This window comes from Cornus florida, unplaced genomic scaffold (assembly GCF_030987335.1).
Source record: "Cornus florida cultivar Cherokee Brave unplaced genomic scaffold, ASM3098733v1 CherokeeBrave_3.0.0_Hap2_Chr06, whole genome shotgun sequence".
In the NCBI taxonomy this organism is placed as follows: Eukaryota; Viridiplantae; Streptophyta; class Magnoliopsida; order Cornales; family Cornaceae; genus Cornus; species Cornus florida.
In genome coordinates, this window is record NW_026775576.1 from 48,492,293 (window position 1) to 48,636,471 (window position 144,179).

General features: G+C 35.3%; 6 protein-coding genes and 3 long non-coding RNA genes across 12 annotated transcripts; 5 read left to right on the plus strand and 4 right to left on the minus strand.

The window, feature by feature from the left end:
• The first annotated feature begins 22,703 nt into the window (after nucleotides 1–22,703).
• On the plus strand, nucleotides 22,704–33,027 carry LOC132311454 (hexokinase-3-like). 2 transcript variants are annotated; one of them, XR_009483001.1, is made up of 10 exons: nucleotides 22,704–23,205; nucleotides 24,866–25,013; nucleotides 25,114–25,296; nucleotides 26,065–26,139; nucleotides 29,724–29,879; nucleotides 29,985–30,083; nucleotides 30,212–30,339; nucleotides 30,546–30,615; nucleotides 32,226–32,307; nucleotides 32,401–32,419. XR_009483001.1 is itself a non-coding variant. In XM_059809360.1 (9 exons), exons 1-9 carry the CDS (start codon nucleotides 22,934–22,936, stop codon nucleotides 32,794–32,796), a joined length of 1,539 nt encoding a protein of 512 aa, XP_059665343.1. In that variant the 5' UTR covers nucleotides 22,704–22,933; the 3' UTR covers nucleotides 32,797–33,027. The 2 variants fall into 2 exon arrangements, 1 of the variants encoding a protein (XP_059665343.1); XM_059809360.1 differs by lacking the exon at nucleotides 30,546–30,615 and having other exon boundaries at nucleotides 32,401–33,027.
• Nucleotides 33,028–52,386: 19,359 nt separating this feature from the next.
• Nucleotides 52,387–72,145, plus strand: LOC132311455 (uncharacterized). Its single transcript, XM_059809361.1, has 7 exons — nucleotides 52,387–52,527; nucleotides 52,638–52,757; nucleotides 61,211–61,669; nucleotides 66,209–66,348; nucleotides 66,480–66,600; nucleotides 68,148–68,288; nucleotides 71,774–72,145. Exons 1-7 carry the CDS (start codon nucleotides 52,453–52,455, stop codon nucleotides 71,855–71,857), a joined length of 1,140 nt encoding a protein of 379 aa, XP_059665344.1. The 5' UTR covers nucleotides 52,387–52,452; the 3' UTR covers nucleotides 71,858–72,145.
• Nucleotides 72,146–73,112: 967 nt separating this feature from the next.
• Nucleotides 73,113–77,430, minus strand: LOC132314057 (probable LRR receptor-like serine/threonine-protein kinase At3g47570). Its single transcript, XM_059812974.1, has 3 exons — nucleotides 76,575–77,430; nucleotides 73,968–76,331; nucleotides 73,113–73,806 (listed from the first exon to the last, which is right to left on the minus strand). Exons 1-3 carry the CDS (start codon nucleotides 77,428–77,430, stop codon nucleotides 73,433–73,435), a joined length of 3,594 nt encoding a protein of 1,197 aa, XP_059668957.1. The 3' UTR covers nucleotides 73,113–73,432.
• A 6,683-nt stretch (nucleotides 77,431–84,113) lies between these two features.
• On the minus strand, nucleotides 84,114–86,079 carry LOC132314058 (receptor kinase-like protein Xa21). The gene is made up of 2 exons (XM_059812975.1): nucleotides 84,519–86,079; nucleotides 84,114–84,358 (listed from the first exon to the last, which is right to left on the minus strand). The coding sequence occupies exons 1-2, from the start codon at nucleotides 86,077–86,079 to the stop codon at nucleotides 84,114–84,116; spliced, it is 1,806 nt and encodes a 601-aa protein (XP_059668958.1).
• A 90-nt stretch (nucleotides 86,080–86,169) lies between these two features.
• Nucleotides 86,170–87,554, minus strand: LOC132314059 (probable leucine-rich repeat receptor-like protein kinase At1g35710). The gene is made up of 3 exons (XM_059812976.1): nucleotides 87,203–87,554; nucleotides 86,983–87,075; nucleotides 86,170–86,873 (listed from the first exon to the last, which is right to left on the minus strand). The coding sequence occupies exons 1-3, from the start codon at nucleotides 87,552–87,554 to the stop codon at nucleotides 86,170–86,172; spliced, it is 1,149 nt and encodes a 382-aa protein (XP_059668959.1).
• Nucleotides 87,555–103,411: 15,857 nt separating this feature from the next.
• On the plus strand, nucleotides 103,412–108,240 carry LOC132311456 (uncharacterized). 2 transcript variants are annotated; one of them, XR_009483002.1, is made up of 4 exons: nucleotides 103,412–104,135; nucleotides 105,286–105,997; nucleotides 106,208–107,891; nucleotides 108,099–108,240. It is a non-coding gene; the product is annotated as an uncharacterized LOC132311456 (long non-coding RNA). The 2 variants fall into 2 exon arrangements; XR_009483003.1 differs by having other exon boundaries at nucleotides 106,214–107,891.
• Nucleotides 108,241–121,810: 13,570 nt separating this feature from the next.
• Nucleotides 121,811–124,381, plus strand: LOC132311457 (uncharacterized). Its single transcript, XR_009483004.1, has 3 exons — nucleotides 121,811–122,113; nucleotides 122,249–123,776; nucleotides 123,973–124,381. It is a non-coding gene; the product is annotated as an uncharacterized LOC132311457 (long non-coding RNA).
• A 6,458-nt stretch (nucleotides 124,382–130,839) lies between these two features.
• Nucleotides 130,840–134,856, minus strand: LOC132311459 (uncharacterized). The gene is made up of 4 exons (XR_009483005.1): nucleotides 134,367–134,856; nucleotides 132,633–132,707; nucleotides 132,460–132,523; nucleotides 130,840–131,058 (listed from the first exon to the last, which is right to left on the minus strand). It is a non-coding gene; the product is annotated as an uncharacterized LOC132311459 (long non-coding RNA).
• Nucleotides 134,857–135,600: 744 nt separating this feature from the next.
• LOC132311460 (uncharacterized) lies at nucleotides 135,601–142,834 on the plus strand. 2 transcript variants are annotated; one of them, XM_059809362.1, is made up of 9 exons: nucleotides 135,603–136,364; nucleotides 136,521–136,670; nucleotides 136,915–137,091; nucleotides 137,220–137,312; nucleotides 137,409–137,495; nucleotides 137,616–137,909; nucleotides 138,431–138,481; nucleotides 141,584–141,951; nucleotides 142,045–142,834. In XM_059809362.1, the coding sequence occupies exons 1-9, from the start codon at nucleotides 135,833–135,835 to the stop codon at nucleotides 142,654–142,656; spliced, it is 2,364 nt and encodes a 787-aa protein (XP_059665345.1). In that variant the 5' UTR covers nucleotides 135,603–135,832; the 3' UTR covers nucleotides 142,657–142,834. The 2 variants fall into 2 exon arrangements, with proteins under 2 accessions (XP_059665346.1, XP_059665345.1); XM_059809363.1 differs by lacking the exons at nucleotides 137,616–137,909; nucleotides 138,431–138,481 and having other exon boundaries at nucleotides 135,601–136,364.
• Nucleotides 142,835–144,179: the final 1,345 nt, after the last annotated feature.

Genomic DNA, 144,179 nt, shown 5'->3' on the forward strand with positions numbered 1-144,179 from the left:
TGTCTGTCACGTGACTCATTTACCTTAAATCTGACGTGGCACGCGGAAAATCGTAAAAATCGAGAGAGAGAGAGAGAGAGAAAGTGGGGGAATAAGGGTAAAATGGGGAATGGGGTTTATTATATATTTATGGAAGGAAAAAAAGAAGTATTAATGAGTTGGTGGTGAGCTGTCAAAATGGGGATTCGGAATCGTGTCTCTCGCACAAGTAGTGTGGTCCCATTTGCTAGCTGGACACCTCATGCCGACATACGACCAACGTCTGCTTTGTTTTTGGCAACGTGTGTCAATTGTTTGACAGCGACCTTTGTTTTTCTCTCTTCTCTTATCGGCCTTTGGGACCATTTTCTTTTTTTAAAGAAAAAAAAAAAAACAAATTCACAAGCTATACATTGTATTAGAAGGTAATAATAATAAAAAAAATTCCACACCTAATGGAGTTGGTGTTATAACTTATCCAAAAGTTTAAAAATATTGAATACGATCAGTGATACTTAATTATAAGTTAAATTTGGTTCTGATATCATTTATAACAAGTCAAATATTTGGTCATATGGTCAAATTTTTCTTTATTTGAATTCGATGTGAGATAAATAAGCACCCTCTAATAATGTATAATACAAATTAACCACGAGTGTATTATTTAGCATTTAATGAGCATGTGTTTATTGACACATGTCACACTCCTAACGTTAACTTCTTTCTTTTCTACAAACTCATCGATTAAACTTTATAAAATGATAATTTTGCTCCTTCTTTATATAAAATGTCATATATTATATTATAATAATATAAAAACATTATTAACTTTTCACATTTAAACTCATTTTGTGACCCCGAATTTAATATTGAACTATTTATAATATGTAATTTCTTCCAATCCTAAGAAAAATGGTACTACCCAATTATTTACCAATAAAATTAGTCGATCTTCTTTCTAGAACATTAAGATATATAGAATGATTGTATGTGTATGTGTATATATCTAATTATATATATACGCACACCTTCAAGGCAATCATTAGCTTTGTTTATACTGGATATCAGTTGGTCTGCTACACAATTATGTGAAATTTAGTCCCATGTGAGAAAACATCATTTCCCTCTCCCATAGATATTTCACAAGCCGCCAAGCCTATAAAAAAACCTTTTTCAACCATATATTGTGAAAAATAAAAGAAAGTATTTCAAAACAGGTCAAAACTACCCTAGTCTAATAGTGCATAATCAATAATCATGGACACTACCTTATGAATGTAAACCGTGGACGTTCATAAAAATTATTTATCTAAATTAGACTTATAAAAAGGAAGTGATATTTATACTGAAAATAAAAATAAATAAAAATCACAGTCCACTTCTTAAGAGTTGAGAATGAGAAACTCTTTTTTGGAGTTTGAATATGATTTTTTTTCTATATTATAATACATGATAATATAAATTTTAACAGGACAATAAGAAAGATAGAATTAAGGATTGTGCATTTTTTTTAATAAAAGAAAAGTGAAAAATGCTTCCAAGACAATTTTCACATAATAAAAATTAGAAGGAACGTTGATTGCATCAAATTCATTTGTGAAAGTCAATTTATGTCGCGTTAGTAAAAGAAATATATTAAAATCAATATTTTTTTTGTTAATATGAAAAATAAGATGGAATAAAATATGAGAAAAAAAAGGGAAATTCTAAAAATAAAAATTAAAAGACATAACTATCATTTCTCTTATCTTCATTTAAAAAAAAAAAATTTATTTCCTAATTTCATTTAGTGAAATAATATTCACACTTCAAACTTCTTGGAATGAAAATGAACCATTTTGAAAGTCTATGTTTACATTAAAGATTTTGAGACGGTTATATTATGTTTGACGTGAGTTGGAACAGGTTTTTACATAAGGTTTAAGCTCACAAATGAATCTAGAGGCATTCAAGATCTTAGAGTCCAAAATCTGTAGAGTTTTTCAGTTTTCAGGGCCTGTCGGCTGTCCGGCAAGACAAGCTAGCCGACCGACAGTGCATTTCAATTTCATATCACTTGAATTAATTTTTAATAAATGAAATGAAAAAATTATCCCACAAGCAAGGGTGGAGTATAAGACTAATTTTATAATAATTGTGGAGTTTGTTGAGTGTATTTTTTAAGAACAATTATATCATTTATTATTATTATAGTAAAACGCAACCCGAATATAAATATCATCTTCCTTTTACTTAAAAATAAAAAATAAAAAAAATTTAAGGCTCCGTTTGTTTAAATGTAAAATATTTTTTTTAGAAAATATTTTTCTTTTTTAGGTAAAATATTCTTTTATTTTTACTTTGTCGATGTTTGACAAATGGTACTTACGTCGAAATTGAGGTCGAGTCCATCGAACGAAAAATGTAAAATAACTTGTCGAAAATTTATGGATAAATTATTTTTGTTAAATTTTAATATTTTTTTCCTTCGTAAATATTTTATAACAACTAAACACCAAAAAATTAAAAATTAAAAATTTTGAAAAATATTTTACTTCAAACAAACTGATGCAAAATTTTCTTTTATTTTTTTTTTTTCTTCCTTTTCATTTGAAAAGTTGGCACTTTTGATGTAGGTGTGTCATGAAAATGACTTCCACTTGAAGGTTTGTATAAACAGTAGGATGTAATTAAGCCTCCACCAACACCATTATTCCTCTCTCAAATAAATAGAGAGTAAGACTACGTGTGGCCACAATCATAGAAACAACTGGAATTTTCAAAACCCCTCGGACATTAATATCTTTAGAGATATACCAGACCATAGGCCATATGCACTTTTGGTCGGTAGCTTGTTCAATTTACCTCTCACCTTAACTCTCTCTCTCTCTCTATCTATATATAGAAATACATATATATAGATATATATAGAGCGAGAGTGTGTGTGTTATATGTAGCAAGTTTTAGCCAAGTCAAATGTGATTCACACATGCATACTCATGCTCAATATGCACAATTATGCAGACACCCTGTATATGTAATTTCCCCTTGTGTAGATTGGGCCATTTTCTACCATCTTCTTTCCGGTGTTTACGATTGTTTTCAAAATATAACTTTTGCAGCTAAAACGGACCAACGGAGCAAGGCGTATTGTGTTAATTGTTGAATCATTCATTAAGTGAGTTTTATTATTACATTCAACGACTGAAATACCTAGAATACAATATTCTCTAATTATTTTAAAATTTTTGCGGAACGTCACATGCAATTAGGCACATACCCAACAAATAGAGAAATTATTCATTGTAATCGTTATAAGATGACATAGTGTAACAGATGGTTACAAACATTACGTCAGAGTAAAATATATCTACAATAAAATAAAAAAAACTTATATATGTATTTTACGCAGCTAAAATATATCAACACGTATTAATGTCAGCCATTAAATCATTTATCAATAAGCATCATCATCCCATCTAACAACTTGAAGATTCAGAATACCATATATTTTAAAACTTTTCCTATTCTGAATTATACAAGACGTCACTTGCAATTAGGCGTATATCCAATAAATGATGCGATTCACATTATTTTTTAGTTGAGAATTTTCAGGAATTCTTGAAAGTGACGAGACAGAGAAATAAAAAAAAAATCAGAAACGTGGAAGCAGCGACTCATCATCAACGCCCATTTTTATCATACTTTTTCACTAATATGAATCTTGGAGATCTAATTAGGTCATGTCATGATGCATTCACCAAGTGACAAAATAAAGGTTTTCAATAATTTCACCAGTTGCATTTGTGGAGCCACCTGTCCTCGTCCTATACTACCCCAAGCCTCACTTGAAACTTGGAAGATATTTTAGCATGTGCCAGAATGGTAATTTTGCTCATTCCCGTCACTTTAGTGCATTAAATATTTGAAATAAAATTGTTGTTCTTTTCTTTACTGAAAATATAAATAGGGTATGCTTGGTAACTATGAGCAGTTTACAAAAAAATTTGCTTAGTTCAATTTTTCGAAAACTATTTTCTAAAAACATAGTTATAGAAACATCTTTTATAATTCTTTGAAAATAATTTTTTATTATCTAAATTCTTAAAATATGTTTTCAGAGTTACAAACTAAATAATAATAATTATTTTTTTTTCAAAAATTTTAGGAATCAAATGAAGTGAAAAATCACAAGAGACGTATGTGAAGTTCGGGTTTTCAACTGCAAGTGTGGCCTTAAGGAGAGTTATCTAAGAACAGATCTTTTTATAATTGAATTTTTTGAAAATAATTTTTAAAAAAAAAAACTGAACCAAGGTAAATTTTGTTTTTTTTCTGATTTTCAATTCTATGAAAATAAAAAACTGTTTTTAGAGTTAGAAACTAAACAAATCTTGAATTATTTTTTTCTTTTTCCTAAAATTGATACTAAAATTCTTGTGCACAAAAGAAGAGGAGGAAAATGTTTCATTCCGCTTTTCTCCTTACTTTTTTCTTTGCTTTTCTTATTTTCATTGTCCATTCTATTTTCCTCCATTTCCTTCCCTTTTTTAACTCATTTTTTAAGAAACACCGTAAGAATGAATTTCTAAGGAGGAACTTAGATTCTCTCCCTCCAATGCATGGGAAGAATAAGGATCACTCATAGAGAGTAGAGGGGAGTTCACAATATTTGTAAGTGCACACTTTTTATAGAGCAATCTCTAACTTTCCTTATGCACTAAATCATTCAACACACGAAAATAAAAAAATCAAATTCTTCAAAAAGATCTCCTTCCTCGTCCCTTCCTTCCATTAGCATTTTCCCTTTCCCCCTTTCCTTTTTCCTTTCTCCCTTTCCTCTCCTTTTCATGCGTCAACACCAAAAAAAATAGTAAACCTTTTTAGTCAAATGACAAAACTGCCACTACCAACTCCTTTATCTTTTCCCTCTAGGTAGTTGGCCATTGAGGTGGGAAATATAATAATAATTAAATAAAGACCAAATCCTAATATATTGTTAAAATATACATAAAAATGGCACGCCCTTGATTTTTTTTTTTATATATTTTTTAATTTTAATAACCAATGGTTCTAATTCTACTACTACGAGGTCTGATTTTGAGTCTATAGTCTTGTGATTATGACTTGGGTGGTGATGACATTAGTGTGTTTTTATTTTTATTTTAAACTAATGGTTGCTTTTATTCGACAAAGTCAAGCCCACTTGGCCAACTTTTTGGACAACATGGTTTGCGACGTTAGCATTCTAGGCTCTGATTATGTAAGTTGATGATTCCGAAAAACTGATGTTGACATTAAGTGTTCCTCCTAACCCTTTGTCTAATATTCTATTAATATCTGGTACCAAACAAAAAGTTCTAAGTTCGATTCTTCATGTTTATCCCCAAAATAATACGCAGTAGTAAAATATGCTCCATAGTTGTTTTTTATTTTATTATTTATTAAGTAATGATATAGAGTTTAACAGTAATACAAATCTGATTAATTTTATATAATTAATTGTAGATGTCATCATGATGCATAATACTCACATAAACTAATTATAGTTGTCTAATTATTGAATTCCAAATTATTATATTTTCTTATTTTTTATTTCGAGATAATTCAATAATGCCTACAAAATTATTATCCCGAAATTTTGACTTTTTGTGATAATTTTTTTTTAAAAAAATAAGAATATTACATCGAAGTCGTGTAGTGATCACATGTTCTCAACGTTCATAATTTAGAACATCTCCAACCATTGTGTGTATTTTTTTTTTTTTTTTTTTTTTTTTTTTGTAAATGTGATGTGTCATAATAGATTTACACAAAAAATTTTAGATTATTTATTTTTAACTCCAGCGGTTATTTTATACTTTTTGTGTAAAAATGTATTCCCAATAACAACCAACCAATGTCATGTTTGGACTCCACATAATTTTTACAAACCTACTTAATATATGATTGATTTGTTAATGGAATGAGAAAGAGGGAAAAAAAATGAAATATGCCGATGTGCCTATGTAAAAAAGTTGTGTAAAATACACAACAATTTTAAACATTGACGACGTGACAGTGTATCTTAACATACTGCTGGAAATAAATAAAAAAATTACATATTAGACGTGACAATGTATATTTTACACAAAAAAAATATATTTTAACAAACTGCTAAATATGCTCTTATAAGATTGTAAAATCAAATTCGCGATCTAATAACGATTCTATCTGAGAAAATATTCATAAAAGACTCTTTATTTAATTACTTAGGCTTTTTGATAATAAAAAAAATTAAAAAATTAAAAATAAATAAAAACACACGCACTCGTAGTGGTTTCCAAAGTAATTTATGTTTCAATGGATTCATTGACCAAGTTGTTTGAGGATGTGGAAATGTGCAGCCAGGTGTGGGCTGTAAAGTTGGATTCGAGAGTTCTCCGAACATTTTATGACAAATGTGGATAGTCTTCCTTTTTGTGCAACACTTTTATCTAACCCTTTGAGACTGCTTTTTATCTTCATGTCCCACTTTCCAACTGTTGGTACACTTGATTTTGTTGTGTTCATATTATTCATTCTTATAGTTTAGATTGGTAAATCTCACTTTAGGTAAGAAAGTGAAGATGCTACTACTAGGTAAACTTGTGCACTAAAATAAGATGCCTTCTAAATCATAAATTACATTTTGAAGCCATTCATTTTTCAAAAGACAATTTTATCCATAAATGCACATATCATTGTAGTACATCAAGCTTTCTTCTTTACTTTAAGAAGGTATTCCCAAGCTTACAATTTTACACACACATACGTATATATACATATATATATATATATATATATATATATATAACTGTTTATAATGAAGACATGAATTAAGTTTGTTCAAGTTTAGATAACTTTAAATTTATATTGTATTTTAATGTTGGAGTTTATGTATCTAACTCTATTGAAATGTAGATTGAATATCAAAATTCATATAAAAACGAACACAATTTTTATCGAATCTCAAATTAAATTCAATCTTTAAACACATGTATATCAAGATCTAACTCAAATCTAAGACGTATTTGTTAAAGAAAATTGACGTCCAGCTCATTTTCGAATTCAGATTCAATATTATACTAAAAATATGATGAGATATGTTTCAGGTTGAATATTAAGTCTTACTCGTACATTATACACACAATTTACAATCTACCATCTTTGAAATTAGAATCATCGGTGTATTAATCATTTGAGAAGAAATTCACACGTTTACTTTATCAATTATAAAATCCCAAAATTTAACTTTTTATTTAAAAATTGAAAAAAAGTTTCTACTCCTTAGAGAACAATAATTCTTGATAAAACTTAGGTCTATTAAATATGTCAGGAAATCTCATTATATGTATCATACAAAAGGGATTTGATCTCCATTAAGTGGAAAAACTATTTTAAAAAAAGGATTGGTTTTCATACATAAAGGGGTCATAAAATAATCATAAATCATAGGCACACATGCAGATTTGAATGGGGGTTTTGACAATTCAAAATGAATTGGAGTTGGCATGTGAGGTTTTCATTGGTCAAATCAAAAGTCAAAATATAATTAAGAAATGGAGGGGACGCATATGAGCCAAGACGGACCACAAATCCAAGTTTGATTTGGTAGGCAACTAGATATCGAGTGTACCTATCATTTAGCTGTAATTAACGGTTTTAACCTTAGTCAAAACCACATGATTCACCAAACCACATGATTAACCAATTTTTTTATATATATACTCCTTTTTCAAAGCTAATGTGTGTGTGTAAATATATACATATAATAATCCATCCTTTTTTCTTTTTCTTTTTTTTTTTATTTTTTACACGATTCAACCTAGATTTTCAAAATTAGTTCGTGTTTAATTTTGTCAAAAAAAAAGAGAAGATTCCCTGAATATTTTTTCAATTTTTTTGTGATAGGATATTTTTTTCCATTTTAAAAATGTCATTGTCTCCATCTTTAATCTATGAGATTAGTGCAATAAGGAATTTTAAACACCTGTCAAATTCCAATAACCATCATTATTACGTTGATACCCCTGAACTAATATTATTATTCATGACCATGTGCCACCCTTGAATATTGAAAGAATAAATTACGGCGATCTCTTTTGAGGTTTGGACAAATTACATACGGGTAAATCGTTGAATAGTAATTAATTTGACTATCTCCTTTGAGGTTTGAACAAATTATATATGGGTAAATCGTTGAACGTTAATTAATTTGACTTCCCATGAAATTGATGTGTGTACTCAGCGACACCCTTAACGTTTTCTTTTCAACATACTTGACCAAATTTTATAAAAATGACAATTTTGTCATTCCCTTATATAATAATATGCAATTTAATATGTTATAATAATATAAGGACATTATTGACATTTTACACTCAAAGTCACTTTCTATCTGTCCGGGAACAAGTTTAGAAAAGGTCAAAATAATAAACGTTGAATGTTCTACCTATATGTAATTTTTCCAAACCTCATGGGAGGTCAATGTAATTACCCACATAAAAAAATGACAAATCCCTTTTGACTGAATTAAATCAATTTGACCATTTTTTTTTCTCCCTGCACAAGAAACTCACAATGAAAACGAGAAAGTATCATTGAGCTATGAATTACTTAAACCAGAAAGTAGCTGTGAATTATTTAAACAAAAAACTCACAATGAAAAAGTTAGAAAGTATCATTGAAGCTCACACACCCATAAGCCTCTACTGGGAGATGTCATTTGAATAAGTTTGACCGATTGCACTTTCTCAGTTGGGAGTTCTGAACAATACAACTGCTCGCACTATTACAAACCGTTCGCACTTTCTCAATCGAGAGTTCTGAACAGTGCAACTAGGGGTGGCCACGGATCGGATCGGATCGGATCGGATTAGACATAATTCCTAATCCGATCCACTCACAACGGATTGGAGAATGCTGAATCTGCCACCAATCCGTTAGTCCACGGATCAGATCCGTTAAATGACGGATCGGATCGGATCCAATCCGCGGACTAAATTTTCTAAATTAGTCTATTTTTAATTTTTTACCAATTTCATATCTAATTACAAAAGTGTAAAATAGAACATAGATTAACCCAATTTAAATGCATAATAACAAGAATAATCAAACTGTAAAATATTGCATAACCAAGAGGATAGTAGTTATCCAAATTATCCGAAAAAACAGTAGGACTATGCCAATATTACATAACAGTAGCAGTGAAGTGAAATAAAAAAAAGGGATAGCAGATCCATATGCCAAATATTACATAACCAAAGGTCCAAAAGTAGCAGTGAAGTGAAAAAAGAAAAGAAAAGGAAATAGCAGACTAGCAGTGCAGTGAAAAAAAAGGGGTAGCAGAACAATCTCCATGAATTTTCTCAAACCGTAGACTATCAGTAAATATTTACCAAAAAAAATAAAAAATAAAAAACGTCAGATATGTGGCACACAGATTGCCACGAATAGAGTTGCTATATATTAATATTATATATTATATATATACATATATATATTTTACGGATTACCCACGGATTGCTACGGATCGGATTCACGGATCGGATCGGATTTTTGACAGCCTGATCTGTGATCCGATCCGTGGACTACGGATTCAATTTTTTAGAATCCGCCACCGATCCGTGGGTTTAGTAATCTGATTCGATCCGTACGGATCGGATCGGGTTCACGGATTGGCAGATTTTTTGCCCACCCCTAAGTGCAATTGGTCGCACTATTGTAAACCGTTCGCACTAGCCCAATATATACGATAATAATTTTCTTATTTGAGAAATTGCATTCCTAGTGGTTGCACATTTGTATGGCAAGTTATTTCTTTGTAATAAAAGAATTTGTTTCTAAAACAAGCATAGGCCATAAAAAAATTGTAATCCTTGTCCAACAAAGAATTGGATATTAAAAACTCTATAAATAAAAGTCGAGTACATTGTGTTGATAAAGTAGAAAAAAAAAATGGTTTGAAGAAGTGAGTGAGAAGAAAGAAGAGTGGGTAAGAGGTAGGGAGATGCAAATGTAACCTTGCGCATAGATTGATGTGAGTGGTGGGAAGATTAAGGTAGCGTCGCGCCGTATGAAGTTTGTTATGAGTAGTTACGTTCTCTACAATTGTATATATCTACTTATGATAGTAAAGTTCTTCTTTCTGTATATGTAGCCTTAGAGGTTGGGTGGAGCACGTAAAATGTTGTGTCATGTATTGATGTGATTTGTTAAAGCTGTGCCGAAGGAAGGTGATTTAATTCCCATTTTGATTTTGTGAACTCTAAATAAATTCACGAGAACTTTGATCAATAGACTAAGGTATTATTTGATAAGTATGTTTAATATTTTAGGGTAAAATGCCAAAAAAAAAAAAAAAAAAAAAAAAAAAAAAAAAAAAAAAACCCTGAACTATGGAAAAACTTGCAACTAACCCCCTAAACTGCCAAAAATGTAAGAAACCCCCTAAATTATGCAAAAAAGTTGCAGATTACCCCATCCGGCTACCGGCCGTCAAAAAATGAACGCGTGAGAATCACGCGATAGACAAACTGAATTTTTTGGACAATAATGCCCTTCCATATATGAAATTACCAAATTATCCTATAACCACCACTACCATCGTTTACAACCACCAACATAACCACCACCACCAACCATCAAACCCAATAGAACCAGTACAATTGCTACCACCCTAATCCCACCACCACTGTGATGACCTTGTGGGCGGGTGCGAGAGACACTGTCAAGCTACCACACTGGCGAGTTACGGATGCACAATCCTACATCGCCTAGGTAGAGGAAAGGTAAAGTGTTCATATGTAAGTGTGTCACTTTAATTGGTACGAGGCCTTTTGGGGTGAAGCTCGAGAGCAAAACCGTGCGAGCTCAGACCCAAAGCGGACATGGTGGAGTAGGGCGTTACAAATGGTATCAGAGCCTGACCTAGCCGGAAGTGTGCTGACGGGGACGTCGGGCCTCCAAGGGGGGTGGATTGTGATGATCTTGTGGGCGGGTGTGCCGTGGGCGGGTGCGAGAGACACTGTGTGATACCCCTCGGATCCGAGACACGACTTGATCAGGTCCAGGCCCAAACCCGAGGGAATATCAAACAATTAATATTTTATAATGAACACGAAATACAAAATAAATTAAGAAATGAAATTAAAGCTGGAAGGAACTAAAAATATAATCCGCAAAATATTATAATTATTAAAATCCATCAAACCCAAACTCCAAAACTCCATCAGTTTACATCCAAACGGAAGATAGAACAACTGTAATAAACGTCCAGAAATAAAACTATAGAGAGAGCCCTACATCGTCGGAAGAGTGAATAGAGACCTCTGCTCAGCACGAACACGTCTAAGCCTGGAACTGTCGTATACCTGAAAAATAGAAGTGTGTCAGGCCCACGCGCAAGTTCTATACTATTACAATCCAAACAGAGGCCCGATACGCATGTACATTCTAAACAATTCAACAATAGCTGATAGTTCGTAAATATATATATAGTCACACTAAAGGACTCTCACTGGACTACAGGCCGGTCTCAACCTGAATAGAGGTAACATGCTAAAACGCACACGAAGTGGGCATATGTACCTATACCTAAACAGGGTACACCTCCAACCATCGTAGCCAGCTACACATCCCGACGCATATACGCTCCCTAGCCATCGGTCCTAAGGCTCAAGCTCATACCGAGACACCATAACAGTACATATATAAAATCCATCCAAAATCCCTGGTATTGCCGCTCAACAAGTAGTTGCCATGACAATACAAATCCACGGGACTTAACTTTTAGTTAATCCCATCCCTATTCCAAGTAGGTGGGTAATGGTATTGTTTTAAAAACCAAACCCATCCTTAGTATGCCACCGTCCCATACCGGTGCCTACTTTCCAATCCTCCAGTAGTCAATAATACCAATAAATCAAGTATATATCAACTAAATTCCAACATCCAACATTCAATGTTAGCAGTGATAAAATAAGCATTGATAAACAGGGTCACAACAATAACATATACATGCCCAATTTAAATTGTTCCCTTTAGTCTGATATAAAGACAGAATTTATTAAAACTTCCATTTAACACCTTACAAATGACATACAGATATGTAGGGTATGTATCACAAAATCCTAACCTCCACAGTTGATACTAATTGTGATAATGTAAGCATCAAAACAATACTCACAGTATGTATGTAGACATGCTCAAATTATAGTGTTCCACAAAACCGATCTAGTGTTAAACTCAAATCCACCTAGTATTTAAGTTCCAACAGTTGCTATTACAGAAGTTAAGATAACTATCATCTAGACCCATCCTTCCAATAATTTATACTAGCAGTGGTAAGGAAAAACGTGAACCACAGAACCACAATGCATCCACAAACATGCTTAGTCTAGGTTGAACAAGCATACAACACTACTGTAACTACCAGTTTCATAGCAAAACAGATATCATTTTCGTTTGGTTTAATCTTCATTAATCCTGGAATCATTTAAGAGTGCAAAGAGTATGAAGCCTAAGGAAAAGAGTAAGGATAGAATCTTGCCTCAGAAACTTTTGTTCAAAGTTTCAACGTCGTCTTCTTAAAAAAAACCCGGCGAGTTCCAAAACCCGGTTACTGTTCACGGGTACGAAATACTATTCCCGAACTCAAAATCTGATCTCCACCGTTCAGATTATGAGACACTGAGTCATGAACCTATCCTCCAAATTTCAGCTCGATCGGACCACGGACGAAGCAGGATCGGATGTTTGATGAAATCTGGGCAGAATGGAAAAAAAAACCTGTGCGACCCTGTTACTGTTCAATAGTACGAATCACTGTTCCCGAGGTCAAAGTCTGATCTCCACCGTTCAGATTGTGCGTCACTGAGTCGTGAACCTCTCCTCCAAAATTCAGCTCGATCGGACCACGGACGAAGCGGGATCGGATGTTTGATAAAATCTGGGCAGAATGGAAAAAAACCTGTGCGACCCAGTTACTGTTCATGAGTACGAATCACTGTTCCCGAGGTCAAAGTCTGATCTCCACCGTTCAGATTGTGCGTCACTGAGTCGTGAACCTCTTCTCCAAAATTCAGCTTGATCGGACCACGGACAAAGCGGGATCAGATGTTTGATGAAATCTGGCAGAATGTGAAAAACTGCGTTTTTCCTTCTCCACTTCCACAAAACGTGTGCTTTGTTTAAAAAAACTCTACACAGACGTCTACCTTATACTTATAGAGTTTTCCTAAACCCTAGGTTCATTTAAATCCAACTCACAATCCTAACCGGCCCATCCAATTAACGTAGAAACCTACGACGGCTATAATATAAAACCCTAATTTATACTGTAATTAAAACCCTAGTTAGATATATTTACCTAATTACCCTATTCACCATTAAATACTTAACAAATAATCTAATTGAACAAAATAATAATTAGTAAACCCAATTAAACCAAATAAGACACACATAAAATAAGACACACATAGAATAATTAAACCAATTACACTTGAACCATTAATGCCAATTAAATAATTAAAACACTAACAAGTAATTCCAATCAAATAACTAAACCAATTACACTTAAACCATTAATGCCAATTAAATAATTAAAACACTAACAAGTAATTCCAATCAAATAACTAAAAATAAATATCATTTAAATAAATTAAATCACCACAAAAGAAAACAATTAAGCACCTAATAAAAAAAACAATGACACATAATAAAATAAAATGCACTTAAATAATAAATTAAATACCATTAAATACCAGGAATATCCTTTTTAAAATTAGGGGTATTACACACTGTCAAGCTACCACACTGGCGAGCTACGGGTGCACAAGTCCCACATCGCCTGGGTAGAGGAAAGGTGAAGTGCTTATATGTGGTGGTGCCATCTCTAATTGGTATGAGGTCTTTTGGGGTGAAGCCCAAGAGCAAAACCGTGTGGGCTCAGGCCCAAAGCGGATAATATCATACCCTGTGGTTGAGTATAGCGTTACAAATGGTATCAGAGCCTGACCCAGCCGGAAGTGTGCCGACGGGGACGTCGGGCCTCCAAGGGGGGTGGATTGTGATGACCTTGTGGGCGGGTGTGCCGTGGGCGGGTGTGAGAGACACTATCAGGCTACCACACTGGCGAGTTGCGGATGCACAGTTCCACATCGCCTGGGTAGAGGAAAGGTGAAGTGCTTATATGTAAGTGTGTCATTTCAATTGGTATGAGGCTTTTTGGGGTGAAGCCCAAGAGCAAATCCGTGCGGGTTCAGGCCCAAAGCGGACAATATCATACCATGTGGTGGAGTGGGTCATTACAAATGGTATCAGAGCCTAACTCAGCCGGAAGTGTGCCGACGGGGACGTCGGGCCTCCAAGGGGGGTGGATTGTGATGAACTTGTGGGCGGGTGTGCCGTGGGCGGATGTGAGAGACACTGTCAGGTTACTACACTGGCGAGTTATGGGTGCACAAGTCCCACATCTCCTGGGTAGAGGAAAGGTGAAGTGCTTATATGTGGTGGTGTAATCTCCAATTGGTATGAGGCCTTTTGGGGTAAAGCCCAAGAGCAAAATCGTGCGGGCTCAAGCCCAAAACGGACAATATCATACCATGTGGTGGAGTGGGTCGTTACAAATGGTATCAGAGCCTGACCCAGCCGGAAGTGTGCCGACGGGGACGTCGGGCCTCCAAGGGGGGTGGATTGTGATGACCTTGTGGGCGGGTGTGCCGTGGGCGGGTGCGAGAGACACTGTCAGGCTATCACACTGGCGAGCTACAGATGCACAGTCCCACATCGCCTAGGTAGAGGAAAGGTGAAGTGCTTATATGTAAGTGTGTCACTTCAATTGGTATGAGGCCTTTTGGGATGAACCCAAGAGCAAAACCGTGCGGGCTCAGGCCCAAAGCGGACAATATCATACCATGTGGTGGAGTAGGGCGTTACAACCACTATCACCAACCATGGCCCAACCTTTTCTCCATCAACTTCGAAACTCAAATAATTCATACTAAGATGGCATATCGTGAAATCCAATCCAAACCCCACAAACCCATTGCCACCACCCCACTTCCGCCACTACCATTACCGCCACCTCACACATATAATATACACACATAAACACACACATATATCCTCTGGTGCCGGTGAATCATGCTTGATCGAAGAAGAATTGGATAGTTATACACACAGACATATATATATACACGTATATATATATATTATACACACCACCACCAACACTGGCCAGTATGTCGGCGCAAGAGACGGTGGCGAGGCAGGCGCAGGAGACAACAACGGCGGGATCTCGGCGACGACGAGGATGATTTGGGTTTTGAGTTGCCATCGAGTTACGACTCACTCGGTAACTCATCCCGACCCAGTGGATCTAACGCGTCAACTGCGCATCGTCCAACACCTTGTCGCTTCCTCCTCCTCCTTCGCTACCATAATCAACGCCGTTGTGGCTAACATGAGCCAGGACCTGCTCCAGATTGTTGCGGAAAAAGTTGGCAGTGGATCTAACGAGTTACGATTGCTGCGGATGATTTGGGTTTGAATTTGTTCGTCTTTTTCCTTCATTTTCTTCACGATTCCTTCTCCAATCGCCGAAATCAACAGCCTTGCATAATGCTTCCGTTTCTCTTCAATCTCCAATATGATTTTCTTACTATGTTCAATCACCAAAAGAGTTCAAAATCATAAACAAATATATATATATATATATATATATATATATATATATATATATATATATATATATAAACAGCCCGAATCTCCCTCTCAACATTCTCGACGACAATTTGGGTTTCACTGATCTATCTATACAACTCCAATTCCCAATCTCCCACTCAACATTCTCTCACTATATATGTGTATGTATATGTTAGTGTGATATCATTGGCGACATGATGTATGTAAATCTTAGAGTGATATCTCCAAATCAAGCCTCAGAGAGAGAACATGGGCAGTGGTCAAAACTACATCGTTTTAATAAGGGTATTCTAGACTTTTTATTTTTCTGGTGAAGTTAGTCGCCGAAATGGACTGAAATGCAACAAATTCATAGTTCAGGGGTTTTTTTTTTTATAGTTTAGGGGGTTAGTTGCAATTTGCCAATAGTTTAGGGTTTTTTTTTTTTTTTTTTTTTTTTTTTTTTTTTTTTGCATTTAACCCAATATTTTATTTCAAACTAAATGTTATGTGAGAATGATTTTACTTACCACATACGAGTGTACGCTTAACACCTAAAAGACAAATATATAATATATATAACCAAAAAATTCTCAATTCACAATTATGGCTTAAAACTTCAGCAATTAACCTTTACTACTAAAACTTTTAGTATTTAACTTTTATTTTTATCAAAAAGCCCCTTACATGATGAGATTTTCTAGCTCTCTATTTATTTATCTCTATTTATTTATTTATTATTATTATTATTATTTTTAACATTGATCAAAGTTCTTATATTATTACCCTCCATTGGACTTTTCTGTGTATTTTGGTAGGTGATTGAAGTTTTCATAGACAAGCCTACATATAAATGTGATTACGAAAGAAAGTGACAAAATTTGGTAATTCCATTTTGGTATAGACAAAGTTTGGACCATTTCCAACACTTGTACTCCAACATGGATAAATCTTAGTCTCATGTGATTTTAGTATAATGCCAAAAAGATATTTTTAAAAGGGATATTATTTAACTTTTAGGCTCAGCGTAAATTAATTTTTTTAAAAAAAAATATTTTTTTAAGTAATTTATTTTTTTAATTTTTAATTTTTTAATGTTTAATAAAAGTTTAGGTCGAAATTGAGGCCGAGTCTATCAGGCAGGGTATGTACAATAATTTGTCTAAAATTGATGAATAAATTATTTTTGTTTAATTTTAATATATATATATTTATCAAAATATAAAAAAAAAATTTTTATATCCAAACAAACAGAGCGGCTCCATTTATAATTAATCCTTATTATTTAGACCTTGCTTCCTCTGTGTGTGTGTGTAGAGAGAGAGAGAGAGAGAGAGAGAGAGAATATGCGCCTACTTTTTCCTCATTTTTTTGAAGTAATATAAAATAAAATTTCAGAAATTATGTATACAATTCAAAATACATCGATTTAGGGGATGGTTCAGTTTCAATTGCGTCAACGAGTAACTAATGAAAAATCTAGATTCAATCGAATGTATCTAGAGGTGAAATTTAGATTTTTGTTTGGTTTTAAAGTGTTGTTAGTCCCACTAGATATTTTGATATCCAATTATTGGTTCATATGGACTGAAAGAAACTTTCAATAATAAAAATACTTGTCTCTCGTGTCTACTTTATTGCTTGATCTTTATTGTGATCCACCTCTATCTATAAAATAAAAAATAATTTAAATTTGTTAAAAGGAAATAAAAAAAATAGTAGGAAAAAAAAAAAAGATTGCTCATGTAAGTAGTGTCACGTGACATTTAATTTTAAAGTAAATTCATATAAACTCGGGTCCTACAAAATTAAGAAGAAATAATTACATAAGAAAACACACAATTTACGTACGTCAAAAATTTCACTATCAATAATTGGTGTTCACAACGAAGAACTTTATAAAAATCTCATAAATTCAGCTCTCTTTCAAAATATCAGCCATTTAACAGAAAAAAAGATAAAAGGACGTAAATACGAGAAATATTTTTACATATCTTTAATACTTTATTAATTGTACCATCAACTATTTGTATTATGTTAAATAAATAGAAGTATTTTATTTTAATAGATCTTATCATTTAGGTGGAAGTATCTGATCATTTAGTGATATCACATCACTAATATAATCAACTCAATTAAATTTTCCTTCATAAATATAAAAGATATGCAAGAGTATAAAAGACAATCTCTAAAAAAACATCTCGACCCCCTATCAAATCTGTAAAGCGACGACATAAACCAAATTTGTAATTCAGGCTCTATATCCTCAACTCATATCGAATTCAACACTATGAATATAAGTATTCAAATAGACCAATTTAGTTCTTGCAACTTCTAATAAATTAAAATTTACTTGATTTTTAATCGATTCTTGGATAGCATTCGGTCTATTCTTTTAAAAAAATAGCGCACACACACACACACACATATATATTTAACCAATTGAAAATTTAAATTCACCGACAAATTAATTTCAATCTGACCTGGAGAGTCAATGGACAGTCAAAAGCATTTCCATTCTTTGTATAGTTGTGTGTATAATGTATTATATATATCATAATAAGCACGTGCTAAAAAAAAAAGGCGTTAAAAGTCGTTCGCATACAGTTCTTAATGCACTGTACGGTCCAGTTCAAAGCCAGAAAACAAAGAAGCGTAGTAGGACTCGTGATGGAGCGCCAGCCACACAAGCATTTACTCCACGGGGGCACGAGTAAATGCTTTTCTTTTCAGGAGAAAGTCTCAGGTGAGGCCGTCCCCATCTTTCTATTATGAGCTCTATTCCCATCTTCGTTTTTTTACTTTCTTTTTTCTTTGTATCTATTTTTATTTTATATATATATATATATATATTTTGTAGAATCTTAGTAATATTTTAGATATAATACTATATATATTGTCAGTATGGTGTGTTCGTTACTATTTTGAGCCAAATCAAAATAGTAGGTGGACTTTTCCTTATAAATAATATATTTATTCTTATAAACTAGCATATAAAAAAATATTATCTTCTCTAAAAAATATTAAAATTTTAGGTTTGTCCCAGCTCTCCTACTTTAGGTATATGACGTATACTAAAAAGATGATATTGGTTTAAAATATTATACGACCATGAACCTACCCTCACTATGGTAAGTTTCTTCATTTTTCTAAAATAAAAATACATATTTTAATAAAAAGTGGGAGAAAAATGTAATGAGATTATGATAAATTGCATAACTTCAAGCCTAGCAGGAATTAAAAACAACTTTATATCTAATGAGATTATGATAAATTGCATAACTTTAAGCTTAGCAGGAATTAAAAACAACTTTATACCCAATACAGTTAAACCAACTCCTAAATATATATACTAAGAAGAACGTATCTATTTTATAGATCCCAAATGTAACTGACTAAACATTACATGATACAATATGAATCTAAAAATAGACACGTAATTATAATAGAATTTGAGACATAATTATCCTAACACTCTCGACCTTGGCTCAAATTTCTTTATGTTTATCAACGCGTTCCATGGCAAGCTGAATCTAACAACTCACCCTAGTTGTCCTTCACAACTACTCTACCTTTGCTATGTATCTCATAACGATTACGTCTTGCTCTTTTCCGGACTGAGAGTGTGAACCCACTATTCTTTTAGGTTGGGAGCAAACCTAGCTGAGAGCAAAACCACCATCCTCTTTTACTGGTTGAGAGAACAAACCCACTCTTCTTTTAGGAAACCTTAGCTGAGAGCAAAACCACAATCTCTTTTACGGACCAAGAGATAATGAACCCTAACGATAACAGTAATTGATCGACTCCACCTGAAACCCGTTGCAAACTCGGGATACATGATGAGGAGATTTTATTATAATATGTAAAGATGTTACAAGCACGTAAACTCTATTCATAACTTGCGAGATTGCCTTTACGGGCTACACATTTCTCTCCACTCGTATCAACGTATCTATTTTATAGATTCAAACGTAACTCATGGTAAAGTTATCTAAATATTACACTTTTACGTAATCATAATACAATTTGAGACATCATTATCCTAATAGGCTTGTCCTTGGCCAAGAAGATATTTTTTGTGGAAGCAACTTGTAAAACACTCTAATTTATTTATTTATTTATAATCTCAACAAGAAACTCGGACATCAATATGTTTTTGTATGGACTTGAACACTCTGATTTTTACTCTCTATTTTGAAAGTCGAGTAAGTATCACAAAATTATCGCCCTTAATGTTAATACTATAACCATATAGCTGGTTATATAATATAATTCATCCGCACCATACATGGTAACCATTAGATGTTAACCCATAAACAAAAAATTCATCCACACCATATATGGTAACCATTCGATGTTAAAAGGTAGCTACCAAAATAAGATAGTACAGTAATCACATCCAAAAAGATCATTTTTGCATATTATATATATATATATAGTAAAATCATGCTAGCTAAGAAATTATAGATTTTTTTTAAAAGGTCTTTTTATTGGATGACTCCCACCCATACCAGTCCCATGACACGTGAGGTTTAAGTCATGGACTTACTTGCACAGTTGAGGGGATTCCAACCCATATTCGATACACGTGATACAATTAGTCAAGAAAAATTTGTCTTACTATTTAACTACATAGTTACAGTTCTCTAAAAGAGAGAGATATATATATATATATTTTATAGGGACAGAGAGAGTATGTATATTTTTTCTAAGATAAGAAATCTTTCATTAAAATAGATAATACAATCCATAAGATTGATCACTTCAATGAAAGCAGGAAATACATAAAAATAAATAAAAATAAAAACACTCACATCTAATATAAGTTAGATATACAGTATACACACACATTGGTAGACTATATGTATGTGTGTATGAGGTTTTTAGTCATTATCAAATCCCCTAAACTTCGACATTACATTTCTCTACCAATATAATCTCATCCATTATATTATGCAACCAAATTTAAGCTTATGCAGTTAGTGTAGCCTAAAACATTTCTTAACATTGTTACACCCCTATATATATATATATATATATTATTTATTCCAACCACACATCATTTGGGCTCATAACTACATCGTAATCCTTACATTTTTAAAATTTAATCTATTTATTTATTATTTTATTTCAAAACAACTTTGCCAATATGAATATTAATTATAGTCCAGTCTGGATGGCCAACAAGAACTAATATTATGGTCAGGTAAACCATGACAATATGGATGATTCTGCCAGCAAGACAATATATGTAAATTTTCTTCATCCCAAAAAACGAAGAAGATAATATTTAATAGTGCTTAATTAATGCATTTGGTGAATTTATCAAGTGAGATATTAGCTGTTACTGGGACCTCTTATATACGTATAAATGACATTATACATATTTGTCAGTATAATCATAAATCATTGTTGTCAAGACCTTAATATGCTACTAATGCATTTGTTGGCCTGGAGGTACTTTGCTAACGGTTGCTAGGTGTATCCATAATAAATATTATATATAAGTAGATGTAAGGAGTGAGATCTCATTATAGCACCAACCAGGTCTTTATTTATTTATTTATTTTTTCACCCTGGTTTCAAAATTTAGTGTAAAAAATTATTTACGCTTTCGTTCAATTTTATTTATTTTTATTTTTTTGTATTTTCTTTCTTTTTGACCAAATTTACTAACTCATCTACTTTTATTCGGATAGATTTTTCAGTGTGTATATCATTCCCAGGATGATAATTTTTTTTTAACGATATGATTGTTTGATGATGTGATTTGCACGCGATTTATCTTACTCTCAAAATGTGTTAATTTAAAGAAAAGTTCGTGGTAATTTTAAGCACACGCAATTAGAGGCTTACTCTAAATCTGAATCATAGTTCTTAACGTTACAACTATTTAACCCCAAGAAGGAATAGAAAAGGTATTAAATATCATGTCTATTACAATCGGTATGATAGAAGGAAGGAAAAGGGTGGAGGGAAGATAGAAAAGAAGAAACAAAACTTCATTTATTTGGTAGAGAGGAGAGAAAATATTATGGATGAATAATCCCTCTTCCCTTTCACAGACAATGAGAGAAGAGAAAAGAAGATGGATGAGTCATTTTTCTTCCTTTATAAATTTTTATTCCTCCAAATATGGATAAACATGATAAAAAAAAGACAAGATTATTATAAAAATATTTAAAGTATAAAACTTTTCATATAATTAATACTCCATTTTCTCTCTTGACAATCAAAATAAGGTATTATCTCATTTTCTTCTTTTCCATCCAATCAAACAAAAAGAAAAAATGATATAATCTCTTCCCTACGAATGTATCATTCATTTATTTTATTCTCCATTCTATACAATTTTTCTCGTTCCTACCAAACCGAAATAAACGTCCTCCTAAAATAGGCGCATAGTGATAAATTGAGCATTGATGTTTCACAAAAACAAAGTGAATTTTTTAGTTATTTGCAAGAAAATGGTAAAGAAGAAAACTCATTGATACTCTTAAAAAAACATACACAAAAGTTAGGAATTTTCAAAATGAAAAGTTAGTTTGAAGATCAATTTGTTTTATACAAATCAACACACATGTAGTCCCACTAGGTATTAAAAGTCACTCACATATTAATACAATATACAATTTTTCTTTCACATATTAATACAATATACACTTTTTTCTCCCATCATCATAAATAATTCAAACATAAGGGCATGGGTTCCTTATATTCCATTCCCAATTGGGAAAAAGGTCCTAATCAGCATGGTCAATTAACCAACTACACCTTTCATAAAACCTAGTCAACTTTTCCAAAAGCCAGTGGCAAAACCGTAATATTAAACTACCACAGTGTCAATTGCATAAGCCCAGACCAAATACCAGAAAAATCTTATTTAAAAGGTAAATAAAAAAATAAAAAAAGGAAAAAACAATCAGCAGTAAAAAGGTAACAAATCCGCCATTTCCATATTTGTCGGAGGGCAAATCAGTCTTTTGACACATATAATATAAGTAACCAGCAGTTCGCTTTCCAACGCTGCTTAGTGCAAAGACCGCCCCCTGCCTCTCTCTCTTCTCTTCCTCTCTCTTAAACTTTTCTCGAACTAGTCGTTTTCATCTCACAACCGGCGAGTTCTCGCCGGAAAAGCGCCAGAAAACGACTGCGATTAGCCGGCGGCGAGTGACCCAGTGTCTAGAACCAGGAGGGCTGTCGTTTCGATGGCTCGGGTTATTGATTGTTGAAGGAACCGATGCGGAGGATAGGTGGGCGGTGAGTGATGGGGAAGGTGGGGTTGGGGTTGGCGGTGGGGTGCGCGGTGGCGACGTGCACGATCGCGGCGGTGTTGGTGTCGAGGAGAGTGAGGAGTAGGCGGAGGTGGAGGAGCGTAGTTGGGGTGTTGAAGGAGTTGGAAGAGGCGTGTGCGACGCCAGTGGGGCGGCTGAGACAGGTGGTCGATGCTATGGCTGTGGAAATGCACGCGGGCTTGGCCTCCGAAGGTGGTAGTAAGCTCAAGATGCTCCTCACATTCGTCGACAATCTCCCCAATGGGTATTGATATACGAATACTACCTGTACTCTTCGATGGGTTTTAGTATTTTTGATTTTTTAATTGATTGAATGCTCTTTATTTCTTTATTATGAAATTCGTATCTTTATGTTTATATTATATCTATGTGAAATTTTGTGCTTATTGCTGTTTGATTGTTGTGATGGAAGGTGGGCGGATGGGTCTTTGAATCTTTATTGCCAATTTCCTTGCTATTTCTATGTGGGTTCTCTTTCTTTTATCTCATTCTGTTTGTACTTTGTCAATTCGAAAATTTCAACCCCATTCATGTTTGAGTTTTTGTTTTTTTGGGAAGGTTAATGATTTTTTTCTATTTTTTTTCAAAGATTTTAGAGTTTCTTTGGGTTCTTCCTTTCTGCCTGCCCATGTAACTAAATTGTGTCAACTTGATATATCGTGGCATTTGTGTTCAAATCTTGTTTGGATAATTTGTCTCCTTTTTTTTTTTGTCCTTCAAAATTATCATTTTGTTGATAAATATCTTTTGATAGATAGCTATAAAGTGGTTTCCATATCAGGAGGTTAAATGGTCCAATTCTTTTATTTTGGTATGCTTATAATTGTAATATGTTGTTTTGACATTAGTCATTGTGATGAATCAATCTTTTTTGCTACTTTTATCAAAGAATTTTTGATGTAAAGCTTTAAGCATCTGAAAAGTTGAATTTTATTGGTTCATTTTTATATTCTCTTCTATTATAGTTTGAGAATTAACTGTTCTAGGAATTCTTTGCTTTGGGCTCCACAACTGGGATCAGTTGGTTGTCTGTGGTGGCTCTTGTCATGTAAATAATTACCAGGTGGTGTTTGATAATCTAATTCAATACTTAATTTTGAAAAGATTCAATACCTATTTAATTGTGTATGATATTTAAAAACTACTTGAAAGTATAGGTGTCACTTCAAATATGGTAAAGTTTTAAGTGATGAAGTGTTCAGTTATCAGTGAACACTTCAAATTCCAAAAAAAAAAAAAAATCAGCTCATAAATTTTCAGTGCTATCAAACACTTTGTAATCGTGCAAATTTCGAGTTGGTATATTTGTCCTAGAAAAATTAATTCGATATTCAAAATTTATTATTTTATATGCTCGCACACACATATGTGTCCATATACGTTTACCTTTCAAATGTGTTAATGCATGAATTAATACATTTATTAGATACGTAGTATTACATATATATCTAGAGCTGTTATCCTTTGGTGTTAATGTACTTTGGCAATGAAAGTAGTACTTGTTTTTTGATAAGAAATTAAATGAAATTGTTTTATACCAGTTAATTGAATAATTCAAGTTCCCATTCATTATGGCCATTTAGTTTTTTCTACAATTTTCACAATTACACTGTTTGTTGCTAGTCAGTGAGGGTCACATAACCATTTTTTTTTTGGGTTGGGGGTGGGTCTGTGATGAACGAATAGATTATAATTTCAGTTGGAGGATATACATCACTAGCAGATCCTTGTCCTGGTCATATACTATTACCGGCAGGCAGTTCTTATTTGTGTAATGTCAACGTTCTTCACTGTTGCCTGTAATGCTGGTTGTTGCATCATAATATTATTTAGAATTTGTATTCTTGTCATTATGTTTTGTTTATATTATTGTGTAAAGTTCTCATAATTACTCTTTTTTCCAGGAGTGAGAAGGGAATTTATTACGCGCTAGATCTCGGAGGCACTTATTTTAGGGTCTTGCGGGTTCATCTAGGTGGTGAAAGAAATATTCTTGGACATGATGTGGATCGGCAACCCATTCCTCAACAGCTAATGACCAGCACAAGCAAGGTGGTGGAGTTTGTGCTTAACATGTTCTACTAATGAGCATGAGTTTGAAAATGTTCTATGTAATGATATTATGAAAATTGACTTGTTTGTTTGCTTGCAGGATCTCTTTGATTTTATTGCGTCATCACTAAAGAAATTTCTTGAAAGAGAAGGAAAAGATTCTGTGCTCTCTTCAGTCAAAAGAAGGGAACTTGGCTTTACATTCTCGTTTCCTGTGAAACAAACATCTGTCTCATCAGGCATCCTAATTAAATGGACAAAAGGATTTGCCATCGAAGACATGGTCAGTTGGACAATTTTCTAGGAGTACTTACCTCTGAATGCTTCAAATCCATGTTAGACTATGTGAAACACAAGAATATACTTTATTGGAAAATATCCTGTCACATTGACGATGAAACTGAATTGTGCTCGTCTGTTTCATGTGTGCAGCAGCCAGCATGCATGGAATTGTTAAAAGGCAGCACTTCAACCATTTGGGCCCAATTATGGACTGAGTTGTGGCTAGGCTGAGTGAAACTTACCTTGATTTCATATTTCGTGACCCACATTATGTTCTTATACATTTTGTAGGGTATTAGAGAAAATACTTTTCTAAGAGGTATATATATATATATATATATATATTGAAAGTGTAAAACTAGAATTAGCTGAAGTGATTAGTGCTCCATAACCACACTTTATGAAACACAAGGACTTCATTGGAAGGTATCCTTTAATGCTGAAGGTAACTTTTCTGTTTGCTGTGTATGTGCCAGCAAGCATGAAACTGTTACAGAGGCATCGCTACAACCATTTGGGCCCAAATGGATGATCAAGTTGTGTCAAGCTGAGTTCAAACTCACCTAAATTCAAATAGTGTGGAACAATTATGTTCTTTTCCATTTTGTTGAATATTAGAGAAAATACTTTTCCGAGATAGCAAAAATATTTACTTTACAAGAGTTAAATTGGAATTTAATTTTATGATATATTCAAATATCTGATGTAAATGGAGAAGTATTTAAGTAGCGTAATATCATTATGGTAACAAAATGGTCTTGCTTGTCAGGTAGGAAGAGATGTTTCTGAATGTTTACAAGAAGCATTGTCTAGAGCAGGCCTAGACATGCGAGTTGCAGCACTGGTAAGTTATTTTAGTTCGTCATTTAATTTTAATCTCAATGTTTGTTTGCATACTATGAATGGCATTTTACTTTTTAAAATGGTTGGGAGTAACTTGGACGTTATCCATACATTATTTGTAATATAAAGTCATTCTTATCTGGATCCTGAAACTTTAACAGGGCACCACCACCAAACCTTTAGCTCAAGTGTCCAAATGGAATGCTGAGCATACTTATTAGACATATTCAAATATTTAAAATCATGATCTTACTAATGGCCATGTAATGCCGAGGGACGTTTATTTGTGGAACCTCGCCACTTTTCATTTCAATAATGTAGGTTTTTTGAACATGAATGTCTGTCACCACCTGATTTGAATGTTATTTTTTATGATCTCTATTTTTTCACATCTTGCAGCTTCATCAAAATTAAATTGGATTTCATCCAAAGATGGGAACAAGGTTTTGTTTTTGATTGAGTTATATATGTGTTTGTATATTTAGAAAATTAATCCTGCTATTGAATTTTAAGATCTTACTTTTTACAAAGTGGCAAAGTGGTGATACCTATTGTGGTATTTCTATTTCTTAATTGAAGTTACTAGAACTCAATAACCTATTGATTTGCATTTCCAGAATATTAAATCTGATTATCCTTGTTTTTTCTTCTCCCAATACTTTCCTTAGTATTACTTGTAAAAATGACCATTATAACACATCAAGATACAATTAGAGAAAGGCTTTTCATGTTGATATTGAGGAAAACTAGATTGCATGCATATCAATAGTTCAGCTTATGTAGGAAATGATTTTCTTCTAATATAGTGCTTTTCAAAAGAGCATTAACAAGTGTCCTGTTGCACTAAGGGTACAATTCTATAAGAAAGTTACTTGCGTGAATTAGAAGTAGCTCAACATGTCATCTGTACCATGTTTCATAGTACGAGGTATACCACATTCTCATTCTCTCATTCTCTTCTGGTTCTAGATAATTCTTTTCCAATTAAATGTAATAACTTATCTTACTTGAAAGTAATTGTTTGATGAATTCTTTTATAAGTAAAAATTTCATTAAAAGCGCTCATAAAAGGAGTGTGCCCAAAGAACAACTACACAAAAGGCCAACAAAAAGCTTGCTATACTCTCAAGCTATACACAAAATCGAAAGAGTTCTCCAAAGATTTGCAATACCACCTATTGACCCAAAAGAATAGAGAACTCAATATGGAATGTTTTAACACCCAACTAGGAGTCTCTTCCCCATCAAATGACCTCCTATACCTTTCTCTACCCAAACCACACCACAAACAAAGAGGGGTTTCCCTCCAAGTATCTCAGACTTGGCTACCCACTATACAACCTCTCAATCATGCCCATCATGGAAATTGGTGAAACCCTATGAACACCAAAAATAGCAACAAAAAAAAAAGACCAAACATCCCTTGATACCAAGCAATGCAAAAGAAGATGATTCACTGATTTCTCATCTTTTTCCACATACAACACTAATTCATTATAATCTTCCAAGGGAATGAAAACTCCCTAGCATCCACAAAAACTGGTCAAAAGAACACACCTCATGCTGAGAATGCAATCAAATCCACTCTCAACCCCCTCCTCCACTTTCGACGGTATAGGAAGGCCAAAAAATCTGCCATCTCCTCCAGCTCCCAAGCTTGAAGATGTAGTTCACACTGCACATCCCATGTCACCTTCCCGTTATCTACCCGATAACAGTCAGTGACCAAAATTTGCATGTCCACTGCCATCCTGCAGAGTCTCGGGAAAGTGCAAGTAAAAGGGCCTATCCCTGCACCAATTATCTACCCAAAACCAAACAAACCTCTCACTCCTAACCCTGGATCGAATATATTTATTAAAAACTACCCTTTCAAATGGATTTTCAAACCCCCTCCCCTGTTGGTTGGAGACCTCATCTCCTTGGAAATTCAACCTCCCCAACTTACACATAATGACCCTCCTCCACAACCTAGATCCCTCCACCCCAAATCTTCAAAACCAATTTCCCCAACAAATCAAGTCTCTAATACCCAATCCTCACTAGCTGAATAGGGTTGCACACCTTCCCCAAGTTCACCAAGCGAAACTTGATTACACGCACATGCCACCCTATGGAAAATCTCTTTGCAACTTCTCCAAGTCTCTTCATAACAAGAGAGAATCTGGAACACAAATAAGTTGGAAGACTTGAAAGGTACTCTTAGTTAGAGTTATGCAACCTCCTTTTGAAAGATACTGCTTCTTCCAATCTGCAAGTGAGCAAGTCTCCTCTCGAACTGCTCCACGACTGAATCCCACAGACACCCTCCTCGATGGATTCCCCAAAGGAAAAGCCCAAATAAGTTGGGAAGGACCCGATACCACATAATATCAGGAAGAGAAGCAATCTCTCCCACCTTCCCCACCTGCACTAAGCACTATCTTGCTCTTCTCCATATTTGAGACCCGAAACTGTGGGTAGTGCTCGTTGTGCATTCACTCGGTGTATAACAATTAATTCAATTTAATATTATCACGTTTGATGTGTGTATGCATGATACCTTTTTGAACAGTCTGGATCAATATCTAAGATTGAGTAAAGAAGCTTTTGATCTTATGTGAAGACTAACGTCACTAACCATAGTTATTATTGAAGGTCTGCACTGAAGTTTAACATATGTGCTAACTTAATTTATTGGGGTGTTATATGTTAATATTGTTATGAGTCCTGTTATTTAGGGATTGCTTTAGTTATTTAGTAGTTTATTATCATATTTTCATTGGCCACGGGTGATTTGATAGAACACATGAAACTGAAACAATATACTGATTTAATCAGTGAATATAAACAAACCTGTATACAATGAGGTGTAGTAGTTCAAAAAGGCTCACAAACTATTTTCATGACGATCACAGAAGTTTCTGAAATGAGTTCATCTGTCGTTATTTTTTTTCAATATAATTATTCTGATACAAGCAAGGATGATGGTACCGTTCAATATATGGGTTTTCTTTTATAAACAGATTGAATGTTTTATCATGAATAAAAGCATATGTTACTCTGCTTTTGTAGTAAAAAATCCCCTTGTTTAGAGTACAATCCGTGGCTTCTGTTTTGGTGAGACACTCCAAATAGAAACTACATTTGAATGAATATACTTTTTGAATGGACTTCTTGTTTGCATGACTTGAAACAGACTAGCATGTCTGAAGTTCTTTAATTGGTATTCTTTTCGCACAATCAAATAGTATGTTTCATTTTTTATTTATTTGGGCGCACTCCCTTTTTTAGCGCATTTAGTGAATTTTTACTTACAAAAAAAAATGTTTCACTGTTGATTGGGTTGTTTCTGTAAGGGTACTATTTGACACCATACAATCAACCAATGAACTATGATTTGATTAGTCCATCATTAAGATTCATCCAGTTGAAATAACTAAGAACTCCAAATTGAATACAGTTAGGTTTTGACAAGGCTAGTAGTTATATTTGAGAAAGATACATAAATGCATGCATGCAACCACATTTGCATACTTGTATTCATGCATAACCATGTGTATGATTGACAAACTTTTTTGTGTGTTTTATATTCTTTGTAAGCAGATAAATGATACTGTGGGAACATTAGCCCTTGGACATTATCATGACGAGGACACAGTTGCTGCAGTGATAATTGGGACGGGGACGAATGCCTGCTATTTGGAACGTACAGATGCGATTATCAAGTGTCAAGGCCTTCTTACGACTTCAGGATGCATGGTATCCTTCCTTAAGTTTTCCAGTTATATATTATTTATTGCAAAGAGAATGGAAAAAATAATTGCTCTTATATTATTTGTTCATGTTTTGTTTACTATTGACTAGGTAGTCAACATGGAATGGGGGAATTTCTGGTCATCTCATTTACCAAGAACGTCTTATGATATTGAGTTGGATGCTGATAGCCCTAACCCAAATGATCAGGTAAATTTTCAGTTGGTGCTAAATCTCTTTGGGCAATTGATTAATTATTTATTATATATTTTTTATGATCCAATTCTCTTACTTTATAATGCAGTGAATATCTTTAAGCTTTAATGATTTTGCTTCAGGGTTTTGAGAAAATGATATCTGGAATGTATCTGGGTGACATTGCAAGGAGAGTGATTCTCAGAATGTCACAGGAGTCAGATGTTTTTGGACCTGTTTCTTCAAAGTTATCGCAGCCCTTTAGTTTGAGGTACACCATTTATTTTCTTCTATCAAGTTCTCTATCTCTCTCTCTCTCTCTGCGTATGAAAAAGCTTGCGCTCAGATCTTACTATATAATGTGACAGTTATTTATTCTAATTGGTACTTCATAAATGCTGTAAATACACCTGACTTCATTGTCTTGTTTCTTATAGGCTTCTAAACTTCCAATTCTTTTCATTCCCTTTTGAACAGTCCTTGTTGTTGGTAGACATTCTTCTTCTTTTGGTTATTGGCATTGTACCGCTGGGTGACGTACATATAGGTAATATGATCTTTTATTGATTAAAAAAAAAAAAAAACCATCGAATATGTTATAGAAGATCTTGAATGGTTTTCCTTGTAATTTTACATATTGGAAAAATTGCAACCTCACTAGGATAATGTAAGAAAGGGGACACATTGAGGATCTATATGAAGTGTAGTCCTTAAAAAAGAACATATATAAATAAAGAAAAATATCTCAAATCACACTGAAATGAAGGTAAGGACATGTTGGGGGATTAGATCAGCATTGAAAATAATCCTATCGTCGACCTATCAACAATCTTTTGATCTAATATTAATGGTAAATGTTTGTTAGATTCAACTTTAATCTAGTTAAAAGTAAAAAATTAATTCAACAAAATTTAAATCTACTGATTGAATAAGCTATCAGGAGATTTTGTTTGAGATCTTGCTTAAATCTTGCGTTTTAAAACTAATTGAGACTAGATCTTAAGCTTTTAGGAGTGTGGTACTTGATAGAAGTCAAAATTTGGGGGGAAATTGGGAAAATAATCAGAATTTCGGGTTTAATAGATTACTGCAGAAACTGGCTTTTAGAATTGAAACAAATTCCTGTTAGTATGATGGGCACTTGAACATTGTGCCGTTTCTGTTATGTTACAGTCATTACATCCTCTAATGGATGTTATTTAAAGCAAAGGTGTTTGTGGATTTTGTTTTAACCAACTTTTTACCTTTCTACCCTGATTTTGTATGTGACCCTTTCTCTGGCTCAAAAGTTTCTTCTATTATTGTTATTAATTATTTGGGAGGAGGGGAGGGAGCACGACGATGTTTTTTAATGACTATTTTCTTTTGGGTTCATGAGGTTTGGTTGTCTTTGGGTTCATGTGGTTATTTCCATTGATTGGCACCTATGTTTGAGAAATACGAAGGTTGTTTTGTGTATTCCTGTTGCAACTTTTCTCGAGTTTCTTTTTATTATCTATTTTTTGGTAATAAATTTTTTTATTATTTATTCCTACCAATATATGCGCGTGTATATATACATACCATGGTTCAGATTACATGCAGTTAGTACACACCCTGTTATTTTATTGTGCATGAGTTTAGATACAGACGTTAGAGTGATAACATTAGTTGGGTCTGAATAATTTTTAACTGGGAAGCAATTCAGAACATTGAGAAATCTACTTGGTCCTTAAGCTGACATCAGGCTATGGCAGTCTATTTACATCTCCATGAGTTTGCCTTGTTTAGTGAGCTCATCCTTTACACGCTGGGTTGTATAGTTGAAATTGCGTTTGCCACCTTTTTTTACCTTTTCTTTTAAAAAAGATTTTCACTATTTAGCTTACGGAATGCTGGGAGTTTCCATTTTAAAGCCGTAGTTTCTGGATATTAACAAACACCAACATATACACCAATATTCAGCGGATATGTGGAACAATTTGGACTGAGTAATTCAGATTCTAATTATTTATTCGATTCTGAAAATAATGTACAAAAGATGGGGTGATGGATACTATAAGCAATGGGCCCTACAAAATTTCAGTAATTTTTCCGTTGCTACTTACTTTAATCATCATCATGTTCTGGTCGCAGTTGTAGTTCTAATGTTTCACTCTTTCCCAAAAACAATTTCAGGACGCCATTGATAGCTGCTATGCATGAGGACGATTCCCCCGACTTGAGTGAAGTAGCCAGAATATTAGAAGACGAGCTAGGGGTAAATGAGTTTGCATTTCTTTCTGCTCATATCTTCTACCTCTGTATTTATCACTTCTCTCATTGTTTTTAATTTGGTGTGTTGCCTTTTCAGATTTCTGATGTGCCTTTAAAGGTTCGAAAGCTTGTGGTAAAGGTATGTGATGTGGTGACCCGCAGGGCTGCCCGATTGGCAGCTGCTGGCATAGTGGGGATCTTGAAGAAGATTGGTCGCGATGGGAGTGGTGGCATTACAAGCGGAAGAATCAAAGGTGGAAGCCAAAGTAAGATGAGAAGAACGGTTGTGGCAATCGAGGGGGGTTTGTATACAAGCTATTCTATGTTCAGAGAGTACTTAAACGAGGCCGTGACCGAAATCTTAGGAGAAGAAATCTCCCAACATGTATTTCTCAAGGTGACAGAAGATGGATCAGGCATTGGAGCAGCTCTTGTTGCTGCCTCTCATTCAACCGAGTCAGCCCCCAATGTGGATAGCGTACAGTTGCTATAAATATATATATGTTCATATATATTCATATAGCCCCTGTAAATTGTAGAATTCATTTTCCATAATTCTATTGAATGCTTGTAAAAGGGAAGGTTGTGTATATGTGTCATATATTAGAATGTTGCTCTTATAGTTTACAAGTTTCTCAATCCAATTTTAGAGGTTTTCTAATTTCATTTGTGGGATTGTTGGTATTCAATTTTCTGGCTCGAGTTGTAATTGTGTTTCATTGAACTCTTGTTGTCTCAGTGCACTGCTTCGGAATTAATTTTTGAGTAAGGAAATCATTGAGCCGCCTCATCCATGACTAGCCAATCATATATATTCACATTGAATCACTGTTGTTTGCATATTGTTCTTTCTTTGCTGGGCAGTAAGGTTATTGGACCCAAGTCCGGAAGCGTTCTCTTCACTTTAAGTCATATAATGCGGGACACGAAAATGGCAAAATTTAAAATTTAATCGAAACCGGAAAAATTTAAAAGTTAATCAGAAACTGGAGTGTTGCGTCGTTGACTTGCATGCTATTATGTGTGAAATGTTTTTAATATTTGCACAGGTCATTATATATTTTGTGGAATAATAAAAATGTGATTTCATTAGCACTAGAAAATGTGTATGAGGGACAAGAAATGAAATTGAGATATATAATATTATTATTAATTAAAATAAAAAATTATAGTATTTTGTTTTATTTTCAGAGAAATGCGACTTTAGAAATCTATATATTTATTCAAAATTCTTAAAGAGAGATTGTTTAAATTTTAATACATGAAATGATTACTTTAAAGAATTACAAAATAATAAACTTCTTAACTAAATAAAGTAAAACTAAAAAATATCCACATAATTTGTTTTAAATATTTTTGTGTCTATACACTACACACATTTAAATAATGAAATAAAAGTGATCAATATAAAGCAGACATCAATATGGGAAGGATTCGGCTTTAATATTGCAGGTTCATTCTTGGTTTTTCACATTTTTTATCTCTTTTATTCAATATTACATACATCTTGGTAATTGTGATCCATAATAAATGTGACATGTTGTTGCTTATACTTCAATGAATGAGAAATCATTCTAAGTTTGAGGATTGAAAAAATTGAATTCGATAATTGTGGAAGAATTCACTCTCTAAGCACCAATTCGCGTGCGGAACATGAGAGAGGCACACCTTTAGAAGAATTGTGTGACTTAGCTTATTACACCCCTCTCTCTCTCTCTCTCTAATTTTAAAAAAAATTTATAAGAAAAAAAGAATTAAGAGAGATTCAGTTGAGAAGCTACCGATCTGGACACCTCCGTGTAAGCGCTTGGCATGACACCGGATTAAAGATCGCGAACCACCCGACCCATGACAAATGGTTTTAGAGTAGGCCCAAGGATGATTCGGTGTCACGCCAAGCGCCTGCACAGAGATGTTTGGGTCTAGTATTGGGTCCTTGTTGTTAGGGTGGACCAACCACAATGAAGGCGTTGCAAGTTTGGGTCGGGGAGAATGTCATGCATTATTGTCCCACATCAGTTTCTAATGGGAAGGGTTTTGTGCATATAAGATTGGATGTTTGTACTGCCTAATAGCTTAAGTTTTTGAGCTAGACCATAAAACAATGGGCCCATGACACCAAGCTTAGTTTTTTGAGCTCGTAAAGAAATAAGCCAAATAAAAAATAGATTAAGGCCTGGGTCAGTTCTTTGTAGTCCATTTAATGATGTTACAAGTCTTTTGAAGTTCTTGTTATTGACATTCTGTGTGCACCAGAATTAGGTGTTGGTCATACAACGAAAGAATAGATGCTTGGGTAAATATTACGATGGTATTAGAAATGAGGAAATCAAGGTTGCGGCAACAAGTGCTACGTTAACATTCAAATCATACCTTAGGAATCCTCGTGCCAAGGTTGTTCCCATCAAAATGAGGATTTGTTTCTATAGCTGATTGTTACATGACTGAACCTCATATACTTTTGTCGAATTAACATATGCTTTGAGCTGGACAAGACAAATTAAACAAAGGGACACTCTAGCGTATAATAATAGGAAAGAGGGCCTAAGTTGTCACATAAGCATAACACTTCCCTCTTATCTAGTGTTACAGTTTAGATGTCTCATCAGTGTTAGTTTTCACCTTTATTCTCACATGAGTAATTGCTAACTTGGGTCCAATATCAGTCGTCCACATAGAGGATTATTGAACGATTGACCTTACTCAACTCCTACTATTAATAGAACTCATTTATGTCTGAGAAAAGGTCTTGCACCAACGCGCCTGGGGAATATTAACTCCCTCTAATTAGCTTTGATACCAGTTATTAGGAATAAAATCCCTTTTCATTCAAGCATATCATCATCACCCATTAATCACATTAGCATATATGAAGATAAAATCATACATCAATTAACGCACAATACAATATTTTATGTGGTTCACCTAACCTTTAGGGCTACGTCTATGGAGAGAACTTTCATTATTATGAATATACAACCAGATGCCTAGCCCCACTAACTCATTATCTATCTTTTGAGGCTACATCTTTACACTTGCAAATTACATATACTTTTTCCTCCTCTTCTCACAACACCCACCCTTTCAAACCCTACATCTTTTCTCTCCCTGCCTTCCCCACCCAAATTTACCCTATTTATAGAGTCTTCAATCCATTCCTTCTCGAACAAGGATTCCAATACATTGTCTAACAAGAAGTTACCAAATCAATCACAACTTCAAAAATAGAATCCTAGTGAGAGATAAGCTCTTTAATTAATAACAACTTGCCAAACAAATTTGTAACCTTCAGGAAAGTAATTCTTAAAATAAGGAAACAAATCTCGCACATCAGGTAAGTGCACCGATTTCACTTTTCCAGCACCTTCAATCTTCATTCTTTAATAAGTGTGACCGGTTGCACTTTTTCAGAGTAACATCCTTCGATAGAATTTAAGAGATACTTCAATAATTTTCATCTTGACTTAAATTCTGCCAATCCTCAACTAACCTTGAACCAATCAAGCAAGAGTCCATTCTTCAAACATCTTTTACCTTTCATCTTCCTTCCTTCCATCAATAAACCCTCACAATTGGTGTTCAATAACTCACTATTTTAACCCACCAATTTTAATGAGGCTACAATCATCAACATACTATCTGTTCTTTTAGGGCTAAGAGTGCGAACCTCTCATTGAATCTCCAAAACATTTCACGATCAACCTTTTGTTTTGACAAACTTCCTACAACTAGTCTTCAACTTTAACAAGACGAAGCTTTTTAGGACCTTCATTTGGCTCTGATGAAGGCTGAACCTCCTAAGTCAAACAATCAACTCTTAGACCAGTTGTTGGGAAATATTAACTCCCTTCAACTAGCTTTGATACCAGTTGTAGGGAATTAAATCCCCCTTCATTCAAGCATAATGGTGAAATATCATTATCACACATAAATCACACAAGCATATATGGAGATACAATTCGAATCAATCAACACATAATACAATATTTTATGTGATTCACCCAACCTTTAGGGCTACATCCACGGAGAGAGAACTTTCACTGTTATGAATCAAGGAAGAGAATATACATCGCCCAACCCCACTCACTCACTTTCTATATTTTGAGGTTACAACTTTATACTGGGAAATTACATATACCATCGCATCTCCTCACAATACTCACCCTTCCAAATCCTTCATAATTTCTTTTTGGCCTTCTCCACCCAACTTCACCACTATTTGTATAGTCTTCAACCCATTCCTTCATAAACAAGGATTTCCATACATTGTCTAAAAAGAAATTACCAAATTAATCTATTAAAAATTAAAAAATAGAATCATAGTGAGAGACAAGTTCCTTAATTACAAAGAAACAACTTATCCAACAAGTCTGTAGCCTTTAGAAAAATAATTCTTCAAATAATGAAACAAATCTCGCACATCAAGAAAGTGCGACCCATTGCACTTTTCTATCACCTTATCTAACGACCTAAATCTAAAAGTTCGAATCACTATGCAGGTCCTTACTCGGACCCGAGGGCACACAAGGGCAAAATAGTCATTTCAAGGCAAACATGGGGGAAGAGCCGACTATAATTAGTTAAATGGGGCTCTCTAATATTACATTATCCAATTTAGTCAATTCCATAAGTTTGCAATAGCCATAGGTACAGTTTCCCACATTTACCCACTTTAGATTTAAAGGATTTTTTGACACTACCTCACTAAAACAGTTATAACTCTCTTTGTACTTGGAATCTGAGAATAGGGTTGGTACCATTGGAAAGATAACAAAAAATGCTTCAATTTAGGCTTAAGAATGACCCCATTTGGTTTTAAATTGAGGGAGTTATGGCCATTCTAAGTTTGAGATAATAACTAATGAACATGTAAGAGTGCTCGATCGATCGAGCCTAACTTGATTGATCAAGTCCCAATTCGATCGATTGATTTCAAGCTAGAACAATGGGACAGAGAGCATAAAATTTGTGATTTTCTCAAATTTTCTAAGAATGGGAGGCTCAATCGATCGAGTATGGACTCGATTAATCAAGTTAAACCCTAAAAATGGCCATTGACCTCCAAGGAAGCTTTGGTTGGCTCCTACATTGAAATTATGACAATTGACACCTCCACATAACTTAAAATCATCCCAAATAATAAGCTTATGTAATACCCATAGTTTTCAAAAGGATATGAAAGGGCTTTAATTAGTTATTTTATTATATTTTATGTGCTTACGTGATTATGTGCTTTTGTGGTTACATGATTATATGCTTATTTGTCTTAATTGTTTATGTGATATTTGATTTAATTGGGTGCTTGTGTGGTGTATTAATTGGGTGTTTTACTTGCTTAAGTGATGTGTTATTTAATTGTAATTAATTGTTAGGATTAAATAATATAATTGCTTTATGTTTAATTTATATTTTTTAAAGGATGAATTTGGATAGTAGTAATGGACCAACCCAATGGGTCGCATGGACTACTTGGATAGAAGATAAATGGGTAGAATTATTTACCCATGGATGGAGGTACATATATATATGGGTATATATGTATATAAGGAAATTATAATAATAATAATTATTTTGATTTTTATTAATAGTTGATTATAATCAATATAGTCAGTATATATATATAGTAATAAGTTATTTATTATATATATTATTTATATATACGTCAATGTATCACGTTAGATTTAGGCTATATATGTATATGTATATTATATTTTTTTTTTCTTTTTATTTAATACTTTTCCCTATTAGCAGACTTGTTTTACGTATAGGATTAGGGTTTGATTTATAACCTATATATATACACTAGTATAAGTCTGTGAGAGGAGGCTAGGTTTTATATACGTGATATATTATACCTAGAGAGGGAGTGTTTTACAGAGAGAAAAAGAGAGAAACTGAGAGTAAGAAAGCTAGGGTTCGGCCAAGAAGGCTGAACCAAGGAGGAGGAGGAAGATGGGCTAGCTCGTGGGTTAAACCAAGTGTGGCAGAGGAGGTTCAACGGCAACTAAGGTCGCCGGAAAACCTAGGAGGAAGACGGTTAAAGGTTTCAAACCGAAACCTTAAGAGGCAAGTTCTTCTTCTATCTCTTTCCCTTTGATTCGTGTTTTATGCATGCCTAGGTTAATTTCAGGAGTAATCAGTGATTAAATTGATCTTTATGCATGCTTATTTGGAATTAAAACTGAATTTAATTGTTTAGATGTGTTCTTGCTGATTCTTGAAAATTCTTACATGAAAGCTTGTTTTAATTTACGTAAAAGATGTATAAGAATTCTAAATAATTAATGGAGTTCATCTGGAAATTAGAAACAGAGATTTAGAATCTATAATGAAGGTGATCAGAATGAACAGAGAACATCGGAGATGAAGAAGAAAGAGTATAGCAAGTCGAGAGCCGGCTCCTAGGAGCATGGAGCCGGCTCCCTAATGTTTAGTGTGGCTCTCAGGGAGAGAGAGAGCTGGCTCCCTAATGGAAGGAGCTGGATCCTTCATGGACAGAGCTGGGTCCCACAAGAACAAAGCCTGCTCCCTTAGTTGGGAGCTTGCTCTCGCGCTGGAATTTGCAGAAATTAATTATTTTTAAGTTTCTGTTTGGCAGAATGGGTTGTTCCAATGATGTTGTGACAATTTGGATGAATTAGATGGTTGGAATGATGGGACTAATTCCTACGATGCATAATCTACATTAACAGGTTATGGACTTGAACAATACAACACTTTAAATAGGTCTGGATATTGTTATTGGGTGATTTAAATGCTTACTGTTATTTAGCACTTTAAATGGATGAAAATTGGAATTAAACTAATTTAAATTAACGGGATTTAAATAGTTTAATTATGTCCTTGAGATTTAAACAATCTATTTGAGATGCATGTTAATTTATTATGGTAAAAATTAAATGCATTCTACTTAGAGTTGTTATTTTGCTCAAGTATATGGAAGGATTATATATGTGATTTTTATTATGTTGTTTTGGATTATATGATGTACTACTTTATCTGTTGCATCATGTATTGGATTGTATGGATGTAATGCACCGGTATGGGATGGTAGTATTCTAAGAACGGATTAACCAAAGAAGTTAAGTCCTACATATTTTGTATAAGGGAATGGATTAACTAAAAATGTTAAATCCTACTTGTATTCGTGTCAGCTCAACTGAACAAGTTGAATGACCTATGGATTATTTGTGGATGGATATGATGGATTATATATATATATGGTTATGAGCCATGATATGAGCTTGAATCTCAGGATCATGGTTAGGGTGCGTATATTGCCTGGAATGGATAACTGGACATAGTAGACATCTGGGTACCCTGGTTGGTTTAGGTACTCATGCCCACTTTATGTGCGATTTGCATGTTACCTTCTATTCAGGTTGAGGTCTAGCAAGCGTCCTATAGTGTGTATCTATATATACATACGGACTACTAGTTACTGTTGCCTATGATGTATACGTGTATCGTATCTCTGTTTGGACTGTAGTAGAGTACAACTTGTTTGTGAGCCTGACCCACCATTATTTTTTAGGTGTTCGTCAGGAGTAGGGATTGTTTCTGCTGAGTAGGGATCATCTACTTCATTCTTCCGGATTATCTACATAGGAGTTCTTTTATGATTCAGTGTTTAGTTGTTGATTGTTGATTATTCAGTTTTGGATTTTCTAGGGGTCCATATAGTATGGATTCCCGAGTCGTATAGAGGATTATTTGTATTACAAGAATTTATTAATAGAAATTTATTCTGAGGGATTATTGGATTATCATTTTAGTTTCATTTCAGCATTTTATTTATTCTTATTTTATCTATTTTGTATTTTGTGTTCGATTATTACCTATTTGTTTTTTATATCCTCGGGTAATCGGGCGTAGGCTTGGCCAACCCGCATGCGGAAATCCAGAGGTATCACAGTTGGTATCAGAGCACTCCAGGTTCAAGTGTCCTTAGGAGTGTCTTTTGTTATATGACTTCCACGTTGCGTCTCTTAAAACTTAGAGCCCATATTAGGATTCGTTGTACTCTATTTACGGTTCGTTAGGAGGAGCTGATGTCAATTATATGCAGTAGTCACATAATGGTTGGCACTAGGAGGAAGATGGGGTTTAAGGCGAAAACGATAAAGACCCGAAGGAATAAAGGAGTACGTTATCGATTTCTTTGCCATAAGGCAGAATTGGGGATCGAAGGTTTAGCTCTGGTTAGCGCTCCTTTAGGGTATAAGCCAAGGAATGATTTATGTGTGCGTGTTAGATCACCGCATATCGGAACCAACACGACTTCCATTATTCTCATAAATGAGATAAGCGAAGAGGAGGAGCCCGAAGAGGATCCTAATGGAGTAGATTTTAGCGTATCCAAGAAAGAGGGTACTAAATCTTGAAGTAAATGATCGCGCTAGGGTGATCTTAATTGCTAGTAGTATAGAGAATGTTATTCGTAGAATTGGTATTGATCAATTTACATATAGTTGAACTTTCTTATCATCTCTAAAAGAGATATACAAGAAGTATTCTTTTGGAGTTTGGGGATCTGATGGAGTTCTTATCAGAACGAAATACATGTTTTTATATCACATTCAGGAGAGCATTGGTATTGTGTTGTGATGTTCTAATCTGCTTTATAAAGCCGCATTAAACGGATTGCATTCCGCATATAAGGAGGCTGAGGGTTAAGTCCTTGGTATTTGCTTAGGCAAACATATTTTGCTTTTAAATTATGTTTAAAGGATATGTTTCAAGGTTGGATGGTTACCTACAAAACTATAAAAGGAAATTGTGAAACAATCTGGTAATGTTGATTTCAAAAGAGATTTTTTTTTTTTTTCTAGATTGAGTGATGTCTTAAGTAGGATTATATTTTACGTTATTGTGTTTATCATACGTGTTTTATTTTCGTTAATTATTTGGGATTTGGAATGTGGTTTAGTTGGGGACGCAAGTGTGTGATCAGTCAACTATTGTTTTTAATAAGATGGAGTAATAACGCTAGTTACGCTGGGATTGTGAGCATGTGGTCATAGGATTTGGTAGATATCCATAATTCTAGCCAATCTATTGGACCTGGACATGCGTCATTATGGTATGTTATTTGGGATGGAATAGTTAAACCATCATTAAGTCAAATAATCTAGTACGATTAGTTTGTTATACTTTACGTTATGTATGGATTCGTATCATATTACAACGCCATGATAGTGGTGGTTGTTAATATTTCGGTATTCGTGAGGTTGTGGTAACTAAAGACCACTGTAACGCTACGATGGTTTATCAGAGGTGACGAAATTGCAGAACATCTTCTTAGAAATTCTAGAAGTTGTCAGCAAGACGGAAGGAGGATTTCATACTGGTTTAGGTACTTATTGGAATGACGACGAGTGAGGATAGTAGATTGAATAAATCTTCATCAGTCTATCATTAATCAAGATTTATTCACAAGGGCGTGTCATTAGGAGGAGTTGTCGGGGTTGCACATGGAGGAGGAAACTAAGTCTTTTCACTTGTATAAATAATATGGAATTTTTTTTTTTAGGTAATAATTCGCAACAATTAGTTGTTGCTAGGAAATTGATGACTATTTGGAGGATGTAAAGATTCCATATTCATTTGAAGTTAGACAAGAAGTCTAATAGACACTTACTTGTGTTAAAGAAGCAAGGTGTGTCAAAGACATAAAGGTGAGCCCAAACACCTAAATGAAGAAGAGGTGCACGATGTATATGGAAAAGATGTAGCTAGTTGACTTTTGAGGAATAGAACATAAGAGCATAGATTCCTAGGATATCCGATGATCAACTTTTCACCTTTTTAACAGATGTTACCCTTAGAGCAATTAAATACAGGTCTCTATCCGTACTTGTTCACTAAAACCGATATTTGATGTCATGATGTACCTTCTAACCGTCTGAGTGTATCGAGAAAAAATATAAACTTTCCATCTCAGTCGCTCGACCGTCATAGCACTATTTACAGAAAATACTAAATCCTCCTTTAGTACTTTAAACTTCATCCGAGTAAGGTATCACCGTTTCCAGGGTCAGCTCCAATATTCAAAGTTGACCTTCTCAACTACCTTAATAATAGCAAGTGTTAGTATTACACATGCTATAAATTCATCTGATAACTCAACAACTAACCGAAAGATTTAAATATTCTATCGTTTATTGAGAGCATCCATTTCCATCTTCACTTCTAACAGACGGAACTTGATGCAAAGTGTGAATCACCACTGTAATCCATCTAAACCGTCCGTGATCCGTTCTATTCGTATGAACTGAAGTCCTACCAGTTCGCAATAGACAAGAATTAAGCTGATCTAATTTATCAGTCAACCAATCTCCCATCCAAAATCATGACCCGTGTGTAAAATTAGCAATACCTCAACTAAATCCGTAAAATGCTCTCTCCTTTCCACTTCAGTATAGGAAATGGCTACAAGGATTTGGTCATCTCTGATGGTCCATCTCGATTATTTAATAAATATTAGACTTTGAGACAAAATCACTATGTCCCTCCTCCTGCCTGTCCTCCAAACATTTGCTTCATACCGTAAAGCATCATGTTTCCACCAGGATAAATAAAGAACTAAGAGTTGTAAACCTAAGTCCTTACATTCTCCTTCCAATTTGTCTACAGAAAGTACCGTTAGTCTGGTACCATCAGCTTTTGTATGCACCCATTGTTTAAATTGGGGTATCGTCAAAAGTTAACTCTGCAACTGAATCCATTCACTACTGATCCGTGATAAACTTACCGATAAACAAAAATCAACTGGTAATTCTATTCATCAAAAGTCAACTAGCTATAACTTTTCCACACATTATGCACCTCTTCCTTATGATAGGTGATTAGTGTCACCATCTTATCTTTGACACCTCCTGCTTCTTTAACGAAAGTAAGTATCAATTAGACTTCTTGTCTAACTTCAAAAGAATATGAAACCTTTTCATCCTTCAAATAGGTCATCAATTTCCTAGCAACAGCTAATTGTTGCGAATTGTGACATAAAAAAAAAAAAAAAAAAAAAAAAATTCCATATTATTTATGTAAGTGAAAAAGACTTAGTTTCCTTTTCCATGTGCAACACCAGCAACTCATCTTAATGACACACCCTCATGAATAAATTCTTGATTAAGAATAGACTGATAAAGATTTGGTCAGTTTACTGTCCTCACTTGGCATCATTTTATTAGGTACCTAAATCAGTACAAAATCCTCCTTCCGACTTGGTAACAACTTCTGGAATTTTCAAAAAGATGTTCAGCAAATCCGGCACCTCTGATAAATCATCGTGGCGTTACAGTGGTCTTTATTTACCAGAACCTGACGAATACCGAAATATTAACAACCACCATTATCATGGCGTTGTAATATGACACGAATCCATACCTAGCGTAAAGTATATCACAGTAATCGTACTAGATTATTTGACTCATAGTGTGGTTTAACTATCCCATCCCAAATAACATACCATTATGACGCATGTCCAGGTCCAATAGATTGGCTAAAATTATGTACATTTACCAACTCCTATGACCGTATGCTCCCAAATCTAGTGTAAATAACATTATTACTCCATGTTATTAAAAACAGTAGTTGGCTGATCACATACTTGTGTCCCCAACTAAACTGTATTCCAAATCCTGAATAATTAACGAAAACAAAACATGTATGACAAAACATAATAACACAAAATACACTCATACTTAAGACATCGTTCAATCTAGAAAAGAAAGTCTCCTCTGAAATCAACTTGCAAAATTGTTTCACAAAATTTCCTTTATAGTTTAATAGGTACTCATCCAACCTCGAAACATATCCTTTAAACACAGCTTAAAAGCAAAATATATTTGCCTAAGCAAATACTAAGGACTTAACCCTCAGACTCCTTATACGCGGAATGCAAACCGTCTAATGTGGCTTTATAAAGCAACTTAGAACGTCACAACATAATACCAATGCTCTCCTGAATGTGATATAAAATCATGTATTTCGTTATGATAAGAACTCCATCCGATCCCCAAACTCCAGAAGAGTACTTTTTATTTACCTCTTTTAGAGATGATATGAAAGTTTAACTATATGTAGATTGATCCACACCAACTCTACTAGTATCATTCATTATACTACTAGCGAAAAAAAAAATCACCCTCTTACGATCATTCATCTTCAAGATTTAGTACCCTCTTTCTTGGATAAGTTGAAATCTCCTCCTTTAGGATCCTTTTCGGACTCTTATTCTTTGTTTGTCTCCTTTTTAAGATCAACTGAAGTCGTGTTAGCCCCGATATATACAGTGACCTAACACATACACCTAAATCCTTCCTTGGCTTATACTTTTAAAGTAACGCCAACCCGAAACTAAACCTTCGACCTTTTGGCAAAGAAATCAATAACGTACTCCTTTACTCATTTGGGTCTTTATCGCTTTCGCCTTGGACCCAATCCTTATCCTAGTGTCAACCATTCTGTGATACAGAATATAATTGACATCCGCTCCTCTTAACGAACCGTAAATAGAGTATGACGAATTCTAATATGGGCTTTAAGTTTTAAGAGACGCAACGCGGAAGTCATATAATAAAAGACACTCCTAAGAACACTTGAACCTGGAGTGCTTTGATACCAACTGTGCTAACCCTTGATTTCCGAATGCGGGTTGGGCAGGCCCACGCCCGAATACCCGAGGATATAAAAAACGAATCGGTAATAAACGAACACAGAATACAAGCGGATAAATAAGAATAAATAAAAATGCTGAAAAGAAATTAAAAGGATAATCTAATAACTCCTTAGAATAAATTCTTATTAAAAATAAAAACATTCTGATACAATTAATCCTCCATTAATACAACTCAGGAATCCATACTGTGTGGACCCCTAAAAAATTCAAACTAAACAAGTGACAGTAATAACTGTCTACATTAGAACACTGAAACATAAATGAAACTCCTATGAGATAATCCGGAAGAATGAAGTAGATGATCTATGCTCCGCATGAACAATCCCTAGTCCTGACAAACACCTGAAAAATAATGATGGGTCAAGTTCACAAACAAGTTCTAGTCTACTACAGTCCAAGCAGAGATCCGATACACGTATGCATTCTAGTCACTCCAACAATAGCTAAATAGTTCATATATGTATAAATACACACTATAGGACGCTCACTAGTCCATAGATCTGTCTCAACCTGAGTAGAAGGTAACATGCAAATCGCACATAAAGTGGGCATGTATACCAATACCTACTAGGGGACCAGGTGCCTGCTATATCTAGTTATCCATCCTAGGCGATATACGCACCCTAACCATCATCCTGAGATTTAAGCTCATATCACGGTACCATAATCATAAATATATAAATCCATCCCAAAATCAAGGTATGTCATTCAACTGTTTATTGACCTGACATAAATATAAATAGGACATAACTTTTTAGTTAATCCATTCCCTTATACAAAATAGGTAGGACTTAACTGATAAGTTGCCACCATCCCATACTGGTGCACTACATCCACACAATCCAATAATTGATGTAACAAATGTAAAAATACGTCTATTAATCCAACAATTAACATAATATTACAATATCATGCTATCACAAAATAGGAAAAACTTAATACTTCTTTAAGCTTCCTACATCCTGTATCCTACATAAACTGAATCTTAAATATGCTGATATTTTATCCATATCCAATTCATCCTACACATTTAATCTCAATTGCTAGAACAATTTAAAAGATTAAATCCATTCGTTTGTTTAAAACATTCATATAGCAAGTATCATTATGATCAAGTCTATTTAAAATTCATTTAAACTCATACCTAGTCCCTCTTTAATGTTCAGGACCCTTCAAAATTAATTAAGATTAATTTAAACGTTTTTACATAAATTCTCCAGGTAAGGCTCGAGCTTTTATCTTAATTGCTCGAGCACCGTGTCCAAGGCTCGAGCTTCCTGTCCGTAGCTCAAGCTTTACATCCCAGGCTCGAGTTTTACATTCAATGCTCGAGCTTTTCACCTATGGCTCGAGCTTTTCTTTCAAGGCTCGAGCTTCCTAACCATAGCTCGAGCTTTTCTCCAATAGCTCGAGCTTTTGATCTATGGCTGGAGCTTTACATCAATAGCTCGAGTTTTTCTCCTATAGCTCGAGCTTTGCTTCCAAGGCTTGAGCACTGTAACGACGGATCGAGTACTGTTATGCAATTCAACCCAGAAACCCTACTATGAATTCAATTTTTATTGCTTAAGGAATTCTAGGCATGTTTCTACGTTCCTCAATCCTCAGATATGAAAAACATTAAGTAAACATATAAAAATTTATAAAGAAACTAGATCAAATCTATAAATTTATCAATTTATGCAACAAGAACAATTAAGAAACAAATTCATAAAACCTATGTTCTAATCCAGTTAAACATGCATAATTATTTAGGTTTAATGTTTAAGCATCCTGGAATTTTTTAGGCATGTATAGAAACACGAATCAAAGGGAGTAAGATAAAAGAAGAACTTGCTTTAAACTTTCGGATTGAAAGTTAAACTTCTTCTTCCTTATCTTCCTCTCTAAAGGGTTTTCTCCTCCTTCCTTCCTCTTCCTTCTTCTCTCTCTAACTCTCTCTCTAGAATATATTACGTGATATATTTCTAACCCCTTTTTATAATCTATAGCTATATATTTATAGGATAAATAAAATAACCCTAATCCTTTTCCCTATCCAAGTCAACTTAAAAAAAAAAAAAAAATTTAAAATATTGAAAAGGTAACTTAAAATGTTACGTATATAATCTATGTATATTCTTATTAAATAAATAAAATATATACATTAGATTACAGATTATTTTAATAATACTAAAGTTACCATAAAAGTAATTAATAAATTGCTTTCCCTTTTCTATATGTATATACATATATATCTATATATATACAAGTATCCATGGGTAACTATCCATACTCATCAAACTTCCTATCCAAGTAGTCCATGTGACCTAATTGGTTAGCCTATTACTACTAACCATAACCATAAAAGAAAATAAAATAAAATAAAACATTATAAAAGAAAATAAAATAAAATAAAATAAAATATTTAATTTACAATTAATCAAAACACCATTTAAGCACATAATCTAATTAAACAATTAATACATAGACAAATACAAATAATACATAGACACATAATCCAAAAAATCAAATAAAATTTAATTTAATTAAACACATAAGTAATTAGTCAAATAATCAATTAAATAATTAAAAATATAATTAAAACAAATAACTAAATATCGAGACTATTCTTTTAAAATTAGGGGTATTATAATAACCATTGGAGAATTATTAATGGATTTATTATTTAATAGATTTTCCTTCTGCGAGTTATTTATTCTTTTTATTTTCTTTTTGTACTCTGTGCTTGTTTGAAATATTTTAATTGTCATGATAATTCTTAATTTTGTGTGCGGAATAGATTAACCCGTGTTCCGAAATTAGGGGGTATCATAGGTGAACACGGAGGCTCAGTAAGAGATGCTTAAAGCACCAACTTTGGACTCACTTGAGTTAAGCAATACATATAAAGGCTTAAAAGAAACCGGGATCATACGATAGGGATTTTATAGAATATAAATCACATTTCAACTTCATAATATCACATACACAATTTATCATGAATATGTATGGAAATGTAATGCACTCATCCAAAAAAAAAAAAAAAAAAAGTATGGAAATGCAATGCAATTGTCACGCCCCAAATTCTAAGAAAATGCTCTGATACCATTTTTGTAACGACTCGAACCCAGGGGTCCGAACCGTATCCGGGTCCTTACTCGAACCCGAGGTCATCTACTGTCACTACAGTCATTCCCAATTCTAAACTACGAGGGAACACATCATACCAAATCTGAAAAACTGAAATATGGATTCTAAATTTTTGAAGTCCTGCAATTTCCAAACTCATTTGTGAGCCATGCTAAACAACAGTCACCACATGCATCTATAATGGTAATATCATGATCACACACATAGACGAAGAACCAAAAGTTCATTTACATGAAACATTACATCCGGCTATAGTCCCAAGATATAAGCTTACGAAAGAGATACAGAATAATTTTAAAGTTTTACAAAACTTGTATATACAACAGAAAATTAACATAAAAAAAAGTCCGTTAAGTCCTGTCTAAACCTGTGGGGGAATGTCTTTCGCCACTTTCTTTCCGTGTCCTGAAAAATAATAGTAAGGAGTGAGCACAATGGCTCAGTAGAAGATGCCTAAAACGCACTCCTTAACGCTTCCGTGAATTCAAACAAAGAATAACGATAAGAAAAAGGGTCATGCTTGTTCGGGAAGTAATAATCATCACATAATACGATCTCGTAAACGCAGCGAAATGCAATGTTAATGAGGTGCCAATGTCTCTCCCCATTATCCAAAATTCTATTGAACATTTTCCCTAAATTTCAGATTTTGCTTTCATTCCAAAAATAAAATCTTCTCCTTTTAAAAAAAATCTGTTCTGCCCATGTAATGCTCAATGTAATGCATGAATAACACACTTCATAATCTTTTAATGTTATATCATTTCCAATATCAAATTTCAGTTTTATAAGTCGTACTTGATAACAAACTAAAATGGCAATTTTGAACCCACAACAACACCATCATTCATGCTTTAAAGTCAAGGTCCCAGTTCAGTTTTCGAGCAACAACTACCACAATCTTTACAACAAAAGAGTCTTATTCATGCTTTTAGAAATAAGGTATAAATTTCAGTTTCATATAAAACTATAACACCATCGTTGTAATTACTAATTTTTTTTTTCCAGTTTAGAGAACACCCAACATCAAAACCACCATGCATGCTTTAAGGACAGTGTGCCAATCAGTTTTTTTATTTTTTATTTTAAAAAAAACAATATTAACAACACCCAACTTAGAACAAAACAACCCCATAAGTGAGGTAAACTAAACATCAAATTTTCAGCATCTAATAAACAACAATACAACCATTATGGTTACTAGAATTTCAATTTTATACACATAAACACAACCGACATTAAGAAGAGCTCTAATTCAATGTTTAAAACAAATTACACGTCATCCCCATGTAAGCTACAAAATTTCAGACTTGCAACAACAACAACACAATAACAACGAGAAGCTTACAACAAAACAATTTCATGGTTGAGGTGAATTATCATAGGAATTTCAGTTTATAAGCGCAATTACCCAACCATTGTAATTACTAGAATTTTTCGTTCTATGCACATAAACATAACCAATATTTAGAGGGCAAAAATTTCAGTTTTTAAAAGAAAAAAAACCACAACACACCATTAATATACAAACTATAAATTTTAGATTTAACTACATGACATGCTTGCAAGGAAATTTCAATTCTAGTCATATAATGGTTCAACTAAGGAGGTTAATTCACAAGAAACACAAAGGAATTGAGGTTTAGGACAACCCCTACCTCAACCAAGCAAGATCTTCAAAACAGCCCCCAAATTTGAAATTCCTAGCCCCTTGCAAGATTGGTCTCAATTAAAAGCTCTCCTCAACTCATCAACTTCCTCACCTATGGCTTCATAAAAATCTCACTTTAATCACTCTAAAAACAAGCTTAAAATGTGGGAGACATTTAGTGCATAAAGATGGATATAGAGTGAGAAAGTGAAGAGTTAGAGAAAGAAAGAGTATTCTGTCGGGTCGGGTGAAGGAAAGAAGAGAGGAAATAGTTTGGTTTACAACTGACCTTGTGATCAATAACTTGCCACTTGTCACCATGTGAATGAATTACACTTTATGGTTAGTTACTCTTTTGCCCATCTATAATCATTGAAAGTTCATCCATGTCCCAATAAATAGGAAAATTTGGTAACATTATAACAATGGATAACTATGCCAACCTTGGCCCCAAACCGACCCAACTCACACCGAAAACCCGCTAACCTACTTTACTAAGACGAGATCGATTAGCTATCCCTGGCCTTAAATCCGATGGCCTTTTGGGGTCTAGTAATCAATGTTACACGTCCTATAACTGGCATACGCTTCCTTTAAGTCAAGTTAGCACCAGACTTGCGAAATCCGATTCTTTTACAAAATCCATTTCATAACCCTTTCAACCTTTACTAATTCAACTTTCCCATTCAACCTTTTCATTTTATCATACCATGCATATGGATCAAAATATTCATTTACTTCAATTTTATTTCTATCACAATCATGGTATAGGCATGATAATTACAAGAAATTAAACATAAGCATGCTCATCATTAGAGTTTCTTCATTACAATCATGTTAGTATTCACAAATCAACCACCTTTACACGTTGGTAACAACATGGATTTCATTAACATAGAATATCTCCATTTTCATCAATTTCAAGCATGTTTTTAACATAAAATCATTAAACTATCAATTTACTCGCAAATTGGCATTCAAGAATGAATTTAAAGAATAATCAAATAGAGATACTCAATGAAAGACAAAGTTCAATGTATTAGAAATCCCTACCCCTTGAAGAGCAAAACCCAAAACTTGGCTCCACTTGAAACTCCGCCAATTTGAAGGTTAGGGCTACCAAAATGAAGAGGTAGATGAGGGGAACAACTTTTCCTCTTGAAGCCACCCCAAAAGCCCAAAACCATGCCTAGGTTGAAAATCCAAGATGCTTTAATGGCTTCCAAAATCACATCATCTTGTAGATCAAGACATGTTCTACAACTTCCCTAACTAGCCCCTTCTTTAAATCTAACCTCTTTTTTTATTTTTATTTTATTTTTTTTATTAAGGAATAAAATTAATAATCATTCCTAACTTGTATCCCTCCATTCCATTTCTTTTCCTTCTAAAATTTAATATATATTTCCCTCAATTATTTTTTTTTCTTTTTGTCCCATTTCTTTTCAACCAAACTGTGTCTCAATTCTTTTGCCCCTTCAATCAACACTTATTGAGTGAGTAATTCAATCAGCTCTACCATTGCATCCATCCTTGTATCAACACTTTTATTAAAGAAAACTGCTATAATATTATCATTTGATAGAAGGAGTAAGCCCAAATTGAAAGAAGTAATAAAATTAAAGTAATTATCAAATCATCATATTATCAATAAAAAAATGAAGCTAAAAATGAACCTTTACACTATTGGAATTATTAATTAACCCTTCAATATTCAAGAATTAATTATTTCCTCTTAGCAAGAATTCTTAAATTCTCTTCTTTGATACTTGCTTTTGGTCGATAACAATCATATTCTTCAATTGGAGATGAGAATAAGGGTTAGGGCTAGTGCAGGAGGTTCTTGATATTGCAGGTCTAGAAAAAAAAATTAGATGCATGTGGTCTTACAATTGGACATGAGAGTTATGATAAAGTAGGGCTACAACTTAGACAGGTTGGGAAGGTTGAAGGTCTAGCTTGAGCCCAGTCCGACATATGAAATGTTTAACCCAAGTTCAACCCTAACTATTTAACTTGAGCTTAGCCCATCTTTCTAGTTTTAAACTCGGGCTTAGATTTCGAGTTCGAAATTCGGGTTACTCATATGGCCAATTTGATTAAATTAGTCTTAAATAAAAAAAGACTTAAAAACTTATTGCAAATTTTTAATAAATTACCAACAAATGCTTATAAAAGTAATTATACTAAATGCTAATATAATAAATTAAGATTTACCAAAGGTAGCTGAAAAGAAAAAGGCTATCATAATTTGAAGAGCATATATAATACAATTAAAGTTAAAATATATATAAAAATAATATTAAATTTCGGACTCGGGTTGCTAACACCTCAACCCTATTTAAGTTCGGGTTAAGATTTTTCAACCTAGACCTGATCCTAATTATAAAAATGATTGCTTAAACTTGTGAAAAATTGGGCTAGGCTCGAGTTAGGTTTGAGTTGCCCGACCCAAGTTGCACCCCTGTGATAAAAGGAAGTTGAAACATTTGTCGTTGAAGTAACAGTACCATCTTCTTAATTGGGCCGGGCTAAGCCTATGGACAAATCTTGTGGGCTTGAATTGGCCTTTAATCCTACTCAACCCAGTCCACGTTGCAGCCCTATAACCGTTTCTCTTTCCTCCCGGGGCACGATCTGCAACTGTAGACTCTGTACTCTACCTCTCTCTCTGTCTCTCTCTCATGGCTACTGTAAACAAATCAAAGCCTAGCGACGGCAACAGCAAGAAGAGGAAGCAACGATATCTTCCACACAACGTCCACTCTCTCTCTCTCTCTCTATATATATATATATATGTATGTTTCTATCTATATATGTGCTTGATTTTATTTGCTAATGCTTTACTTCGTTCTTTGCTATTTTTCAGAAACCAGTGAAGAAGAAGGGTTTGTACCCATTACACCCAGGAATTCAGGGCTTCTTCATAACTTGTGATGGTGGAAGGGAACACCAAGCCTCTCAGGAAGCCATTAACGTTATTGATTCTGTATGTCTTATTCTTCTTCTCTTTCACAAAAATTCCCCCCTTATTTGTATATGAGCTTTAAATGTATGATCTTTCTTGCCAATTCGAAAATTTTATTGGCACACATGGTTCGAAGTATCAAGGTTAAATCGTTATATATTTATTGGTTCTACATCTTGTTTGTACTAATTTCGTTCAAATCATACAATCACATATAAATTTAAAATCTTGAATTACATCAACAACGGTCTTATAGGAACAAGAAAATTTTGAATCATGAAATAATCTGAAAATTGGAATGTTGTAGCAACAATTTCTTTTTAAACTGAAAAAAATTTCAAATAGTGTAAGGAACTAGACAACCCAGTTGAAAAATATCCCTATCCTTAGACTAGGTTATTAATTTATTAGTTTACCCGAAAAATTTATTATCCAAGAAATTTGCTTTGGAGAGTATCATTTAGCAAATTTACTGGAAGATTTTTTTTTTTATAACAGAACTACCAATTTACAAATTTTGCATAACAAAATTTTTATGTATCACAATTATTAAGTAAGTTCAATAATTAATTAATTATCAATAAGTTTCACAAGTTTTCTTGATTCAAATATTAATTTATCAATTTAACTCAGTTATAAGATCTACAATAAGCACGACAGCTTGGTTAGTAAAGCCTTTGAGGGTACCTCCCTTAAGTCTCTGGTTCAAGTTTCACCGAATGTGAGGCCTGGGTTTGACTAATGCATGTGGTTTACAGGCGATTTGGCTAGCAGGTGGGTTGATTATTTGTTACAATATATATTATGAATATGTATTGCAAGTTGAAAAAATAGATGATCATGAGTGAATGCCCGCACAGGGGCGGAGGGAGAGAGGGGGGGCCCAAAATTTTTTTATTCCCTCTAAAATTGTTATTTTATATAATAAACCCCACTTGGCCCCCCCTAAAATTTTGAAAAATTGTTTATATACTCCTTTAAAATTGTTATTTTGTAAATAAACCCATAAAAATATTCAATTGGCCTCTCATTTTTTTTCTTTCTAAAGAGTTATTTTCTGGCCTCAATTATAGTGACTTTGGAAATAATTACAACTTATATACTTTTGAATTAAACCTTTTTAGGTTTACTTGTGAAGTCCAAATCATCTAAAACAAAAGTGTTATTCCATTATTGTGATAGTTCCTATAACATATCATTACCGCATTTACATTTGCATAAATGTACACATGTATAATATTATTTTTATACGATTTTTAATAATATAGATACATGAACCTTTATTGACAGACATATTTTTTAGATGGTGTTAACAAGGAAAATATCTAAAATTATATACTTATCTCCACGGAGAAGTCTTTGGAGAATCAGAATAAGGAAAAGTAAAGTTTTGTCATACTAAGATAGCAAAAATGCCAATAATAACAATGATATTTTATATTCATATATGCTAATATTTTTAGTTTTAAATGACAAATTCTATAGCTATTCTTTAGTATTTCTCTATATTGTTCATAATTATCATATTTTACTAAAGCTTGGGAGATTTTTTTTTTTTAATTTTTTTTTTTATATTTAAAATGGTACACATTCTTTTATTAATGTTTCGTCAAGTTAATAATGAAATATCTTTCCCAAAGTGGAATTTTTATTTATTTTTTGATAAGTATCTTTCCCAAAGTGGAATAAAAGAACTCAATTTTTTTTATTTTTTATTTTATTTAAAATTTAAACAATTGCACCAGGAATTAAAAAAAAAAATTAAAATTTTTTTTGCCACTTCTCATTTTACATGTACCTTATTGTTTCCTTTTCTCTATATCTTATTCTTTCTCATATCAATTTTCCATCTAAATTTATTTAGGATTCGTTTTTCTCATATATTTTTTTTTAATTATATTTTCCACAATATATATACTAAGACTAAAATTTTAAAAACTATATTTATACTACAATTTATTTCCAAAAATTGCATAGTTGTATTTTGGCCCCCCCAACTCAAAAATCCTGGATCTGTCCCTGTTCCCGCACAATCACAAGTGTAAAATGAAAACCACACCCCCCACCAATTATAATGGAAAAACAAAAACATTAATGGTATACTATGCATAACTAATTAATTATTTAGGTAATGCATGGATCAAATGCTCCCTACAGTAGCACACAACCAGACTTGAATGTTTTGCTAGAAGGATGGTGCAGCCCCACTAGTACGACTCAACGTGAAGTTGTCATTGGAAATGCCCATATTCATCTTTAACCTCCAAGCTCTCCTCTTTTTCAACAATTTTAAAGAGGTGTTTGAGAATATGTGGCTTCGTGCGGATAACTTCCAGGGTCTTGTGCATTCGTGGTGGGAGGAGAACCTGGTGGTGTGTATATCGAGTTTTATTCTTGCAGGAAAGCTTCGTATTCTGATAAGTAATCTCAAAAGGTGGAAAAAGGAGGTTTTTGGGAGTTTGGGGTGGAGAAAGAATAGGGCTTTGGCTGATATTACTGAGATTGATAGACTTGAAGGGGAGGGTGTTCTTTCTGAATCCCAACACAGTAGGAGAGCAGCTTGTCAGGCAGAATGTGTGGAGATTGTAGTTTTGGAGGAAATTTCGTGGCGTCAGAAATCTCGGGCCTTATGGCTCAAAGAGGGAGACCGGAATACCAAGTTTTTCATAGAACCGCTAATGCTCATAGGAGGAATAATCACATTGGGCGGATGTGTGTGGATGGTGCGGTTTTGACTACGGAGGAGGAGGTGCGTAGCGGTATTGTCTCTTTCTACCAGAAGCTTTATTCTGAGCCTCTTCGATGAAGGCCACGTCTTGATGATCTTCGCTTTGATTCTATTTCTGCATTGGATAGATGGGTTGGAAAATCCTTTTTCGGAGGAAGAGGTGCTGAAGGCTCTTAAGAGCTGTAATGGTGATAAGGCTCCAGGCCCGAACGGCTTTATTATGAGATTTCTGTTGGAGAGCTGGGAGGTGGTCCGGTACGAGGTTATGGGCACTTTTCATGAGTTTCATTCCACGGGGCGGTTTGAGAAATCATTGAACGCATCTTTTATTGCCCTTATTCCTAAGAAGGGTGGTGCTTCTCACATTAAGGATTTTCGACCAATCAGTCTGATTGGGTGCATTTACAAGTTCATCGCAAAAGTCCTTGCATTTCGATTGAGGGAGGTTTTGGATGGAGTTATCTCTGAGTCTCAGAATGCTTTCATTGGGGGTAGACAGATCCTAGATTCCGCTCTTATTGCCAGTGAATGTGTGGATTCTAGATTGTGTAGTGGGGCTCCTGGTGTTCTTTGTAAGCTGGATATCGAGAAAGTCTATGATCATGTCTGCTGGAATTTCCTGTTCTACCTGGTGGAGAGGATGGGCTTTGGTGAGAGATGGAAGAAATGAATTGTTTCATGTGTTTCCACTGTCAGATTTTCGGTGTTGGTGAATGGGTCTCCCGCGGGGTTTTTCGGCAGTTCTCGTGGTCTGAGGCAGGGGGACCCTCTCTCCCTGTTCCTTTTTATTATTGTTATGGAGGCTCTTAGTAGGTTGATGAGAAGGGCGGTGGACTTGGGTTTTATCAGGGGCTTCAAGATCAGCGCCGACTCCGTTCAGCAGATAGAGATTTCTCACTTGCTCTTTGCGGATGACACTATTGTTTTTTGCGAGGCAGAGGTGTCCCAGTTGAGGTATCTAAGATGTGTCTTGGTTTGCTTTCAGGCTGTCTCTGGTTTGAAAGTCAACGTGGGCAAGAGTGTGCTTATACCTGTGGGGGAGTTTCAGGAGGTGGACACTCTGGCTGCTATTTTAGGGTGTGGGATACAACGTTTCCCTATCTCGTATTTAGGTTTGCCGCTGGTGGACTCGGCCAGGAGGGTGGGAAGTTGGGACCCGGTGATTAAGAGGGTCGAGAGAAGATTAGCTGGTTGGAAAAAGCAATCTCTCTCTAAGGGTGGTAAAGTTACGTTAGTGAAAAGCATCTTGTCAAGCCTCCCAACGTATTTTCTTTCGCTCTTTCGAGTTCCAACCTCAGTTGTTGGACGTCTTGAGATGCTCCAACGCAACTTCCTTTTTTGGGTTGGGGGGGGGAGAGGTCGTGGAGAGGAGTTTAAGTATCATCTTGTCAGATGGGAGCAGGTTTACAGGCCATTTCAGTTGGGCGGGCTTGGGATTAGGAGATTGGCCCCTTTTAACAATGCTCTCCTCGGTAAGTGGCTTTGGAGATTCGGCAGTGAAAGGCATAGATTATGGAGAAGGCTTATTTCTTGTCGCTTTGGGGAGGAGAGAGGGGGGTGGTCAGCTAGGCCAGTCAGGTCTGCTAGTGGAGTAGGGGTGTGGAGGGCCATTGGAAAAGGATGGGACGAGTTTTCCAAACATGTTAGATTCAAAGTTCGGGATGGAAGGTTTGTCCGGTTTTGGGAGGATCCCTGGTGTGCGGATAGGCCTTTGGCTCTTTTGTTTCCAAGGCTGTTCAGGATTGCTGTTGACGAACATGCTATGGTTGCTAACTGCTATCGCCTTGATAGCGGGAGGTTATCTTGGGATGTGCAATTCCGGCGATCTTTTCAGGATTGGGAGTTGGATGATGTCACTGGCTTGTTAGCTTTCTTGTACAGACAGGAGGTGGAGGGCATTGGTGTTGACGGTGCCTCTTAGGGTGGCCTTTTTTGTGTGGACTGCAGCTTGGAGTAAGATTTTGACTTTGGATAATTTGAGGAAGCGAAGACATATTATTGTTAATCGGTGTTGTCTTTGTAAGTTGAATGGGGAGTCAGTGGATTACCTACTGCTGCATTGTCCTGTGGCTCATGATTGTTGGAGTCTTATTTTTGATTTGTTTGGTATTCATTGGCTCATGCCTCGGACATCTCGGGAATTGCTGGATATTTGGAGGGGCCAATGGGTGGGGGCTCAGGCAAGAGTTTTCTGGAGGGTAACCCCTTTTTGTGTTTGGTGGAGCATTTGGAAAGAGTGGAATAGAAGATCTTTTGATGGGAAGGAGTACTCCATTAGGGTGTTGAAATTCTCTATTATTTGTACTTTTTTTTGTTGGGGTTGGGGGAGAGATTTTTCCTCGATTGAGGATATTGTGGACTTTTTGGGCTCCTTGAGATCATAGGGTCAGTTTTTTTTGTATAGCTTGGGACGCGTTCCCCTTTTGAATGCCTTCTAATACATTTTACTTATAAAAAAAAAAAAACTATAAATTTTTCTCATATCTGAATCAAGAGCTCTCTCTACCATATATATATATATATATATGCACACAAACACTCTCATACACTCCTATATGTGTATGTGGCTATTGAATTCTCATATTTGGTTCTCACTGCCAGATGAGGGTGGATTCTATCAAGTGTTATATGCCCACTATGTGTACTTATGTATATATATATCCTATACATGGGTAATATATTTACAAATATGAATATATGAAGACAAAAGATATATATAATGTAGCAAACATTAAACTATAATTATTCTTTTTTTTCCATAATTTAAACTATAATCTTCAATACACTAATTTTAATTTAAATCTAATGATAACTGTGTAGAGTTTGATTCATGCAGTAGTCTTAAGATAGATAAAATTTAATCGTAGATCAAGTGAAGTGTAAACAAATCTACTTGGATGATTGTGAAATGTTCTCTGATAGCTATTTTGGTTTCATCTTTTCTTCACTTCTTGTTCACCCACTCTCTATGTTTGCTACAACCCTTATGGGTGGGTGGTATGGTCATATAAAAATGAAGACCTATAGTTGCACCATTAACAAGAGGGAGACTAATTTGTATTGAGGGTGAGAGACAGAGAGGGAAACTGAAATTAACATGGGATGTTTTAACTAAAAATGATTTTAAAAAGCTAAATATTGTAGGAGAGATGGCTTGTAGTAAAAAGGAATGGAAAAAGAGAATTCACGTCCCCGACCTCATTCAATGTGATTAAGGCAAGGATGATGATGATATTTGATATGCTGCGGTCTAAGCTCCTAGATTGCTTGTTTGAACTTTGACTCGGAGTTTAAAAATGTTGGGAGGAAGACATCAGGCTTTCTATGATGCAGGAATGTGAATAACACTATCCTGGGGATTGTGACATCAAAATTGTTCCGTACCAGAAAAAAGAAAGACATCGAATAAGTGTAAAAATAAGTAAAGGTTTGTAGTATTAGGTAAGAATAGGAAAAGTTTAAGGGTGGTTCAGGGTGCTGTGAAAATTACCTCAAACGTGTTGTTCAGGGTGATGTGGAATAGCTATAAGGAATAGACTGGTGCTGTATCACATATCACAGAGAGCAATAGTGTTGTTTATATTTGATATGTTTTGGTCGAAGTTCCTAGAGTGCTTGTTTGACTTGGAGTTTAAAGATGTTGGGAGGAAGACATCAGGCTTTCTATGATGTAGGGGTGTGAATAACACTATCCTGGGAATTGTGGCATCAAATTGTTCTTTACCGGAAAAAAGAAAGACACCAAATTTGTTATAGGGAAAAGGTAGAGTTTTTTCAGTTTTGTAGCTAAATGTTTGTGGAGATATTGGATCTTAGGGCTTGTGAAAGTTGTAGCAACAACAATGACCATGCTCCTCGTGATTTTTGGTGGGCGGTTCCCTTTTGTAGCTGGTGGTGCATTTGGAAGGAGCGGAATAGAAGATCTTTCGACGGCGTGGAATCTTCCATTGGGAATTTGAAATTTGTTATCATTAATTCTCTTTTTAGTTGGGTTATAGGGAGAAATTGTAAATCTATATAGGAGACTGTTGATTTTTTGGGTTCCTTAGGTCCGTAGGACCAGTTATTTGGCTTCGGCCTTGTATGGTGTCTGGGATGCGTTCCCCTCTTGAACGCTTTCTAATATAATTTAATTTATCAAAAAAAAAAAAAAAACACACACACACAACAACAACAACAACAATGACAATAACCAAAGCCTTTTTCACAACTAAAATAATTGGTCTTTATGCTAGAGATATGTTTAGATTGCCGGACTGGTTATTGACTTTATTTATTTTTTGATAAGTGCTGGACTGGTGGTTATTGACTTGAAAATTAGAAACATAAGACTGTGACCCGTTAAAGTTATCCAAACCAACTAAATTTATATAGAAAGATCCAACAACATAACTTGACCCAAAATATGACCAATGGAGCCTACTAAATCCATGTACTGCAATTACCGAAAACACTATTGACTCCAGAAACTCGATATAACATAAATAAAATCAAACCAACAAGCAACAGTAAGAAATATAAAAAATGGATCGACCAAAACTAAAGCTATACTATGCGCATTCCCAATTGGGATCTGCCTTGAAAACAAACCTACTTCCAAGATAGCTTTCTTCATTGAGGTTGCTTTTCATGACCCTTGATGAACTGCATCATTCTCTCTTGGTTTGAAAAAAATTGAACTCGAGTTGAAGTGTTAATGCATAAAAATTCATGAGCTATGAAGCTGCATCCAAGGCTGATACCTCCTTTTCCACTTTCTTTAATGTGGTCAGGATGATAGTTGAATATCTATTTCTAATTTGCATTTGTCAGGAATGATGAAATTAATTGTTGAAGCAACTGGTGCATAGGACTTTCTTAAGGCGATCTGAAATATGGATTATGGTTGTATAATTTTCTTCATGTACTTTCTTTGATATACCTCAGATATATTTCAAAATCCACTATTTAGCCTCTTCTTTCACTTTATTATCTTCTTTTGATTCAACTGTAGCATCAAGGGCAATGCGTGGAGCTGCTTTTGGTTCTTTTTACTCACTAATTAAAGCCTTTCACACTTTGACATTTGTGTCAGCTATTTATTTAGACTGATTTTAATAATTTTCCTACAATTGTAACTCGAAGCATGTAAAATATTGATCTTCAACAACATTAATAGGCTTTTGTACCTCATATTCTTCCTCTCCGCTGTATTCCTTTGCTCCCTAACGGTCTTCTTTCTTGTTACACTGAAAAGTATATGTTTTTCTATGCCACAGTGGTCTGCATCAAGATCATATAACCAAGAATGTTCAATTGGATTTTTGTTTGGAATAAAATCACACGTAGGGGTCCCCATATGTATCCATTTAAACCGTCGATCCGACTTTGGTTCTGTGATTGATAATATGGTTCCGATTCCAAAAAACAGGAATAGTGCATTTGAAGCTGTTTTAGCATTTATAATTATTCATTATAGCTTCCAACTTTTGGGTTTTGTTTGTGTTATTTTCTATATCATGAGTTTGGCTATTCAATAAGAATATTTTGATTGATAACTGCAGCTATCACAGGAAAATGGATTCAACATGATAAATACAATCATTCAACTTACTTATGGGTTGGGATTGAACGATAACAAACCACCACCACCACCCCCCCCCCCCCCCCCCCCCCCTCTCCCCCCCTTTTATTTTTTTTGATAAGTATGAATAAAAATACACACTGTTGAATAGCTGCTCTGATTTGTTAGTTTTTTGTGCGGCAGTTTTATGAAGAGCTAGTACAAGGGAAGGATTCATGTTTGACACTCACAGAATTAGCCAGTAAACCCTTGAACAAAAAAACTACATTCACATATAGTAGTGATGATGATGATGATGAGGATGACGACGATGATTATGAAGATGATCAGAAAGACAAGGAAGAGGAAAAAGAAAAGTCAAATACTCAAAGAAACAGTGATGAAAATCATGAAAGTTTGTCAAACAAAAAATCAGATCCTCAAGAAGAATGTGAGAATCTAATAAAAGAAAATATGGAAGACAGTAAAGACAATGGTAAGAGTCATCATAATCAAGAAGTTGAAGCCAAGGAGCCACCAGAAAAGAAACAATGCCTAGAAACAGATGTATCAAAAGGTGGAAATGTTGTCCATAATAAAATGGAGAAGTCTATTGATAAGTTAATTGAAGCCGAACTCAGAGAGTTGGGAGACAGGAGCAAGGTGAGTCCCACTGAACTTATTCCATTAAAAATGTATTTTCTTCATATCTTTGGAGTTGATGGATGCCATGCAGAACTTGGTTTTGTCATATTTTTTGGGCTCATGGCTGATCTGTTTTCTTGAAACTGCACTTCTCCTTAGTTATTCTCTGGTTCTGCCATGTTCATTTGAGTGGTTTATGCTGGAAATGATTCTTCCATATAGAGATTGCTAGTAATTGCTGATCCAATGGAATGATAATTTCTTTTTCTGACGTTCATGTTCCTATACTTCTTTACAGCAACTGAAATATTTGGAAGTATGTCATTATCTTGTTTCAGAACTCTTATATATACCTAAATGATTATGTTTGAAAATTCGTAAAAAATACAAGCATCCAATTCCATATCTTTGTATGCATTTGACACTTCCGTATCTTTATATGTATTTGACATTTTTTTTTAATGAGAATATGTAGTTTCAGCCTCAGTCTGTCTTTGTCAAACACTTTTAGTTTAGTGAGCTTTTTTGCCTAGGGGTGATGGCTCTCTCCTCCAAACCTCCTAAGAATCATTTGGCCCAAGTGAGAAAGCAAGATTCTAAATCGCAGCCATAACAGTAACAGTTAATGGTTTAACGGATATAGGGTGTAATGGAAGTAATGTACCTGACGCGGACTAGAGTTGTGAATTTTTTCCCTCGCCCAAGCCCCCATATTTTTTTATTGATATGTATGTACTAATAAAATTGTCCCATATATTTGTGTTTTTTAAAGGATTTTGTTGAATATTTTAACATTGAATTTTTAAGTTTTCAACAACAAAAGCTAACTAAGTTCTAGATAACATTATAGTCTTAGTGTCTTACTCTACAATTTTTTTTTTTTGGGTGGGTGTAGGTGGAAACAATTGGTAGATCTGTTATTGGAAGATTCAGAACAAGATCCACCAACGATCTCTCAAGATCTAAGAACAATACTTAGGTCTTCACTAGTGAGGATTTACACCATACTGACTGATGAGGACCAATAATAAATGGATACATTCTATTTTAATTACCAAATCATAGATGGTAATCAAATCACCATTTCTGATTTGGTAAGTGGGTAGATACCCCACCATATTGAATTTGGTAATTAAAGATGACATGTCCATTTATTATTGGTTTACATCAACAGTGGGGATGGTGTAGATCCTCACTAGTGAGGACCTAAGTATTGTTCAAGATCTAATATCAAATAACAAATTTAATTAAGTTCTAACAATAGCATAAATAAATTGAAAATAAAAAGAACAGACAATTTTTATTTATTTATTTTTGACGAGTAAAAAGAACAGACAAAACTGAAAGTTACTATTTAAAAAATGAAATTTCTTGACTCTTGAGCCCTTTATTTTTTGAATTAAGCTTCAATCTTTTGTATTATAAGTTTTGGAGAGTAAATCTATGCGTATTGGTTTTGGAGAGTCCAAAAACTGACTTTGTGGAAATAAAGTGGAATAAATGAGAGGAATGGGTTTTATATATTTATGGCTTGCAATTGCAGTTGTGGCAATAAAGCTCTCTTTTACTGGCCCATAATGATATTGATGCCTACTGATACTATTATTCACAACGATTGTTATTTGGAAATTGGTGGCTATTGGTTATTTGGAGTGAGAAATGTGAGGTTTCTTGATGAAGTGCTCCCCATGATAGTGGAACTTTGGATTAGAGATCTCTTGTGGTTATTGGTTTTGTCATTGTTTGAGTTGCAGATTGAAATTGGCTGGGCGAGTTCTTGGTTCCTATGTGCTTGGCAATATGGTCACTCACTACCTGAGAGAGATTGTGAATTTGTTCCCTTTCTCATAGGTGTTGTATAGATTGATCAAGCTGATTTCTTTGGTAAGAATGTATCAGAGGGTTTTGCCTTCCCTATTCATTCCTAAAGACTGGATAAAAACAATTCTTGAATGAATGCCTTTATGCTGCGTTTGGTGTGTAGGAATAGAATGGAATGCAAGTGGGAATGGAATGAGAATGGGAATGGAATGGAATGGTCATTCTCATTCTATTGTTTGGTTGTAAATATGAAATGTGTAGGAATGGAATGATAATAACCATTCTAGTATTTGGTTACACCAATTTAAAATTTAGAATGGAATAAATTTAAAATTGAATTCTCCAAAATATCCCTCTTAGAAATAAATAAATTAAATTAACAAAATGACATTCTTCTAGATTTTTTTTAAAAAATAAATGGCGGTGGTGGAGATGGAAAGCTGTAGTGGTGTAGGTGGCGGCGTTGGAAGGCGGCGGCGGCAGCGGCGGAAGGCGGCAGTGGTGTTGGTGGAAAGCGGTGGCTGTAATGTGGTAGTGGTGGTGGAAGGCGGCAGTGGTGTTGGTGGAAAGCGGTGGCTGCAGTGTGATGGTAGTGGTGGAAGGAGATGGTGGTGTAGGTGACGGTGGTGGAAGCCAATTGAGGTGGCGGTGGTGGAAGCCAATGGAGGTGATTGTGGTGGTGGTGGAAGGCAGTGGCTGTGGTGCAAGGTGGTGGTGGTGGTGGTGGAAAGCAGTGGAGGTGGTGGTGGTGGAAGGTGGTGACAGTGGCGATAACGGAAGGCGGTGGTGGAAGGTGGTGGCGGTGGAAGGCGGTGACGGTGGTGGTGGAAGGCAGTGGTGGTGGTGGTGATGGAAGTTGGTAGCGGTGGAATGCGGTAGCGGTAGCGGTAGCGGTGGTGAAAGGCGAAAGGTGGTGGCGGCGGCGGCGGTGGTGGAAGGCGGTGACGGTGGTGGTGGTGGACCTGGTGGTACTGGTAGTGGTAGTGGTAGTGGTGGAAGGCGGTGATGGTGGCGGCGGTGGCGGTGGAAGGCGGTGGTGGTGGAAGGCGGTGGCAGTGATGAAAGAAGGTGGCGGCTGCGGCGGTGGTGGTGATGGAAGGTGGTAGCGGTGGAATGCGGTAGCGGTGGTGGAAGGAGGTGGTGGTGGTTGTGGTGAAAGGCGATGACGGTGGTGAAAGGTGATGGCGGTGGTGGCAGTGGCGGTGGAAAGCGGTGGTAGTGGTGGAGTCGGTGGTGGTGGTGAAAGGCGGAGGTGGTTGTGGTGGAAGGTAGTGGTGGTTTTTGGACTTGGAACATGAGGGTTTTTTGGGAAGTTGAATTTAAAAAAAATTTACTTCGAAATGGAATGACCATTCCATAGGTTTAGTTGTGGAATGGATTTTCATTCCAATGGGAATGACCATTCTCATTTTAAATTGCATACTAAACAAAGGAATGGTTGGAATGGGCATTCCATTCCTGCACACCAAACGCAGCATTACGGATGAATGGTTTAATAAATCTTTGGAGCGATCACATTGCTGCCAAACAGGTGTTTATTTCTGCCTTTTGTGACATAAAATGTTTTTTGGGGTTGGATTGTTGGGTTAAGGTTTGTAGAGAATTAGTGTAAGAACTTATTAGTGTCTTAGAGTTATCAAAGTTTGTCAGAAAAAGGAATATGATAAGATATAAGGCGAAATATATTAGTCTTCTAAATTCAATTACGTGAAATAAGGATGTACGTAGTATTACTTATGAAATTGTGTGTTCTGGATGAACGCTTCAGGGAAATGCAATTTGTGATAACACAAAACTCAATCATACGGCTGACTTCATCTCACTGAGATTTTAGATACAATCTTACTTCATTTTTGTTTTATTTTTATTTTTATAAGGTATATGCTTTCTGTTAATTCCTTTATTAAATGCCTTCTAGATGTAAAAGGGCATTGGTACTAGAGTGATAAATGATTTTAAGTGCATGGCCTATGACTTCACTATAACTCAGTTTATCTGTCTTGAATTCTGTTTTGATGAGAGGGAGAATATGCTAAGTGCTCTCTCTATCTCTTCACACACGCAGAGACACACATACACATACACATACACATACACATACACATACACCTACACATCCACATACATGCACACGCGTAGCAGCCCTTCTATAAATGTAATTAATTATTTTTCTTCTTCTGTCTTAGAAGTTACGTGACTTACCAATAATCGTTTATCAATCCATTTTTGCTGAATGATAAATTTTATGTACGATGCATTTGTAAATAAAGATAGTGGCACACGTATACTGATTTTTTAATTGACCTGGCTTGGTTTTGCAGTCAGATGAGACGTATTAACGTGTGTTTACTAGCTATTTTTTTTTTTTTTTTTGTTTTTAATAATACTTTTAATAGATCATTTACAATTTTAAATCTTAATGCTGATTTTTTTTTTTTACACAATTATTGGTTGAAAAACAAATTTCTAGTATTAATGGGGGTTTTAAGGTTCCTTTTTTCCATTAAGCTATATTAATAGCCTTTCCATTTCGAGTTTGTCATTTTCTGTAGAATGTACTGTTTAGTCAATCTCTGAGATCCCCCTTCCATTGGTGGCATTTTATCAGCCATTTAGTGCAAAACAGACAGGTGTAGAGTTGTGAATCTCTGCTTGCGCTGATAATCTGTTCTTGTCCAAAATATGCCTTGAATCTTATGCCTGTTTCTATAATATATTCTTGTCTTTTTTAAGCAGAGGCGTTTTAACAAGCTTGATTCGGGCTGCAATGGTGTTGTCTTTGTTCAAATGCGCAAGAGAGATGGCGACCCCAGCACCAAAGATATTGTACAACACATGATGACGTCACTTGCCTCAACTAAGAAGCATATGTCAAGGTTCATAACTTACTTTTAGTCTTAAATTATTACCTTCTTGGTAAATAGGTTTGTCTTTGTCTAGCATATGTGCACATCAGTTTTGTGATTTTTAGTCCGAGTTTGCTAAAGTGTGAATTGCTTTTTATTAGGTTCATGTTAAGAGTGCTACCAATTGAAGTGTCATGTTATGCTTCAGAAGAGGAAATTACTACAGCAATCAAACCCCTCATTGCACAAAACTTTCCTGTGGAAACTCAGACCCCGCAAAAGGTACTGTTCATCAAAATTTTCACTCCTTAGCTTAACCACACTGTGGCTTAGTTGCTTAAAGAAAAGAAATTCGTTATTCTTGCAGTGTTGCCAAATTGAACACTTCGCAGCTGAAGAGGTGTAACATATTGAATTTAATAGACTAAACTAAGGGCTTTCTAACTGCTGCTCATATATCTGTTCTCTAGTCATGGATGAAGTTTTCCCTTCACTAGTTTAGAAACTCCTAGCCTCAGAAGTAGTATTGATTGAGTTATGGTTTCAAATGTTGTGTTTGGGCATGGATACGGTGTTGAATGTGCCATTTCCCATGATCTTTTATATTATTATTTTTATTACGGAGTATTATTTTGATACGTACTATTTCCTGTAATCTAAACTCACGGACACAAACATCATGTGTGCATTTGTGGATTTAGTGGCCATGGATTATATCTAAGTGTTTATATGCATGCAGAAAATTTGTAGAGAGTAAACAATGATGGAAAAAACTGTATTATAGATCGGTTTGCAAGAAGTTTTCTAATTCTTATACATTGCATATCTTTTATGTGGATAATGTGGAATCTGTTTCAAGTGTCCCCAAAATAGTGTGGCATCAGTAGATATGTATGTCATATCAACAAGTGTCCAAATGACAAATCTCATTAGTAAGAAGTGCCCTGCTTTATCAAAGTTGTGGTTTCTTCCACCAAACATGGCAAGGTTAATCTTTGTAGAGGGCTATTTGACAACATTGGGAGGAACCAAAAGATATGGTAAATTCAAGACAAGATCTTGGAAGAACATGTCCACATTGAAGTGCTTTTTAGCTTTTTTCCCCTATCCAGTTACTGTTTAAACTTGTGCACAACAGACATTTTATACATGTTATTCTGAATTAAAATGCTATGGAGGATTTGTTAACTTTATAAATTTAATTATTATTATTATTATTATTTGTTTTGGGGGGGGGGGGGGGGTTGGGTGTTAAGTTTGTAACTTTACGATTACCTAGTATAATCAAAACATGGATGCAGCAATGCATTTCTTTTTTAATGCATAATTTCCCTCAAGTTTAGTTTAGTGTTTTTTTTTTTTTTAATTACTGGTAGCCTTAGTTAATATTTACTGGAGTGGAGCACAGTTTTGGTTGAGCTTATCTCACAGCAAACAACGCTAAGCTGAAAGTCTTGAGCAGCAACTAAAGAACCAACCGAATTCGACACTTCATATGATTCACCCACTATGACCCATCACAGCCCATTTTAACTTGTGCGAGTTAAATTAGAAAGTGAGCCCAATTTTAAAAAGGGCATGATAATGTATATATCTATAGGTCTGTTCTGTATTTGGTGGTTTATTTGAAGTCTCAACTTTTTGAAACTACTTTTTTATCAACTCATTACCAACTCTTTGACTGAAGAAAAAGAAACAACAGACTTAATGGTGGGTTAGGTCATTGGTGTTGAGTTGACCTAGTTTGAGGTTGCAATGTTGTTTCCCAATACAGGTTGTGTATCTGTTGCACAAGAGGATGTAATTTCTAACTTAATCTTCTTTTGCAGTTTGCAGTGTTATACGAAGCCCGCGCTAATACTGGTATTGATAGAATGAAAATCATCAATGCAGTTGCAAAATCTGTCCCTGGACCCCACAAAGTTGATTTAAATAATCCAGATAAGAACATAGTGGTTCAAATTGTCAAGGTAAGAAAGTGCTTTATTTGTATGAGTTGGCTTTGAATATATGCATACATTCAATGTTTATTACACATCCAGTTTTTATAGTTTGAGTTGCCTATTGTATTGAAGTATGTGCTAGCTCATGTATTTGTCAAAAAAAAAAAAAAAAAAAAAAAAACAAGAAAAGAAAAAGTAGGATGTAGCGCTCATGTGTTTACTAATCTAGATCTGCCTTATAAATTCTATGCTCTAGCAATGGAACAACAAATAAGGTTAACGAGTCTTGGACTCCTGCTACTACCGTGCTTATTAATTTAGTACTTAATAGTCTCTGCGAAAGCGTTCCTTTAATAGGAGAAGACAAGGGTCACAGTGTAAATATATTGTGTCAATATGCATGGAAAATCTGGCTCCGGGGGTGATAAATTGAGTTGGTGAGGCTGAAAGGTGTTTTTTGCCTTATAAGTGGTTATTTCTCTACTTTACCATTTTTGAAACTGTATATGGTTAATAAACTTTTACCCTTCTATTTGGCAGCCTCACACACTAAGGGTAGCTATTGTCACTTGTTTAGATGGAAGCTCTATGTTTTGTCTGTAATCCCATGCATCGTAATTCCATTGAGTTACCAACGAACCCACCAGATTGTGGAATGAGGTGTTATGACTCTTTTCTTACCAATGATGCTTAAAATAAGATTCAGGCTGCTGGTATCTGGAAAATTTTGCAAGTTTATGGTTGAGAACTTATATTATTTGGTTTATGAAAAAAAAAGTTGTTGATTGTACTGGGATATCAGTTTATTAGAAACAAAGTTAACTGAAAGTTGGATTCTTGGACATAGGTGGCCAAGAATATTGTCAGCAACGCAACTATTATTTTGATAGCAATGTTGTAAATTGAATATTGGACAAGTGTTAGGAGTACTAGAATTGGAATAGGGAGCTAAGGAGAGTGATTTCCAATATGACATTCTTTTAGAAGTTCTTATGCCCATAAAGGTGTGGTTAGACTTTCTAGAATATCATCAAGGAGGGCATGTGGTACCACTACTTGTTTTCCAATTTGGCAAAAATATTAAATATTACATGGTTCACTGTTGGGATTAAGGCATGTGGTACCACTACTTGTTTTCAATTTTCCTGTCATTCGATGGACTGTGGACCCTGGTCATCCTTGGACACCAGATTCTTGTCTCACCCATGGTGGAGAGCAAGTCTATCAGGCAGCGGGAGCAAAAATTACAGGGAACATTGGGGCAAAAAAGTTTGATTATTCATATTAGAAGTAGCTAAGCCTAAGCCGGGCTAGTGAGGAGTCGAGGATGTTATCTAGGTTGTAATTGCTCCACTATTAGTCGAGAGTACAAATTTTACTAGAGTTATACCTTCTGATACAATGGGATTGATCTTGTTAATTATTTTAAGGATGCCAGTGCCGCACATCTCTTTGAACTCCCTCAGTATGCCCATCACGTTTGCCCACCGGCTAGAGCTCCGCATGAGGTGGTGCACCGCCAGCTCCTGCAGTGTGCAAACTGCTCTGGTGCACAACATTGCCTACCCTACTGTCACCTTCCCCATCAAGAACAACCACACATCACAACTCAATCAGCTTGATGAAATCCAGAGACAAAATTTTCTATCTAGAAAGCTTCCACTGCCCTCTCTCTCTCTCTCTCTCCAAGATCCAGCTGATTGATTGCATTGCAAGTATTATTAAAGGTGGATGTGCTTGGAGAGAGATGGGAAGCTGAGAGAAATTAATGCAAAATGGACAAATTTGAGCAGTTTTAAGGCAAGAAAGACAAGAAAAGGGCTGGGCTGGAGACTAGGAGAATGGCAAGGGTCACCTAATGGACTCTAAGAACCCCAATAAAGCCACACGTCTGCAAAGAACAGGTGAAGTTGAGGAGGTTTCTAGAGGGCCCTGCAGCCCTGCTCGTGATTCAGAGAGTTAACCACTTTCAGTTCTTTTTAGTGAGCATGTTCCAAAGAGATTTTTCTAGTTTGGTCCCTACTTCTATTCCTTCCTTTAGCTGCAATGGTGACGCATAAGGATTTCAAAAATTATGTTTTCTAGTGAAGACAATCCAAAGGTGCTTACCATTCAGCTGTAGTTAGTCCTTTGGTAACTGTTGCACCTTTTAATATTAGATTATGCCTTTTGTGTCTTCTTTGCACTATGTGTGCTAATAGCTTAATTTCCGCCATCTTCCCTTCAAGAATTGATTGTTCGTAGGTAATTAGGCAAGTCACAGAAAACTGACAAGTTTGGGTAATCATTAAATTTTCAATTGGAATAAAGACTGTCTTCTTTCTTTCCATTTGGCACTACATTAGGTTACGTAATTATAGAAGGCTTTCAAGGCTACTGGAAAATGATTGTGGGCTTTATGATAATCAGCTCGAGACATCTTTTTGAGGCTTGAATAAGTTGACAGTCCATAATGTGCAGGTTGCACACCCAACACCTTAAGTGTTGCCTTTCGTCAAACTAAATGGAACTCCAAAGCTCAACTCAAGACAACACAACTTCATCTTAACTGAGTAGGGAGTCCAGTTAAGGAAATAATAATTTTGTTTTCTTTTTTATCATCCTAGTTTATTGCAATGTAACTTTGAAGGCATTTAGTTTTACTTGATGTTTGGGATTTCTAGTTGTTACATAGACTTGAGTACCCGTTCTAGATATGTGTTTGTCTGGTGTCAAGTTCTTTTACCCTCCAAGTCTCGTGACATGAGAACACTGCTAAACTGTTTAAGCATTAATTTTTTATTTTTTAATTTATTTATTTTCTCATACCGCTGCTCGTTAACATGACTCATATATTTATTGACATCCATTAGAGCATATAAAAGGTTAACCTAGGATTGGAATTTAGATTATCTTATCTTCCCTGGTTTTACCAGTGAAGCCTGAAATTGTGATTTTGATGCTCTAAAATTCCTAAATTTTCACATATACAATTTTTATGTATATACGCTGTCTAATGACGTTCATAGATTGACTTGTTTGTATAAAGATTGAACGAAAGTGCAATACCATCAGCGCCACTCCCTTCTTCCCCGACACTCAAAACTGCAACAACCATTTGCTCGATAAATAGGCTATTTTGATTTTCAGGAAAAAAGTATATATATATATATATATATATATATATATATATATATATATTTCAAAATCATCACTGAGATTAATGTGTTATTTTTAGAATTAAAAATTATTTTGCTTATGTTTTCTGCATTTAGGCAAGGCATTATCACTGCTGTAGTTGTCACCTCTAAGTTTAGAATGTTCAATGGCCTGCATGTTTGCTGATGAACTGTGCTTGTGGCTGTAAAATTTCTATTTGGTGTTGAATCGTTGCACGAGTGCAAAAGCACATGCTGCACTTGCACCTCCAATTCAAGTAGAGATTGGAGTGAATTGTATTGATCCAATTGTATTTCTTGTTTCTGATTCTTATGAGTCCTGATCATATAGTATGTGATATTTTTCCTTTACAGACTGTTTGCTTGATTGGGGTTGTGGAGAAATACAAAGAATTGGCCAAGTACAATCTGAGGCAGCTCACATCACCCAAACCATAGCCAAGCACCACATTTCTATGTCGGGTTCGGATATCTGAAGATCCATCTGCCGTGTAATTTTTATGTTATATACTACTAGTTTATAAATTCCATTAGAAAGCATGATCTTGGATTTAAGAAATGAAGTTTTGCGAGATTATATTTCACTGGAACTCTGAAAGTAATTTTAGTTATTGCTAATTTTGGTTCCTGTTACCTCTCTTCAAAGTTAAAACTGTTGAGACTAATTACCAAAATACTATGGTTTTTAAAAATGAAATATCATCATCACATAGTGGATTATTATTGTGGGTTCTTGTCTTGCATTGGATCCGGATGAGGAGGCTTTTGGACGTACAAGGCCGGGTATGTAGAATTTTCTAACAACTTAAGCTTTTGGGTCGAATGGGAAGTGTCTGACTCATTACAAGTGGTATTAGAGTAGGCCCAGTTCGGTGTCATGCCAAGTGCAGGGTTTGATCCGTGTCCGGGTTGCTACAAGGTCCTCCCCCTGTTGGGGTAGGGATGGACAAGTAGGTAGGGCGGTTCGCAACCAACTTACCCTTTTGGGTCAAATGGTAATCCATTGCAATTGTTGATCTCCTTGATCTCTCCTTTGAACTAGATTCTGAGTTGCTGTCCCAATAAATTACTAACACTATGATAAAAAATGCTGAAATACCTGTACTCAATCCTAAACAAAAATTACTTCAAAATTAGGAAGTGTCAAAAAGACAAAAAAACCCACTATAACTCTATTGAAAGGAATTCTCTTGTGCACGGAAAAAGGTTGCAATATTTGTACCTCATCCCAGATCTACATGTTTGCATCCCTAATATCATGTGGTTTTCATTTGAATTAAACTCACTCCAATCACTACAAGAGAATCAAAATTTGAGCAAACAAAGAATACCCATCATACAAATCTAAAATTCTCAAAATATGAGTTTAATATAAACATGATTTATTTAATATTTTTCTATTTAGATGTTGCTTTGGCCAAGGGTTGGAACTTGGAACTTGTTTGGATTGAGTTTCTTACGAACGAAAGCATTGCAATATGAGTTCCTCCTCCCAAAATTCATTTCAGTTAAAAGGATGGTATTCAAATTCCTATTAACAAAAGAATCAAAACTTGATCGTATAAAGAAGAGTAATGCTATCAAGAGAGTCCTCTCATCATAAGAGTCATTGAACAATACAAAATTCAACCATGTTGCATTTGAGAGCACCAAATTTGTGTTTATGAACTAAAATTTTCTCCAATTCCAACTCGTGCCCCGAAGCATAGCTTCTATTCTTTTACACATTTACGAAATGAACGAAAATGGACTATATCACAACTATTTGACATTAAAAAAAAAATGTGGCAAACATTCAACTGAAAGGAAGAGAAGCGTACAAATAATAACTCTCGTGGACTCACAGACTCAAATGTCATACAGATATCTGAAGAAAGTGAATACGAATATCACTAACTATATTAAGAATGCCAAGAAATAGTTGATAAAGCATGCAAAAGGCTTATTTGTGAAACATCTAAAACAAAACACGAAGATTTCTTCTCTAACCGAGTACTTGGTTCTGAAACTTAGCTAGATCAGTGGCTTCATTCCAGGCCTCGTTACGTTCTCAAGAAACATGATTTTGATCTTCTTGACCCTCGCTAAGACATTATTCATGTTAACCCTCTCCTCGGGTAAGTCTGCTGTGCGTTCTAGAGCTAATCCCAAGAGGGCCGACAAACAATTCTTCATAGCAGCAAAATTCTCTTCCGCTCCTCTTAGTAAATTAGCATCTACAACCTCCAGTATATCACTAGGGAAAGACTCGCGTACCCAATGCTTCAAACTCAGTTCTCCCAGAAATATATCATCCGTCGGCTTCTTTCTTGTAAATGTTTCCATCAATAGAATTCCATAACTGTAAACATCCACCATAACGGATACCATCCCAGCCGAACCATACTCTGTAACATTTGTATTATAAATAAACCAACTAAGAAAAAAGAAGAAAATTAAAAAAAAAGAAAAGAAACAGTAATAAATTTGTAACAGAGAGTGATAAGTAAAAATACCACGACAAACTTACCCAAAAAAAAAAAAAAAAAAAGATTCAGAAGGAACAAACCTGGTGCCATATACCCAATGGTGCCTATTGTCTTTGTTTGTGCCATTGACTGGTTCTCCATCAAGAGCTTTGCTATGCCGAAGTCACCTACGTGTGCAACCATGTCTTCATCTAATAGAATGTTGCTCGGCTTCAAGTCGCAATGCACTACAGGGGTTGAGCAACTGTGATGGAGGTACTCTAATGCAGATGCAACATCTATCATGATGCACAACCTCTGGACAATATTCAAGCAATAGTTGTGAGAGTACAACCACCTGTCAAGGTTCCCATTAGGCATATACTCTAGCACCAAGGCTTTGAAATCGAGGTTAGAGCAACTGCTGATTATTTTGACAAGATTTCTGTGGCGAATGTTGCGCATTACTTGGCACTCTGCATCGAAACTCTTGAATGCACCTTGTTGCTCCAAGTTGAAAACCTTAACAGCAGCCACCATCCCATCAGTGAACAACCCTTTGTATACCGAACCAATGCCTCCCTTACCGATCAAATTGTCTTCGCTAAAGTAGTTTGTTGAGTAAAGAATCTCTTGGTGTGATATCCTTCTGTGTGTTCCACCAGGTGGTGAGTCACATTGGATTGGAAGTTGCCTGCTTTTCTTTTTGCATCTTAGCAGCCCAACCAGAAAAGCCATTGCAACCACCACGGAGGCAATTGGTGGTACGATATACTTTAGAAGAATTTCTGTCTTCCGTGATTTTTTGGGGCTTCTGCATTTTCTGACATGGAACCGAGGTGCTCCACATAGTCCATCATTCTGCACGAAAGATTCGTACGTGAAATTTGCAAAAGGTCCTCCACTTGGAATTTCTCCACTTAGTCTATTGAAAGAAACATTTATATACTTAAGATACAAAAGTTTCTCCAATGACTTGGGGATTGCACCAGAAAAACTGTTGCGCGATAAATCTAAGGATTCCAAACTTATCAGATCAGAAAATGATTCGGGTATAGGACCTTGTAGTCTGTTCTCTGACAGTGAGAGGTTAACCAGGTTCTGAAGCTGCCCAATTGTGTTTGGAATTTTACCGGTGAACTGATTCTTTGATAGATCCAACAGTGTAACATGTTTCAAATTGCCAATTTCTGGAGGTAGAGAACCAGTTAGACTATTAGAAGACAAGGTCATAATCAAGATATCCTGAAGGTTCCACAGAGTCGATGGAATTTCGGAAGTTAAGGCATTAGTATCTAAAAAAAGTCTTCTCAATGAAGTAAGGTTCCCAATGCAGCTCGGAATTGATCCAGAAAATTTATTTCCGTTCAACTCTAGCTCACTCAAGCTTGTTAAAGCACAAAGTCTGTCTGTTATCTCGCCTTGCAATTTAGTACCGGCAATTTCCAGAAACTGGAGTTTCAGTAGCTGTCCAAATGTTTCCGGGATTGACCCTGTCAAGTCATTACCTCCTCCTAGAGTCAGTGAAATCAAGTTGCTCAAATTCCCAATTTCAATAGGAATTATTCCTTTTATTTGGCAGGCAGATGCATAAAATATTTCAAGAGAGTCAGAGAAATTTCCAATGGACTTTGGAAGAATACCGTTCAGGGGATTATATTGTATGACCAAAACATCCAAAAGCCTGCAATTTGTTAATGAAGTGAGAAAACTTAGCTCAAGTGTTGACGATGGATCATTTTTCAGCTGATTCGATCCTAAATCAAGCGATTGGAGGTGGTCTATAGTCCCGAGAGTGGTTGGTATGCTACCAGTGAACAAGTTATGGGACAGACTAATTTCAACTAGTTGGGAGGCATTTGAGATTGAGTTGGGAATTATTCCACTGAGTTTGTTGCCACCAAGAAAAAGAGTACGAAGATTCAGAAGCCAAAGGCCAGCACTTGATGGAAGATTTCCTGAAAGTTGATTAATTGAGAGTGAAAGGTCTTGTAAATTAGTTATGTTGAAGAGTGACCGTGGTATTTCACCCATAAGGTTGTTAGAACCAAGGCTTAGGGCTATCAAATTCGGGAGATTCCCTAATTGCCAAGGAATAATACCATGAAAATTGTTCTCACTCACATCAATATCCTCTAACGCGGACATATTACCAATTGAAAGTGGAATTTCACCTTCCAAATTATTTCTGTAAAGATGTAAAACTTGAAGGGTGGAATTGTTCCCAATGTTAACCGGCATGCTTCCTGTGAAATTATTGATCAAGAGATAGAGTTTTTTAAGTTGCTTACAATTTGACAGCCAAGAAGAGAGATTTCCAGCGAGTTGGTTCGAAGCAAGATTAATGACTTCAAGCCTCGGATTTCGTTGGCATAGACCCTTTGGCAGACCACCAGAGATTGCATTCTTGGCGACATCAAAAACCACTAGTGAGGAGAAGTTGAGGACTGTATCGGGTAATTCACCTGCAAGATAAAGTGAAGACAAGAAGCTTAGAGATTGCAAAATTGAAAGATATGTTTTATTTAAATTGTTTTATCCTAAGGCCCTGTTTGGATTAGCTTTTCAAGCGCAGCTTTTGGGGTTTAAAATCTGTTTTGAATAGTGTTTGGCCTGTTTTTTTGGAAGAGATAAAACAGGGGAAGCTGGTGGGTGTTCTAATGAAACTTTTAAGGCTGGTAGCAGCAGCTTTAAAATTGACAAATTACCAACTGAAGATGAAATTGTACCTGTCAGGCTGTTACCACCAAGATATAAAAGTTGAAGCTTAGATAGGTTGCCGATTTCCCGAGGAATTTGTCCTGTAAATTCATTCACCGATAGTGATATATTTTGAAGTTGAGTACATTTGGGTAAGCTTGTAGGAAGCTCGCCACCTAGCTGATTAAACGAAAGATGTAGCGCTTCAAGCTTCGAGAGATTGTTGCACATGTCCATTGGGAGAGTACCAGACAGCTCATTGAAAGTGAGGTCAATCTTTTGCAACGAAGAAATGTTGAAGATGGTGGAGGGAATGGACCCTGAAAGGCTGTTGTTCCTGATGTATAACAACTTCAACTCGGGAAGAAAGCCTATGCCTCGGGGGATGGATCCTGTGAAGTTGTTGTAAGAGAGAAGCAGGAACTCAAGCTTGGTTAGAATTCCAAAACTTGATGGAATTTTACCAGTAAACTCATTGAGGCGAAAATTGATTGATTTTAGTCGACGCAAACCACCCAGTTCATCAGGGAGATGGCCATGAAAGCTGTTCTCACTGACGTCGAGGAAGCTAAGGAACGAGAGGTTGCCAACTTCTTTGGGGATGGTACCTCTAAGGCCCATATTGGGAAGATTCAAGGCTGTCACTCTTTGGCGCCTACGGCTGCAAGATACACCAATCCAATTGCAAAAGGAGGTACCTTGTGACCAATTTGTCGCCAAAACGTTACTGGGATCAAAGGTAATATGAGCTTTGAAGGCTAGAAGTGCCTCCTCATCTGTGAAGCTGGTAGAAGACATAGCCAAGCAAGCCACAAATGAGCATGTTATAAGCAATAACAACATTACATTCTTCTTCTTTTCCATGATGCCTAGAGAGAGAGTGCGTGTGTGTTAATAGCAGTTCAATATGAGGAGTGAAAGTACTTGTAACGATGGCAGTTTAAATAAACTATCACCCCCATGACTCTGTTCAAGTAGTAAATATTGTTTGGTGCAAAGATAAAAACACAGCCTGCAAATTAGAGTTACAAATTGAGTTGGGATTTGTCGTAATGATTTATATATTTAAGTTACATTCTCTCTAACCGTGTAACTTTTGTTGTAGATGGTAATTAATATGGTATCAAAGTCAAATGCCTCGTATTCCAACTTCACCGTCTCTATGACTAGAATATACTAGTAGTCTGTTTGGTTTGAGTTATGAAATTTATATGCAACTATATTAATCCATCACTTAAATTATTTGTTTGTTGAACTTAGGTAAGTCTTTGGTGTAAGTAATATTTCAATGTCTTCCCCAAGTTGAAAATTTTTCTGTTCATATCCCACAAGACTTCATTGTAAATTGGTATTGTTACCATCAATGACCAGAGTACAATTAAATTAGGAAACCATCAATGACCAGAGTACAATTAAATTAGGAAAGTCTTTCCTAATTTAATTGTACTCTGGTCATTGATGGTGACAATACCAAGTTGAATACTTCAATTTCTTCCCCAAGTTGAAAATTTTGTGTTCATATTTTACAAGACTCCATTGTAAATTGGAATTGTCACCATCAATGACCAGAGTACAATTAAACAAGGAACTGTACATGTCGAAGTCTTTCTCCATTTTATTGGCAACCAAAAAGAAGACAAAACTTGTGGTTGTTTTTTTATCCTTGTCTGGTGCGGCAAATCTTTGGCCTTTGCAAGGTACTCGAGTATTATTTACGTTATGAGTATCTGATCATCGGTCAAGTGAATGGTGAGAGTTTGAGTCTCTAAAGGAGCGATGTGCGTGCGTGAGTGGTGTGAATGAATTTTTTGTCAATGACTCAAAAAAAAAAAAAAAAAAAAAATTGCATTATTCTGTTTGTGAATTTTCTTCAATTATAACAACTATTTCTCAATCATCTCACGTACACAATGATACCTTTTGTGCGGGAAAAAAATGCATCACATTCTTGCTCAAGACAGAATACTACATATTCTTCATGTTTCAAACCTAATTTTTGAAGGAATCTTTTCATCCACAATAATTCTTTATTTGCTTTTCTACCCGATCACATGAAAGGAAATTAAAAAAACACACTGCAAAATCCTCAAAATGCCCCTAGATCAGAACTAGACAAGAGGGCAAAAGTTACTACAGTAATTGTCCTGATCTGAGAGCAGAAACGGGTTATCAAACGAATTTTTCTGCAAAAACACGAAAAAGAAACCCTTCCCAAAATCAAATTTTTTACCCGGCATCATGAGAGAAAATAGTAATATACTCTGCCTCAGTTGCAAACAAAGCAACACACTAATGCAACTTAAGACCGTTAGCACATAGCTTCCATTCCAAAAGTGAATAAAAAACCTGATGTCGATTTTCTGCCATCAAAATCACCCACCATGTCTGCATCTACATAACCCTTCAAGACTGGTTTTTAACCCCCAAAACATAAGCATAACACGGAGCTTCCTCTCAAGTATTTGAAAATTCACTTCACAGTTTCCCATTCCCATTCTTCTCTCCTCTGTCAGGATTTGAAATATGTTTTTCTCTCATTTCATAGTTCAATATTCTGGTGTCCTAGGTGTAGAAGAACCACACCAATCCATCTCGAACTTGGTGGTTACACTTTGCGGTACTGATGAATACTATAGGGGAGGTCGTATGCAAAAATAGCTCGATGTTAGGATGATAAAAAGCTTAATACTTAACTTTTAGGGGGGGGGGGGGGGGGGGGGGGTTGTTTGAAGTAGCTATGTTAGTGAGTTTCTTGTCAAAGTAAAAATAATAAAATAGTTTTGAGTGTGGCAGACCAATAGTCAAGGAAAGACCTATTAATGTCTAAGTGTGGGGCAGTCCCCACTCAATTTTTGACAGCATCCCACTATATACTGTTATTGTTCAATGCCGTCTCTTCTCATACAAATTTTTGGATATGTCACTGCCATAGTCAACTTGCATATCCTTGTTTGCATTCTCTTCCATAGAATGCTATAGCTTCTCCGTATGAGCTGGATAACTTGAAAATGAGCATAACATAATTTGGAAACAAACTGATTTCCTACAAAAGCAAACATTTCTGAACGCGAAATTTACATCTAGTAAACCAAGTTCTCATGCGAAAAGCTGAAAATACAATACGGTACTCTAATGACGCTGCAGTTTAACTAGAAACACAAACTTCACATACCGATTAGTTCAATGTACAAAAGAACTGAAGTCGTCCATGCTCCACAACTCTTCATCTAATTCAAACCATTCTATCACCTGATTTTCATCAGCAAAGCTAATACTTCGGCACAATTCAAATGAATTCCCTTGGCTAGTGTGAAACAAATAAAAGAAGTATTGGGATGAAATAATTCATTATAACTATATGAACTGTGAAGGCTAAAGAGTAGAAGGGGGTGGGTCAGGTTTAGGGTAAAAAGAGTATTATATATTTGAAATATATTTATAATTATTATAAATACAAGGGATCAAATCGGATCGGATTAGTTTTTTGAGACCTAAACTTGTGAATTAATATTCTACAGATTTATTTTTTATAAATTTACACCCAGTTGAAAGAGTAAAAAACCAATTTGATCCGCACAGATAGGATTAAATTCTTGGATTCACAAATCAATTAACATCTTTACCTTCAATGCAAAAATATTAAAAGTTTAATAAAATGAAATTAAGTGCATGACTGATAAAACCCAAATCTAACAAAATTTTGCCAACATGATTGACAAAAATCATGACAAAAAATTATGCCAAAAAGATAATATCATTTCAATAAAGATTGATAAAAATTACCTTGCAGTAATCGAAATTCTTAAATGAAGTATATGTGTTAAAGGATTTGCCTTGTTAAAACTTTTGTGTTATGGCACAAGAAAGGAACATGAAACGATCGACTTTTGATCAATTTGGCGATGCGAATCGATGTTTATGGTTAATGTAAGAGTAAGACTACAGCTCATAAACAACCTTTGAAGTTTACTAAGCAATTCAGTAAATGTAGTATTTGTAGGTATGGTGGGGATAGGTATACAAGAAAAAAGATAGACAAAAGTTTGGGTGGAAGATGGAGAAATTAAAAAAACAATAAAGAATGGAGGGAAAATAAAAATCGTACTGAAAATGAATCTAACCAAAAATAGTTGGATCTAGATGAAAAGGAAGATAATTAAGCGCCAAGATTTTGTGTTTCTACAAGGGAAAGGAAAATAATTAAGCACCAAAGTTTTATATTTCTATTTTAACCTCAACTTTGCGCTCACCATTCTCGTTCTCTCCAGAAAAACTCCATCCAACTTCCACTATTTCTCGATAACTTAGTTGTTAGGAATGTAATGTCCCATATTTTTTTGGATTTTTTGTTCGTTATTTCAATTTTATTATTTTTCGTGCCTCATTTTGCGTCTTACGCAGGTCCCAGGGATTATTTGGGATATTTCTTTGGGCTTACAACTCGTAGAAATGTATGTTAGGGCATTTAGTCATCTTTGGGTTTTTGAGGTTGAGGGGTGTCGTGTGGGCCCACGGGCCGGATTTTAGTGTTTGGGAATCTTCTCGGATTTAATTGCATTTCATTATTTTTGTATTTGAGTGTAATAAGATGTATGTATATAGGTATGAATGTGATTGCATGTTGTGTGGGGGTAGTGGACCAAATAGAATGAAGATTGGGGTCACTATTGCAAATAGTACAACAGTGGGACCAACGGTAATGTTTCGGATTTTTTTGAATTTTTTTCGAATTTTTATTTAATTTATTTTTCATGCCTCGTTTTATGTGCCATGCCCGTCCCAAGGGTCATTTAAGTTATTTTCTCGAGTCGAAGGTTTTAGAAATGTATTTTTAATTATTTGAAGTCAACTAGAAAAAACGGTGCCATTCTTAAAATTTTTCGGAAGTCAGGACGATTTTCGGGCTCGAGAACCTCTCCCAATTTTACCTTTATATAGAAGGGTGTTGTGGACATTTTACATACATATATATATATATATGTGTGTGTGTGTGTGTGTATCTATATGTTAGAGGAAGATATTTATGAGATAAAGGAGGTAATGTATGGTTTAAGGGAGGGCATAATGGTAACTTTGCATGAATTACAAACCACAAAATTGACACTCGGCAAGATATTGACCATACCACTTTTTTTTGAATTGCAAAACCACTTCTTCCTCCTCTCAATCTCGGCTACCTCTTTCTCTCTCTAGCATTTTGCTTCCTCTCTCTACAACTATATACGTATACACATTTCAAGCCCTAATTTGAGAGGTTTGAAGTGACATTTAGGCTTAGACCAAGAAGAGAGATTGGTTCTACACATTAAGGGCTTTCATTGGAGACCAACCTTGCACACACTTGGAGGGTTTTGAAAACTTGGTTTGCTTTAGGGCTTGTTTGGTTAGCTTCTTTGAGGTAGGGTTTTTCTAATGCCTTGAACTTTGGCTTTTATTGAGAATTACTACCTTGTTTTTACATTGATTTCAAGTTGGATGTTATATTATGAAGTTGTTACCCTATGAATTTTAATGACGTGTTTAAGTGTCCAAAGCATGCTTATGTGAAAGGAATTGCGTCATTGTGTGTTGAAATTAAGTACTAGCATGATTGTGTAGTAATAATTTATTTAAAGAGCATGCTTGTGAATTAAATGTGGGATGGGTGTTATGCTTGCATTTATTTTGTAGAAACAAATGCCATACTCATTCTTAGTAATTGAAAATGCTATGTTATAATCACATTGTAGAGAGTGCCATATATGTGCCATTGTCGCCATTTTAATGGAATTGAGATTAAATGATGCATAAGCATGACATGGTGAGAAACGAAATGAGAAAGGGTTGAAACAACGATTTTATGAAAAGGAATTGGATTTCGCGAGTTCAGGGCTAACTTGACCTAGAGGGAGCACGTGCCGGTTTAAGATGCGTAAAGTTGATTACTAGTTTATACATTCTAGCACAAAAGCATGATCTTGGATTTAAGAAATGAAGTTTTGCGAGATTATTTCACCGGAACTTTGAAAGTAATTTTAGTTATTGCTAATTTTGGTTCCTGTTACCTTTCTTCAAAGTTAAAACATTTGCGCTAATTACTAAAATACTATGGTTTTTAAAAATGAAATATCATTATCATATAGTGGATTATTATTATGGGTTCTTGTCTTGCATTGGATCCTGATGAGGAGGCTTTTGGGCGTACAAAGCTGGGTATGTAGCATTTTCTAACAACTTAAGCTTTTGGGTCGAATGGGAAGTGCCTAACCCATTACAAGTGGTATCAGAGTAGGCCCGGTATTTGATTCGGTGTTACGCCAAGTGCCTATCCAATGGGTTGGATCCGTGTCCCAGTTGTTACAAGGTCCTCCCGTTGTTGGGGTAGGGATGGACAAGTAGGTAAAGTAGTTTGATGGCAACCAACTTACCTTTTTGGGTCAAGTGGTAAGCCATTACAATTGTTTATCTCCTTGATCTCTCGTTTGAACTAGATTCTGAGTTGCTGTCCCAATAAATTACTAACATCATGATGAAAAATGCTGAAATTCCTCTACTGAATCCTAAACAAAAATTAGGGAAGTGTCAAAAAGACAAAAAAGCCCACTATCGAAAGGAGTTTTCTTATGCACCAAAAAAGGTTGCAATATTTTTAACTCATCCCAAATCTACATGTTTGCATCCCTAATTTCATCATGTTGTTTTCATTTGAATTAAACTTACTCCAATCGCTACAAGAGAATCAAAATTTGAGCAAACAAAGAATACCCATCAAAAAAATCTAAATTTTTCAAAATATGAGTTTGATAATTTATTAATATTAATCTATTTAGATGTTGCTTTGGCTAAGGTTGGAACTAGTTTGGAATGAGTTTTCTTCCGCATGAAAGCTTTGCAATATGAGTTCCTCCTCCCAAAATTCATTTCAGTTAAAAGGATGGTATTCAGATTCTTATCACCAAGAGAATCAAAACTTGATCGTATAAAGAAGAGTAATGCTAGCAAGAGAGCCTTCTCATCATAAGAGTCATGAACTGGTTGAACAATACATAATTCAATCATGTTGCATTTGAGAGCACCAAATTGGTGTTTCTGAACTAAAATTTCCTCCAATTGCAACTCGTGCTCCGAAACATAGCTTTAATTCTTTTACACATTTATGATATGAACGAAAATGGACTATATCACAATTATTCAACATTAAAAAAAAAAAAGTGGCAAACATTTAACTGAAAGGAAGAGAAGCCTACAAATAATAACTCTCGGGGAGTCACAGACTCACATGTCATACAAATATCTGAAGAAAGTGAATACAAGTATCACTAACTTTTTCAAGAATGCCAAGAAATAGTTGATGAAGTATGCAAAAGGCTTATTTGTGAAACATCTAAAGCAAAACACGAAGATTTTTTCTCTAACCAAGTACTTGGTTCTGAAACTTAGCTAGATCAGTGGCTTCATTCCAGGCCTCGTTACGTTCTCAAGAAACTTGATTTTGATCTTCTTGAGCCTCGCTAAGACATTATTCATGTTAACCCTCTCCTCGGGTAAGTCTGCCGTGCATTCTAGAGCTAATCCCAAGAGGGCTGACAAACAATCTTTATGGCAGCAAAATTCTCTTCCTCTCCTCTTAGTAAATTAGCATCTACAACCTCCAGTATTTCACTAGAGAAAGACTCGCATACCCAATGCTTCAAACTCAGTTCTCCGCGAAATATATCATCTATCGGCTTCTTTCTTGTAAATGTTTCCATCAACAGAATTCCATAATTGTAAACTTCCGCCATAACGGAGACCATCCCAGCCGAACCATACTCTGTAACATTTGTATTATAAGTAAACCAACTAGGAAAAAAAAAAGAAAAATTTAATAAAAAAAAGAAACACTAATAAATTTGTAACAGAGAGTAATAAGTAAAATACCAGGACAAACTTAACCAAAAAAAAAAAAAAACAAAGATTCAGATGGAACAAACCTGGTGCCATGTACCCAATGGTGCCTATTGTCTTTGTTTGTGCCATTGACTGGTTCTCCATCAAGAGGTTTGCTATGCCGAAGTCACCTACGTGTGCAACCATGTCTTCATCTAATAGAATGTTGCTTGGCTTCAAGTCGCAATGCACCACAGGGGTTGAGCAACTGTGATAGAGGTACTCTAGTGCAGATGCAACATCTATCATGATGCACAACCTCTGGACAATATTCAAGCAATAGTTGTGAGAATACAACCACTTGTCAAGGTTCCCATTAGGCATATACTCTAGCACCAAGGCTTTGAAATAGAGGTTAGAGCAACTGTTGATTATTTTGACAAGATTTCTGTGGCGAATGTTGCGCATTACTTGGCACTCTGCATCGAAACTCTTGAATGCACCTCGTTGCTCCAAGTTGAAAACCTTAATAGCAGCCACCATCCCATCAGTGAACATCCCTTTGTATACCGAACCAATGCCTCCCTTACCGATCAAATTGTCTTCGCTGAAGTAGTTTGTTGAGTAAAGAATCTCTTGGTGTGATATCCTTCTGTGTTTTCCACCAGGTGGTGAGTCACATTGGATTGGAAGTTGCCTGCTTTTCTTTTTGCATCTTAGCAGCCCAACCAGAAAAGCCATTGCAACCACCACGGAGGCAATTGGTGGTACGATATATTTTAGAAGAATTTCTGTCTTCCAAGATTTTTTGGCGCTTCTACATGTTCTGACATGGAACCGAGGTGCTCCACAGAGTCCATCATTCTGCACGAAAGATTTGTACGTGAAATTTGCAAAAGGTCCTCCACTTGGAATTTCTCCACTTAGTCTATTGAAAGAAACATTTATATACTTAAGATACAAAAGTTTCTCTAATGACTTGGGGATTGCACCAGAAAAACTGTTGCACGATAAATCTAAGGATTCCAAACTTATCAGATCAGAAAATGATTCGGGTATAGGACCTTGTAGTCTGTTCTCTGACAATGAGAAGTTAACCAGGTTCTGAAGTTGCCCAATTGTGTTTGGAATGTTACCAGTGAAGTGATTCTTCGATAGGTCCAACTGTGTAATATGTTTCAAGTTGCCAATTTCTGGAGGTAGAGAACCAGTTAGAATATTAGAAGACAATATCAGAACAGTGATATCCTTAAGGTTCCACAAAGTCAATGGGATTTGGGAACTTAAGGCATTGTTATCTAAAAGGAGTATTCTCAATGAAGTAAGGTTCCCAAAGCAGCTCGGAATTGATCCAGAAAACTTATTGCTGTGCAACCTTAACTCACTCAAGCTTGTTAAAGCACAAAATTTGCTTGTTATCGCGCCTTTTATTTCAGTACCACCAATTTCTAACAACTGGAGTTTCAGTAGCTGTCCAAATATAGCCGGGATCGACCCTGTAAAGTCATTACTTCCTAGGGCCAATAGAATCAAGTTGCTCAAATTTCCAATTTCTCTAGGAATTATTCCTTTAATTTGGAAGGCACTTGCAGTCATTCCTTCAAAAGAGCTGGAGAAATTTCCAATGGATTTCGGAAGAATGCCATTTAGAGGATTTAATCCCATGTGCAGTGCTTCCAAACGCCTGCAGTTTGTTAATGAAGTGAGGAAACTGAGTTCAAGTGTGGATGGATCATTTTTCAACTGATTGAGTTCTTAATTGAGATATTGGAGGTGGCCAAAATTCCCGAGAGTTGTGGGCATGCTACCAATAAACGAGTTCCTGGACAGATCCATTACAATTAGTTGGGATGCATTTGCAATTGAGTTGGGAATTCTTCCACTGACTTTGTTGTTAGCGAGATAAAGAATACGAAGATTTGGAAGCCAAAGGCCAGCACTTGGTGGAAGAGTTCCTGAAAGGTGATTATTTTCGAGGGTAAGGTTTTGTATTACAGTAATGTTGAAGAGTGACCATGGTATTTCACCCATAGGATTGTTAGAACCAAGGCTTAACCTTCTCAAATTCGAGATATGCCCCAATTGCCAAGGAATAATACCATGAAAATTGTTTCCAACCAAATCAATCACCTCTAACATGGACATATTACCAATTGAAGGTGGAATATCACCTTTCAAGTTGTTTTCACCAAGATATAAAAGTTGAAGCGTAGACAAGTTACCAATGTCAATTGGCATGCCAGTGAAACTATTAAACGATAGAGAGAGTACTTTAAGTGCCTTACAATTGGACAGACCAGAAGAGATATTGCCAGTGAGTTGGTTCTGAGAAAGGCTAATGACTTCAAGCCTTGGATTTCGGCGACATAGACCCTTGGGCGGACCACCAGAGATTGAATTGTTGGAGAGATCAAGAATCACAAGTGAAGAGATGTTGAAGATTGTATCAGGTAATTCACCTGCAAGAGAAGGTATATTTGTTGTAAATAGTTTTATTTTGATACTGTATATCCTAACAAGGCTGGTAGTACCGCAGTAGTAGTAGCATCTTTAAAATTGACAAATTACCAAGTGAAGGTGAAATTGTACCTGTGAGGCTGTTACCACGAGGATGTAACAACTGGAGCTTCGATAAATTGCCTATTTCCTGAGGCATTTGTCCTGTAAATTCATTAAATGATAGTGATACATCTTGAAATTCAGTACATTTGGGCAAGCTAGTAGAATTTTGAAATTTTACCACTAAACTCATTGAAGCGAAAATTGATTGATTTTAGTCAACGCAAACCACCAAGTTCATCAGGGAGATGGCCATGAAAGCTGTTCTCACTGATGTCGAGGAAGCTTAGGAATGAGAGGTTGCCAACTTCTTTGGGGATGGTACCTCTAAGGCCCATATTGGGAAGATTCAAGGCTGTCACTCTTTGGCGACTGCGGCTGCAAGATACACCAATCCAATTGCAAAAGGAGGTACCTTGTGACCAATTTGTCGCCAAAACGTTGCTAGGATCAAACGTAATATGAGCTTTCAAGGCTAGAAGTGCCTCCTCATCTGTGAAGCTGGTTGAGGACACAGCCAAGCAAGCCACAAATGATTGTATTAGAAGCAATAACAACATTACATTCTTCTTCTTTTCCATGATGCCTAGAGAGAGAGTGTGTGCGTGTCAATAGCAGTTCAAGTTTTATAAATATGAGGAGTGAAAGTACCTGTAATGATGGCAGTTTAAATAAACCATCACACCCATGACTCTGTCCAAGTAGTAAATATTGTTTGGTGCAAAGATAAAAACACAGCCTGCAAATTAGAGTTACAAATTGAATTGGGACTTGTCGAAATGATTTATATATTTAAATTACATCAGTAGATGGTAATTAATATGGTATCAAAGTCAAATACCTTGTATTCAAACTTCACCGTCTCTATAACTAAAGTATACTAGTAGTCTGTTTGGTTTGAGTTGTGGGATTTATATACAACTATATTAATCCATCACTTAAATTATTTGCCTGTTGAACTTAGGGAAGTCTTTGGTGTAAGTAATATTTTAATGTCTTCCCCAAGTTGAAAATTTTTCTGTTCATATTCCACAAGATTTCATTGTAAATTGGTATTGTCACCATCAATGACCAGAGTATAATTAAATTAGGAAAGTCTTTAATGTAAGTAATACTTCAATTTCTTCCCCAAGTCGAAAATTTTGTGTTCATATTCTACAAGACTTCATTGTAAATTGGTATTGTCACCATCAATGACCAGAGTACAATTAAATTAGGAAAGACTTTGGTGTAAGTAATTGTGATGACCCGAATTTTTAGGATTTTAATTTAATTATTTTATGATGTTTAGACTGTCTAAATTAATTAATTATTTATTAAAATTAGTGGGTTTTGAATTTTGATTTAATTTTGTTCTCTATATATATATTTATGTGTATTGTATTTATGATGGAGGTACGAAATGGAAAGGAGTAGTGGTCTAGCCGAGTTTACTGGAAAGAGAGAAATTGTGATGATGTTTTGCGGGGGAGTTGTTTGGCCAATCTTTTGTACTTTGATTTCTTCACATGGGTATTGATTTGTTTTTATATTACATTTGTATATTATATATATATATATATATATATATATATATATATATATTGTCAGTCAGAAGGATTAAGAGCATTCGGGGCGGCATTATGTTTAGAGTAGAAATGTGTCAGTTAGGAGAGAGAAATGGGCGGTGTGGTGAAAGAAGTGGAGTATATCTCTTGTGGGACCTACAGCCATTGTCTAAGCTATTGTCTACAGATAGAGCTGCCTTTAGAGAATACTCCATTCTTTTTTTCCTTTGTTTAATGAATCTGATTGAAGGCAAAAAAGCAAAAGGCAGCAACGGCTCAATTTACTTCCAAACGTTCCATTAAATTCAAACGGTAATAAACGGTTATATTTTTAGCCTATAAATACTATATTTCATCTTCAATAATTTTCACCTTCAATAATTCTCTCTCTCAATATTTTTTTTTAACATTCATCTATATGGATCCTCAACCTCCATTCTATAACCCCCATCTCAACCAATCTCATAATTCTGAATTACCACCGCAATCCAATTATAATGTGGATTCTTTAATGTTTTTTCAATCCGAAAATCCATTTCAATCCCAATACTCTTATTTCCCATTCCAACCTACTCAATACCAACCTGTACCATATCCCCAATTCCAACCTCATTACCAATTACAACCTTGTCAATACCAACCATCTCAATCCCAATCATCTCAGTTGCAACCACCTCACTCCCAACCTTCTCAGTTCTTGTGATACCCCCGGATTTCCGAATGTGGGCTGGCCAGGCCCACGCCCGAATACCCGAGGATATCAAAACAAATTGATAATAAACGAACACAGAGTACAAAAGAATAAAGAAGAATAAATAAAATGCTGACAAGAAACTAAAATGATAATCTAATTATAAACCTCATAATATATTTCCATTAATTAATAAACTCTTCTGATACAACTGATCCTCCAAAATACAACTCGGGAATCCATACTGTGTGGACCCCTAGAAAATCCAAACTAAACAAATGACAGTAATCTAAAACAGGAAACTGAATCATAAAGGAACTCCTATGTAGTATCGGAAGAATGAAGTAGACTGATCCCCGCTCAGCACAAACAACCTCTACTCGTGACGAACACCTGAAAAATAATGGTGGGTCAGGCCCACAAACAAGTTCTACTCTACTACAGTCCAAGCAGAGATCCGATACACGTATACATCCTAGTCAATCCAACAGTAACTAGTAGTCCGTATATATATATATACACACTAAAGGAACCTCACTAGACTATAGGGTTGTCTCAACCTGAATAGTAGGCAACATGCAAAATGCACATATAGTGGGCATGAGTACCTAGACCTACCAGGGTACACAACTACACTATATCTAGCTACACATCCCTGGCGATATACGCGCCCTAACCATTGATCCTGAGATTCAAGCTTATATCATGGTACCATACTTATATATATAAAATCTAGTAACTGTCCTATCCAGTATAAATTAATCCTCCATAAGTCATTCAACTTTTTCAGCTGATTTGACTTGAATATAAGTAGGATTTAACATTTTAGTTAATCCATTCCCTTATATAATAAATTAATCATCCATAAGTCATTCAACTTGTTCAGTTGACCTGACTTAAATATAAGTAGGACTTAACATTTTAGTTAATCCATTCCCTTATATAAAATAGGTAGGACTTAACTAATAAGTTAATCCATCACTAGAATGCCACCGTCCCATACCGGTGCATTAAACCACACAATCCAACAATTGATGTAACAATTAAGGAAATACATCAAACATTCCATAAATAACTATGATAAATATGATATCAAGTTATCACATAATAGGAATGACTTATTATTTCTTTAAACTTCCTATATCATATGTCCTACACAAACTGAATCTTATACATGATGATATTTTATTATACCGTTAAATAAAGATTCTCCATATCCAATTCATCCTACACATTTAATCTCAATTGTTAAAATATGTTAAAAGATTAAATCCATTCGTTTGTTTAAAACATTCAAATAGCAAGCATCATTATGATTGAGTCTATTTAAATTTATTAAAATCCAAACCTAATCCCTCTTTAATATTCAGGAATCTTAGGCATGTTTCTACGTTCCATCTTCTACAGATATGAAAAATACATAATTTAAACATGTAAAAATTCACATAAGAAATCAAATCAAAATCATGCATTTTATCAATTCATAACACAAGAACAGATATGAACCAATTTCATAAAACTTATATTCTAACCCAATTAAACATGCATAATTATTTAATTTTATGTGTTTAATAAATTTTGGAATTTCCTAGGCATGTACAGAAACACGAATCAAAGGAAAAGAGATAGAAGAGGAACTTGCCTTAAACTTTCGGATCGAAAGTTAAACTTCTTCTTCCTTGATCTTCTCTCTATAGGGTTTTTCTCCTCATTCCTTCCTTTTCCTCCTTCCCTCTCTAACACTATCTCTCCAGTATATATCACGTGAATATTTCTAACCCTCTTTTACAACCTATAGCTATATATTTATAGGTTAAATAAAATAACCCTAACCCTTTTCCCAATCCAAGTCAACTAAAAAAAATGAAAATAAAAATATTAAAAAGGTAAGCAAAATATGTTACGTATATAATTTATGTATATGTTTATTAAATAAATAAAGTATACACATTCCATTATTTATTAATGGATTATCCAATAATATTTAAGTTACCATAATATTATAAAGTAACTTAAAACGTAACACGTATCAAATCTATGTATATTTTTATTATTTAAATAAACATATACATCAGATTAAATATTACTACCTAAATTACCATAAAAGTAATTAATAAAGTACTTTCTCTTTTATATATATATTAAAAAGGTAAGTAAAATATGTTACGTATATAATTTATGTATATGTTTATTAAATAAATAAATTATACACATTCCATTATTTATTAATGGATTATCCAATAATACTTAAGTTACCATAATATTATAAAGTAACTTAAAACATAACACGTATCAAATCTATACATATTTTTATTATTTAAATATAAAACATATACATCAGATTAAATATTACTACCCAAGTTACCATAAAAATAATTAATAAATTACTTTCCTTTTTATATATGTATATAATATATATCTATATATATACATACATTATCCATGGGTAATAATCTATACACATCCAACCTCCTATCCAAGTAGTCCGTGGGACCCAATTGGTTGGCCCATTACTACTAACCATAACCATAAAAGAAAAATAAAATAAAATAATAAAAGAAAAGAAAACATTTAATTTACAATTAAAACAAATAAATAAATACCGAGACTATCCTTTTAAAATTAGGGGTATTACATTCTTCCCCCCTAATAAAAGGAATTCCGTCCTCGGAATTCGCCCTTACTTTCTTCCATTATGCTTGAAAACTGTGAGTGAAAAACACCCCCATATTTCCAATAGACGCAATCTCACTATAAGGGCTCCACTTAACTCCAATATACCAAGTGGTATATAGAGTTCCTATATTTTAAGAAACACAATAATCATACAATGCGTAGGTTGTATTAAATAACAACGTAATCCTCCTATGTCGACAAGGGAATGATCTACATACCTCCAAGTGCCATAGAATATACGTACAAACTCCTATGCACCCAGCACTAATAATTTGGTAACGCTAATTCAGAGGTGAACACAATCTTCTAAAAGTCAATGTAATAAGTAAAATTGACCTTTCTCCAAAAATCGCCTTTCTTCCCACATAGAAAACAGAACGAGCAAACTACTCCCTGATAGAAAAACTCTAGTATACGAGTTCAACTATTTACAACATCCTACTATTGCCTCCCAACCGCGCGCAGTTCAATATAAAGGGAAGTATCTATTTTCGACATATTTTTAAATGAAGTCGAGATCTGATTGTACAACCCTTACTTCCATTTCCAACCAACAAATGAGAGGTATGCATTGTGAAAGATACAAAACCTCCAAAGTTGTCACACTAACCTCCTTGTGCCAACAATATCACAGACAAAATTCCGACAAGTGAAGTAAACACTTCCAATAGTCTATGAAAATCTAGTATATACGCCTCAAACATATCCTTTATGGTCTAATTTAATCTCTCGATTAATTCCTCCATCTATATATATGAAGTAGAGCTGCTGCTCCAAAATCTTCATAAAGCTTCTTCAAAATAGCACTTTGTATCCACTAATATGGACATCCACATGCTATAACACCACTATCACTGAACTATATAACTACTATGAAGTTCTAAAATAAGCATCACTCAAATTTATGTCCTCAAGCGATCTTTTTTAATCCACCACTCAGATTCCATATGGAAAATTGAAATTCCAAATCAATGTCGATCCTTCCCACCAACTATCACTCCTGTTTAGTTCAACTTCCATATTTGTTATAGGAAGTGGCTAAAGATTCTTATGATATCTAATGATTAACTTTCCACCTTTGTAGCAGGTTTTGCACTTAGGGCAATTATATATGCATCCTTATCCATATCTGTTCACCAAAACTGACATTTGATGTCATGATGTACATTCTAACCGTTTGAGAACACCGAGAAAAATTATAAACTTTCCAGCTCAGTCGCCCGATCGTTATATCACTATTTACAGAAACTACTAAATCCTCCTTGAGTACCTTAAACTCCATCTGAGTAAGGTAATACCGTCTCCAAGGTTAGCTCACATATTCAAAGTTGACATTCTCAACTACCGTAATAATAACAAGTGTTATTATTACACTTGCAATAAATGCATCTGATAACTTAACAACTAACCGAAAGATTTAAATATTATATCGTTTGTTGAGAGCATCCATTTACATCATTGCTTCCACCAGACGGAACTTGATATAAAGTGTGAATCACCACTGTAATCTATCTAAACCGTCTCGTGATCCATTCTATTCGTATGAACTGAAGTCATACCAGTTCGAAATAGACAAGAATCAAGCTGACCTAATGTATCAGTCAACTAATATCCCATCCAGAATCCTGACCCTTGTGTAAAATCAGAAATCCTGCAACTAAATTCGTAAAATGCTCTATCATTTCCACTTTAGTATAGGAAATGGCTGTAAATGATCTAGTGATCTTTGATGGTCCATCCCTACTATCTAATAAATATTAGACTTGGAGATAAACCACTATGTCCCTTCTCCTGCATATCGTGAAGTATCATGTTTCCACCAGGATGAAGAACTAAAAGTTGTGAAACTCAGTCCGTGCATCCTCCATCCAATTTGTCTATAAAAAGTACTGTTAGTCTGGTATCACTAGCTTTCGTCTGTACCCAACGTTTAAATTGGAGCATCTTCAAAAACGAATTCTGTAACTAAATCTATCTACCACTGATCCGTGATAAACTTGCCGATATTGAAAATCAATCGGTAATTCCATTTATCAATAGTCAACTATGACTTTAACTCAACAAAAGTCAACAAACTACGACCTTTCCATACATACCATGCACCCCATCTTTATATAAGTGGTTAGTCTCATCATCTTGTCTTTGACACACCCTGTTTCTTCAAGACAAGTTAATGATAATCCAACTTATTTGTCTAACTTCAAAAGAATATGAAATCTTTCCATCCTCTACATAAGTCATCAATTTCTTTGCAACATCTAATTGTTGCAAATTGTGACTAAAAAAAATAATTCCATATTATTTGTGGAAATGAAGAGACTTAGTTTTCTCCTCCATGTGCAACACCGGCAAATTCCTCCTAATGACACACCCTCTTGAATAAATTCTTGATTAAGAATTTACTGATGAATATTTATTCAGTCTTCTAACCTCACTCGGTGTCATTCCAATAAGTACTTAATCCAGTACTAAATCCTCCTTCTGACTTGGTAACAACTTCTGAAATTTTCAAGAAGATGTTCAGCAAATCTAGCACCTCTGATATATCATCATGGCATTTTAGTGATCTTTATTTACCACTACCTCACGCATACCGAAACATTAACAATCACTAATATCATGGCGTTGTAATATGATGCGAATCCATATCTAACGTAAAGTATATCAAACTAATCATTCTAAATTGTTTGACTCGTAGTGATGATTTAATTATCCCATCCTAAAACACACCATAATGACACATGTCCAGGTCCAATAGATTGGCTAGATTTATGTGTATCTACTAAATCCTACAACCGTATGCTCACAAATTTAGCGTAAATAGTGCTATTACACCATGTTATTAAAACAATAATTGGCTGATCACACCCTTATGTCCCCAACTAAACCACATACCAAATCCCGAGTAATTAACAAAAATAAATAAATAAAACACGTATGATAAATACAATAGAACAAAATATACTCCTACTTAGGACATCGTTCTTTCTAGAAAAGAAAGTCTCCTTTGAAATCAACCTTACTAGATTGTTTCAAAATTTCCTTTTATAGTTTCATAAATAATCATTCAACCTCGAAACATATCCTTTAAAATATCGCTTAAAAGCACAAATGTTTGCCTAAGCAAATACCAAGGGCTTAACCCTCATCCTCCTTATATGCGGAATATAAACTGTCTAACTTGACTTTATAAATTGAATTAGAACGTCACAACATAATACCAATGCCTTTTTGTATGTGATTTAAAAATTATGTATTTCGTTCTGATAAGAACACATCTGAACCCCAAATTCCTGAACAATACTTCTTATATACCTCTTTTAGAGATGATAAGAAAGCTTAATTATTTGTAGATTGATCAACCCCAATTCTACTAATAACATTCGCTATACTACTAGCAATTCAGATCACCTCGTGCAATCATCCCTCTTCAAGATTTAGTACCATCTCTATTGGATACACATAAATCTCCTCCATTAGGATCCTCTTCGGCTCCTACTCCTTGCTTGTCTCCTTTTTGAGATCAACTGAAGTCGTGTTAGTCCCGATATGGGGTGACCTATCATGTACACCTAAATCCTTTCTTGGCTTATACTTTTAAAATAACGCCAAACGAACCTAAACCGTCAATCCTTAACTCTGCCTTCTGGCAACGAAATCGATAACATACTCCTCTACTCCTTTGGGTCTTTTTTGCTTTCGCCTTGAACCCATCCTTTTTCTAGTGTCAACCATTCTATGACTACAGAATATAATTGACATCAGCTTCACCTAACAAACCGTAAATAAAGTACAACGAATCTTAATATGGGCTCTAAGTTTTAAGAAACGTAACGCGGAAGTCATATAATGAAAGACACTCCTAAGGACACTTGAACCTGGAGTGCTCTGATACCAACTGTGATACCCTCGGATTTTTGAATGCGGGTTGGCCAGGCCCACGCCCGAATACCCGAGGATATCAAAACAAATTGATAATAAACGAACACAGAGTACAAAAGAATAAAAAAGAATAAATAAAATGCTGACAAGAAACTAAAATGATAATCTAATTGTAAACCTCATAATATATTTCCATTAATTAATAAACTCTTCTGATACAACTGATCCTCCAAAATACAACTCGGGAATCCATACTGTGTGGACCCCTAGAAAATCCAAACTAAACAAATGACAGTAATCTAAAACAGGAAACTGAATCATAAAGGAATACTATGTAGTATCGGAAGAATGAAGTAGACTGATTCCCGCTCAGCACGAACAACCTCTACTCGTGACGAACACCTGAAAAATAATAGTGGGTCAGACCCATAAACAAGTTCTACTCTATTACAGTCCAAGCAGAGATCCGATATACGTATACATCCTAGTCAATCCAACAGTAACTAGTAGTCCGTATATATATATACACACACTAAAGGAACCTCACTAGACTATAGGGTTGTCTCAACCTGAATAGTAGGCAACATGCAAAACGCACATATAGTGGGCATGAGTACCTAGACCTATCAGGGTACACAACTACACTATATCTAGCTACACATCCCTGGCGATATACGCGCCCTAACCATTGATCCTGAGATTCAAGCTCATATTATGGTACCATACTTATATATATAAAATTTAGTAACCGTCCTATCCAGTATAAATTAATCCTCCATAAGTCATTCAACTTGTTCAGCTGATTTGACTTGAATATAAGTAGGATTTAACATTTTAGTTAATCCATTCCCTTATATAATAAATTAATCATCCATAAGTCATTCAACTTGTTCAGTTGACCTGACTTAAATATAAGTAGGACTTAACATTTTAGTTAATCTATTCCCTTATATAAAATAGGTAGGACTTAACTGATAAGTTAATCCATCCCTAGAATGCCACCGTCCCATACCGGTGCATTAAACCACACAATCCAACAATTGATGTAACAATTAAGGAAATACATCAAACATTCCATAAATAACTATGATAAATATGATATCAAGTTATCACATAATAGGAATGACTTATTATCTCTTTAAACTTCCTATATCATATGTCCTACACAAACTGAATCTTATACATGATGATATTTTATTATACCGTTAAATAAGGATTCTCCATATCCAATTCATCCTACACATTTAATCTCAATTGTTAAAATATGTTAAAAGATTAAATCCATTCGTTTGTTTAAAACATTCAAATAGCAAGCATCATTATGATTGAGTCTATTTAAATTTATTAAAATCCAAACCTAATCCCTCTTTAATGTTCAGGAATCTTAGGCATGTTTCTACGTTCCATCTTCTACAGATATGAAAAATTCATAATTTAAACATGTAAAAATTCACATAAGAAATCAAATCAAAATCATGCATTTTATCAATTCATAACACAAGAACAGATATGAACCAATTTCATAAAACCTATATTTTAACCCAATTAAACATGCATAATTATTTAATTTTATGTGTTTAATAAATTCTGGAATTTCCTAGGTATGTACAGAAACACGAATCAAAGGGAAAGAGATAGAAGAAAAACTTGCCTTAAACTTTCGGATCGAAAGTTAAACTTCTTCTTCCTTGATCTTCTCTCTATAGGGTTTTTCTCCTCATTCCTTCCTTTTCCTCCTTCCCTCTCTAACACTATCTCTCCAGTATTTATCACGTGAATATTTCTAACCCTCTTTTACAACCTATAGCTATATATTTATAGGCTAAATAAAATAACCCTAACCCTTTTCCCAATCCAAGTCAACTAAAAAAAATGAAAATAAAAATATTAAAAAGGTAAGCAAAATATGTTACGTATATAATTTATGTATATGTTTATTAAATAAATAAAGTATACACATTCCATTATTTATTAATGGATTATCCAATAATATTTAAGTTGCCATAATATTATAAAGTAACTTAAAACGTAACACGTATTAAATCTATGTATATTTTTATTATTTAAATAAATATATACATCAGATTAAATATTACTACCCAAATTACCATAAAAGTAATTAATAAATTACTTTCTCTTTTATATATATATTAAAAAGGTAAGTAAAATATGTTACGTATATAATTTATGTATATGTTTATTAAATAAATAAATTATACACATTCCATTATTTATTAATGGATTATCTAATAATACTTAAGTTACCATAATAGTATAAAGTAACTTAAAACATAACACGTATCAAATTTATGTATATTTTTATTATTTAAATATAAAACATATACATCAGATTAAATATTACTACTCAAGTTACCATAAAAATAATTAATAAATTACTTTCCTTTTTATATATGTATATAATATATATCTATATATATACATACATTATCCATGGGTAATAATCCATACACATCCAACCTTCTATCCAAGTAGTCCATGGGACCCAATTGGTTGGCCCATTAGTACTAACCATAACCATAAAAGAAAAATAAAATAAAATAATAAAAGAAAAGAAAACATTTAATTTACAATTAAAACAAATAAATAAATACCAAGACTATCCTTTTAAAATTAGGGGTATTACAGTTCTAACATTCTGAATCCCAACCTTCTCAATCCCAACCATGTGAAACCCAACGTAATTCTAGGCGTTCGAAAACAAATTGGTCTATTGAAGAAGATGAAGCATTATGCAAAGCATGGGTTGACATTGGGGAAGATCCAATAACGGGTTCGGATTAGAAGCAAATCACATATTGGGGACGAGTCCGTGAAAATTTTATTCGGCAACCAGAGGGCACGACGTCCCGAAATGTACTAGGTTTGCAAAATCGTTTCTCACACATTAAAACAAAAGTGGGAAAATTTTCTAGATATTACAAACAGATCTAACATCATATTCCTAGTGGCTTCAACGTTGAAGATGCAGTAAGTTTTTTACTTTGTAAATTTTTAAATATATATATATATTTTTATTGGCAATCTAACTAATTTAATTTAATTTTTTTTATTTTTTTATAGCTCATTGAAGCAAGAAATTTATTTAAAGTGTCAGAAAATGAGCCATTTAAGTTGGACCACTGTTGGTGTATTTTAAAGAATTCGTCAAAATGGAAGTCGACTTCCAACAGCAATGACAAAGGGAAAATCAAAAGAGTAGTGGAGATCGATATGAATGAGCCTAGTGATTGGCCAGAAACTGTTCAACATACTTCGTCAATAGTCCAAACCAATCCATCTACTCCGTCAACACCTGGAGTATCAACACCAGGTTCAGTAAACCTTGGCGACGACGATTCGCTTGCAATTAGTGTTGAAAGTTTGCATGGCATTGTACGACCTCCTGTACGAAAAGCATGTAAGAAGGGTCGCAAAAAAAGCAAAAAGGAGGTAAAACATAACTTATTTCTAGAACAATTTAAAGATTTTACCCATCAAAGTGAGTTGATGAATGCCTTGGTAGTCGAATCTCAAAAAATGAAATTGAAAGCTACATTCGATTTAGGCTTGGAGCAAGAACATGTAAAAAGAATGGAGATTGAGGCGCAAAAAGAAATGAAAAAGTTGGAATTTGAGCAGAAGTGACTTGATTTCGAAAGAGAAATGATGCTTAAAAGTCCAAATTATGCTCCAATAGTAGCAGCAAAAGCATGGATCATTGATCAACAAAATGAAATTTATGCACGTTTCAGTAAAAGGGATAATTTGTGAAGCTATGTAATGTAATTTTCTTTTTCTACCTATGGGAAGCTAATGTAATGTAATTTTTTTTTTCTATCTGTGGGAAGTTAACGTAATGTAATTTTCTTTTTCTATCTGTGAGAAGCTAATGTAATTTTTATTTATATATGTAATGGATATTTATTCAAATCATAATTTCTTTAAATTTCTTAACAAATCTAATCGAAACAAATAATTTTTAAAATATTGTTTATTCATCAGCAATATGAAAATTACATTTTATTCTACTTCAACAAATTTAAAAATCTTCATTACCAAATTTATTCCACAAATGTTCCATGAGATCTCTCCTAAGATCGGCATTGTCTAATCTATTGCTAATCCTACTTAGGCGAGAGGAAATGTGTGTCGCCAACATTGATGGGTTTCGAATATAATGTGGAAGAGAGATTGGGTCATTTGTCGGAGGTGTCCATTGCAAAATGTATTCGCCCTCGTCTTCAATGATCATATTGTGTAATATGATGCACGTTCTCATTATCTTGTTTAGATCTTCTGTATTCCAATAAAGTACCGGTTAATTCGTTATAGCCCACCTCATCTGTAACATGCCGAATGCCCATTCTACATCATTCCTAACGGCTTCTTGTTTGTCAGCAAATAATTTCTCTTTGACTGTTGTTAGGTGCGGGATGGTCTGCATCAAAGTTGCCCACTTAGAATATATACCATTAGATAGGTAATACCCCATTATACGCCGATGCCCATTCACCACGTAATTAACTGGAGGCATTGAACCATTGATCATGCTCTTGAATACTGGGGAATGATCGAGAACATTCAAGTCATTGTGTGAACCAGCCATACCAAAGAAAGCATCCAGATCCACAGATTTTTCGATGCAACGGCCTCCAATATGAGGGTAGGTTTATGGCTTCTTCCCATGTGTGTGCCATGCCATGCTGTGGGGCAATTCTTCCATTCCCAATGCATACAATCTATAAAGCCAAGCATACCTGGAAAACCTCTATCTTCTCCTTCTCGAAGCAGACGTACAATGTCATCTGCATTTGGTGAGCGTTGATACTGCTTCGCATACACAACAATTATAGCATCACAAAACCTATTCAAGCTTTCGATCGCAATGTGCTCAGAAATCTTTATATACTCATCACAAAGATCAGTTGAAATTCCATATGAGAGTATACCGATTGCAGCAGTCATCTTCTGTATATGAGTGAACCCCATACGATCGAGGGCATCGGGTTTCTGGATGAACCATTCGTCATATGTTGTAACACCATTCAAAATGAGAAGAAACAACTCTCGTCACATCCGAAACCTTCTACGAAATATGTTTGGTGGATAAATCGGATTTTCAGCAAAGTAATCGCGGAATACCCGTTGTGCTGCCTCCTCTCGATCACATTTAATATACTTTCTCTTACGAGGTTGAAAGAATGCCCACACCTTATCAGGCGATAATAATCTACTCATGTCGTTCATCCTTTTTCGATGGATTTCAAAAATATCTTCCCCATCTGAATCTGACGAATTCAATGGAGAAATAGACTCAGAGATGGGTATATCTCATGACGATAAAGCCATTATTTTTTTGTATAAGAAATATGAAGACTCAAAGAATAGAGAATGGGCTTGAGAATGCATAGAAGTGGACTTGATAATTGAAAGAAGATAGAATTGAAAAAAGATAGAATTAGTGGTTTATATAGAAATTAAAAGAACAAATAATGGACTTGAGAATGCAAAGAAGTTGATTTCATAATTGAAAGAAGATAGAATGAGTGGTTTATATAGAAATTGAAATATAGTCGTTAGAATATAGCTGTTGGGAATATAGCCGTTGAGAAGAAAACAAAAAATTATTAAATTCAAATTCAAATTATTTTATTTTATTTTTAAATTAAATTAATAAAATAATAATAAAATAATAAATGGAGAATGAGATAATTGGGTTCCACACCATGGAACATATGCATAAAAAAAGTAAAGTACCACATCATTACTTTTTAGCTTACGTGACACTCTACTTTTTAAAAAGTAGATAGATAATTTGTGTTGCCCACAGCACTTGCTCTAAGAGGAGCAGGAGCTGAATTGAGATGAGAGATGAAGAAAAGTTGTAATAATTTAGTGGGTCCCACTAATGAGACTTGTTGACCACTTTTTCTCTAGCTTTGTTCACGTGGGTTTGGAGTAAGCTTTTGGTATAATGATGTGAAGATATGGACGAAGTCATTATTATTTTTGACTTATGATATTTGATATTATATATATATATATATATTGTATCTTGCCAAAGGGTGTACCTGGTGCCGAAAAATAGAAAAGGTAGAAAAAAAAAAGAATGGGAATTCGTGGGTCCCACAAATTGAAATAAAAAGAATTGAAAATATAGGAAAGGAAGGAAAAGATAAGGTTGATAAGGAAAGTATGGGTGGCGGGACCCAGTTGAATTTTTTGAATTGATATTTGTGCATTGTATCGGTTCATTTGTTTTATAAATTGAGAGTGTTGTGTGTACTACAAAATAAACAAACAGAATAGTGAAAAATTAAAGAGTGAGAGCAGAGATGGACAGTGTGGCCTGAGAGTTCACAGAGGGCCGAGATTGAAGAGGGACAGAGTGTGAGCCGAGAGTCTGCAGAGGAGGCCGGAGGTTTAAGGACTTGGTGATCCAGTGCGAGAATTTTTTTTCAATGTAGGGTTCTCTATATCTTAAATGGCTTGGAGTGGTTTTGCTTCAATGGTTTTGATTAAATTTTTTGATTAAATGTTTTAATTAAATGCATATGTATTTTGCTTATATACTAACACGACTATGTATATTTTGTCAAGTTGTTTTATTAAACTTCCATGAAATTCTTGTTATGGTTTTTCTTACTGGGACTTTTGTCTCACCACCCTCCAGTTTCAGGTACCGAAAATGAACGAGAATTGCTAGATTTGGGCTTAGGCTGAAGAGTCGGTGTTGCAGGATTTAATTTATTTTATTTGGAGAATTTTTGTATATTTGAGGAAATGACTTTGTACAAAAGAGGGCATTTATTTTGTGATCCTGGGTATATTTTGATGTACTTGGATTTGTATAAATCGAAGATTTTATTAGAATTTTCGGGTCTTGACAAAATGGCATCAGAGCTTGTACCCAGCAGGAAGTGTGAGTGTAGTGATGTTGTAGACTGGTGTGAGTGGGCGAGTATGTAGTACTGGCGAGCTAACACTCGTAGCTGGGTGTGTGTGGGCGGATGGCTGTCACTGGCAGCCACTGGGATGGTTGGTTAGTGTGGTTGGGCAGGTAGCCCAGATTTGTTGTTATTTTTTTTAGTGGGTAGGCGGGTGACGCATCAACTAGCTACCACAACAGTTACGGTGTGTGTGGGCGGGTGACTAGCACTGACAGCTACCATAACGTCCTATATATCACTGTATCTCACATTGCCTGGGGTAAGGATTTGGATTTTGGTTTTCAGGTTGTTGGTGTTTTTGGGTGCATGAACTGTTGGATTTGAATTTTGAGGACGAAATTCTTTTTAAGTGGTGAAGATTGTGATGACCCAAATTTTTAGAATTTTAATTTAATTATTTTATGATGTTTAAAGTATCTAAATTAATTAATTATTTATTAAAATTAGTGGGTTTTGAATATTGATTTAATTTTGTTCTCTATATATATATTTATGTGTATTGTATTTATAATGGAGGTAGGAAATGGAAAGGAGTAGTTGTCTAGTCGAGTTTACTGGAAAGAGAGAAATTGTGATGATGTTCTGCGGGGGAGTTGTTTGGCCAATCTTTTGTACTTTTGATTTCTTCACATGGGTATTGATTTGTTTTTAAATTACATTTGTATATTTTATATATATATATATATATATATATATATATATATATATATATATTGTGTCAGTCAGAAGGATTAAGAGAGCAGGAGCTGAATTGAGATGAGAGATGAAAAAAAAGTTGTAATAATTTAGTGGGCCCCACTAATGAGACTTGTTGGCCACTTTTTCTATAGCTTTGTTCACGTGGGTTTGGAGTAAGCTTTTGGTATAATGATGTGAAGATATGGAGGAAGTCATTATTATTTTTGACTTATGATTTTGATATTATTATTTCTTTATATATATATATATATATATATTTTGTATCATGCCAAATGGTGTACTTGGTGCAGAAAAATAGAAAAGGTAGAAAGAAAAGAATGGGAATTCGTGGGTCCCACAAGTTGATTTTCTTAGTTGGCTTCATGTGGGTTTCTGATAGAGTGTATTTGAAATAAAAAGAATTGAAAAGATAGGAAAGGAAGGAAAATATAAGGTTGATAAGGAAAGTATGGGTGGCGGGACCCAGTTGAATTTTTTTGAATTGATATTTGTGCATTGCGTCGGTTCATTTGGCTTATAAATTGAGAGTGTTGTGTGTACTGCAAAATAAACAAATAGAATAGAGAAAAATCAAAGAGTGAGAGCAGAGATGGACAGTGAGGTCTGAGAGTTCACAGAGGGTCGAGATTGAGGAGGGACAGAGTGTGAGCCGAGAGTCTGCAGAGGAGGCCGGAGGTTTGAGGACTTGGTGATTTAGTGCGAGAATTTTTTTTCAATGTAGGGTTCTCTATATCTTAAATGGCTTGGAGTGGTTTTGCTTCAATGGTTTTGATTAAATGTTTTGATTAAATGTTTTAATTAAATGCATATGTATTTTGCTTATATACTCACATGACTATGTAAATTTTGTGAAGTTGTTTTATTAAACATCCATGAAATTCTTGTTATGGTTTTTCCTACCGGGACTTTTGTCTCACCACCCTCCAGTTTCAGGTACCGAAGATGAACAAAAATTGCTAGATTTGGGCTTAGGCTGAAGAGTCGGTGTTGCAGGATTTAATTTATTTTATTTGGAGAATTTTTGTATATTTGAGGAAATGACTTTGTACAAAAGAGGGCATTTATTTTGTGATCCTGTGTGTATTTTGATGTACTTGGATTTGTATAAATAGAAGATTTTATTAGAATTTTCGGGTCGTGACAAAATGGTATCAGAGCTTGTACTCAGCCGGAAGTGTGAGTGTAATGATGTTGTAGACGGGTGTGAGTGGGCAAGTGTGTTGTACTGGCGAGCTACCACTCGTAGCCGGGTGTGTGTGGGCGGATGGCGGTCATTGGCAGCCACTGGGATGGTCGGTTAGTGTGGTTGGGCAGGTAGCCCAGATTTGTTGTTTTTTTTAGTGGTAAGCGGGTGACACATCGACTAGTTACCACAACGGTTATGGAGTGTATGGGCGGGTGACTAGCACTGGTAACTACCATAACGTCCTACATATCACTGTATCTCACATCGTCTGGGGTAAGGATTTGGATTTTGGTTTTGTGATTGTTGGTGTTTTTGGATGCACAAACTGTTGGATTTAAATTTCGAGGACGAAATTCTTTTTAAGTGGTGGAGATTGTGGTGACCCAAATTTTTAGGATTTTAATTTAATTATTTTATGATGTTTAGATTGTCTAAATTAATTAATTATTTATTAAAATTAGTAGGTTTTGAATTTTGATTTAATTTTGTTCTCTATATAAATATTTATGTGTATTGTATTTATGATGGAGGTAGGAAATGGAAAGGAGTAGTGGTTTAGTCGAGTTTACTAGAAAGAGAGAGAAATTGTGATGATGTTCTGCGGGGGAGTTGTTTTGCCAATCTTTTGTACTTTTGATTTCTTCACATGGGTATTGATTTGTTTTTATATTACATTTGTAGATATGTGCATATATTGTGTCAGTCAGAAGGATTAAGAGGAGCAGAAGCTGAATTGAGATGAGAGATGAAGAAAAAGTTGTAATAATTTAGTGGGCCCCACTAATGAGACTTGTTGGCCACTTTTTCTATAGCTTTGTTCACGTGGGTTTGGAGTAAGCTTTTGGTATAATGATGTGAAGATATGGAGGAAGTCATTATTATTTTTGACTTATGATTTTTGATATTATTATTTCTTTATATATATATATATATTTTGTATCATGCCAAATGGTGTACTTGGTGCAGAAAAATAGAAAAGGTAAAAAGAAAAGAATGGGAATTCGTGGGTCCCACAAGTTGATTTTCTTAGTTGGCTTCATGTGGGTTTCTGATAGAGTGTATTCGAAATAAAAAGAATTGAAAAGATAGGAAAGGAAGGAAAATATAAGGTTGATAAGGAAAGTATGGGTGGCGGGACCCAGTTGAATTTTTTTGAATTGATATTTGTGCATTGCGTCGGTTCATTTGGCTTATAAATTGAGAGTGTTGTGTGTACTGCAAAATAAACAAATAGAATAGAGAAAAATCAAAGAGTGAGAGCAGAGATGGACAGTGAGGTCTGAGAGTTCATAGAGGGTCGGGATTGAGGAGGGACAGAGTGTGAGCCGAGAGTCTGCAGAGGAGGCCGGAGGTTTGAGGACTTGGTGATCTAGTGCGAGAATTTTTTTTCAATGTAGGGTTCTCTATATCTTAAATGGCTTGGAGTGGTTTTGCTTCAATGGTTTTGATTAAATGTTTTGATTAAATGTTTTAATTAAATGCATATGTATTTTGCTTATATACTCACACGACTATGTAAATTTTGTGAAGTTGTTTTATTAAACTTCCATGAAATTCTTGTTATGGTTTTTCCTACCGGGACTTTTGTCTCACCACCCTCCAGTTTCAGGTACCGAAGATGAACAAGAATTGCTAGATTTGGGTTTAGGCTGAAGAGTCGGTGTTGCAGGATTTAGTTTATTTTATTTGGAGAATTTTTGTATATTTGAGGAAATGACTGTGTACAAAAGAGGGCATTTATTTTGTGATCCTGGGTGTATTTTGATGTACTTGGATTTGTATAAATAGAAGATTTTATTAGAATTTTCGGGTCGTGACAAAATGGTATCAGAGCTTGTACCCAGCCGGAAGTATGAGTGTAATGATGTTGTAGACGGGTGTGAGTGGGCGAGTGTGTTGTACTGGCGAGCTACCACTCGTAGCCGGGTGTGTGTGGGCGGATGGCGGTCATTGGCAGCCACTGGGATGGTTGGTTAGTGTGGTTGGGCAGGTAGCCCAGATTTGTTGTTTTTTTTAATGGGTAAGCGGGTGACGCATCGACTAGTTACCACAACAGTTATGGAGTGTATGGGCGGGTGACTAGCACTGGCAGCTACCATAACGTCCTACATATCACTGTATCTCACATCGCCTGGGGTAAGGATTTGGATTTTGGTTTTGTGATTGTTGGTGTTTTTGGGTGCACAAACTGTTGGATTTGAATTTCGAGGACGAAATTCTTTTTAAGTGGTGGAGATTGTGATGACCCAAATTTTTAGGATTTTAATTTAATTATTTTATGATGTTTAGATTGTCTAAATTAATTAATTATTTATTAAAATTAGTAGGTTTTGAATTTTGATTTAATTTTGTTCTCTATATAAATATTTATGTGTATTGTATTTATGATGGAGGTAGGAAATGGAAAGGAGTAGTGGTTTAGCCGAGTTTACTAGAAAGAGAGAAAAATTGTGATGATGTTCTGCGGGGGAGTTGTTTTGCCAATCTTTTGTACTTTTGATTTCTTCACATGGGTATTAATTTGTTTTTATATTACATTTATATATATATATATATATATATATATATATATATATATATATATTGTGTCAGTCAGAAGGATTAAGAGGAGCAGAAGCTGAATTGAGATGAGAGATGAAGAAAAAGTTGTAATAATTTAGTGGGCCCCACTAATGAGACTTGTTGGCCACTTTTTCTATAGCTTTGTTCACGTGGGTTTGGAGTAAGCTTTTGGTATAATGATGTGAAGATATGGAGGAAGTCATTATTATTTTTGACTTATGATTTTTGATATTATCTATATATATATATATATATATATATATATTTTGTATCCTGCCAAAGGGTGAACCTGGTGCCGAAAAATAGAAAAGGTAGAAAGAAAAGAATGGGAATTCGTGGGTCCCACAAGTTGATTTTCTTGGTTGGCTTCACGTGGGTTTCTGATAGAGTTTATTTGAAATAAAAAGAATTGAAAAGATAGGAAATGAAGGAAAAGTTAGAGTTGATAAGGAAAGTATGGGTGGCAGGACCCAGCTAAATTTTTTTGAATTGATATTTGTGCATTGTGTCGGTTCATTTGGCTTATAAGTTGAGAGTGTTGTGTGTACTGCAAAATAAACAAACAGAATAGAGAAAAATTAAAGAGTGAGAGCAGAGATGGACAGTGAGGTTTGAGAGTTCACGGAGGGCCGAGATTGAGGAGGGACAAAGTGTGAGCCAAGAGTCTGCAGAGGAGGCCGGAGGTTTGGGGACTTAGTGATCTTGTGCGAGAATTTTTTTTCAGTGTAGGGTTCTTTATATCTTGAATGGTTTGGAGTGGTTTTGCTTCAATGGTTTCGATTAAATGTTTTGATTAAATGTTTTAATTAAATGCATATATATTTTGCTTATATACTCACATGACTATGTATATTTTGTGAAGTTCTTTTATTAAACCTCCATGAAATTCTTGTTATTGTTTTTCCTGGGACTTTTGTCTCACCACCCTCCAGTTTCAGGTACCGAAGATGAACGGGAATTGCTAGATTTGGGTTTAGGCTGAAGAGTCGGTGTTGCAGGATTTAATTTATTTTATTTGGAGAATTTTTGTAAATTTGAGGAAATAACTTTGTATAAAAGAGGGCATTTATTTTATGTTCCTGGTTGTATTTTGATGTACTTGGATTTGTATAACAGTAATACTTCAATTTCTTCCCCAAGTTTAAAATGTTGTGTTCATATTTTACAACACTCCGTTGTAAATTGGAATTGTCACCATCAATGACCAGAGTACAATTAAAGAAGGAACTGTACATGTTAGTCTTTCTCCATTTTCTTGGCAACCAAAACGATAGGGAAGACAAAAGCTCATGGTTGTTTTTTTATCCTTGTTTAGTGTGGCAAATCTTTGGGCTTTGCAAGATACTCGAGTATTATCTTCGTTAAAAGTATCTAATCATCGGTCAAGTGAATGGTGAGAGTTTGAATCTCTAAAAGAGCGAAATGCATGTGTGAGTGGTGTGAATGAGTTTCTTACCAATGACCCGCCCCCCCCCCCCCCCCCCCGGCAAAAAAAAATTGCACTCTTCTCTTTGTGAATTTTTTTCATTTATAACAACTGTTTCTCAATCATCTCACGTACCCAATAATACCTAACATCAATGTGCTTTGTGCGGGAAAAAATGCATCACATTCTTGCTTAAGTCGATAGCACTCTATCACAGAATACTACATAGTCTTCATGTTTCAAACCTAATTTTTGAAGGAATCTTTTCATCCACAATAATTCTTTATTTGCTTCAGTAGTAGTGTTAATATAAAGATTCTGTATATCTTATTATAACTGTTGTATACTGATTCTTGCTGTGATTCTTACCGTGATTTTATCTTAATCACAATTGTATAGCTGTTGCACAATAGCCTATAAATAGGCTCCTTTGTACATGCTCCAAAAATAATTCAATATACATCAATTCTATATCTCTCTCATATTGCATCTTTGTCTCTCTAACTCTGTTAATCAACATGGTATCAGAGCCACGAATTAATGGCCTGAATCATTCCACTTACTGTACCTCTGAAATTCAGTCTCAAAATTTCACAAACTCTCTGCTGCCGTCACCACTGCTCTCTGCCATCGCGGCTTTCTGCTGTTATAAACTCTCTGCCGCCGTCGCCGATCGTTGCCGCCGATCTCTGCCGACATCGTCAACACACCACTGCTCTCTACCGTCGAGGCTCTCTGCCGCCACGGATCTCTGCCGTCATCGCGGATATCTGCCACAACTGAGCTCTGACGCCATCACCGATCTCTGCTCTCTGCCGTCGCTCCATCTACCGCCTCTGTCCTTCACCCTCATCACCGATCTCTGCTCTCTGCTATTGCTCCATCTGCCGCCTCTGTCCTTCACGCTCATCACCGATCTCTGCTCTCTGCTATTGCTCCATCTGCCGCCGATATCTGCTTGATTAAAGGCTCTGTCAAAGCTCTGCATATAGTTTTTCTTTTTTAGAGAAAGATAAAAGCGTCCTGATTAAAGGCTCTTGGAACCCCTCCGTACCATTACTCCACCGATATCTTCTATCATTATTTTTCTTACATATATATTTATATAATATTACACACACACACACACATATATATATATATATATGAATATATATATATTTTTTCTCACTCTATCAGTTAGGTACACGTCTCATATATTTTCAAGTTATGAACTGGTCCAAAATTTCTCATCCTATTGGCACTACATTAGAGGGCTGTTCAAATTATATTCTTTGGACCCAAGCCATGACCAACTTTCTCAAAGGTAAAAAATTATGGCACATTGTCACTAGTAATATCCTCGAGCCTGTGCGAGAGGAAACTGAAACAAAAGAAAAATATGGTGACCATCTTGAAGAATGGGATAACAAAAATCATCAGATTATCACTTGGTTTCGCAATACCTCTATCTCATCCATTAGTATAGAATTAGGTCGTTTCGATTCTGTAAAACAATCTGGAATTTTTTGAAGCATCATTACACCACCACTGATCTTGCCCATCATTATTAACTTCTGACCAATCTTCACAGCAAAACTCAATAGTTTGGTCAATCTATCAGCACTTTTGTCTCTGAAATGCATGCTATTTGGGATCAACTATCTCTTTTTGAACCCATTTGGTCATATGCTTCTGATGCTACAAAGTTTACTACCTATCGAGATCAACAACGTGTCATCATGTTTCTCATGGCTCTTCAACCTTCATTTGAACCCGTTCGAGCCTCTCTCCTTCATCGGCATCCTCTGCTTACCTTAGAAGATGCTATAACCGAGCTTCTTTCAGAAGAAACTCGTCTGAGTACATCTCAACCTCCGGCCTCAGATGCAGTTCTTGCTACTCATTATCATAGAAAGCAATTGACGTCATCTTTTTCCTCTCCAAGGGAGTGTAACTACTGTCACAAAACAGATCATGTCGTATTAACTTGTCCCACCAGAGTTTGCAAGTTTTATCATAAGAAAGGCCCAGGTCACTACCAGAGTGATTGTCCCAAGAACTAGCAATCTCGCACCAATTCTTCTAAAGGTTCTTCATCTAGACATAATTATCCATCTTCCTCTATCACTGCTGCCACCGCTGAAGGATATTGTCCTCCTACTTATACAGTTGCATAAATGTCCACCAACGATATCGAGGCCCTTCTAAGACAAATTATCTCCAATAATGGTACTCCTTCTTCCACTGCCATGTCAGTTACCCCAGGTAATTCTTGGTTTTTTGATTCTGGCTGCTGTAATCATATGACCTCTGATTCTACAATATTTTCTAAACATCATCCTGCCATCAATACACCTACAATTCATACAGCTGATGAATCTCACTTACATGTTAATCACGTCGGTCAAATTTCCACTCCCAATGTCTCACCCTCAAATACCTTTCATATACCAAAACTTACAATTAATCTTATCTCTGTTGGTCAGATATGTGAACTTGGACTTAATGTCATTTTTTCTTCGTCTGGTTGTCATGTACAGGATCCACAGACGGGGCAGACCTTTGGGATAAGCCGTAAAGTGGGACGTCTCTTTGAGCTCATCCATCTCCGCATTCCTTCTTATCGGCTCTTTATAGTTTCCACTATTGCTTCAGTAACCTATACTCCTTCATTTAGCCTTTGGCATTCCCGATTAGGTCATGTATCTATTGGGCGTTTATGCTCCTTAGTGTCAACCTGTCAATTAGGTTCATTTAAAAATGATGATATAACTTGTTTACCTTGTCAACTTGTAAAACAACATGCTTTACCTTTTAATAAAATCACATCTATTACTACTGCTCCTTTTGACTTAGTTCATTCTGATGTATGGGGACCTTCTCCTCACACTACAATAGGGGGATCCAAAATACTTTGTTATTTTCATTGATGACTACTCACGATTTACCTGCCTATATCTCATGAAAAATTGCTCTGAATTACCCCAACTTTACTATGATTTTGCAAACATGGTCAAAACCCAATTTTCCCAATCCATCAAGATCTTCCGCGCTGATAATGCTATGGAGTACAATGAAACAAATTTTCTAAAATTTCTTTGCTAACATGACACGATTTCTCACTCTTCTTGTCCTGGCACATCCTAACAAAATGGGCGGGCTGAACGTAAACATAGGCATATCTTAGACACTGTTCGCTCCCTCCTAATATCCAGTTCATGTCCTAAACATTTTTGGGGGGAAGCAGCTCTCACTGCCGTATACACCATCAACCGTGTTCCCATGCCTATTATTGAAAATCAATCTCCCTATGAATGATTATATGGGATCTTTCCTGCTTATAATCTTCTCAAAGTTTTTGGATGTGCTTGTTTTCTCTTACTTCAGCCTTATGAACTTACCAAATTAGAGCCTTGGGCTCGTCTATGTTGTTTTCTAGGTTATGGAATTAAACACAAATGATACCGATGTTGGGATCCCATTTCCAGACGTCTTCGTGTCTCTCGTCATGTCATCTTTTGGGAACACAAAATGTTCTCTTCTCTTTCCAAGTTCCACATATCTCTATCTTCTACTCCCTTATTCTTTACTGATTCTTTAGTTGAACTCTTACCGGACAACATAGATACAATATCTTCATATGAGCTTCCAAACACTATCTCTTCTACTCCAGAAACAACGTCTTCATCTGAGCTCCCATAAATGGCCTTACCTAACGAATTTGTTTCATCTGATGGTCCTGCTGAATCTTCTTCATTAGATACCATCACTACTGCTCAACCTCCTCGCAAATCTGATCGGGTAAGAAAACCTCCTAGTCATTTACGTGATTTTCAGTGTTTCTCTACTATCATGTCTCATCATGAGCCTCAATCCTATCGTGAGGCTAGCTCTAACCCCCATTAGCAGCAAGTTATGACAGAAGAACTACAGGCTCTCACACAAGCTCATACCTGGGATATGGTTGCTCTTCCCTTTGAAAAAACTGTTGTTGGCTGTAAATGGGTTTACAAAATCAAAACTCATTCTGATGGTTCAGTAGAATGATATAAAGTTCGTCTGGTTGCAAATGGCTTCACCCAAAAATATGGCATTGACTATGAGGAAACATTTGCCCTTCTTGCTCGACTTACTTCTGTCCGTAGCCTATTGGCTGTTGCAGCAGCTTGTAAGTGGGAATTATTTCAAATGGATGTGAAAAATGCCTTTCTCAATGGTGATCTCACTGAAGAAGTATATATGAAACCTCCTCCAGGATATGACCATTCTCCACATCAAGTCTGTAAGCTCCGTCAAGCACTATATAGTCTTAAACAAGCTCCAAGAGCTAGGTTTGCAAAATTTAGTTCTACAATTGGAGATTTTGGATTTACCTCAAGCTCATATGATTCTAGCCTTTTTATCCGCAAGATTGACTCTGGTATTACTTTTCTCTTACTTTATGTTGATGACATGATATTCACTGGCAATGATCTTGCAAGTATCTCTTACTTTATGAAGGATTTTGGGCACCTCCACTATTTCCTAGGCTTGGAGATTCTCTTTGATTCGGATGGCTATTATCTCTCCCAAGCCAAGTATTCTTCTGACATTCTTGCTCGTGCTGGTATCACTGATTGCAAGACAGCTTCTACTCCACTTGAGACCAATGTTAAGCTCACTTCTCTAGATGGTACACTCCTCAGTGATGCCACATTGTATCGACAATTGGTTGGCAGTCTGGTATATCTCACTGTTACTCGACCTGATATCCCCTATGCTGTGCATTTTGTCAGTCAGTTCATTTATGCTTCTCGATCTACTCATTATACTGCTGTACTACGCATTCTTCAATACATTAAAGGGACTATGTTTCATAGCTTTCACTTTTCTACTCATTCTTCACTTAAGCTACGTGCCTACTTTGATTCTGATTGGGTAGGTGATCCAACTGACCGACATTCTACTACTGGCTTCTGCTTCTTTCTTGGTAACTCTCTCATTTCTTGGCGTAGCAAAAAACAATCCATCGTTTCCAGGTCTAGTACAGAAGCTGAATACCGTTCCCTTGCAGATTCCATACAAGAACTTATTTTGCTTCGATGGATCCTAACAGATATGGGTGTTTCTCATTCTAGTGGCACTATTCTCTATTGTGATAATCAGAGTGCTATTTACATTGCTCATAATGATGTCTTTCACGAACACACCAAACATATTGAAATTGATTGTCATATTGTGTGTCAATAAGTTACTCGGGGCACCGTACGCCTTCATTCTGTAACTTTCGCTGATTAAACCGTTGACATTTTTACCAAAGCTCATCCGCAAGGCAGATTTCGAGAATTAGTTTCCAAACTCAAATTGGTTTTTGCTTTACCACCTTGAGTTTGAGGGGGGATGTTAATATAAAGATTCTGTGTATCTTATTATAACCATTGTATACTGATTCTTGCCTGATTCTTACTGTGATTATATCTTAATCACAATTGTATAGCCGTTACACAATAGCCTATAAATAGGCTTCTTTGTACATGCTCCAAAAATAATTCAATATACATCAATTCTGTATCTCTCTCATATTGCATCTTTGTCTCTCTAACTCTATTAATCAACAAGTAGCAATATACTCTGCCTCAGTTGCAAACAAAGCAACACACATATGCAACTTAGATTGTTATCACATAGCTTCCCTTCCAAAAGTGAATAAAAAAGCTGATGTCGATTTTCTGCCATCAAAATCACCCACCATGTATGCATCTACATAACCTTTTGTTAAAAATTTGTCTAAAATTCATTTTTGATAGGGCAAAAATCTTTTGGCTAAAGAAGTGTGATGGTGAAGCTTCTAAATTAGCTTCCGAAGGAAGCTTTGAAATTCTTGGGCAGCAAGAATTATTCTTGGGCAACAAGTGTTATTTGGCTTCCAAAGGAAGCTTTGTAATATACTTGGACACCAAGTATATTTTTGGCTATAAATAGCCTTGCACTCATTCAATGAAAAGCATCCGAGAGGCATCTAAGAGTAAGACAATATTCGGATCTAGAGAGTACATTAGTTTTGTGTGTGTGAGAAAATCCTTTTGTGTGTACAATCTTCAAGAGAGAGTTGAAGTTTGTATTTGGGTAGGTTTTTCTCTTTGTGTAAATCATATACTATTTGGGTATTTCTTGAGTGTTAATTGAGTCTTCTTTGTTGGTGAATGAGTAGTGTGAAAAGAGAGATTATTGTGAGGGAGAACCAAAACGTTATTCAGTTTGTAATATTTCTTTTTATAGTGATACGAATCATCATCGCCCGTGGATGTAACCCTATTTGTGAGGGTGAACCACGTATAAATCATTGTCTCATTTATGTGTGCCTATTTATTTTCTTGTCATTATTTTTCTCTTGTTCTCATAAACTCCTATTCGATCATTTTTAATAACAAATTGGTATCAGAGCTTTTGGGGGAGTTTTTTGAGATGTCGACAAAATGCGAGATTGAGAAATTTGATGGTAAGATTAGTTTCAGTCTTTGGCGCATTAAGATTTAGGCCCTGCTCACTCAGCAAGGTTTTAGCAAAGGAAGAGTTAGAAAGAGGAGTTACAATCCTAGTTCTCAAAAGGGTTGTGAGGGGACTACACAACGTGGTGGGAGAATGAAATCCGTTTTCAGATGGCAACCAAAATTGCAGCAGTCCTTACATGGAGGCAGACCAATGAGGACAGGTGTGATATTGACTTGCAATAATCTTGGTTGTAATGAGATAGTCCATTCGAGTGCCATTAAGATGTATGGGAGGCAAGTAGTTGGTCACAATAGAGATGCGAGGAAAAGTCAATGACGTCCTATTCTCCATAAGGGTGAGAAGATGACTTTTCATTACCAGTTGGTGGTTTGTGGGCGGTTGGAGAAGGTTGTTGAAGGAGATGTCAAACTTGGAATTTCTTAGGGTGTTTTTGATAAGCACTTAGAGTTTGACAGAAATACTGGAGGTATGCTTGTAGCTGCACAAGACATGCATGGGTTGAAGAATGAGAGACCGAGGGTTAAGTTTGAGTATGACTTAAACTTAATAAAAATTCTTTATTAATTTGTTTTGTGTTGGAGATGATGATGGCGTAATTTTTATTACTCACATTGTGTTGAAGAAAGACTCTTTATGATGTTGTCTTATCATTTCTGCTAAGGCAGAGAAATTTTGCCAAGGATGGAGTTTTGTGGCTCATTCGAAATTTTTGCCAAGGTGGAGAATTTTAGTCAAGGTGGAGATTTGTTAGAAATTTGTCTAAAATTCATTTATGACATGACAAAAATCTTTTGGCTAAAGAAGTATGATGGTGAAGCTTCCAAATTAGCTTCCGAAGGAAGCTTTGAAATTCTTGGGCAACAAGTGTTATTTGGCTTCCAAAGGAAGCTTTGTAATATACTTAAACACCACGTATATTTTTGGCTATAAATAGCCTTGCACTTATTCGATGAAAAGCATCCGAGAGGCATCCAAGAGTAAGACAATATTCGGATCTAGAGAGTATATTGGTTTTGTGTGTGTGAGAAATTCCTTTTGTGTGTACAATCTTCGAGAGAGAGTTGAAGTTTGTATTTGGGGTGAGTTTTTCTCTTTGTGTAAACCATATACTATTTGGAGTATTTCTTGGGTGTTGAGTGAGTCTTCTTCGTTGGTGAGTGAGTGGTGTGAGAAGAGAGATTATTGTGAGGAAGAACCAAAACGTTATTCAGTTTGTAATCTTCTTTTTTATAGTGATACGAATCATCATCGCCCGTGGACGTAACCCTATTTGTGAGGGTGAAGCACGTATAAATCCTTGTCTCGTTTGTGTGTGCCTATTTATTTTCTTGTCATTATTTTTCTCTTGTTCTCATAAACTCCTATTCAATCCTTTTTAATAACACCCTCCAAGCCTGGTTTTTAACCTCCAAAACATAAGCATAACTCGGAGCTTCCTCTCAAGTATTTGAAAATTCACTTCACAGTTTCCCATTCCCATTCTTCTCTCCTCTATCAGGATTTTGAAGTACGTTTTTCTCTCATTTCGTAGTTCGATATTCTAGTGTCCTAGGTGTAAAAGAACCACACCAATTCATCCCGAACTTGGTGGTTAAACTCTACGGTACTGATGAATGCTATATGGGAGGTCAGGCGAAAAAATAGCTCGATGTGAGGATGATAAAAAACTTAAACTCTCGGGGGGCAAAGTAGGTATGTTAGTGAGTCTTGTCAAAGTAAAAATAATAAAATAGTGTGAGTGTGGCAGACCCATCGTCAAGGACAGACCTATTAATGTCTAAGTGGGGGACAGACCAAAATATCTCTCTCACACAAAAAACATATATATATAGGTTATCCCCTCATGGACACATCCACAATGAGACAATGAGATAAATTAAGTACTTCCAAATGTTCCAAGGTGTCCAATAGATGCTCTATAGCCTCCTTGTGGACAATGGCACATCGAAGACTCAATTTCTTCAGCCTTGGCAAGAATTTGATTATGGAAATCGCAAGCAGAGCCATGCACTGAAAGATCATGGTATGAATGCTTTCTTTGCCGAGACTCTCCACCAATCCAAGTGCCGCCAGCAATGGAGGGAACGTCGAAGTAGTTACTCAACACATTTAGATCAAGAGTCCCCGACAGGAATGGCTCAAAAAATGCTTGTCGCCATGAGCCACAAACTCGAGAGAAACATAAGATCAAATCCATGAGACTGACAGCGTTCAATAGCAAATTGGGCTGCATATCAACTCAGTTCTCCTCTTTTGATTGACACTCTTCTTACTCGCTGTTGATTCCCGAGTCCTTGTCTTTTCAGAAATGGAATATCTATGCCCTTTACATGGAGAAAGAGATCAAAATTAACTGGTAAGCAGAAGGTAGAAGAAAAAAGAAAATAAGTCTCACATGAAAGAGCCAAACCAAGTACTAGCTCAAGATTAATATTTATCAAAAAAGGGACTTGACATAGTATTACATACTATCTCCGTCTCAAAAAAGATGTCGCGTTTGGAACAGAGGGAATATATAGACACAACACATGCAAATGCATCCAATTCAGAGAGAGAGAGATGATCCAATTAAAAGTTCTAGTTATTATTACTATTTTTCCTTTCAAACATATAATCAATATAAGTAGGGATGGACACAAGTAATTAATATGATTCAATAAAACTCATCTGAATGGCTTGTACGTACCATTTGAATAGACTTTCAAATGTGAATCTGAGTTACTTTAACTCGGGGTTTCAGCTAGCAAGCCTAGCAATGGCTTCATTGAGAACATTTACAGTATCAGTCTATCAGATGATCATTTCTTTTTCAAGTTTTGGAAAGATTATATATATATATATATATTAATTTGCATATTTATTAATTTTTTTTTTTTTTTTTTTACAAGTGTAAAGAACGAATAAATTGCTAATTTGCAATCATCTAATAGAAGATATTTCCGTAACAAAGGTTTATGTAACTCGTAGTTGGATGTATTCACGTATTTATTATAGTTGCAAATAGTGTCATAATCATTATTGTTGCTATATGTGGATAAAATTTATTGTTTAAGGGTTTTTTAACGTGATTCAAAGGACGCTTCTTAAATCTTTTGCATGATTTTTAAAATAGGCTAAATTACAATAACCTCCCTTAAATTTGATATTATTTCATGGACTTCTTTGAAAAAGGATAGAAACTTCGTTTGTTTTGTTATACCTAACTTTAATATTGAAGAACTAATTTTGGCCTTCTAGAATTATTTTATTCAATTTAAAACTACAACTAAATTTTATGGGCAAAATGGTAAAGCTGAATACTTCATTGGGATGGAAGTGTTACATATTTTCGGAATTGCTTTTTTTTTTTTACACTAAAACATGATGAATTTTAAATGATGAATTAAATACAGGGTGTATGTTTGATAAATGATATTAATCATATTGGAAACTTATTGTGTAATGTATTAGAAGATAATAATCTTAGTTGGAGTACATAGTGTAATGTGATAAATGCTATTAATCATAATTATTCATTCTTGCTGATAAATGATATTACCTTCGTCCCAAAAAAAGTGTCGCTAATAGGGAACCACGATTTCCTAAAAGTGACGTTTTTTATGGGACGGAGAGAGTACTTATTATTTCAGGTTATTATTCTGTATTTTGATAAATGAAATTAACCATATTATAAATGATGTTAATTATAATATGATTTATGATATTAATTATATTATAAATGACATTAATCATAATCGGATTTATTAGGATTTATGATATTAATCATATTATAATTGTTATTAATCGTAAAGTGATTTTAGTTGTGTTTCATGATATAACAATGTTTTTCTTTTAGACTTTGGTAAGGAAAACTTAATAGAGAAAAATTATAAAACTAAAGAAAGGCTTGAGCAAGGGCCTTCTTGCGGCATCCAGCAAAGCTGCAAAAGCATGATGCAGTTTCACTGCAGTCTACAGACTCTACACCATGGGCTCTGATGATCAATGTTTCATGTGAGTCCAATGTACATACATGTGTGTTATATACTTTGGGTAAGTTGTTTGTGTCCATATTATCTCTCAACAAAGAAAAAATCATGTACTTCTAGTCGTGATATTCGATTCCATGGGTGAACACTAGAATTGCGTGATCAATGCTTGGATTAGATCCAATCATAAGTAAAAAATATCTACGAATTTGGGATAAAAATTGAAATAAAATTTACATATTATATAAAAATTATATTTGTAATAAAGCATCCAGTGATTGCTTGGAGTTGCAGCCTGCTTTAGAGAAGTTTTATTACGAGTATAATGTGATTGCTTGGGGAACGGTGGAATTCCTTGCTTGATGAAGTATATATTCCATGGAAAAGCAAAAAAATAAAAAATAAAAAAATAAAAAGGTCCTTAGAACAGAAGACTAGCAGTAGTAATAAGTTCATTATTTTAATATATAATATATAAAAATAAATTTATACATTTAGACGACCCATAGAATTATATATTAGAAGGGGTGGATATTATGGGGTATCAATAGAAATTGAGCGGAGCATATTTAAATTTTTTACAAGCACTGACTGTGATTTGGCTCACTTTGCCAATGTGTCTGAATCTTCAACAACCTCTTCACCTTCTGTAATGACCCAAACCCGGGGTCCCAAAACAATAACCGAGTTATAGGGGGTAATTTGGTCATTTCACAATTAAGGAGAGAAATATGGCTCAAACAAGGTCAAATGAATCCATCTCAACCATTTCGTAACATCCCATGAGGTTCCAAGAACTTTGGTTGTGGTTTTTCACAATTACCCCATCTCGGTTTAGGGGCCTTCTCGACATTGTCCTACTAAAATGCGAATATCTCCCCGTACAAGTGGAATCTAAATATGGCATCAGTAGCATTGGGAAGAGGGTTCACAATCCTTGAAATTAGACTCAAGAATGACCCCAATTGAATTTGAAACGAGAAAGTTACAGCTGATTAAAGTCTGAATTAAAAAAAAATGACAAGCAGTAAGGGAGCCAGCTCCCATTTGGATAGAGCCGCCTCCTTTCTACGAAAGGAGATGGCTCCACTCCAAAGGAGCAAGCTACACTTCACAAGGAGCATGCTCTACTCCAAAGGAGTAAGTTCCATTCCATGATTTTTACAAAATTTAGCTACTGGACCAAAATGAGTTGACTCCCAAAGGTGGAGAGCAAGCTCTACACCTGGGAGGCCTGATATCTGCTACCCCAATTGCATTTCTAAGTTGTAAATTTAATCCTCTCAACCCAACATACATGAATGGCAAAAATAAACAATTGATAAGCTAATTCAAGGAGTTCTACAACATGGCGACACAAAGAAACTTTGATTACATCATACATTCATCATCATTCTTCCCATACAACTAAGAAATAATACATGGTCATTACATTTAGCTCAATTTACATCAAAATGGCATCAAGGTCGATAGTTATATTACAAGGCCATGCTAAGCAAATTTATTACATTTCAAGATGGTGCTTTACAAAAGAATGACGATGCTTGTGGAGGAATGTCATCCACCACCTCCTTCTCGTGACTTGTAAAATGTTGATAATAAAGCGGTGAACAAAATTCCTCAGTAGGTGGTGCCTAAGACACACCTTTTGTGATCCCATGAATCCAAATAATGAATAGAATTAAAGGGGACGGGAACATGCTATGCCGGGGGAAAATACAATACTTTCGGGATCGTAAATAAACAATGTGATGCAATGGCATGCAATGTCACTCCCCATTTTCAAAATCACTTCCATTCTTCACTTTTCAAACCGTTAACATAACCTGTCCCTCGGTGACCCCTTGGCGACACGAGAGAAGGATTGGCTACTGTCCTTGACCCTTGGTAATCTCGCAGCGCCATTTGGGGCCCAGATAGCTCAACCACGCTAAGGCGGTCTCCATAGTTCCCTCTAAGTTACATTAATGCCACGGACCCTCGGTACTCCCTTGGCGTCCGGGTTTTTCATAAAACCCTTTTTGTCAAAACCTTTCCCAAACCCCCTTTTTCATTTGTTTCCAAATCAATTCCCCTTTTTTTTATGCCCAATCATATGCATGTATGTTTCATGCTTTCCAATACTATGACAATAAAAGGTTTCCATACTTGTGATAACCCGAATTTTTTTAAGGTTTTAAATTTTATGATTTTTAGTCAAGATTGATTATTTTATTTTTTTATTGGTTATTTTGAGTTATTAATATTTTGTTCTTTAGTGTTGATTTTAATAAAATTATTTAATTATTTATTTTATTAAGTTAGTGGAGGTTTAGTTTTGATATTTTATATATATAGTTTATATATGTTGTCTGTGGGGATGCTTCATGCTTGCCGCGGAAGTGGAAAGAAATGAAGAGAAAATTGAGATTTGTGTTACGGGTCCCATGATAATTGATTTGGGATGTTTTTATTATATATATATATATATATTTTGCACCAAACTGATAAGAAGGAGTCGAAATGGAGAAAAGAAAATTTGTGATGCTGGTGGGCTCCACTTGGATATTAAATAGGGCAAGACTTTTTGACATTGTTTTTTTTTTTTTTTTATCACGTGGCCTTGTTTTCTTTGGTGGTGTTGCATTGTATATAGAGGTGATGTATAGTTCGCGGGACCCATAAGGATTTTCATTGCCAAAGTTCATTGGACTTGGCTCTTTATGTGGGCTGAAATAATGTTGTCTGACATTTTGTTTTTGAGTGTGTGGTGGGCAGATTGATGTGTGTATGGAGTCAGTGGAGAGTAGTTGGTGGGTTAGATCGGTGGAAGTGCCTTTAAATTGGGTGTTTTGTGACTTGAGTAAGTATGCAAATAAGATAGAAAAAAATAAGAGAGGAATAAAGAGACAGAGAGTGCACAGATAGAGGGCCGAGAGTTTGAGGAAAAATACAGAGAGTGAGTTTTGAGGAAAAGACAGACTAGTTAAGAGAGTTTGAGGAGTACAGAGGAGCCGAGATTGCAGAGGAGGCCGGAGTTTGAGGCTCTCTATACTTTGAATGGCTTGGAGTGGTTTTGCTTCAAATGGTTTTGTTAAAGGTTTTGATTAAATGCATATGTATTTTGTTTATACTCACCTGTACATGTTTATTTTGTGAAGCTGTTTTATTAAACCTCCATGAAATTGTTGTTATGGTTTTTCCTACTGGGACTTTTTGTCTCACCACCCTTCAGTTTTAGGTACCGAAGATGAACGGGGATCGCTAAAGACGGGCTTAGGATGAAGAGTTGGCGTTGCGAGTTTTATTTTTATTTATTTGGAGAATTTTTTTGTATATTTGAGGAAATTAATTTTTGTATAAAAGAGGGTATTTTTTTTTTATGATCCTGGGTGTATTTTGATATATTTGCATTTGTATAAATTGAGAATTTATTGAAAATTTCAGGTCATGACAAAATGGTATCAGAGCTGTACCCAGCCGGAAGTGTAAGTGTAGTGATGATGTAGACGGGTGTGAGTGGGCGAGTGTGTAGCACTGGTGAGCTACCACTCGTAGCCGAGTGTGTGTGGGCGGATGACATTCACTGGCAGTTACTGGGATGGTTAGTTGGTGTGGTTGGGCGTGCAGGTAGCCTAAATTTGTTGTTTTTTTTAGTGGGTGGGTAGGTGACGCATCGACTAGTTACCACAACGGTTACGGAGTGTGTGGAAGGGTGACTAACACTGTCAGTTACCACAACGTCCTGCATATCACTGTATCTCACATCGCCTGGGTTAAGGATTTATGAATTTGGTTTTATGATTATTGGTGTTTTCGGGTACACGGATTGTTAGATCTGAATTTTGAGGACAAAATTCTCTTTAAGCGGTGGAGATTGTGATAACCCGAATTTTTTTAAGGTTTTAAATTTTATGATTTTTAATCAAGATTGATTATTTAATTTTTTTATTGGTGATTTTGAGTTACTAATATTTTGTTCTTTAGTGTTGATTTTAATAAAATTATTTAATTATTTATTTTATTAAGTTAGTGAAGGTTTAGTTTTGATATTTTATATATATAGTTTATATATGTTGTCTGTGGGGATGCTTTATGCTTGCTGCGGAAGTGGAAAGAAATGAAGAGAAAATTGAGATTTGTTTTGCCTATGATAATTGATTTGGGATGTTTTTATTATATATATATATTGCACCAAAGTGATAAGGAGGAGTCAAAATGGAGAAAAGAAAATTTGTGATGTTGGTGGGCTCCATTTGGATATTAAATAGGGCAAGACTTTTTGACATTGTTTTTTATCACGTGGCCTTGTTTTCTTTGGTGGTGTTGCATTGTATATAGAGGTGATGTACAGTTCGCAGGACCCATAAGGATTTTCATTGCCAAAGTTCATTGGACTTGGCTCTTTACGTGGGCTGAAATGATGTTGTTTGACATTTTGTTTTTGAGTGTGTGGTGGGCAGATTGATGTGTGTATGGAGTCGGTGGAGAGCAGTTGGTGGGTTGGGTCGGTGGAAGTGCCTTTAAATTGGGTGTTTTGTGACTTGAGTAAGTATGCAAATAAGATAGAAAAAAGTAAGAGAGGAATAAAGAGACAGAGAGTGCACAGATAGAGGGCCGAGAGTTTGAGGAAAAATACAGAGAATGAGTTTTGAGGAAAAGACAGAGTGAGTTAAGAGTTTGAGGAGTACAAAGGAGCCAAGATTGCAGAGGAGGCCGGAGCTTGAGGCTTTGATGATCTAGTGAGGAAACTCTTTTTCAGTGTAGGGTTCTCTATACCTTGAATGGTTTGGAGTGGTTTTGTTTCAAATGGTTTTATTAAAGGTTTTGATTAAATGCATATGTATTTTGTTTATACTCACCTGTATATATTTATTTTGTGAAGCTGTTTTATTAAACCTCCATAAAATTGTTGTTATGGTTTTTCTTACTGGGACTTTTTGTCTCACCACCCTCCAGTTTCAGGTACCGAAGATGAACGGGAATCGCTAGAGACGGGCTTAGGATGAAGAGTTGGCGTTGCGAGTTTTATTTTTATTTATTTAGAGAATTTTTTTGTATATTTGGGGAAATTAATTTTTGTATAAAAGAGGGTATTTATTTTATTTTATTTTATTTTATTTTATGATCCTAAGTGTATTTTGATGTATTTGAATTTGTATAAATTTAAGATTTTATTGGAAATTTTGGGTCGTGACAATACTACACAAATTAACATGTCTCTATATAGCAAGTTCTAGCAAGTTAATAAACATAATAGGCATGAAAAATTAACATTTAGGCATACTTTTCACATAAATCAACTAATACACATAATTACATGCTTCATATACACAATTAAGTCATTTAAAGAAAAATCCAACACATTTAAGCATGCTAGACAACAATCACATAGAATTGACTCACAAAGGTACAAGAATGCATGGATTAGAGATCCCTATCTCACTTAGATGCAAAACCCAAAAATGAGCCCAAATTTTTGAAAATCAAAGGGTTGGCCAAACAAGGAATTGCTTTTACCAAAACGAAGGTCTTGACCAGCTTTCCGTTTTGCCTCAAACGGCACTGACAAATTCCCACAAATGAGGGAGAAATTGAAGTTTGAAATGGATGAAGAAAGAAAAGAAAAATGAAGAGAAGAGAGGGGAAGAGAGCTTTATGGGGAGAGAGAATGTATGAGACCAAATGTGGTCTCTTGGCCACAAAATGAACCCATCACTTAAAAAAAAAACCTTTTTAATTTAATTTATCCACTACAAAGTTATATATATACTTTAATACAATACAACCATACAATTAAATTTACCACAATAAAATTATGCATGACATGCAATGGACCTGTGATACCAACCCTGTGCACAAAAATCTTGATAACGGGTCCCACCTGGGACTTTCCAGTCTAAAAAATGAAAAAATGACGAAATGACGACCATTGCATTTCTAAGAGTCTTAAACTCAAAGAAATGCCCTTGTAAAAACGGAAAATTCCAGAAAAATGAAAAATGGAGAAAAACAGAAACATCACAATCTCCCTAACTTAAATGATTTCGTCCCCGAAATCGAGTCATACCTGAGGGAGAAAACAACGTCGAATACTTGGAGCGGACCTCCTGTTCGAGCTTCCAAGTAGCTTCCTCTACTCTGTGATGCCTCCAAAGGACTTTCACCAATGGTATCGTCTTGTCCCTTAACACTTTCTGCCACGTGTCAAGGATCTGAACTGGTCATTCCTCATAGAAAACATCCTTATCAATATCCACATCAACCCAACCAAGAATGTGAGACGGATCCGGTTTATACTTTTATAGCATCGACACATGAAAAACATTATGAACTCTGTCCATCTGTGGTGGCAATGCAAGTTTGTGGGCAACCTCTCCTACGCGGTCTAAGATCTCAAAAGGTCTAATGAATCGTGGCGATAACTTGACACTCTTCCCGAACCTCATCAAACCCTTCCGTGGAGAAACCTGTAGAAAGACTTGGTCTCCTACCTCAAAGGATAGCGGCCGTCTCTGCTTATTTGCATAGCTCTTTTGTCGGCTCTGAGCTGTGAGCAACCTCTGTCTGATCAGCTTAATCTTCTCAATAGTCTCGAGTACAATGTCGGGTCCTAAAGCGGCTGTCTCGCCTACCTCAGCTTAACAAACTGGAGATCTACAAGGTTTACTGTATAACGCCTCAAATGGAGCCATCTCAATGCTCGCTTGATAACTGTTGTTGTAGGCAAACTCAATAAGCGGTAGATGATCTTTCCAACTACCACCCAAATTGAGTACACAAGCCCGAAGCATATCTTCTAAGATCTGGATGGTATGCTTTGACTGGCTGTTCGTCTGTGGATAAAATGGCGTACTAAGGTGCAACGCTAAGCCAAACGCTGCTTGAAGTCCTTCCTAGAATTTCGAAGTGAATTTAACATCTATATCCGATACAATAGATAATGAAACTCCGTGCAACCTCACAATTTCTTTTACATATAGCACACCAAATGCTTCTGTGTTATCTGTCGCCTTAATAAGCAAAAAGTGTCTATCAATAATGACCCATATGGCTTCATTCCCCTTCCGTGATTTAGGAAGACCTGTCACAAAATCCATAGCAATCTGTTCCCATTTCTACTGCGCTACAGATAATGGTTGTAACAAACCGGCTGGTCTCTGATGCTCGGCTTTCACCTGCTGACAGGTAAGACATCTAGCCACAAACTGTGTAACATCTTTCTTCATTCCATTCCACCAATACTGACGTCTCAAATTGTGATACATTTTAGTACCACCTGGATGAACTGAAAAACGGGAAGTGTGAAACTCCCGTAAAATGTCCTCACGACATCCTGTGGAAATAACCAATAAGCCTTTAAACCGAAGACCTCTATCTGCATGTAAGGTCCAATCTTTCACTGTCTCGCCACTAGAGATCAAGATGTGAATAACATCCAAATCTGGATCCTATCTCTGCCACTCAATCACTCGTTTGACAAGAGTAGGCTGAGCCACAAGACTAAACAAGAATGCCAACTCACAACAAGCATTGACATCAAAACACTGCAATCCCATTTCTGCCAAATTCTCAAGCATCTTCCATTTCTGAATGGCTATTCCAGCCAAAGTCCCACGAGATTTCCAGCTTAAGGTGTCGGCTACTACATTTGCCTTACTCGGATGATACTGTAAGTTAAAGTTATAATCTTCCAAAAACTCAACCCATCGCCTTTGTCTGTTGTTCAAGTCCTTTTGGGAGAAAAGGTACTTGAGACTTTTGTGATCCGAGAACACCTCGAATCTTTCACCATACAAATAGTGTCTCTAATACTTCAAGGCAAATACAACTGCCGCTAATTCCAGATCATGAGTAGGGTAGTTGTACTCATGAGTCCTCAACTATCGAGACCCATAAGCCACTACTCTATCACCCTGCATCAGTACACAACCCAAACCATCACGTGAAGCGTCACAATAAATCATATAACCTAAGCCACTCTTAGGTATCACCAACACTGGAGTTGTAGTCAATCTTGTCTTCAACTCTTGAAAAGAAGACTCACATTTTTCATTCTACGTGAACTTGATCCCTTTCCGGGTCAAGCGAGTTATAGGCGCTGTCAAACGGGAAAAATCCTTCACAAATCTACGCTAATAATCCGCTAGGCTAAGAAAACTCTGGATCTCAAAAACATTCTTGGGAGGCTCTCAATTCAGAACTACTTCTATCTTCGATGGATCTACTGATACTCCGCCTTCCGAGACAATATGCCCCAAAAATTTCACCTCTTGCAGCCAAAACTCACACTTCTCATATTTAGCATACAAACGGTGCTCTTGCAAAATCTACAATACAATAATCAAATGGATCTCGTGTTATTCCTAAGTATATGAATACACAAGAATGTCATCCACGAAAACTATCACAAACTGGTCCAAGTAATCGTGAAAGACTCGGTTCATTAAGTCCATGAATACCGCTGGCGCATTAGTCAAGCCAAAGGGCATAACAAGGAATTCATAATGTGCATACGGAGTACAGAACGTCGTCTTTGGGATATCCTCATCTCTAACCCGCAACTGATAGTAGCCTGATCTTAAGCCAATCTTCGAAAAACAACTGGCTCCTTTCAACTGGTCAAACAAATCATCTATCCTTGCCATATGATACTTGTTCTTGATGGTGGCATGATTTAACTTCCAGTAATCAATGCACAACCTCAAAAAACCATCTTTCTTCTTAGCAAACAAGACCGGTGCGCTCCACGGTGACACTTCGTCGGATGAAGCCTTTCATCTTTAAGTCATCAAGATACTTCTTCAATTCTTCTAACTCCACTGGTGCCATACGATATGGTGCCATAGAAATCGGCGCGGTACCGAGCATCAAATTGATAGCAAACTTCACTTCCTGATGTGGGGGCAACTCCGTTAAATCCTTCGAAAAAATGTCCAAAAAGTGACGAACAACTGTCGGATAATCCTTTCCCACAATATCATATTCTTCGGCTAAAAGACTAGCCAAGAAGTGGTCACCACAACTCCATCCACGAATTCTACAAAGTGATGAAGATTGGGAATCACTCCGATCTCCCATGAAAAAGAAACAGTCTCCCTCGGGAGTGCAAAATTGTGATTCTGCCTTTGAAACAATCGATCATAGCCTGAAATGAAACTAACCAATCTATCCCGAGAATGACATCAAAGTTAGTCATCTCCAGGAAGATGAGGTCAAACACAAAAGTCCGTCTAGCTATCACAATGGAACAATCCCTCACAACTATGCTTAAGGACACTGAAACCCAAACTGGCGTATCAACACACAACGCCTGATCTAAGTGACTTGCCTCTAACCCCGATGCAAGTACAAATGATGATGATATGAAAGAATGAGATGCACCAGAGTCAAACAAAACACGGCCCAAGAGACAAACACTGGAAATATACCTCGGATGACTGATAGACTAGAAGACGAATCGGCCTGGACAATTGCAAAGACACACCCTTATGGCGCCTGTGCCTTAGAACTGCCAACCTGAACACCTGACTGTTGCATTGACATAGTAGGAGTATCTCTCCTAGTTGGCCGTGAACCCTGTGAAGATATAGCAGGCTGTGGTGGTGGTGGTGGTGGTCTGAAATCTGAATAAATTGTAGCCGACTATGACGGCCTCTGCTATGACCCTCTGCCACTACCGATGCCTACTCCCCGACTCAGACAGTCTCGAATCACATGGCTTTGCTGGCCATACCCATAACAAGCTCTCGATGTTATTGAAATTGTAGTCAAATTCATAGGGCATCTGGACTTATAATGTCCAGGCTGTTGGCACTGATAACAAATAACTCCATTCTTATCTGACTTAACTAGCATAGAAGTAGTAGGAGTGGATCGTGCAAACTGTTGTTTCTGAAACTGAGATGAACCACTCTTGTTCTTCTTCTATGGTGGTCCCTCTGAAGAGGATCCTGCATTCCTCTTTTGCTTACACTATTCCCTTCCTGCATTTCTATCTTTTGCTTCTGCCTCTAGCATTAATGCTCTTTCCACTGCCTCCGAATAAACTTTGAAATACTGTGCCGTTATCAACGACCTCATTTGGTAATGAAGAACGAAAATAAACTTCCGAGTTTTGTTAGCTTCATTCCTCACTATCTCGGGAGCAAAACGAGAAAGAGAAGTGAACTTGTTCTCATATTTCGTCATTGACATATTGCCTTGGATAAGGCCATTAAACTGTTCCCTTAGCTCCCATCTCTTAGTAATCGAAAAATACTTCTCGTAGAGCAGCTCCTTGAATATGTCCCAACTCATCTCTTCAACCTTATGCTAATTAGTGACTGACTTCCACCAAAGCTTATTATCCTTTGAAAACTTGTAAGTGGCTAGGATGATTTTCAAGTGATCATCCACCACATCTATAGAAGTTAAATGGGTTTCTACTTGATCCATGTAGTTGTCCGCTACCATTGGATTCGCACCGCTCTCAAACATTACCGACATCAACTTAGAAAACCTTGTAATCAACTTGAGACGCTTCTGTGCTGACGTTTCCTCTACCTAAACTACAGGTTGTGGTACCGATTGCGGAAGAGTAACAATTGTAGCCCTCAAGGCATTCTGCAACAAACGGTTCAGTGCTAGTTCAGCCAAACCTTCACCCTCTTCAATGAGTGTCACAACATCATCCTTCTTAGTGGAAACACCTCTCGGGGGAATCAAGTCCCTAAGAAGTGTATCCTCATCAACTTGCTCCGCTGGATTGGAGCTAGAACTTTCACCAACATTGCCCCATGTCAGCCTAGGGTCAACTCCCATTGGTTCCATTCGCGGTGGCATCGTGCTATAAAATGAGAAAACGGTTTAATAATAATGGCACTAAAGTCCAATTGAAAATGACTCGACACAAAATGATACCATACCAACACTTAGCATGTAAGGCTATGCAATGAGTACATAAACACATAAGCACTTAATTAAGTAAACAGTTAAGCATAGTTTTCAAATAACGAAACACTTTAGCAAATAATCACATAGACAATGCAAATGGCTTCCCATGCAACCCTAGGTAAGCCTCTACCCATCGTCTTAAGGGTTTTCGAACCATTGCTTTGATACTAAGTTTGTAACAACCCAAACCCGGGGTTCCAAAACAATAACTGAGTTATGGGGAACAATTTGTTATTTCACAATTAAGGAGAGAAATATGGCTCAAACAAGGTCAAATGAATCCATCTCAATCAGTTCGTAACATCCCATGAGGTTACAAAAACTTTGGTTGTGGTTTTCCACAATTACCCCATCTCGGTTTAGGGGCTTTCTCGACATTGTCCTACTAAAATGCAAATATCTCCTAGTACAAGTGGAATCTAAAAATGGTATCAGTACCATTGGAAAAGGGTTCAAAATCCTTGAAATTAGACTCAAGAATGACCCCAATTGGATTAGAAACGAGAAAGTTACAGTTGATTAAAGTCTGAATTAAAAAAAAATAACAAGTAGTAAGGGAGCCAGCTCCTATTTGGATGGAGCCACCTCCTTTCTCTCCACTTCAAAAGGAGCATGCTCTACTCTAAAGGAGCAGGCTCCATTCCATAATTTTTATGAAATTTAGCTAATGGACCAAAAAGGGTCGACTCCCAAAGGGGGAGAGCCAGCTCTAAACCTGGGAGGCCTGAAATCTGCTACCCCAATTGCATTTCTAAGCTGTAAATTCAATCCTCTCTACCCAACATACATGAATGGCAAAAATAAATAATTGATAAGCTAATTCAAGTTCTACAACATGGCGACACAAAGAAACTTTGATCACATCATACATTCATCATCATTCTTCCTATGTAACTAAGAAATAATACATAGTCATTACACTTAGCTCAATTTACATCAAAATAGCATCAAGGTCGATAGTTATATTACAAGGCCATGCTAAGCAAATTTATTACATTTCAAGATGGTGTTTTACAAAAGAATGACTCATGACTACAAAAAGTTGCAAAACACATTTCAAGCTTCTTTATGCTTGTGGAGGAATGTCATCCACCACCTCCTTCCCGTGACCTGTAAAATGTTGATAATAAAGGGGTGAGCAAAATTGCTTAGTAGGTAGTGCCTAAGACACACCTCTTGTGACCCCATGAATCCAAATAATGACTAGAATTAAAGAGAATGGGAACATGCTATGCCGGGGGAAAATACAACAATTATGGGACTGAAAATAAAAAATGTGATGGAATAGAATGCAATGGCATGCAATGTCACTCCCCATTTTCAAAATCACTTCCATTCTTCACTTTTCAAACCATTAATATAACCCGTCCCTCGGTGACCCCTTGGCGACACGAGAGAAGGATTGTCTACTGTCCTTGACCCTTGGAAACCCCGCAGCGTCATTTGAAGACTAGATAGCTCAACCATGCTAGGGTGGTCTCATTGGTTCCCTCTAAGTTACATTAACACCACGGACCCTCGGTACCCCCTTGGCATCCGGGTTTTTCATAAAACCCTTTTTGTCAAAACCTTTCCCAAAACTCATTTGGTTACAAATCAATTCCTCTTTTTCATGCCCAATGATATGCATGTATGTTTCATGCTTTCCAATACTATGACAATAAGGGGTTTCCATACTACACAAATTAACATGCCTTCATATAACAAGTTCTAGCAAGTTAATAAACACAATAGGCATGAAAAATTAACACCTTGGCATACTTTTCACACAAATCAACTAATACACATAATTATATGCTTCATATACACAATTAAGTCATTTAAAGGAAAATCCAACACATTTAAGCATGCTAGACAACAATCATATAGAATTGACTCACAAAGACACAAAGAATGCATGAATTAGAGACCCCTACCTCACTTAGATGCAAAACACAAAAATGAGCCCAAATTTTTGAAAATTAAAGGGTTGGCCAAACAAGGAATTGCTTGTACCAAAATGAAGGTCTTGACGAGCTCTCTGTTTTTCCTCAAACGGCACCGACAAATTCCCACAAATGAGGGAGAAATTGAAGTTTGAAATGAATGAAGAAAGAAAAGAAAAATGAAGAGAAGAGAGGGGAAGAGAGCTTTACTGGGAGAGAGAATGTATGGGACCAAATGTGGTCTCTTGGCCACAAAATGAATTAAGTGGGTCCCACCACTTTAAAAAAAAAACCTTTTTAATTTAATTTATCCACCACAAAGTTATATATACTTTAATACAATACAACCACACAATTAAATTTATCACAATAAAATTATGCATGATATGTAATGGACCCGTGACACCAACCCTGTGCACAAAAATCCCGATAGCGGGTCCCACTTGGGACTTTTCTGTCCGAAAAACAAAAAAATGACGAAATGACAACCATTGCATTTCTAAGGGTCCTAAACTCAAAGAAATGCCCTTGCAAAAACGAAAAATTCCAAAAAATTAGAAAATGGGGAAAAACAGAAACATCACACCTTCTTCTTCAAAATAATCTCGTGGTTTAAGTTTCCAACTCCTTCTACATATTCTTCGCTCACTCTGATATTACCGAATACAAAATAAATAAATAAAAAGTTAACTCGTTAAACATGTGTTATAAGCTTATAAACCATATAAAATGGAAGGAAAAGTATTCTAAAAAATGTACCTTGATCTGTGAATCCAACTCTTATCCATATTTGTGTCCTTAAAGAGGCAACTATAAGCAATGCGATTGAAGAAACTACAAAGGCAAGTAGGTTATAGAGTACATGCAAGCATGATACATGAAATTAGTAGCTTCATGTAAAAGAGTCAACTAAGGCATAAAATTATGATCTCCCCTTTCCCTTCAGTCCCCTCCCATCCCATTCAGTTTTCACCTTTATCGCATTAATTCTTCAAGTTGAAGTGAAGTCTCTGATGCAGCAATCTACTTTACTACCTATGCTCACATGCAATCAAATATGCCGAGAATATAAAAAACCAATTTATCACTCGGAATACTTTTATTATCCTAGTTGCTTAATGAAGAATAGGGTATAATTCGTTGCTAATTTAGCGAGGAAATAATTTATATTATTGTCTCATATACAGCATAATATGTAAACCAATAACCACATCTAAGAGGAAATAGATTAGAGTTTATAGGAGCAAAGGATGGGGGGAAGGGAAGTGAGGATGCTGGGTGAGGTGTAAACTACATACATACAAGTTCAAGTTGTCAAAGAACTTTGATTATGGATAGAATTGAATGATTAAAAAACTTAATGCAACTTCATGAACAAGAAAACTATGGCCAGCTTTGAGCGCCATTCATTGGAATCCAAATTGTGGCGATTTTTCAGACTGCAAAAAGAATTGAAAATTGCTACCAATAGAAAAATCAGATAAACTATGATGAACAATGCTAATGCTGGTCACAAAAACGAAGAAGAATGAATGATTGTTTTGCCACACAAGTCTATACAAAATTATATACAGCAAATGTTTGTATATAAAGATTTCAGATGCAAAGCTAAACAAAGCAATGAATCTACATAACATGCATGTCAGAAATAGATCATACTACCATACTACAGGAGGTGAAAATTGTAAAGGAAACACTATTAAATCGGATAGACTTAATCTAACCAAAATATATTCACAATTCCACTTTAACCACCCAATTATGGATCAGTTTTTTTGATTATATTAATTTCTTATCAGTACATTTATATACATCAACGTGTATGTACATATGTTATATCTATTAAAAACATAAGTTTATTACAGTATGCATTCTAAACATGCTACTGAAGTTTAAAGTTCTCCCCTTCTGCTCCCACTCTCTCTTTCGCACTCACTCCTACTCCTGCTTTGTGAATTATATTTATAAAGTGATATTTGTAGTTTTTGCTTGCAGTAATTTTCTCTGAATTGTTTTCACTGTATATATATTTTCCTAATACTGTTGGAAGCGTACAGAATTACGATATTTTGTTGGTTGGATTTTTTTATATAGAATTAAGTATTGTGCAGTATATATATTAATTGAAACCTTGAAACATTTTTTAATTGCTGAAAACCATATCTAGTATGTGGTTATGCCTGACGAGTTTTCCATTCATATGGTTCAAATACTGTTGAAAATTAGAAGATTGTGCTAATGCATTACTGTATATACAAACATCAATGCCTAATTGAGCATGAAATCCGATAAAAACAAATTATGATGAAGAGTGAAAAACCTAGGGTTCGCAGTCTGATTTAGGAGAAATAGTGATCAGTGAAGAAGTGAGGAGCGAGAGTAAAGAGAGAAGATTGAGGAACGGGAGTGGAGAGAGAAAGTGAGAAATAACATCAATCCCTAATTAATAATGAAATAATGAATTCAAACAAAAAAAAGAGCTGTGAAATTTACCTGTGAGTGGACAAAAATGGAGATAACGTCGATGATTGTTGGCCTGTTTTGGCGAATCAGATGTCGATTTGGCTCCCAAATCAAACTCCAACCGGGATTGTGTTCGCAGTATAATTTTGGTAGATCAAGCTCTCCATTGAAGAGCGAGGAGAGAGGAGAGACCAGTCTGAGTCGAGCTAGGGAGAAAAGGGAGTGGGGTAGAGAGAGAAAGCAAGGAGCGACCAGAGAGAAAGCGAGGAGCGATGTGAGAGGATTGGGGGTAGAGAGAGAGTCTGAGTCGAACGAGAGAGAGAGAGAGAGAGAGAGAGAGAGGATTGGGGGTAAAGAGAGAAACTGAGGATTGATTGGAAAATGAAAAAAGAAAAAATAAAAATAAAAAATGAATAATAAAAATGAAAAATGTCGGGGGCATTTATTTTTTACTTCTTTCTGCATTTTTTTATAAAGTGCTTTTAAAAATGATTTTTGAACAGTATTTTATAATATTTGCTGCTAGACCCATCTTTCCTTGTAGTGATATTTATATTTATAATAAAGCATCCAGTGATTGCTTGGAGTTGCAACCTGCTTTAGAAAAGTTTATTACGAGTATAATGGGATTGCTTGGCGAACGGTGGAATTCCTTGCTTGATAAAGTATATATTCCATGGAAAGCGAACGGTGGAATTCCTTGCTTGATAAAGTATATATTCCATGGAAAAGCAAAAAAAAAAAAAAAAAAAATGAGGGTCCTTAGCACAGGAGATTAACAGTAGTAAAAAGTTCCTCATTATTTTACTATATAATACACAAAAATAAATTTATATATTTAGACGAGCCATAGAATTATACTAGGAGTGGATATGATGGGGGGTATCAATAGAAATTGAGGGGGGCATATTTAATTTTTTTACAAAAAAGAGAGAACATTTTAAATATTTTAAAAAAATTTATAGTTAATTTTATAAATAATTTTTAAAAATTTTTTTTTTTAGTGGAGGGGGCTCCCCTGCCCTTTAATGGGTCCGCGCCTGTTTAGACCTCAAATCAAAATGAAATTATATGGGCCTCTTTGAAATTATTATAATATTATTTTTTTGATATTAATTTTTAAATTTGAATCTTTTTCAATTTGAGTCCATAACTGACATTGATTTGAAAGAGTTCCTAACACACAACCTTACATATAAGCGTAGATGTTTTCAAAGTCATCACCGCCCAGGTCCCAGCCAAATAAGAAATGAATAAATAATCAATCAACTTATCAATTCCCATTTCCTTTTGAATGAAGTGGAAAATTTATATTCCTATACATGCAGCATGATCTCCAAGTACATATGCAATATATATATATATATATATATAACCAATATCTACTATAGTACTTACAACATTGTTAACACTATTGTTTCCTTCCTCTATATATATAAATATGTAAGGGAGAGAAGAGGAAGAAGAGTGATTTAAGTTAGCAAATTAAAGAAGAAATGGATTTTAGAGGAAGGATACGGACATTACCATCCAGGGAAGATGAGGAGAGAATAACCTTAAAGAAAAGGTTGTTCAAAAGTGCCATGGAAGGTGATTGGAAAGAAGTGGTGAATTTGTACCAGAAGCACCCAGAGGTTCACAAGGCCAAGTTCCGTCGATCAGGGGACACTGCATTGCACGTAGCCATCTCATCTGGCCAAGAAGACGTTGTTTTACAGCTAGTGAATCTCGTGAGATCCAATGAGGCTCTGAAGGTGAAAAATGAGAGAGGGAATACCCCTCTCCATTTTGCAGCATCATTGGGGCTTGTAAGGGCCTGCAATTCCATTGCAAGTAAAGACTCAAAACTAATCGGTGTTCGCAACTATGACAGTGAGACTCCTTTCTTCTTGGCCGCTCTCAATGGTAAGCTAGACGTTTTTCTTCGTCTCCATTATATGTTTGACAGTACAGAACAAGGCTACTTATATTGTAGAAGGAGTGATGGTGAAACTGTTCTTCACTCTGCAATCAATGGGGACTATTTTGGTGAGTTAGCTATCTTTAAATTAATTAGTTCTCACATACACAAACACTAGTACTCTTCTGAGTCGACCCCGTATTATATATAGAGAGAGACTACACATATATATAAATATATGTTTTCATTGACAATTTTAATTTATGAATGAGCTATACGTACAGATTTGGCATTTCAAATAATTCATAGATACGAAAAGCTTGTGCATTACGTGAACGAACTAGGATTTTCCCCTCTCCATCTTCTTGCAAGCAAGCCTACTGCATTCAGGAGTGGGAGTCATCTTGGATGGTTCAACCGGATCATTTATAATTGTAAGTCTTAATTGTCATCTAGGGATCATATAGGGTTTATGGATTTTTTGTTTTATGTATTTCAATTGCATATGGGAACTTTTAATTAGAAACTAGCTACATGTATGATCTTGATCGAATTGCATTCAAGATAGTGTATCCCAACTCTAATATATAGTATATATTTTGGATGTGTCATACATAGAAAACAGCGTTTATTTTATTAACATGATATATTTATATCTACTGTAATTTGTTAATTAAGGTATATTTGTTGATGAGCTCACGGTGGAAACCATCTACGACCAACCTCCTGATGATTCATTGAATCCTTCTGAAGACGACCGAAAGAATCCATCTCATCTAGAGAAGTCCTATCCAGAGAACTATCATACCTGCATCAACTTTTTCGGACTAGTCGGACTAGTGTCCAAGATAGTCTGTAATAATATTGATGAATTTTTTTTTTTTTTTTTTTTTTGGCGGTCACACATTTTAGAAATGTTGCTGAAACTGAGCAATATGTCTACGGAGTGCTGAACCTAAGCAATTTTTCTTTTCTTTTTTCAGTTAGTGGTGGTAAAGGTTGGCATCAAAAAAGAAAAAATAAAGGGAATGACGAGGAAGCAGATGCCAAAGAAGAAGATAATTTGAGGCAACAAAGTGAGCTTAGCGTCCTCTCTTTGTTGATAGCATAAATTAAGAGCATAAATTCTTTTATACTGAAGTTCAGCATGTATATATATTATGATTATCCAGGACATCAACCGTTTCCTATTAATTACGCCACGTGCTTTGATACCATCAAGCTCATATCAAAAGCAACGCTGTACATTCTCGAAAAAGGTACAACCTACAATTTATTAACCTTCAAACATTACAATACAGTACAGTACAGTACATTAATTTACTAGCTTGTTCAAAACTTCAAATTAATTTATGTCATTTGTTGTGGTATCAATTAAGGGTCTAGAGAAATAAAGAAGATAAAGGAGCAAAAAGAGCAGCATACATGGTCCGTCCAGATCATGAATGAACTTCTTAGACATGCTGATGAGTATGATGATGAGTATGATGATGACTTTGGATCAAGGCTGGATCCAGAATTTTTCGAAACTGAAGAAACGCCCTATTCATTTGGGGAATATGAAGGCAATATTTTCAGAATGCCCGATACGGAGCAGATAACGCCAATTGACAACAGTTTTTCAACGGCTAACCAAATCCAAGGACGGAAAAGTAATGAGAAGAGTGGAGAAGGTATATATTTAATTAATTAATCTTCTCTCCTTTCGAGTATCAATTTAAGAAAGAACGAACGTACATTAATTAATTTCGATATGAACAAATTGTACTACAAGCATGCTTAATTATATGATCCGCTGGCAATGCACAGCTCATATTTTTTTTACCATATCTATATTTGTATTCACGTTTCTATATCTATCTATATATATATATATATATTTATAGCTATATATACTATTCGTGTAAGGTATTTCTTGAATTTCCAAACATTTTTTCCAATTTTTCAATGATATTTTTAATTTGCTTTTAATGCAATCAACTACAATTTCTATTATTGTTTAATACAAGAAGTTAAATAGCCTAATATTTGTTATTATTGTCCAATAATTATTCTTTACGTACCTTTCAGAATCTCCCCCAACCAACAAGAAGTTAATAGCATGACATTTATCATTATCATTACTGTAATTATATTATTTCACCTCTTAATATTATTGCCCATCACTTACAACGTTGCTCTCTATCATTTTTAGGCCTCAACACAGATGAATTAATGAAAGTAGACTGTAGCTCTTCATTTCCAAGTAAGCCTCTCGCTGATATTTAGTCGTTGAAATGCACACATTGATACAAACATAGGTATTTTTAAGAAATTCATGAATTGATTAGTATTTCTCTTCTATTATAGTAAATATACTTATGAATTGTTATAATGTAACTATTGGTCATGAAATATTAGTTCATGAATGATTTTTCTACTTACATATTGTGTACTAATTTTTTTTAATTAGAGTGGTTTATTTAGTATTGGTTTTTCACCTCACACACAAGGTTATAGTATTCCTCATTTTAACTTTGTTGATTATGTGCTGCTTTTATTTATTAGTTTATTTGTTAATTACATTTATTTATTTCTCTATTTATATTTCAGATTCACACTATTTAATTAATTGAATTTCTTTACTTGATTAATGTTTTGATAATGGAAATCAACAATGACTAGTCTTAAAAATGGACATGAACAAAAATTACTTAGATATATAAGCCATTGACACTTATTTTGATAAATGAGATCAACAAAAATTAGCAGCTTTGACACTTATAATCTCAAGAAAAAGACCATAACCACTAAATATTTTACTTTGTCATTTTTTCTTTCTTTAAATACCCATGAGTTACTGAGTTATATTATATATAGAAATTGTTTTAAAATAATTTCTCAACATCATATATTACAACAGATTTACTTCATTAATATTTTCTTTCATAAGGATTTTTTTTTTTTTTTTTAAAGCAGAAGGAACGAACTTCCTTCTTCCTCCTTTACAATTTGGTAGAAGAAAGGAGGGAAGACAAGTGACCTATTATAAAATTTTAAATTAAATACTATCCTAATATGCATATTTTAAATTACAATATTATCCTCTATAAATTACAATATTATTGGATATAATGGTAAAAATAATTAAAGCTTTCTATAGCCTTCTCTTTTAACTAATATAGTAAATTATAAACTTATTTTCTTCTATTCCATCTAATCGAACAAAAAACAAAATAAATACATAATCTCTTTCCTGGGATGTCTTATACATCCCTTCTTCTTCTCTCCCTTCCTTCCTTCCATGTTTTTTTTTTTCTACCGAACAGAGTATAAAACAACAACCTAATAAGCCATAACTTCCTCCCCAAATCTTTAGTCCTACTCCTCAAGCCTTCAAGCTTTCAAAAATGAAAAGAAAACTCTCCCGCACTCGATCATCAAGCAAGTACGACCGGTTATACTTCTTCATAACCTCAATCTTCACCGTTTCAACAAATGTAACCAGTTGCACTTAATTGTGACTAATCACACTTTTCTAGAACATCGTTCTTAACATGAAGTTGAGCCACAACCAAACACTTTGTTGCAAATTAGATTTTATTTTTGTGCAATGCACTTGCTTTTTTACTAGTGTGTATATATTTTATTTGCTGCAACGGGCCGGTAAAAATATTTCAAAAATAATCTACACGAAAAGTATTTCAAAAATTTTTAAAATGTGTAAATAACACCTCTTGCATTCAAATTCCACCCCTATAATTTTAAAAGTATGCAAATAAAGGCTTCTAACCTTCTAAAGTGACGTGTGAATAATCTGACTAAAAAAAATGTCATTTAATACTCATACTACACTTTTGTACTGCCTAAATTACCTCTTACCCGTTTTTCTCTCTTTTATATATACAATACATATAATACTCTTATTTATTTTTGTATAATAGAAATATTTTCTTTGATTTATATAATGGAGTATAATACATATAATGGAGTGAAAATGAGGAGAGAGAGACAGTTTAGTGAGAGAAAGTGTAGAGAGAGAGAATTTAGTGAGAGAAAGTGTAGAGAGACAGAGTGAGAAATGAGGCTCGAAGCTGAAAAGATGGGAAAAAAGGTTAAGCTTATATATACATATAAAACATTTATATATATATACACACACACATATATACCTAAGAACATGTCCCCCACCATAATGAACAACTTGAGAAACCAAACCCATTAGCCCAATACTCCCTCCTCCATACACAAGATCCAGCCTTCTCGACACCTTTTCACACACAAACACACACAACGCTTAAAAACCCATGTAAATAAAATATTGAAATTCGAAAAAATGTAGATACATACACATATACACACATATATATATAGAGAGATAATAAGCTAAGATTTGAATATATATATATAGTATACCAACTCTTGGCCTAACTCAATGGCAGCATCTTTGTAGCAATTTCTCTTGCCAAAACTGTTGCACAGAACACACACCCTCTTGAACCTTAAATCTTTTACCACACGCCTAATGCTTTGACATCTTCATCGGACTCTGGCGACAGCGATAAGCCACTGAAGAAGAGAAAAAATGATGGCGATGATGAAATTGAAAGCGTTGTTGATGAACCAGTTGAACATTTCTTGCAACCACACCCACCAATCACACGATTCACACCACATAGTGTCGATTGAGGCGAACCAGATATAGGCCAAGATATCTGGTTCTCACAGCCCAAACCAGTGTCATCCGGCGAGCTCAGATCCGAGTACGGCGTAGCATAAGAGCCAAACCCATATGTGAAGATATTCCAACATGTGGTGGGTTTGAAGCGTTTGCCGTCGACATTGGTTTGGAAGCAACGCGGCGGTTTCTGTCGTCGCTGCTGTGACTGCGATTTGTACGGTGGCGACATGTAAAGTTGGCCGAACGCTGACATATAAGCCATCATAATTTCACTTTTTTAAGAATTATCCCTTAACGTGACGTGACTTCAAGCAAAACGGCTTCGTTTAATGTTAACTTTGTATCTTTTATTATTATTATTGTAAACAGCAGCATCTTGGGGGCATTATCAATTTATCATTTTTTACTTTACACAATTCATTTACCTCACAAAAAGTTTTTATTTGTATACTTTTAAAATTATAAGGATGGAATTCGATTGTGATGAGTGTTATTTACACACGCTTAATATTAGAGGGTTTTTTACACTTCACCCTAACCAAAACTAACCATTTGTTTGTTTGATTAAGAAATACTGTTTTGAATGAATCATGATTCGTTGCCATTCACACACACACACACACATATATATATGCTTGTCATGCAAAACTTTAATTAATATTGCGTAACGTACACACACATATATAGCTGCAGGTGAGAAAATGAATAGTGACATGAAGGGCATAAGGGAGATCGACAAGAGGGAGACACCCTTATTGGTTGCCGCAAAGAAAGGCATAACGGAAATGGTGGAGGCAATACTTAAACACTCTCCGGTGGCCATCCAAGACATGAATAGGGAAAATAAGAATGTAGTTCTTCTGGCAGTGGAAAACCGACAACTTGATGTATACATGCTCTTACTCAAGAGAAATAGCATGAGAGATAGTGTATTTCTGAAGGTGGACGATGAAGGCAATGGTGCATTGCATCTTGCTGCAAAGCTAGGAGAACAGAGCCGTTGGCTGGTCGCTGGCGCCGCATTGCAATTGCAATGGGAAAGCAAGTGGTATCAGGTACTTATGCATAGCTAGCTACCAAATAAGTATCAATCTTGTAATGTAAAATTGTGCAACACGGTATGTGTCTTTGATTTAATTATATTGCAGTTGGTTAAGGAGTCCATGCCATTCGTACGCTATAACAGGCGTGGTGAAACACCAGAAGAAATCTTCATAAAATCACACCTCCCACTCATCCAAGATGGTGTGTCATGGCTCTATCATGCCTCCGACTCATGCTCTGTTGCCGCGGCTCTTGTCACCACTGTGGCCTTTGCCAGCTCGGCCACCTTACCTGGCGGGGTTAACGACAGCGGCTCACCAACTTTGGAAAAACAACCAGCATTCTTGGCCTTCTCAATTGCCACATTGTTTGCTCTCTGTCTCTCCACAATCTCTCTGGTTGCGTTTTTATCAATTTTAACTTCTCGACACAAAGTGAAGGACTTCACAGGGTCTCTGCCCAGGAAATTTCTCATAGCCCTAACCACACTCCTAGGCGCCATCTTTGCTATGTTAGTCTCTTTCTCTTCAAGCCATTTCCTTATTGTTAAGGACAGGCTGCAGATAAGCGCCGCCTATCCTCTGTACACAATGTTATGTTTGGGGGCTTCCCTTTTTGTTGTCTTTCAGTTTCCTATTTATTTTGATTTTCTAGCCTATACATTCTCTAAATTGCCTCCACGCAGTTACGTAACTGACGAACTGGCACAGCTCTAGCTAGTTTGCTTTTCTTCGTCATCGTCGTCATCCTAATTTTTCTCTTCATCTTCATGTTTTTACCTTCTTCTTTTTTCATTTACTGCAAGCATGGGTGTATTTTTATTTTCTTCTAAATAAACAGAACTATTGATCATTCTGTAATTATGAGTTGTGCCTATCCTTACCTATTCATTAATTGCATGAATAAAAAACATATCTCTACATCTCCATCATATCTTAACGTATGAACTATATGTTTGGAGTATTTCTTTATAGAAAATGAAAGGTTCTCAAAGAAACCTTTCTAATAAGAAAGAAAGAAAGAAGCTGGTAGAGAAGATACAAAGAAAGAAAACATAATAAGTGAAACGTGTCATCCTTCATTCTTTATAAATTTTTATTAGTTCAAAAATGGGCTAAAAAGATGAGGAAAGAAAAGTGAATTATTAAAGAAGATTTAAATTAAATATTATACTAAATTACACTAATCTAAATTACAGTACTATCTTCCATATTATAGATATTATTGAATATAATGGTAAAAATAATTTATAATTTTGTATTTCCTTATCTCTTAATGAATATAATAAATTATGAGTTTATTCTTTTCTTTTTCATCCAACTCACAAAAAAATAAATAAATTCTCCTTCTCTAGGATAACTCATTTATTTATTTTTTCTTAATTGGTACTTACACATACTTGTCTTTTCTCAGACTTAAACCGCTGACCTCCTTTTGAAAAGTAAGAGACTGATACTGTTAGGCCACTAACCCGTTGGTTATCTCAAACATTCCTTCTTTCCACCCTTCCATCCAAATTTTTTATTTCCTACCAAACGGAGCATTAAGGCACTTTTAGAAGGAAATTAAAAATTATGTAATACTTACTCTCGCCGTGGAGCTAGCTATGAGATTATATATATTTATTTCTGATCGTTTTGTCTCTCTTGCAGTCTTGCTAGCTATTTTCTTCTTTTTCTAAAAGTTCTTACATTAAATATCAAGCATTACAATTTTTTTCTTTTTTATTTTATTTATAAAAAGGTCATTAGACAACTTACTCAATAATATTAATTATATATATATATATATATATAGAAAAAATAGTTTTGAGCATCAGTTTTAATTTATTGTTGGTCATTTATTTTCATACAATAAAATAGAAGTGGAAGGAAGAGTGATGGAGAGAGTTATCTCAAAAAAAAAAAAAAAAAAAAAAAAAAAAAAAACGCGACCAAGAGAGGTAAGAGAGAAAAAAAAAGGGAGAAGAGATGAGAAAAGGAGAAAAAAAAAACAGAAAAAAGAAAAAAGAAAAAAGTTTGGGGGGAGGGGAGAGAGAATACGGAAGAGAGAGAGAAAAAGGGGAGAAGCCAAGAGAAAAGAGAGGAGAGAAAAAAAATAGGAAAGAGAGAATAATGAGGGGAGATAAAAGATGGTTTTGTTACAGGTACTTACTCTTAATTCACTATTGGCTCTTGAATTGTATGAGTATTAACTTTTTATTCATTATTAACTCATTCACTTAAATTTCAGTGTCCAA

Coding starts and splice junctions, on each gene's coding strand:
- LOC132311460 (XM_059809362.1), top strand. CDS start 135,833: ATGGATTTTAGAGGAAGGATACGGACATTACCATCCAGGGAAGATGAG. Junction 136,365..136,520: donor AATCAATGGGGACTATTTTG/GTGAGTTAGCTA, acceptor CTATACGTACAG/ATTTGGCATTTCAAATAATT. Junction 137,910..138,430: donor TAATGAGAAGAGTGGAGAAG/GTATATATTTAA, acceptor TATCATTTTTAG/GCCTCAACACAGATGAATTA.
- LOC132311455 (XM_059809361.1), top strand. CDS start 52,453: ATGGCTACTGTAAACAAATCAAAGCCTAGCGACGGCAACAGCAAGAAG. Junction 52,758..61,210: donor CCATTAACGTTATTGATTCT/GTATGTCTTATT, acceptor TTTGTGCGGCAG/TTTTATGAAGAGCTAGTACA. Junction 68,289..71,773: donor TAGTGGTTCAAATTGTCAAG/GTAAGAAAGTGC, acceptor TTTCCTTTACAG/ACTGTTTGCTTGATTGGGGT.
- LOC132311454 (XM_059809360.1), top strand. CDS start 22,934: ATGGGGAAGGTGGGGTTGGGGTTGGCGGTGGGGTGCGCGGTGGCGACG. Junction 29,880..29,984: donor TTACGACTTCAGGATGCATG/GTATCCTTCCTT, acceptor ACTATTGACTAG/GTAGTCAACATGGAATGGGG. Junction 30,340..32,225: donor TCGCAGCCCTTTAGTTTGAG/GTACACCATTTA, acceptor AAACAATTTCAG/GACGCCATTGATAGCTGCTA.
- LOC132314057 (XM_059812974.1), bottom strand. CDS start 77,430: ATGGAAAAGAAGAAGAATGTAATGTTGTTATTGCTTATAACATGCTCA. Junction 76,332..76,574: donor TACAATTTCATCTTCAGTTG/GTAATTTGTCAA, acceptor TTTATCTTGCAG/GTGAATTACCCGATACAGTC. Junction 73,807..73,967: donor CATTGGGTATATGGCACCAG/GTTTGTTCCTTC, acceptor CAAATGTTACAG/AGTATGGTTCGGCTGGGATG.
- LOC132314058 (XM_059812975.1), bottom strand. CDS start 86,079: ATGGGATTAAATCCTCTAAATGGCATTCTTCCGAAATCCATTGGAAAT. Junction 84,359..84,518: donor CATTGGGTACATGGCACCAG/GTTTGTTCCATC, acceptor CAAATGTTACAG/AGTATGGTTCGGCTGGGATG.
- LOC132314059 (XM_059812976.1), bottom strand. CDS start 87,554: ATGGAAAAGAAGAAGAATGTAATGTTGTTATTGCTTCTAATACAATCA. Junction 87,076..87,202: donor TCTCCCTGATGAACTTGGTG/GTTTGCGTTGAC, acceptor ATGAATTTACAG/GACAAATGCCTCAGGAAATA. Junction 86,874..86,982: donor TACAATTTCACCTTCACTTG/GTAATTTGTCAA, acceptor CTTCTCTTGCAG/GTGAATTACCTGATACAATC.